This window comes from Vipera berus (genome assembly GCF_964194415.1).
Source record: "Vipera berus genome assembly, chromosome: 2".
NCBI classification, from domain to species: Eukaryota; Metazoa; Chordata; class Lepidosauria; order Squamata; family Viperidae; genus Vipera; species Vipera berus.
In genome coordinates this window covers 254310994-254455172 of record NC_138203.1, presented here as the reverse complement: position 1 = coordinate 254455172, position 144179 = coordinate 254310994, and the positions used below count along the sequence as shown (strand labels likewise).

General features: G+C 40.5%; 1 protein-coding gene across 1 annotated transcript; it reads left to right on the top strand.

The window, feature by feature from the left end:
- The first annotated feature begins 74929 nt into the window (after positions 1 to 74929).
- On the top strand, positions 74930 to 98694 carry KBTBD8 (kelch repeat and BTB domain containing 8). The gene is made up of 4 exons (XM_081317744.1): positions 74930 to 75097; positions 82326 to 82536; positions 85619 to 86733; positions 93945 to 98694. Exons 1-4 carry the CDS (start codon positions 75082 to 75084, stop codon positions 94406 to 94408), a joined length of 1806 nt encoding a protein of 601 aa, XP_081173870.1. The 5' UTR covers positions 74930 to 75081; the 3' UTR covers positions 94409 to 98694.
- The last annotated feature ends 45485 nt before the right edge of the window (positions 98695 to 144179 follow it).

The following is a 144179-nucleotide window of genomic DNA, read 5'->3' as shown; positions in this document are numbered from 1 at the left end:
GAGATCTTTTCAAGAAAATTGGAGAGATGAAGGGAATGTTTAATGCAAAAACATTCAAGTTCAGAGAACATCAAGGAACTCTTGTTACAAAAAACTATAATTACGCTTCACTAATAGAGATCAGTGAAAGTTGGACCATAAGAAAGGCTGAGCGCCAAAGAATTGAGGCCTTTGAACTCTGGTGCTGGAGAAGACTCCTGCGAGTCCCTTGGACTGCAAGGCGATCAAACCGGTCAGTCCTAGAGGAGATCAACCCTGACTGCTCTTTAGAAGGCCAGATCCTGAAGCTAAAACTCAAATACTTTGGCCACCTAATGACAAGGAAGGACTCACTGGAGAAGAGCCTAATGCTGAGAAAGATTGAGGGCAAGAGAAGAAGGGGATGACAGAGCATGAGGTGGCTGGATGGAGTCACTGAAGCAGTAGGCGTGAGCTTAAATGGACTCCAGAAGATGGTAGAGGACAGGAAAGCCTGGAGGAACGTTGTCCATAGGGTCGCGATGGGTCGGACACGACTTCGCAATTAACAACAACAACAACAATAGAGATCAAATTGCCAACATACTCTGGATCATGGAGAAAGCTAGAGAGTTCCAGAAAAACATCTACTTCTGCTTCATTGACTATGCTAAAGCCTTTGATTGTGTGGATCATAACAAACTGTGGCAAGTTCTTAAAGAGATGGGCGTACCAGACCATCTTATTTGTCTCTTGAGAAACCTATATGTGGGCCAAGAAGCAACATTGAGAACTGGACAAAAATGGGCATGATAAAGGACCAAAATGGCAGGGACCTAACAAAGGCAGAAGAGATTAAAAAGAGATGGCATAATTACACAGAAGAACTATACAAGAATGAGCTTAATGTCCCTGATAATCACAATGAGGTGGTCACTGACCTCGAGCCAGACATCCTAGAATGTGAAGTGAAGTGGGCCTTAGAAAAACTGAGCAACAACAAAGCTAGTGGAGGTGACAGTATTCCAGCTGAGCTATTCAAAATCTTAAAAGATGATGCAGTAAAAGTGCTACACTCAATTTGCCAGCAAATTTGGAAAACTCAACAGTGGCCACAGGTTTGGAAAAGATCAGTTTACATTCCAATTCCAAAGAAAGGCAGTGCCAAAGAATGTTCAAATTATCGCACCATTGCACTCATTTCACATGCTAGTAAAGTTATGCTTAAAATTCTACAAGCTAGACTCCAGCATTATGTGGATCGAGAACTACCAGAAGTACAGGAAGGATATCGAAGAGGCAGAGGAACTAGAGATCAAATTGCCAACATACGCTGGATCATGGAGAAAGCTAGAGAGTTCCAGAAAAACATCTACTTCTGCTTCATTGACTATGCTAAAGCCTTTGATTGTGTGGATCATAACAAACTGTGGCAAGTTCTTAAAGAGATGGGAGTACCAGACCATCTTATTTGTCTCTTGAGAAACCTACCACTGTAATGGCAGAAAGTGAAGAAGAACTAAAGAGCCTCTTGTTGTGGGTGAAGAAGGAGAGTGCAAAAGTTGGGTTGAAACTTAACATTAAGAAAACCAAGATCATGGCATCCAGCCCTCTCAATTCCTGGCAAAGAGATGGGGAAGAAATGGAGGTAGTGACAGATTTTATTTTCCTGGGCTCCAAGATCACTGCAGATGGGGACTGTAGCCAAGAAATTAAAAGACGCTTGCTCCTCGGGAGGAAAGCCATGGCAAATCTAGACAGCACACTAAAAAGCAGACACATCACCCTGTCAACAAAAGTGCGTATAGTCAAGGCTATGGTCTTCCCAGTTGCAATGTATGGCAGTGAAAGCTGAACCATAAAAAAGGCTGAGCGCCAAAGAATTGAGGCCTTTGAACTATGTTGCTGGAGAAGACTCCTGCGAGTCCCTTGTGTTCTGAACCAGCCCTCTTCTAGCAAACCCCTATTCAAAAGAAGAGACTGGAAAGCGTCCAAGGCTAAAAGGCTTCTGCCAAGATTTAATTACGCAGATAACAAAAACACTAGAGCTTGTCTTCTCAAGCGGAAAAGTTGCTTTCAGCAACCAGCCCCTCCCCAAACACTCCTTTTATAGAGAGCTCAGGGCGTGGTCTCCCTGTGCCTCCTCCCGAGGAGTCCCACATTCTTTCTTTGTTTGTTCCTGCTCGACTGCCTCCTGCGTCGGGCGTCCTTGAACAGGGCCAGCTGTGGGTCATCATCTTCCGCACTATCGGGCTCACGCAGCTGAGAAGAGGGCCCCGGCTGGGAACTCTGCCAAGCCTCCACGCCATCATCAACCGGTTCGTCTCCCACACGGTCCTCCTCCCCCTCATCTGAGTCATCCGACACCTCTGAGCCGGCTGCCGAAACCACAGGCTGGCCCTGAGTCACAACACCTTGGACTGCAAGGTGATCAAACCGGTCAGTCCTAGAGGAGATCAACCCTGACTGCCCCTTAGAAGGCCAGATCCTGAAGGTGAAACTCAAATACTTTGGCCACCTAATGAGAAGGAAGGACTCACTGGAGAAGAGCCTAATGCTGGGAAAGATTGAGGGCAAGAGAAGAAGGGGACGACAGAGAATGAGGTGGCTGGATGGAGTCACTGAAGCAGTAGGCGTGAGCCTAAATGGACTCCAGAAGATGGTAGAGGACAGGAAAGCCTGGAGGAACGTTGTCCATAGGGTCGCGATGGGTCGGACACGACTTCGCAATTAACAACAACAACAACAATAGAGATCAAATTGCCAACATACTCTGGATCATGGAGAAAGCTAGAGAGTTCCAGAAAAACATCTACTTCTGCTTCATTGACTATGCTAAAGCCTTTGATTGTGTGGATCATAACAAACTGTGGCAAGTTCTTAAAGAGATGGGCGTACCAGACCATCTTATTTGTCTCTTGAGAAACCTATATGTGGGCCAAGAAGCAACATTGAGAACTGGACAAAAATGGGCATGATAAAGGACCAAAATGGCAGGGACCTAACAAAGGCAGAAGAGATTAAAAAGAGATGGCATAATTACACAGAAGAACTATACAAGAATGAGCTTAATGTCCCTGATAATCACAATGAGGTGGTCACTGACCTCGAGCCAGACATCCTAGAATGTGAAGTGAAGTGGGCCTTAGAAAAACTGAGCAACAACAAAGCTAGTGGAGGTGACAGTATTCCAGCTGAGCTATTCAAAATCTTAAAAGATGATGCAGTAAAAGTGCTACACTCAATTTGCCAGCAAATTTGGAAAACTCAACAGTGGCCACAGGTTTGGAAAAGATCAGTTTACATTCCAATTCCAAAGAAAGGCAGTGCCAAAGAATGTTCAAATTATCGCACCATTGCACTCATTTCACATGCTAGTAAAGTTATGCTTAAAATTCTACAAGCTAGACTCCAGCATTATGTGGATCGAGAACTACCAGAAGTACAGGAAGGATATCGAAGAGGCAGAGGAACTAGAGATCAAATTGCCAACATACGCTGGATCATGGAGAAAGCTAGAGAGTTCCAGAAAAACATCTACTTCTGCTTCATTGACTATGCTAAAGCCTTTGATTGTGTGGATCATAACAAACTGTGGCAAGTTCTTAAAGAGATGGGAGTACCAGACCATCTTATTTGTCTCTTGAGAAACCTACCACTGTAATGGCAGAAAGTGAAGAAGAACTAAAGAGCCTCTTGTTGTGGGTGAAGAAGGAGAGTGCAAAAGTTGGGTTGAAACTTAACATTAAGAAAACCAAGATCATGGCATCCGGCCCTCTCAATTCCTGGCAAAGAGATGGGGAAGAAATGGAGGTAGTGACAGATTTTATTTTCCTGGGCTCCAAGATCACTGCAGATGGGGACTGTAGCCAAGAAATTAAAAGACGCTTGCTCCTCGGGAGGAAAGCCATGGCAAATCTAGACAGCACACTAAAAAGCAGACACATCACCCTGTCAACAAAAGTGCGTATAGTCAAGGCTATGGTCTTCCCAGTTGCAATGTATGGCAGTGAAAGCTGAACCATAAAAAAGGCTGAGCGCCAAAGAATTGAGGCCTTTGAACTATGTTGCTGGAGAAGACTCCTGCGAGTCCCTTGTGTTCTGAACCAGCCCTCTTCTAGCAAACCCCTATTCAAAAGAAGAGACTGGAAAGCGTCCAAGGCTAAAAGGCTTCTGCCAAGATTTAATTACGCAGATAACAAAAACACTAGAGCTTGTCTTCTCAAGCGGAAAAGTTGCTTTCAGCAACCAGCCCCTCCCCAAACACTCCTTTTATAGAGAGCTCAGGGCGTGGTCTCCCTGTGCCTCCTCCCGAGGAGTCCCACATTCTTTCTTTGTTTGTTCCTGCTCGACTGCCTCCTGCGTCGGGCGTCCTTGAACAGGGCCAGCTGTGGGTCATCATCTTCCGCACTATCGGGCTCACGCAGCTGAGAAGAGGGCCCCGGCTGGGAACTCTGCCAAGCCTCCACGCCATCATCAACCGGTTCGTCTCCCACACGGTCCTCCTCCCCCTCATCTGAGTCATCCGACACCTCTGAGCCGGCTGCCGAAACCACAGGCTGGCCCTGAGTCACAACACCTTGGACTGCAAGGTGATCAAACCGGTCAGTCCTAGAGGAGATCAACCCTGACTGCCCCTTAGAAGGCCAGATCCTGAAGGTGAAACTCAAATACTTTGGCCACCTAATGAGAAGGAAGGACTCACTGGAGAAGAGCCTAATGCTGGGAAAGATTGAGGGCAAGAGAAGAAGGGGACGACAGAGAATGAGGTGGCTGGATGGAGTCACTGAAGCAGTAGGCGTGAGCCTAAATGGACTCCAGAAGATAGTAGAGGACAGGAAGGCCTGGAGGAATGTTGTCCATGGGGTCGCGATGGGTCAGACATGACTTCACAGCTAACAACAAAGGGGACTTAATATAGATTACAGGGGATAAGGCAGAAGTGGGTCCACTGTTTACTTTTTGGGCAAGGCTTTGTAATATATTTATTAATCCTTAAGATGGCAAGAATCTCATGTTTTTACTTGAAATAACCTTCGCTACACATATCATTTAATAGCACCCCAATAAATAAATATGCTCAACATATTTCTCTGAAATTGGGATGCTTTTATCAACCTAAATATTTTTAATGGCCCTACTAATTTTATCCAATTTGGTTAAAATAAAGAAATTATAATTATTTGTGCTGTAATCAGTATAGCCTAAGGCAGGACTGGGCTATCTTTATTGCACTTCAAAGTCAAGCAGGCTACTACTAATTCAGTCCAAGTAAGTACGTGAACCCACTGACTCCTTATCATGTCTTAATTTATTTCGAATTAACCTGTGTCCACTGGTGGGCTCAGAACAGTGTGATTGTAGCTCTGGCACCTTGTATATGTGCCCAGCATTGATGAACCTTCAAAAGGCTTTGAACATCCTGCTGTGACTGCCTTCTTACCATTTTTTTTACCTCCCCCAAATGCTGCAGTATGCATGTTTGTATGATCTGTTTCTCTTTTGTTACATCTCTGGCAAAATGGTGCTTGTTCTCCTAATGTGTATGCCAATAAATAGAATCAATAAGAACTTTGTGAGTCTTTAATCTGCCACTGAATTCCTGGTTTGTTTTGCTGCTGCAGAAATGGCTACCTCTCTGTTGCAACCAAAATGGTGAGACAGACAGAAACGTGTGTTAGGATGTCTCAAATGTCCTACCTTCAGAGCAGACAATTCCATAATTTCACTCATGCTTTCTCTAGACCACAGGTGTCAAACTTGGCCACATTAGATGATGTGTCACAATATATCGTGACTTTTTTCACATTGATGGATGCAGCCTCCGCATGATGCAACCAGCCTGTGGGCTGGCAGTCTGACACCCTTGCTCTAGACTAATATCTGGCTCAGGCCTATATGTTCATTAACAAAATATAGGACGAAATATAATGATAGAAGTGTAGGCTTGAATTCTCCCAATCTACTAAATGAAAAAGTGAGGGTTTGCTGGAACTGAGCAGACCCTGGCCTTAGGAGAATCCTGCGCACAAGGGGGGCCTACGTTGTGCACTGTCTGATAATGAATCATGATAGAAGTTGAAATATTATATATCTGTATATGAATATTCCTGAGAGCTGGAAGCAATCTTGAACAACAATTGTTGTTGTTGTTGTTAGCTGCGAAGTTGTGTCCAACCCATCATGACCCTATGGACAACGTTCCTCCAGGCATTCCTGTCCTCTACCATCTTCTGGAGTCCATTTAAGCTCACGCCTACTGCTTCAGTGACTCCATCCAGCCACCTCATTCTCTGTCATCCCCTTCTTCTCTTGCCCTCAATCTTTCCCAGCATTAGGCTCTTCTCCAGTGAGTCCTTCCTTCTCATTAGGTGGGAAGTTCAGTTATGATCCACACAATCAAAGGCTTTAGTATAGTCAATGAAGCAAAAGTAGATATTTTCTGGAACTCCCTAGCTTTCTCCATGATCCAGCGTATGTTGGCAATTTGATCTCTAGTTCCTCTGCCTCTTCGAAATCCTTCCTGTACTTCTGGTAGTTCTCGATCCACATACTGCTGGAGTCTAGCTTGTAGGATTTTAAGCATAACTTTGCTAGCATGTGAAATGAGTGCAATGGTGCGATAGTTTGAACATTCTTTGGCACTGCCTTTCTTTGGAATTGGAATGTAAACTGATCTTTTCCAAACCTGTGGCCACTGTTGAGTTTTCCAAATTTGCTGGCAAATTGAGTGTAGCACTTTTACTGCATCATCTTTTAAGATTTTGAATAGCTCAGCTGGAATACTGTCACCTCCACTAGCTTTGTTGTTGCTCAGTTTTTCTAAGGCCCACTTCACTTCACATTCTAGGATGTCTAGCTCGAGGTCAGTGACCACCTCATTGTGATTATCAGGGACATTAAGCTCATTCTTGTATAGTTCTTCTGTGTAATTATGCCATCTCTTTTTAATCTCTTCTGCCTTTGTTAGGTCCCTGCCATTTTGGTCCTTTATCATGCCCATTTTTGTCCAGTTCTCAATGTTGCTTCTTGGCCCACATATAGGTTTCTCAAGAGACAAATAAGATGGTCTGGTACGCCCATCTCTTTAAGAACTTGCCACAGTTTGTTATGATCCACACAATCAAAGGCTTTAGCATAGTCAATGAAGCAGAAGTAGATGTTTTTCTGGAACTCTCTAGCTTTCTCCATGATCCAGCGTATGTTGGCAATTTGATCTCTATTAGTGAAGCATAATTATAGTTTTTTGTAACAAGAGTTCCTTGATGTTCTCTGAACTTGATTGTTTTCTTGCAGAGATTTCATTACCCAAACTAGGTAACATCATCCGATGATGTTGCACTGATGTGCACTGATGAGGTTACTTATTTTGGGTAATGAAATGTCTTGGAGAGCGTCAAGGACCTGTCATTTCAACCCTGAGCTACCAATATTCTCCTTTATTAGTTCTATAACATAGCAGAAAAGAGATTTATGTACAAGAAATACATTGTAGGAATGGCGTTGTACCAGTATCCTACCAGGAGAAGAATCAAAGACCTTTGAGATCTGTGCCTGGAAAGAAAGGCAGAAGGAAGTGACTTTGATGAGTGATGTCTTCAAAAGCAGACAGAGTGATAAACAAAGTGGAGACATTGAGTAAAACTAATTCTCTGTCTCCGCCTCTTGCCCCTTTTGGTCAGTAGGTCCTGAGGTGCTAAAGAGTCAGAATCATTAGGTTTGGACTTCCAAGAAGCCATTTGTCACTGGAAGTCACACAGGCTTTATGGTGTCATCCTTCATTCTCTTCTTTTTTGTTCAAGCAATAATTCTTTTCTTGTGTGAGATTGCAATATGGTATTTGCCAGCTGCAGGGCATTTCTGCAATAAACACTGGTACTGACAGGTACTGTGGCAGATTTCCAATTTCCAGCCAAGCTGGCTAGGAGTATAAGATGCCAGATGAAATTAAACTTCATTTTTTAATGATTAGGTTCTGCATCACCTTCACGAGGCACTCTTTGCAAACACTATCTCTGGAAAGGTAATTTGGGAGACTGCATGTGCTCTAAGGAATTTGCATCAGAGAAATGAAGCCAAAACATGCACTGACTGGCAAGGGCAATTGGGAAAACCTGAACTGGTGTGTGTAAGCTGGAACATCACTTGTCAAAAAGCCACATAGCTCATTATTCAATCCTGCCTGTACAGGGATTAGCAGTGTGTGATTTATTTAGTGGAGAGGCTAGAATTGTTTTTCAAAGGAAACAACATGAAATTTCTCTGACCAGTGCTGATATAATTCCAATGTAAATCATTTTAGCTCATTCTTCATTCAGCTGAAAGCCGAACACAAAATATGCTTATTGTGGTTAGGGATTGTCCTTTGGGCAAAAAAAACCTCACATTGGCATATGTCAGGTTGTTCCTTTCCATTTTTGCAGCTGCCTTGTTGTGGTAGTTTAAACAAGGTGAGAGAGTCTGGCACAAAGTCAACCAATAACCTTCAAGCTGAGCTGGGATTTCACTCCACAGTCCAATATACTAGCCTGAATTTTATGCAAAATCTAGTGCTGATTTGTTCTACTCTAAATCTATTTGGCTTAGTTTAGGAGACAAGGCCTATGGCCTCCAGATATCAGTAATCTCTGTAGGGCTTACAAATCCCCCATCCCCTATTTCAATTATGCTATAATTTTTAATTCTGTTGTCTAAAGTCAGTAAGTTCTAAGTTAAAACTTACATTGATTTATATAACTTAAAATTTAACTTACAAAGCATAGGTTATTTACAAACACTTCTTTAGGCCTATTGATCCCAAGTGGACTTTGGAAGATATATTCTGCAAACTGGGGATAACTAGGACAAAATCTAAATTTAATGAAATTGAACTATAGCTAATATTATCTTCCATGTATCTAATACTTTTTGAATTAAAATTAAAAGTGCAATTTGGAGACTTTGAGACATTGTGGCTGGGGATTTGAGGGACCACTTATGTGGGGGGGTCCATTTAGTGTGGGGTTTTGCAGAAGTCATAGAAGCATGTGCCACACTGGGGCCTGACACCCCCTCAAATCTAAACTCAAACTGCTGGTAGAGCTACAAGGAGTCCTATGTAAAATGGAGTTGGACTCTGGCTCTGCTGTCTCCATTATTTCCCAGGGCACCTTCAATTTCGTGTGCAGGCGCAGTAACAAATGGGCCAAGCTGAGGCCCTCAGACATAATTTTAACTGACTTTCAAAATGCTCAAGTTAAATTTAAGGGAGAAGCCACCATGACTGTAAAATTTAAGGGGTTTTATGGGCACCTGGATGTCATAGTAGTATGGGGCCAGAGAATGAGTCTCATTGGACTCGATTAGTTTGATGCCTTAGGCATTCAGATTACTGGTATCAACCGGACACAAGCTGCAAACCTTTCGTCAGTTTGCGAGGACATTGCAGATGTTTTTGATTCAGCCCTAGGAACATACACAGGCCCGCCTATCTCATTCAAGCTAGACCCCAACATAGTTCCCATTAGGGTTAAGCCACGAAGGGTCCCCTTTGCCCTCAAACATAAAATTGACTCAGAAATAGACAAGCTTATAGAACAGGGCATTTTACAACCAGTTGATGGTGGGGAGTGGAAAACTCCTATAGTCACCCCACTTAAAGCCAACGGGGAAATTCGGACTATAAATGTACAATTAATAAAGCCCTTAAGCAACACGCTTACCCTGTCCCAGTGGTCAACCACATTTTAGCTTCCTTGCAAGGGGGTACTATTTTCGCTAAATTAGATTTAGCACAGGCCTATCATCAAATGCCAGTTGATGAGGCCACAGCTGTGGCTCAGATGATCATGACTCACAGGGGGGCTTTCAAAGTAAAGCATTTACAGTTTGGAGTCAGCGTTGCCCCAGGCATTTTCCAGGGGATCATGGAACACATACTTAAAGGCATTCAGGGCATCTGTCCTTATTTTGATGATGTTCTTATTGCTGGGGAATCTACAGACGTGTTAGCCAGCAGGCTCAGGGCTGTCCTACAGAGGCTTCGCAAAGCAGGCCTCAAATTAAAAAAGAGCAAATGTAGTATTGGGGTCCCTTCAACTGAATTTCTGGGATTTCGAATTGATGCTAACGGTATTCACCCTGCTGAATCCAAAGTGAAGGCCATTAAAATGGCTCCTAGTCCTAAATCCAAAGGAGAGCTACAAGCATTCTTGGGCCTCCTCAATTTCTACCATGCCTTTCTGCCTAACAAGGCCGCATTGGCAGAGCCTCTTCACAGGCTCTTAGATAAGAAAGCTCCATGGAAATGGACCGGCATTCATGAAAAAAGCTTCCAGGACTTAAAGGCACTCTTGTCAGATAAATACACTGTAACTCATTTTAGAGAGTCTAAACCAGTCTGTTTAGCATGTGATGCATATCGTTATGGGGTGGGGGCAGTTTTGAGTCATTTAGAAAAGAATGGAATACAGGTCCCTATAGCATTTTATTCAAGGACACTGTCCTCTGCTGAGCATAACAATGCTCAAACTGACAAAGAGGCCCTAGCCATTGTTGCTGGAATAAAAAAAATCCATGAATATTTATATGGCAGGGAATTCATGGTCTTTACAGACCACAAACCTTTGCTGGGACTTTCATAACAGACAAACAAACCCCCCACATACTTTCTCCAAGAATGCTGAGATGGTCTATTTTCTTATCTGCATACACTTTTAAATTGGTTCACAAACCTGGTAAAGAAATGGGCCATGCTGATGGCCTCAGCAGACTCCCACTGCCACTAATGGAACCAGACCCGGCCCCTGCAGCCAGAATTCTGTCCATACGGAACCTGTCTGAATTTCCCCTCCATGCTGGGGACATTGCTGCAGAAACAGGTACAGATAGAACACTTAGTAGAGTGCTTTCATGGATACACACGGGGTGGTTGGACAAAAGCCCAGGTTCTGAGTTTCAGAATTACTTTGTCAGAAGGCATGAGCTATCAGCACACAAGGGGTGCATATTATGGGGAAACAGAGTCATAATTCCCTCTTCCCTGAGAGACAGGGTTTTACAGTCATTACATGAAGGCCATCCAGGCATTGTCAGAATGAAAGCTTTAGCAAGAAGCTACCTTTGGTGGCCTGGCCTTGACAAGGACATTGAGGCACAAGTCCATGGTTGCTATACATGCCAGCAATCTAGGCCTGAGGTGCCACATGCCCCAGTTCACAGGTGGGAGGAAACACACACTCCCTGGTCTAGAATTCACATAGACTACGCTGGGCCCTTTCAGGGACAGTAATTTCTCATAGTGGTGGACAGCCACTCCAAATGGCTGGAAGTAATTCCAGTTGCAAACATGACTACTGCTAGGACTATCCAGGTGCTGAGAAAACTCTTTGCCACACATGGGTTGCCAGATGTCTTAGTTTCAGACAATGGGGCCCAATTCACTGCTGCTGAATTTCAGGCTTTCCTCAGAGCAAATCTTATCAGACATGCAATGTCTGCGCCCTTTCAACCGTCCACTAATGGTCAAGCTGAACATATGGTGAGGACAATGAAGGAATCACTCAAGCGCATTGTAACAGGTGACTGGCATCACAGATTGGCAGATTTTCTACTCTGCCAGCATTCTACGCCCTACACTGCTACTGGCAAAAGTCCTGCAGAACTGCGTTGGGGGAGGCATCTGATCACTAAACTGGACAGGTTGCATCCAGATAGAGTGGCAGCAGAAGCCTCTTGACCAAAACCCCCTAGGGAGCTGTAATTGGGTGATCGAGTATGGGCCAGAAACTATGGACATGGGAATCTGTGGGTTCCTGGTAAAATTACCAAATCATCTGGGCCTGTCTTACGAAGTGGGGCTGGAGGGAGGGTGAGTTGTCAGACGCCACATTGATCAACTCAGAAAACGGTTTCCAGAACGGTCACTAAGTGAGGACTGCATCATGTTTTCCTCCCAAGGTCCCCAAACTTGCAGTCAAGTCAGCCCATACGTGGACCCTCAAGACTCTTCCTTCATAACCAATGAGGAACTGGGCGTAGAAGAGGGGAGTCCAGAAATGCAACATGGATCCCCTGAAGGAGCAAGCCAACCAGACTTCAACAACCGCTGTGCCTACTCTGCTGATCAGTCTGACTCTGGGATGGGCCAACCTGGAGAGGCCAGCCAGAGAGCATCTAATTCCTTTGACTCAGGTTCATCAAAGGACAATGGTCTACCTGGCCCGATGGGTAAGCTGGTAGACCACAAAGTGACTGGAACTCCATGGCGTTCCATAAGGGCATGCAAGCCTCCTTCTTATCTTGCTGATTATGTTGTAAAATAAAGAACTATAATGTTGTCTGTACTGTAACTCGTTGCTGTACATAACTGCAGTTATGTTAACTGTCTAGTGTACTGTCAATGAAAGCCTATTCATTCATATGCTATGATGTTAACTGTCTAGTGTGCTGTCAACGAAAGCTTATTCATTCAGATGCTATAATGTTAACCCTTGTAACTTGTATTGTTTTTTTATTTAAGGTTGCTATGATGTTAAGTCTTCTTAATTGTATTAAGGCCAACTATTGCTATGATGTTGTCTGATCTAAGAGGGGAGGGGTGTTGTGTATTGGCCTCAATTGTAATACCACGTGGTTAGCTAGAGCAGCTAATGGCTCTCCAGCTACCCAGACTCCAGGTCTCCAGTGCTGCTGTTGGCTGTCCCTAAGTGGCAATGGTTGCTTTAAACCTATTGGCTGCCGCCTAGGGGCTAGGCTATAAATTGCTGCTAGTTGCAGCCCAATTCTCAGTTCAGATCCTGCAAGCAATAAACCATGAGCTTTGTTGAACTCACTTGCCTCGTCTCCTTTCCTGCATGAAGAACCCACTACATAACAATAGTTATCATGAGAAATCTGAACTTGATCTCAAGTTCAAAATAAGGATATTACGTAGATGGATTTCAATCCAGCTAAATCACCTTTGTGGTGGAATTTCTTGCATTATTTCAAAATAGTATTTCTGGTTTACACCATAGATTTCAATTTCAAAACCTGAAATTAAAGGGCTGCATCTTCCAGGATATTTGAGAATTGTCATGTAGTGTTGTTCATCCTTGAAATGTTATTTTTTTAAAAAGCTTTACAGATTTCATTAATCTGTTTTATAACAATCTGTTTGTTAGAGGACAGACACCGATTGCCTTCTGATGGCCATGCAGTAGAGCAGAGCCTAGTGACTTCCTTAGAAATTTGGGTAGAATTATCCTGTAATAAGAAATGTACAATCTCAGATTTGCACCTAGCAAGGAATGGATGTAGTAACATAGATTACCAAACTTGACATGGTGGTCAAGGTAGTCCTTTATGGCATTTTTCTTTCCCAGGAATCTGCATTTGCTTTTGGTTTGACAAAATAAATAAATGAAACAACATTGCAGACAATGGATTTGCTTAACAACCACTGCATTTGTTTAATGACTGCCACACACACACAAAAAAGGTTGTAAAATCAGGCATGGTCACATGGTGACCTGCTTAACAATTAGCACAATTTACAACTCAAATGATGATCATAAGTCAACAACTACTTATATTGTTTTGAAGTCTGAAGCTGAATTAGTTTTGAAGCTGAACATATCTAGTGGCAATCTAGAGAATGTTAACTGGGCTGCCTTTACACCATGTTCATGGGTATTTACGCATCTTTAAAAATAGTTTTGAATAATAAAAGAGGTGTGACAAAAATTCCCTGATGGATAATTGCAAACTTTGAATCAGCTTCTAAGTGAAAGTTATAGTTTGGATTCCAGATCCATTATTTTTAGTTCTTCAGCTGAGAAGCAACAGAATATTTTTTTAAAAAAAAAATACTGGCTGTATACAGAACACAAAATAACAGAGTTGGAAGGGACCTTGGATGTCTTCTAGTGCAACCCTGCTTTAGCGTATGTTCCATGAAGAGTTAAAGTCATTGTTTCTGTAAGTGAAAACTTGGGCCACTTAGGTGGGCCAATGAATCACTTCCATAGTTATCTTCAGCAAGTAGTTGAAGAAGCATTTTCAATGATTGTGGAAGGAAGGGTTCCTGTGGAAGAAAATTCTGATTCAAGATTTGGTAAAGTCTTGGGAGTAAAGCAAGGAGCACAGAGAATGATTTCATAAATTTGGACTCCCCTGCTTCTAAAGCTTTGTATTTTTTCTTTATAAAGGCAAAGTTGCATCCCCGTGCCAAAATGATGTGGCCCTACTAACAAAAAGATATTCTAATTGGCAATATAAGCGGCAAATTAACAAATTCACACGGAGCGTATCAAGTGCTTTAAATATTAAGGATTCACCTTCCACTTGTCCTCCACTTAGAATCAACAAATCTCATACAGAGGACCACAAATGAGATAATTAGATATGTAAATTGGAAAGGTAACAATTTTGTTCCTGCAGCAGTTAAACTATTTGGAGCCAAGGTGATTCTACCTCTAGAAATTGAAATTCACACATTAAAGATGCTTAAGTATGTACTGAAACCTATTTCTTAAAATGTAATGCTTGCTGTATGGCCTTCATTTTGCTTATCTGTATCACTTTGTTTTCTTAGCAATCTGTCTTGTATTTCATTGCTTTAAAGCAGGCATGTCAAACTGCCAGCCCATGAGCCAGATGCATCATACTGAAACCGCACCCACCCCATTGCCGGCAATGGGGGGAAAGTTGCAATACGTTGCGTGATGTCACATGATTTTGTGAGTTTGACATGCCTGCTTTAAAGTATCTTGGAATAACCCTTTTTTTCTTGCTCCTGGTATTTTAGGTTTTTTTCCCCTACAATCATTGAATTTGTAGCAAACAATAGTGAATGGATGGTTTCTGGTAAAGGTTTTTAATAAGCTACAATCTTCATGATTCATTAGTCTGGGCAGGGATTGTGGTAAAGCTATACATTTAAGCTTTGCTCCAGAGACCTTAACTGAGTTGGTTCACATTGTCATTCATATAGACATAGTTTAAATGACATACAATATCAGGAGATTATTATCTGTATCAAGACTCTCTCTTTCAGGCCATTGGCCCAGTTTTTCAGACGCATTCAATATTCATAAAATATTCTTAGTGATAAGAATTAGTATCTATATCATTGGAAGTTAGGCTGTGAACATATGTTCTCCAGATTGAAGTCCTCTACATTTATTGTACTGGACACGGAACTGGACACGGAACCACTGATTGGTTCAAAATTGGGAAAGGAGTCCGGCAAGGCTGTATACTGTCGCCCTGCCTATTTAACTTATATGCAGAGCACATCATGAGAAAGGCAGGGCTAGATGAATCAAAAGTTGGAATTAAGATTGCCGGAAGAAATATCAACAACCTAAGATACGCAGATGATACCACTCTAATGGCAGAAAGTGAAGAAGAACTAAAGAGCCTCTTGTTGCGGGTGAAGAAGGAGAGTGCAAAACTTGGGTTGAAACTTAACATTAAGAAAACCAAGATCATGGCATCTGGCCCTCTCAATTCCTGGCAAATAGATGGGGAAGAAATGGAGGTAGTGACAGATTTTGTTTTCCTGGGCTCCAAGATCACTGCAGATGGGGACTGTAGCCAAGAAATTAAAAGACGCTTGCTCCTGGGGAGGAAAGCCATGGCAAATCTAGACAGCACACTAAAAAGCAGAGACATCACCCTGTCAACAAAAGTGCGTATAGTCAAGGCTATGGTCTTCCCAGTTGCAATGTATGGCAGTGAAAGTTGGACCATAAGAAAGGCTGAGCGCCAAAGAATTGAGGCCTTTGAACTATGGTGCTGGAGAAGACTCCTGCGAGTCCCTTGGACCGCAAGGCGATCAAACCGGTCAGTCCTAGAGGAGATCAATCCTGACTGCTCTTTAGAAGGCCAGATCCTGAAGCTAAAACTCAAATACTTTGGCCACCTAATGAGAAGGAAGGACTCACTGGAGAAGAGCCTAATGCTGGGAAAGATCGAGGGCAATAGAAGAAGGGGACGACAGAGAATGAGGTGGCTGGATGGAGTCACTGAAGCAGTAGGCGTGAGCTTAAATGGACTCCAGAAGATGGTAGAAGACAGGAAGGCCTGGAGGAATGTTGTCCATAGGGTCGCGATGGGTCGGACACGACTTCGCAGCTAACAACAACAACAACAACATTTATTGTAGAAAAGAACAAAATAAAAGAATTGGAAGGTCTTCTAGTCCAACCCCCTGCTCAGGCAGGAAACCCTACACCATTTCAGACAAATGGTTATCCAATCTCTTCCTAAAAACTTCCAGTGTTGGAGCATTCACAATTTCTGAAGGCAAGTTGTTCCACTGATTGTTCGGTCAGGAAATTTCTCCTTAATTCTAGGTTGGTTCTGTCCTTGATTAGTTTCCAACCATTGCTTCTTGTCCTGCCTTCAGGTACCTTGGAGAATAAGTTGAACCCCCTCTTCTTTGTGGCAGCCCCTGAGATATTGGAGCACTGATATCATGTCACCCTTAATCCTTCTTTTCATTAAACTAGACATACCCAATTCCAGCAACCGTTCTTTATGTTTTAGCCTCCAGTCCCCTGATCATCTTTGTTGCTCTTCTCTGCACTTTTTCTAGAGCAAGGGTGTCAAACTGCCTACCTGCAGGCCAGTTATATCATATGGAGGCCGCATCCATCCCAGCTCCAGCAATGCAAAAACAGTTGTGATACGTCGTGACATGTCATGTGACGTGGCGAGTTTGACACCCGTGTTCTAGAATCTTAACATCTTTTTTACATTGTGGTGACCAAAGCTGTATTCTTGAGTATTCCGAGTGTGATCTTACCAAGGCATGGTATGACTGTACTATCTCCCAGGTTGTGAGTCCAAAACATAACTGAATCTGGTAATTAAGACATCAGAGAGACACATAGTACAGTCCCTTTTGTGTAGCAATTTGTGTGGGTATGCTTTCCTTGATGGCTGCTGGATTTCTACCCCATCTAATTTGATTGTTTTTGGGATGATTATTTTATTGTTTAACTTATTTGCTGTTTATCTTGCCATGGGGCTACTCTAGACCACTTACAACAATAAAAAGGAAATATGAAAAGAGTGTGAACAGAACATAACATAATAGAACAATAAAATAAACAATGAAGAATAACACAATGAAGAATAGAACTCTATGATTACCAACAAAGAAAGATGTATGGGCAGAGATAAGAGAACAAAAGCAAAGCTTCAGTTTCTGTATCATTTTAACTTGGAAATGTTCCAGTGGAAGAGAATATCTGTAATTCAGGGTTAAATTGTAGAGTCCTTGGAGTTCTGTGAGGTGGGTTGTTTGCTTGCAGATGTTTCATTGCTTAACTAAGTAACATCAGTACTATTGAGTGTGAGGTTTGCTCTCACTAGCTTGCCCTGCCAGTAGGGGTAATTAGTAGTTGGTAGTTCCCTCATTAGGGTTTTCTGCCTGATTATTTGTCTGCTATTAATCCCTGCTTATTAGGGTTGGACTGCTAGAGAGGATGTGTTCTGGTCTTTTCATTTCCTTCTTAGCTTTTTTATCATCTCATGAATGGTGTATCAATATAGTTTATGTCTGTTGGCTGATTTATCTGAATGCCAAGCTTCCAGGAATTCTCTAATGTTTGGGGTTTCAGCTTGATCTAGGATGGTTACAGTTTCCAAGTTGAAATTATGTTTGAATTTGTCTTTGTGTTGTGAGATTAAGGAGTTTTCATAGTATCTTCTGGCTGCTAGTTGGTGTTCATGGATGAACTCTGCTAGTCTTCTGCCTGTCTGTTCCACATAGTAGCTGTTGCTGTCATTACACTATATGTTGTAAACGACTCCTGTTTTTTGTTTCTTTTTAAGCTGCTGGCTGTTTTGGTTTAATTAGTATGCTTTTGAAGTCTTTAGCTGGTTTGAGGGCTATGGTGATGCTGTGTGATTGTAATAGTCTGTTGACTATTTCTGAGATGTTTTTGACGTATGGTCATATTATCCTTGTCATCGCTTATGTTGGTTGTATTGTAGCCATTTGAGTGGCCAGGCAATTTTTTATAAAGTTCTGTGGGTATCCACTTTATTGGAAGATGCATAGGCAGTCTTTTTCCCTTTTATGGTGTTCTGGATTGCTGCAGAGTATTTGTACTCTTCTGAATAATGTTCTTATACAGCTCTTCTTGTGAGAGATTGGGTTGTTACTTTGGTAATGGATCACTTGGTTAGAATGGGTTGTTTTTCGATAGACATGCATTTCTATCATTTCCTCTGCTCATGAGGATATTCAGGAAGAGTAGTTTTATTGTTTTCTTCTTCTTCCCTTGTGAATTTTATTCCTTTGAAGCTATTATTGCTTTGTGCCTTTTTTCTAGTTATTCCTTTTTTATTATGAAAAAGGTGTCAGCTAGATCCATACCTTTGGTTATATGTGTTGGAATGTTCTAGTTTCCAGATGCTGCATTAGTTTCCAGATGCTGCATTACAGTCTCTGACATGAGTACAGAGAGTCTGTTCCCTTGGATATTTCTCTGATTTGCTGGTATATTTGTCCATCAAACTAAACTGGCTTTTTTTTTAATCCAAACCCTACTGCTTCCAAAATGATAGATAAGATGTGGTTAAGAGGAATCATGCTGGATGACCCTAGAAATAAAGGCGAGGAGCAACTTTAAATTTGACTTATGTTACCAAAAGTCACATGGAAGTCCTTTTATGAACAGGCAAGCCTTTTTGTAGTAATTGTGGGAAGATTCAAAACATGCTTTTGAAATTACATATGCGCCTATCCTTATCTTTGGGTTAATATTAAAAAAAGGTAAAGGTTCCCCTGCACATGCATGCTAGTCGTTTCCAACTCTAGGGGCCAGTGCTCATCTCCATTTCAAAGCCAAAGAGCCAGTGCTTGTCTGAGGATGTCTCCGTGATCATGTGGCCGGCATGACTAGACGCCAAAGGCACATGGAACGCTGTTACCTTCCCAACGTAGTGGTCCCTACTTTTCTACTTGCATTTTTATGTGCTTTCGAACTGCTAGGTTGGCAGAAGCTGGGACGAGTAACAGGCGCTCACTCTGTTACGCAGCACTCGGGATTCGACCCGCCAAACTGCCTACCATCTGATCGACAAGCTCAGCGTCCTAACCCACTGAGCCACTGCGTCCCTTGGGTTAATATTATCTACTCTAAATAAACAAATCTGGTTTAAGCTTAGCTGCTCAAAATCATGGTGTATATTTTAACTTCTACAGAAGGATCTCAAATACTTTAAAACAAATCCTAAACTGTAGCTTTTACTTCCCAGGCTGTTTTTTTTTTAATGACCTCATCTTTTCTTTACATGCTGGAGTTTAACTTTCATTGTAAGCGTCCAGCATCAATTCTCTCTGGATGCAAATCTTCCTGTCAAAAGTACAAGCCGACATCTGATCAAAGGTCACCTCTCTTTTGTGTTTCTATTTGATACTGAAATTTCTATTTCATTTTTATCTGTCATGGTCAGTTAGGGGAACTGCATCTTGATGAGAAATTACTGATGCATTTCATGTCTTCTCCTGGAAGTGGTGTGTGGGTCTCTTTTCATTCTCTCACCTTCTTCCTTTTATCTCCTTTCATATCTTGCGGGTGTTTTAATTTGAATGTGTTTTCATTTTTAATGGAATAGTTAAATAGCGTGGTCCAATGCAGCTTCTGAAGATTGCTGCTTATTAACTGAAGCTAAATTTGCTATGAGATGAAACCTCAGAAGCTGATAAAATCACCACCATTCTCTTATTTGTAACTTTTATTTTATTCCTTGCTTGAATAGCATGTGATAAGGCTCTGTACTGTTTTGGGCAACAGTGGTTGAGGGGGAAAACAGAATTTAAACACAAGTGCATTGGTAGGATTGTTGAGTGTGAAACATAACAAAAATAATATAGAGCAAATCTAAATATTAAACCAAAAATCTCAAGAGCCCTTATAATCTAGAGTAGGAATTGGCAGCCTGCCACATCTGCTAAATTGTTAAATGATCCCCATGTATTGGTCATTGATTTGTGTCTCTGTGTATATAATATATATGTGTGTCATGATTCTTGCATAAGCTCTCACAAGAATCCTGGGTGACATTGCCAAAATCATATAAAAATGGTGAGATCTTGTGAATATTCAGATTATTGGAGGGAACCCAAGGACACACTGGTGAAGCACATACTTCCAGGCAAAGCTGAGGCACAAACACAACATCAGGAAGATTAAGCAGGAGTTAAGCCAGGTTTTAAAGACTCTTTAGAAATGGAGTCCATTGTGCCAGCTACACGGATTTCCAGAACATTTCTCAATCAGTCAGAAGTCAGTCTTCCTTTACTAAGCTTTAAACATCCAAATCAAGATATTTGATGATCTCTACCCATATTATTATCCCTAAATCATAAGATCTATCAAAAAGATTCTTGTTTGCTCACTTTTGAGATAAATCAGAGTGGCAGAGGTAATGAGGATGTGAGCGCCTGTTACTCGTCCCAGCTTCTGCCAACCTAGCAGTTTGAAAGCACGTAAAAATGCAAGTAGAAAAATAGGGACCACTACGGTGGGAAGGTAACAGCGTTCCGTGCGCCTTTGGCGTCCAGTCATGTCGGCCACATGACCACGGAGACGTCCTCGAACAAGCGCTGGCTCTTCAGCTTTGAAACGGAGATGAGCACCGGCCCCTAGAGTCGGAAATGACTAGCACGCAAGTGCAGGGGAACCTTTACCTTTACCTTTATTACTGCAGTGGCCTCACATCTCTGAAAGTTTATCAACTAATTTGTTAAGTTCAGTCATTTGGAGACCCTAAAATGTATTCATTTCCTTCTAAGTTTTTTTTTTTTTACAGAATTGCAATAGCAATGCTTTCTGTTTTCCCCAGTGCTTTTTTTGTAAAAGAAAAAGGTGCCGGAACTCACACATGTCATACAACCAGCCTTGCCTACCCTACAAGGTTCCATCCAAAAAAGGTGCCGGAACTCCGTTCTGAGCGTTCTATGAGAAAAAAAGCCCTGGTTTTTCCATGTTGCTTAGGATGGGATCACTGAATTTTATTAATTCTAATATTTATTGTTGTATTGTTTTATGTTGTAAGCCTTTCAGAAAGGTGGATTAACATAATTATAAAAATTCAAATGCATTCAATCTAGGAAACATCCAGAAGGCTAAAAACATTTTACATAAATGAACCGCTGTTTCTGCTATCTCTGTGCTGTGTTAAACATTTCTTCTGTTTTATCACTCATGTTGATTTTGGTGGAAAAGAAAATGTATGTCCTCGTCTATCTTTATGTTCCTAGTTCTGTAACACTGGAGAAGGATTCTCCACTGCCGTAGACATACCTGTTATAAAGTTCACAGATAAAAATGGAAATGTACTTTCCTGTTAGCACTTTTTCCAGCTAAGACAGCTGCAGTGGCATTACAAGATAGACGCAACTCATTTGTCTGATGATAGGTTTTAGATATCGGCGCTTTGGAGTAGTTCTTTCCATTATATTGAAAAATCCTGCTGCATTCATGCAATTTACTTCCATCAGGATTGCTTTCTGACAAACAAGCGTTTGAGCTACATTGTCATTGTCTCCTGTGAAGGGATATACAATCCTGTGAATGTATGAAATTCACATATTGTAAAATATCAAGCAATTTAGACAGGCAATAGACAACAACAAGAATATAAAATCTTTTTTGGGAGAAGATAGCTTGCAATGCATGAGATTATAAAGCTAGTCTTGGAGGAAGATAGACCAGTCTTTAATGGGCTGAACAAAAATAAAATCATTGTGTCTTCACTCATTCACCATCTACTTATAGTAGTAATAAAATTTTGGAAACAAGAGTTTACTCAAATGCCCCAAAGATGGCAGCAGAGTACTTTCAATTCCTCCTCATTTCTGGACAGAGCTTGCAAATCTAGAAAGGTTTTATTATAAAGGCAATTAGGTTCAGACTTAATCCCAATAGATATATCTCTGATTGTTCACTTTGAAAATGTAATTATGCTAAGTCATCATGACACCTGAGAAAAAGTACAGCTAGAACCAGAACATTTTGAGGTGAAAATATTCTTGGTGTTTGCAATATTTCCAAAAGCAAACATTCCTTTAGGATTTGTTCGTATTCACTATTTTGAAGAGAAAGGTTAACAATCTCAGTCTTCAAACGTAGAATCTGTTGGGCCTGGGGAGATTCTCTAACTCATAAAAATGCACAACGCTTTTGAAGAAAATATCCAAATATGAAAAAGCAAAGCTTAGACAGCCAGTGGGAAATTCTTTTCAGGATGGAACAAAAGCATTTCAACAGATTCAGATTGTGTTATGAAGACCCTTATTCAATGTAAAGTTCTATTAATAGACCTCCTGGGTTCCTTTCTCTCTTCAGGGAGATGGGAGTGGCTATCAAATATTCACTATAACTATAAAAACAATTAAAGTACAAAGGTGAACAAAAAATAGTTGACTTCACTTGCACCCCCCAATAAATAAGCTAATGTCCAAAACACACATATTTCAAGGTAAAGGGAGATAGAGGTGAACTCTCTGAGGGAAACCTGATTTTAAAGTCCAAAGCTTCTTCTTTATTGCAGCCTGTTCTGTAGTCGTGCAGAGCATTTAAATTTAAATTTAAATTTAACTTGCTCTTTTCTATTGTTCTTTGTCCTATTACTACTTTTCCTATTTTTATATCTTTTTTTTAACCTTCTCTTCATGATGGCTATTGTCTCTAATTGCTAGGAGAAGAACTTGGCTGCTCTCTTCAACTTTGTGTTTTTTTTACTAGATTTGTGAAAAACATTTGAAAGGGGTACTTTGAAAGCCTCTTTGGTGTGATAAACAGTCCCTTCTTTTCTGAATAGCTACATATGTGATAAAAATGACAATGAATTGTTCTCAAGACTACAAACAGATCTAGTTCATTTTGTCTCTATAAAAGGACCACACAGTGGTCATATGGATAACAGAATACTGCCAAATTAGGATAAATAATTTCTTTTTCTCTGAGGAGAACTAACAACACTGATTGATTACCAGAGTCTTTTTGAAGAACCGCAATTCATTCCAAAAGTAATAGAAGAGTAATCTTCATTATAAAGCTCTGTCTTTCTTTGCCTATTGGGATGAAATGATTTTGACTTTTTAGTCCAAGGAAAAGCATCTTCAGGTATTAAATTTAACTAAGTCTGATCTCAGAAAGTAGTTTAGGCAGGGTCTGAGTTTTTCTTTTCTCCTGAGGCAATCCTAGCCTGCATCCTGAGTAGCAATGCTACTGTACATGGAGGCAGGCCCAAAGCTAAGTGTTAATTTTAAAAAATGGATACAGCTGCCTTCGCTTTAGAGTTTTATTTTTCTTTCCAATCAAGGGATATATTCTTTCATAGGTAATCTGTGGAGAAATCTGGCAGGACAAAGCCAAAATTTGGCATTTAATTATTATTATCCTTTTGCTCTGTCAAATTTGCTTTCAAAAAAAGTTTTTTTGTTTGTTTGTTGTTGTGGAGTACTTTCATGATCTTTCATGGAATTAAGGAAAAGAACAAGGATGGTGTTCTTTATAAAATATGCTGCTTTTCTATAGTTCATCTTTAAACAGAAGGAAAGACGATGTCTTTGGAACTTGCTGAATGGTGCCCCTCCCCCTCCTATCTCGGGTTTCCATTACTGATATTTCAAATAATCCCAACAATAACTCTTTTCTTCTAAAAGTGATACACTACCTCTTTAATCTCAAGGCAGCCTTTTCTTAGAAAAGCTTTCCCCCCAGTTCTTCTGTGTTGTGCCCATCATTTTTCTATTATTCATCCTGCAAACTAATTTGAGCTAGTTGCAAACTGTAAGACTTTTGAGATAGATATGTTTTTACATCAACTCACACACTGCCAGAGCAAACAAATATTGCAAAACTACATATGGTAATGTAAAATCTCTGCTTTTTCCCCACCAGATTGATTTCAACCAAGAGGAAATTAAAAATAATATAAAAGCTAGGGTAGTCCCGTAAAACAGGTTAAATTTGATTAGAGATCTTCAGTACTATTTTCTGAGAATATACTAACCTGCTGATGGTTAAAATATAGCTTCATTCTTTTTCTTTAAAAGTGAATCAGCTGTAGAAACTTACTTAAAAGTCTCTAGTCAGCAGTTCATTCATTCTTCTTATGATTACATGCATAAGTTGTGCTTATGACAGTCTCAAAATATTTATTAGTTTTCAGATTGATTACAGAAGACTTCCCATTAGCCTTTCTTTCTGGGTCAAGTGAAAAATGATTAACTTAGGAGGTGTGAGAAAAAACATAAAAGTTTTTTTAAAAAACATGATTGATTGCAAAAAGAGTGGATGGGAAAACTGAACACTGTTATAAATAAAACAAATTAAAAGGGAGGGCAATCAAAAAAGTGTTGGCTGCAGAATATGCTGCAGGTATAAATTTAAGAACAAGCACATCCTTATTTTATCAAAATTGATAGTTATGCCTATTTGTTTCTTGCCAGACAAGTAGATATGTGGATCACCAATGAGTTGAAATAAAAAGGATACAGCAGATAAGAACTTTAAAAGATCCTTTATGAAACAACCAAATGCACATCATTGATTTCCCATGTTTTCAGAAGCTGTCAAGCAGAACATGAATGACAAAAATGTAAAGCCCTCACATAATAGGCTACATAGGTAACAATGAAAGAAGGATAAAACCTCATTTAGACTTCAGCATCTCAAAAAGTTATTGCTTGAAGACAATCCACTTCTCACTGCGTTACTAACCAACTGGTGTTGGATGGCTTATTGCTTGCATTACACTAGGTGCCATATAGCCATCATATCCACTAGACCTGATGGACTGAACTTTGTGGATTGATCCAAATATCAAAACTACCTTTTAAAAGCTCAGTAAGCTAGTGGTTCTCATCACATCTGTTAAAAGTGTTTTCCAAAGATTTTATGTAAGTGTTCCAAAGGATCTTGGAGAAAAGGACAAGACAGACAGAGGCTCTTCCTGTGCAGTCATGGATTGTCTCCTAGGATTTTTATTGTTGTACTTAATATCTATCCAATCATCTCTAGCATCTAGAATCAATAACTTGTTTGATTAGTCAAATTTCATTATAATTTCCAGAGTAACCTCAAATGGCATAATAGCAATCAAATGAATATCTCCAGACGATTTCTTTCCTCCCTCAATAAGCAAGAAAATACTGTTCTTTTCATAAAAAAAAGAGAACCGTTTTGCACTGACTTCCAGGAAAGAAAGAAAAAAGATTCAGAAGTAAACTTGCATTAGGAACAAAGCAATAACATAAGCCTAAATTTTCTGCACTTGGCTTTCACAGGAGCAGAAATATTACAAGGGACTCTTCTTGGAGTCTATGTACATCAGCTTCCTTTTTAAAAAATAAATAAATCAATTTTATTAAGTTTTAAAGAGATATAAAATATGAAATAACAGAAAAGGAAAGGTTGGTGGGAGGAGAAGGGGTCAAAAAGGAAACAAAGCTAAATAGGCATTTGTGTTTCATCAAATCATCAGTTTTGCCATTTCTGCCAATTCCATTAATTTCAGTTGTGGGAATTTGTGCATCTCTATGTGCATATAAAAAAATCTTTGCACTGTCATACATAAATACAAAATCCCATGTTTTCTTTCAATCTGATTATCCATGATATCCAAAGGAAAGCTTCTGATTGCAATTTTACATCCATTTTTAATATTTTATGAATCAAACAACTTATCTGATCCCAATACTCGTTGGCAGTCTTATATGTCCACCAAAGATAATAAAAGGTACCTTCACAATTATTATACTTCAATCAATCAATCAGAATAGAGCTGGAAGGGACCTTGAAGGCCTTCTAGTCCAACCCCCTGCTCAAGCAGGAGACCCTATGCCATTTCAGATAGGTGACTGTCTTGTCTTTTCTTAATGATCTCCAATGATGAAGCACCTACAGCTTCTGAAGGCAAGCTGTTCCAGTGGTTAATTGTTCTCAATGTTAGGAAGTTTCTCCTTAATTCCAAGTTGCTTCTCTCCTTGATGAGTTTCCATCCATTGTTTCTTGTCTTGCCTTCTGGTTCTTTGGAAAATAAGTTGACTCCCTCTTCTTTGTGGCAGCCCTTGAAATACTGGAATATTGCCATCATGTCACCCTTAGTCCTTCTTTTCTCTAGACTGACCATACCCAGTTCCTGCAACCGTTAATCATATGTTTTAGTCTCCATTCCTCTCATCGTGTGTGTGTGTGTGTGTGTGTGTGTGTGTGTGCACGTGTGTGTGCACTTCCAATTCTTATTTGATTTTCCCTTATACATCTTTGACAATTTCTCTGAAGTTAAATGCCCACAATACATCATTTTATTAAAAAAAGAAATTCAAATTACAATACTATGAACATTTCAATCCATAAATTCACGTATTTTCCCTTCTTAGACTCCTCTGCATTTAAGCAACAACCACTGAGAGGAAATTTCATATGTACAAAGAGGTTAAATTAAAATTCATATAAGTAGCAGCCCAGCTCCTTTCTAGCACAACTCTTATCTACTCTGCATAAAAGAAAAACACCACAATATGTTTTTGTGTCTCTTTGCATGTATGTGCTATGAATGAATATTCAGCTGTTCCTCCTTTGTGCAGAGTACAAGGCTGGGCATAAATTCTGTGCTGGGTACTAGCAAAGAAATGTCTGTGTGCATAACTTTTGTGCAGCTGATGAGGTTATGAATTGAATTTTTTCTAACCAACTGGGAATAAGTATTCAGGATCTAAGAGCTAAGGCCCCTACTATTCTGCTTTCAAAATTAATCTATACGGTATGAGCATCTTAAAGGCTGAGCAGTTATGTGCAAACAACTTCTCATGCTATACATGTTTATCACAAAAATGAACTTTTGCTGTGTTTCTGTAGGCCCAGAGCTTCAAATATCATATAGACATACTTCTGTGAAGTTGTGAAGACATTTTTCATGTTTATCATTTATCACAATAGAGGTAGTCCTCAACTTATGACTATAACTGAGCCCAAGATTTATGTTGCTAAGTGAGAAATTTGTTAAGTGAGTTTTGCCCCATTTTACGATTTTTCTCATCATATTTCTCATCACTGCAGTTCTTAACTTAGTAACACAGTTGTTACTGGCTTCCCCATTGATTTTGCTTGCCAGGTCTCAAAAGGGGACCACGTGACTCCAGGACACTGCAACTGTTATAAATGTGAGTCAGGTCACAAGCTTTCAAATGTAAATCACATGAGCATGCAGACGCTGCAATGGTTATAAGTGTGAAAAATGTCATAAGTCACTTTTTTCAGTGCTGTTGTAACTTTGAATGGTCACTAAATGAACTGTTGTAAGTCGAGGACTACCTGTGTAACTATCACAAAGAAAAGCTGAATAACTGAAAAGTACTAAATAAAATGCAGATTGTTGTTGTTGTTGTTGTTGTTGTTGTTAGTTGCGAAGTCGTGTCCGACCCATCGCGACCCTATGGACAATGTTCCTCCAGGCCTTCCTGTCCTCTACCATCTTCTGGAGTCCATTTAAGCTCCCGCCTACTGCTTCAGTGACTCCATCCAGCCACCTCATTCTCTGTCGTCCCCTTCTTCTATTGCCCTCGATCTTTCCCAGCATTAGGCTCTTCTCCAGTGAGTCCTTCCTTCTCATTAGGTGGCCAAAGTATTTGAGTTTCACCTTCAGGATCTGGCCTTCTAAAGAGCAGTCAGGGTTGATCTCCTCTAGGACTGACCGGTTTGATCGCCTTGCAGTCCAAGGGACTCGCAGGAGTCTTCTCCAGCACCATAGTTCAAAGGCTTCAATTCTTTGGCGCTCAGCCTTTCTTATGGTCCAGCTTTCACTGCAGATATTTAGGTTTAAAGTGGCATATACATTAATGTTTTTATCATGTGTGATTATACTTAAGGACTGTACACATTTTTATGTGGAAACAATATTTTAATAATTTCAGGCAAAAAATACTTTTCATCCTCCTATATCAGCACAGCCATATATGTCTGTGAAAGGCGCTGTCTTTCAGTAATTGAGGTGGCAGAAAAGTGTGCTGACAAAATTTGGAGCCAGGTCCAATTCTGTCACAGAAAGGGGGAGGTGTGGTCCTTAACGTGGGTAGCTCTTTAATATGGATAATTTGTTCTGAAAACTCACTAAACCTGTGCAATAAAATAAGTTGGCAGACATGGAGGAGCAGCATATGCTGAAGGAAGAGAAAGCAATTGGTAACAAATTGGCTTCATCCTCAACCGGTACTACAAGGGAATGATAGAACTGGTAGTGAGTATACTACTGGGCTTGTGGGAAGCAGCAGGTGTAGCAGAAGTAGTCCATGGATGGGGAACAAAAACAGAAGGTAAACAAAATGATGTTTTCCCCAGGCACATATTACCATCTTTGGTGGACATGCCCTAAAGCCAAAATATTTTGGTCAAGAATGCATATATGGTTAGAGAAAATGATTAAAAAATAATAAATATTTCAAGCCAGAATTATTTTTTAAGGTATAATCGTAGGAAATTATGAGAAGGAATGTGTATATTTAATGTTACATGTATTAACTGCAGTGAGAATTTTATCTGCTCAACATTGGAAGGATGAAGAATTACCAGCGGAGGAAGAGATAATTAAGAAAATTTTAGATTGTGCAGAAATGGACAGATTGACACTGGAAATGAAACAGAAAGGAGTTTCAGAATAATTTAGAGCGTGGGGTCCATTTTATCAATGTCTAGAAAAATGAGGTAGAGAGAAAGGAGTTTAACATGTATTAGTAAACTGAACATTGGAACCCAGACAATATGTTGTTGATAAAATATTAAGGATTTGTGATTATAAAAAAATAATAAAATATTGAACAACAAAAAATATGTTTTCCCCAAATAATGCAAACATTACAAAATATGGCTGTGTGAATCACCCTGTTGGCAAAAGCAACAGAAACCCTGTAATTCATCCATAGAATTATGGATTATGATAGAGCAAGCAACACATATCTGAACCAATCTGGGTTGGTGACCAGGACCAGATGCTCCATCCTGGAGCCCATCTTCAGGAAACTTCTCTCTAGCAAAGAGATCTGGAACATATCTGAAAGCTATTTCCCTCTCCTGGTTTAAAACTGATTTTTTTGTAAAACATAGAAATAGCACTCTTTCAAGATAATTGGCAATTTACACACACACATGTATATGTGTCTCTCTCTGTGTGTGTATCAAATTGTGTGTGTATATATAGTTTAAGGGTCCTTCCTGCATCTCAGGGCAAAATGACTATATCTTACAAGCAATGGTGGGATTCAAATAAGTGAACAATGGTTCTCTGTGTGGATGCTGCTTCCGGAAGCCCATTCTGGGCCTGGGCAACAAAATATTAGCTACCGGTTCTGCTGAAGTGGTGCAAACTGGCTGAATCCCACCACTGCTTACAAGCCAATGGAAGTGGATACATCCACATGAGTTTAATATAGCCCGTGTAAGTTGGGCAGATCCCCTCACACTGCATCAGCAAGCATATCAATGGTAATGCAAAAAGTTGTTCTTAAGAAGAAAGACAATGCTACTTTAAAACAATAATGGCTAAAGGTGATTACTTCAGCTGTCAGCCAAGGATGAAATGAAAGCAGTACCCCAAAGACATTGCATAAAAAAATAGTTCTTGGCACATGTTTGTGTTGCAATTTTGATGAAATAAGAATGAGCTTTCTTGTCCACTGGATACCTTCCAATTGTGTCCTTCAATTATTCAAACTTCATCAGCATGGTGAAATTACTGGGAATTCTAGTAGATATGATCCTAATTTGTCTGGATGTCATTGACGTTTGTCAGCAAATCACTAAGATAATCTTACTGCAATCTTACTTACGCTCCCTATAATCTAAAATAAGATGTTTTATAAAGTCTACTGAGATGGGCACTCATGACAAAGTTAAATGACATCTGTGTGAGTAAAGCAGGTTGTAAATAATGGGGTTTTTAATAAGGTGCATTGGTTTGATATAAGTGCTTGGAAGCCAACCCCAGCAGTTGAGAGGGGAAAAGGATTGCAAGACTAGAGATTTATCTGAATCTCAATTGATGAGAGTAGATGTTTAGGAATGAAATATTTCACCATGTTGGAAGCATGGCATTTTCTCATGAAGTCACCCACAGCCAAGAATTTCTGCAAAGGCAATGAGATTAATTAAGTGCTTCTAAACTAACTGGATTACCCATAAAATGTTTATTAAAACATGAACTGTTAAAGGTATTTCCTTGCTTTGTTGTAGTTTTCTTTTGTCAGTAGTGATAATTACGACATTAGAGATTAAATGAACCTCATATAGTGCTGCTTGCATGCCTCCTTGGAGACCCAAGAAAGTGATTTAGGGAAGCACATTTGCTATTGTACCTAATTGAGTTACAGTAATTGTCACCAATAATTCTGACTTGACTGCTTTGTATTTAATCGGAAGCTTTATCTAGGGATATTTTGTGGCAAAGTGTTCTCTGTCTCCACCCCACACACACACACGCAGATGCATTTCTTTTATCATGGCATTCTGAATGAGCAAAGTTCAAAACAAGTGATTTTCTTTTGATGTTCTCCTCAGCATAATCTGCCTCTTTCCCCAATTTAAGGGCACAGCAATAGATGTAGACAGTCCAATCTCTGTTAGCAGTCTTCAGCAGAGAGGATAATTAAGAGTGTCAGTAGAGGATTTAATATTATCCAATAGTTCCCAGACTAAATGTGTAAAGACATCACAGTATTAGTACTTGCAGTAAAATGAGCTCGCTTGCACCTTCTATTCGAGAGACAGAAACTTAATTCAAGAGATTCTTGCTGGCTCTCTTTTCACATTCAGAAACCAAAAACATTGGGGGCAAAAGAGTCAGGCGCAATCACTTCTTTCAGCTTCAATTGGGAAGGTCTGTAGGGTGCTAAGTATAGTTGCAATGTATTTGGTGGTTGTGCTGTAGATAGAAAGAGCATAATGGCACAGAATGGCAATGGAGTATGAGAAAAAAAAAGATAAATGTTAGCCTTGCATTAACCAATCCTCATCAAAGGTGTTGAGTACTGTAATTTTTTTTAAAAAAAATGCAAACTGGAAGGGCTTCAGACAAGGGCAATAAAGGGTCAGAAGTGTGGAAACTGAAAAATGTTAATTGTATGTTTCTCAGCTAATGCAATTGGGTGGGAAGGTAGGAAGTCTTTTAAATCCAGGTTCTGAAATTCTCTAGAGGTATCATGTGAGTGCCTATAAAAGATATTAGTTCTTGTAATTGAGTTTACATGTTTAGTAAATTAATTTTACTGACCACACGACCATGAGGGTCAGGTCTGTTTTGATTCAAGCAAACTTTGATTTACAAGATTACTCTCTCTTGGAAATATAGACAACAAAGGAGAGAGTGTTAGACTGTTGTAAAAAAAAGAAAACAAGAAGAATCTGGTAGGACTTTTTCCATCTAACAAATTGTGTTAAAGGGCATAAGCTTGAAAGCTGCAGCTCACTTCATTAGATGCACAGAGTGGTTAGACTGATGTAGGAGTTAAACTGGGGTGAAGTGAGGTGGGGTAAGGGGTAAAAGAAGATGAAACAGGTTTGTTATGCAGATGAAGGTTACAAATGGGACAGACCGCATGTGTACAGATTATACTTGGAAATGTGGTCTATCTCTGAAAGGGCTCATGGAAAGTAATAGGAGAAGGAATCTGTTCTGCAGGCCACCTGTCCACCTGGGGGCATCAGCCAGGGGACCTGATTGGTCAACCTGTCCGGCGGGAATTTGAGGACACCGGGTTGGGTGATACCTGTCTGGTGGGAGAATTGAGAGATTGGGTTGGCTGACTCAGGGGATGGGAACTGGCTATAAGAGGGTACCTGCGAGGAAGGAGGGCCTGCCATGTTGTACACATTAAAAAAGGATTAACACACACCGACCTCCGAGTCTCTTTCCTATGAACACCCAGACACAACAGTGGCGACAAAGGTGGGATCGCTGTAAGCACAGAGAAGCGAACAGCCACGCAGCAGCCAGAACCGCACGAAGCGGGAGATTCGAATAGCCGTCAGCGCATCACAGCAGCCAAGGCAAGTATCAGAGAAGAAAATCATGGAAACAGTTGGCAACAAATGGCCCATTTTGGAACTGTGAGGGAGTTTGACACGAGGCATCCCGAAGACTGGGAAGAATATTTAGGACAAGTCGAAGGCTATCTACTGATCAACGGGGTAACAGATGATCAGAAGAAAGCAGCAGCCTTACTGACCATCAGTGGACCAGTGGTATACCGAGTAGCCGTGGGGCTATGCCAGCCAGCAGCAGTCGCCAGCATGTCATACGCAGACCTCACAAGGAAGCTAAAGGAGCATTTCACACCAAAACGCTCCGAGCTTTTTTGGAGAAGAATTTTCGAGCGCAGAAACCAAAAACAAGGGGAGTCCATAACAGACTTCGTGGCCGCTGTGAGAGAAGCCGCGCTCCGGTGCAGATACAGTGACTTGGAGGTGAGAATTCAGGACAGAGTAGTCCTAGGGCTCAGAGATGAGCAATTGCAAAACCGAATAATTGCCAAGCCCACGGGGACACTGCAGGAGGTCCTGGACGAGCTACTAACCTACGAGGCTACGGGCCAACATGAACCCCCTCACAACAGCAATGGCGTGGGTGGATCAATTCACCAGGAAAGCCTTGTGGACGGTGGGGTGGAGGACTACGAATTTGAAACCGACATCGACGAAGTCACGCAAAGGTTCGGGAGAACAGATATCAGGACCGACCATCGCAACAACCCCGACCAGTACAGGAGACTGCCAATGACTCCATCAACCAGAATGCAGAAGGACAGAACCAACAGGCACAAAGACATGGAACTAAAGTGCGGCAGCTTCGAGGGAAATCATCCCAGAGCTGGGTGCCGGTTCCGGAACGCCAAATGCAGAAATTGTGGCAAGACCGGCCACATCCAGGTGATCTGTAGGAGCAAACCGTGGGACAACCTCCATGACATCGATGCCTGGGCCCCAGGTAAGGCAACCCCACTTAACAGTGGCATTGAGACCCGTAAGCCACAGACACGAACCTCTACCCAGGGGGGGGGTAGATTCCGTTAACCAGTTGCTAAGCCCAAAACTCAGAATTGATGTTCGTCTGCAGGGCATCCCCTGCAAGATGGAGATCGATTTGGGGGCATCAGTCTCCATAATCTCGGGGGAAAAACTGGCACGGATAGAAGAAAGGAGCGGTCACCGCATTCACATTAAAAACACTCCCATCCGGCTAGCAGATTTTCAAAGGGCACCCATAAAAATAATAGGGACAGTCACCATCGAAGTTTGTTTAAAAAAATTTAAGGGGCCATTAGAACTGTTAGTAACGGAAGGACAGAGAGCCAGCTTAATAGGCCTCAACTGGTTCAAACCACTGGGAATATGGGTCGGGGGAATTAACTCAGTGCAATACAAAACCCTCGATTCCATCTGCAAAAGTTTTGCAGACGTATTCGATGGAACCTTAGGGAAATACAAGGGCCCTCCAATTAACCTTAATTTAGACCCTGCAGTACTCCCTATAAGAATTAAAGCTAGAAGAGTCCCATTCGCCCTCAAACAAAAAATTGAGAGCGAATTGGATAAGTTAGTGGCCCAGGGAGTACTGGAACCAGTAGAAGGGGGGCCCTGGGAAACCCCCATCGTCACTCCCCTCAAACCCAACGGTGAGGTAAGGATATGTGCTGATTATAAGGCCACCCTGAATCATTGTTGGGGATTGGCACCAGAGACTGGCTCAATTTTTACTAGCACAACACACTACACCGTGCACAGCAAAGGGGAAAAGCCCAGCTGAAATGAGATGGGGAAGGAGACTGATAACCAAACTAGACAGAGTCCACCCTGATAGAGTGGCAGCTGAGACTGAACAAGACACTACTGCCAGGTCATTGGCTGTAGGTGATTTAGTGTGGGCCAGGAACTATGGCACGGGAGAGAAGTGGACACAGGGTGTTGTTGTGGACAAACTTGGCCCCTTATCTTACATCATTGAGGGGGAAGGGGAGCGTCATGTCAGGAGACACATAGACCAGCTGAGGAAAAGAGTGCCAGAGAATACCCCACAGTTACATAAAGAGGCCCAGCAACAGCACAGCATCATACACATCGAACCATTCCAGGTTCAAACACCACCAGTGCAGACATCCCTGCCAAGAACAACAACAAGGACAGCTGAACAACCAGGAGCAAGGCCACCAAAGTCACCAACAATAAGCCCGAAGGCAACAGAAGCAGACAACAGGACAGTGACGAGGGAGCTTACCTCAGTCTCAGAGTCAGAAGGACAGCCGCGGGGTGGGAGCCAGTCAGTACCAACTGAAGAGGCCCAAGGAGGGGCAACAAGGTCGGACACACCACTGGGAAGATACCCAACCAGGGCTCACAGAGCTCTGGCATACCTGAAAGAGTATGTGAGATAGGAGAGGAGATTAGAAGGGAAAGAAATGACTGGTATAAAAAGTAGTATAGTTGTGCTCATGTTTGGGGGGGAAAGGGGTATTCTGTAGGCCACCTGTGGGCATCAGCCAGGGGACCTGATTGGTCAACCTGTCCGGCGGGAATTTGAGGACACCGGGTTGGGTGATACCTGTCTGGCAGGAGAATTGAGAGATCGGGTTGGCTGACTCAGGGGATGGGAACCGGCTATAAGAGGGTACCTGTGAGAAAGGAAAGCCTGCCATGTTGTACACATTAAAAAAGGATTAACACACACCCGCCTCCAAGTCTCTTTCCTATGAACACCCAGACACAACAGAATCATCCAGGTATTCAAAGAACCACCAAGAGTTTAAGAACAACAACATTATTTTAACACATACTGTACTCTCCAGGCTGAAAAGCTAATACAGTACATCTATTTACCTTATCTTGTCTTCTGGATTTCTTCATAAGAGCTAAGATTGGAAATCTATCAAGTCAACTGCTGCTACATGGTCTGTGGAATGTCACCATTCTCTGTTCTGATATCCACTCCCTTTGACAGTAATGTCTTTGATGCAAAGGGTGTTGTGTATTACTAATTGTTATTTACATTAGTTAAACAGAAGTTACAGAACTGAGGTAAAACCGCGGCAGCTTTTGACAGTTGTCAAAAGCTGCCGGGCGAAACCGCGCAAGCGCCAAAAGTGACAGCTCAACACGCGCTACAGATGACAGCTCCGAGCTGTCAAAACCAAACGAACCCGATTGGCGGAGACCACGGCGCGGGAGAAGACTCACCCAGGATTGGTCGATCCGCCGGCAGCTGTCAGTATAAATAGATGTCATGTTCCCTTGTTCTTTGCCTGGTTCAGAATAAAAGTTAAACTGTTAACTTGCTGTCTCGCCTGCTTCTTAGCTAAAGCACTGGCGACGAAGGTGGGATGCTGCTTGCTTAGCTGAAGTCACTACCTAAGGGGAGAAGAGATTTTTTCCCTTAGCCGAGCTGGTCACTTGCTGAAGTCACTGGAAGTCAAACTTCCATTCAACGCAAGCAGCGGCACCTCAAATACAGACAGCATGACGAACCACGGCCACATTCGAGAATTCGATACCCGCCACCCAGAAGGCTGGGAATCGCATCTGGGCCAGGTAGAAGGGTACCTGGTAGTCAAGAAGATAACGGATGACCGGGCCAAGGCGGCCGCCCTCCTCTGGCTCAGCGGCCCCGCCGTTTATGATGCCGCTGTGGGGATCTTCACCCCGGAGCCGGTCGCCACCATCTCTTATGCAGACCTTACTGAGGGGCTGAGTAAATACTTCATGCCCCTCAAGTCAGAACTCTACTGGAGAGTGAACTTCGCTCGGAAACTCCAGCTTCCTGACGAGCCAGCAAATGACTTCATAACCAGGGTCAGGCATGCCGCACGTCGGTGCCGGTTCCCGGATTTGGAAGACCGAATCCGGGACCAGATTGTCATAGGGCTAAAGGACGAACGGCTGAGGAAGAAGCTGATCGCCAAGCCTGAAATGACAATGACCGATGTGGCTAGAGAAGTCATCGCATACGAAGACTGCCACGGAGACGACCGACGGGTACCGGACAGCGGACCACGGGGGTCCGTGCACCAGGAAGACGGCAGGTTCAGCGGTTCTGAGGACGACGACGGCCCCACAGATATAGACGCGGTGCAACGGCGGTTCGAGAAACTGAGGATGCAACGCAACTACAGGGGGGGCCCTGCCAACAATCAGAGGGGGCCCAATTTCCCGACAAACAGGGCGAAATGTGCCAGCTGCGGCGGAAGCCACCCCAGGGCAACGTGCCGGTTCCGCAGTGCCAAATGCCACGGGTGCGGGAAGACAGGTCACCTCAAAGCCGTATGCCGCAGCCGGAGCCGGGAAAACCTGCACGACCTGGAGGTGACAGCCGAAGGTATGGCCCCATATACACTAAGAGCTAGGCACAGCCCCAGAACCCCAGTGTCTAACGTAAGGGGGAGGGCGGAGAAACATACAGTCCACAACATCCTTAAGCCCAAAATCAAGGTGGACGTCCGGATTCAGGGAATTCCCTGTGAGATGGAGGTGGACTCTGGGTCCTCCGTCTCACTAATCTCTTGGCAAATGTACAGGGACATTTGTAACCGTAGTAGGGAAGGGCCCGCCCTTAGACCCACCAAACTCCGCCTAGCCGACTTCCAGAAAACGCCCATTAAACTCCGGGGAAAAGCTTCCGTCCCCGTAGAGTTCAAAAAATTTAAAGGATCCCTTCCTATTTTGGTGACCCAAGAAAACAGAATAAGCCTGCTAGGATTAGACTGGTTTGAGGCACTAGGAATAGCGTTGACAGGAGTCAACGCCATTCAGCTGTCAAAATTGGAATCCGTCTGCCGTCAATTCGCGGACGTTTTTGACAGCTCACTAGGGAAATACACGGGACCGCCCGTATCACTTAAACTGAACCCAAATGTGATGCCTGTCAGAATCAAGGCCAGAAGGGTTCCCTTCGCTTTGAAGGAAAAAATAGAAGCGGAGCTCGACAGATTAACAAACTTAGGGGTCCTCGAACCGGTAGAAGGGGCCGAGTGGGAGACACCCATAGTAACCCCAGTTAAACCAAACGGCCAAATAAGATTATGCGCCGATTATAAAGCGACCCTCAACCTCGCTTTAAACGCACATGCCTACCCGGTCCCGGCTGTCAAAGACATCCTCGCGGCCATTAAGTCAGGCGCCATATTTGCCAAATTAGACTTGGCGCAGGCGTATTTACAGTTGCCTGTCACCCCTGACACTGCTTTGGCTCAAACAATAGTCACCCACAAGGGAGCATTCAAAATTAACCGCCTTCAATTTGGCATCTCTGCAGCCCCGGGAATCTTCCAGGAAATCATGGAGAAAACACTTAAGGGAATCCCCGGGGTCTGCCCATATTTTGATGACGTCCTAATTGCAGGGGAATCAGAAAATGACCTGGCTGACAAACTAACTAAGGTACTCCTAAGGTTCAGGAAGGCCGGTCTCAAATTAAAAAGAGACAAATGCTCCATCGGGGTGCCCTCAACAGAGTTCTTAGGTTTTAAAATAGACGCTAAGGGAATTCACCCCACGGACACAAAAATTAAAGCTATCAAAACAGCACCGACCCCCAAAAACAAACAAGAACTTCAGGCTTTCTTAGGGTTAGTCAACTTTTACCACACCTTCCTACCGCATAAAGCCTCCATTGCAGAACCCTTACATAGATTACTAGACAAGGGCAAACCCTGGACATGGACCCCTGAGCATGATAAAAGTTTTAACCTCCTAAAAAACTTACTCTCCAGCAGCACAACCGTAGCCCTGTTTAACGAGCAGCTGCCCTTATGTCTCGCCTGTGATGCCTCCCCGTACGGCATCGGAGCGGTCCTAAGCCATTTAACTACAGAAGGAATACAGACCCCTGTAGCGTTCTATTCGAGAACGCTGTCAAAACCTGAGCGGAATTACGCTCAAATCGATAAAGAGGCTCTAGCTATAGTGGCCAGCGTAAAAAAATTTCATGATTACCTGTATGGCCGACCATTTACTATTTATACTGACCATAAGCCCCTGTTAGGACTCTTTACAGTAAACAGGCTAACACCACAAATATTATCTCCCCGCATCCTGAGATGGTCTACATTTCTATCAGCCTATTCATACAAACTAGAATACAGGCCAGGGAAAACCATGGGCCATGCAGACGGCCTGAGCAGACTGCCGCAGCCAATTGTTGACCCAGACCCAGCACCAGCTGGAAGGATACTGGCTATCTCAGAGCTGCCAGAATGCCCCTTAACTGTCAAAGATATCTCCGCAGCTACCGCGGCAGACAAAATCCTAGGCAGAGTCCTAGGCTATGTCACAACGGGCTGGCAATATTCACCCCAGGAACCACAATTCCAACCTTACTTCTTAAAACAAAAGGAATTATCCACCCATCAGGGATGTCTCTTATGGGGCTGCAGAGTAATCATCCCTGACAAACACAGGCTTAAGGTGCTAGATAGCCTCCACGAAGGGCACCTGGGCACCGTCAAAATGAAGGCTCTGGCCAGGAGCTATGTGTGGTGGCCGGGTATAGACAAACACATTGAGGCACACGTAGCTGGCTGCTATTCCTGCCAGCTAGTTAGAGCAGCTCAGCCACAGGCGCCCGTACATAGATGGGAAACGACAAAGTCACCTTGGTCCCGCATTCATATAGATTATGCAGGTCCGTTCCAGGGACAATCATTCCTAATTGTCGTAGACAGCTTTTCAAAATGGCTTGAAGTGGCGCCAGTAGCCAATACAACCTCCTCGGCCACTATACAAGTTTTAAGGGGATTATTCGCCACACACGGCCTCCCTGATGTTATAGTTTCCGATAACGGGCCCCAATTTACCTCCTACGAATTCCAGAGTTTCACAACGGCGAACTCTATTAGGCACACCACCTCGGCTCCCTTTCACCCATCATCGAACGGCTTGGCAGAGGTGATGGTAAAATCAACCAAGGAGGCACTGCGCAAGATCATCTCCGGCAACTGGCACCAACGACTGGCACAATTTCTTCTCTCCCAACACACCACGCCTTGCACAACTACCGGAAAGTCCCCAGCAGAGCTTCGCTGGGGCAAAAGATTGACCACCAGACTGGACCGTCTCCACCCAGACAGATCCCCTCCAGACCCAGACCTACCCCTCCATCATAGAACTCTCACCACTGGGCAAGCTGTCTGGGCTAGAAACTACGGGGGAGGGAACAAATGGACACAAGGGGTGGTCATCGAACAAACAGGCCCTTTGTCTTACATCATTGACATCGGACAAAATATACACATCCACAGACACATAGACCAACTACGCCAACGCAGTCCTCAAAACATAGGGGGAAGGGGTGACGACGAAATACCGACAGAAGCACCGGCGCAAAGACTGGCACGACAAGACTCCCCTGATCGGAACATACCAATTCAACACCCCACTCCAATTAACGCAGATCCTGCAGAGCCAAACCCCCCACCCCCGGAACCAACCCCAGAGGCGCCAAGAGAACCAGAACATACTACCGAGGCTACCCCCCGGCGCTCCGAGAGATTAAAGAAACCTCCCACATACCTGAAAGACTATGAATGGGGAAAACCAAAGAAGAAACAGTTGGGGTAAAATCAACTCAATCAGAGGGAGGGGGAAGGGGTGTTGTGTATTACTAATTGTTATTTACATTAGTTAAACAGAAGTTACAGAACTGAGGTAAAACCGCGGCAGCTTTTGACAGCTGTCAAAAGCTGCCGGGCGAAACCGCGCAAGCGCCAAAAGTGACAGCTCAACACGCGCTACAGATGACAGCTCCGAGCTGTCAAAACCAAACGAACCCGATTGGCGGAGACCACGGCGCGGGAGAAGACTCACCCGGGATTGGTCGATCCGCCGGCAGCTGTCAGTATAAATAGATGTCATGTTCCCTTGTTCTTTGCCTGGTTCAGAATAAAAGTTAAACTGTTAACTTGCTGTCTCGCCTGCTTCTTAGCTAAAGCAAAGAAGATTCTGCCATAAGAAAGGAGGAGAGCTAAATAATGAGAATGTCAGATTCCAAACGAGAGAATCTAGAAATGATAGCAACATCTCCACATCTTCTCCATACAAATAGCTCTATCCGAGAAGCTGCCTCGATTATTAGGATTCTGCAAAGCCAGGGTTTTTCCTACAAGTTTGGATATTTGTGTGTCAGCCTGGAGATCATCCTGGATCCATCATACTTAATTAGGGTGGTGGCACTGAAGATTGAGCATAAAAGCTGCATTTCACAATCTGGCCTCCAGCAGATATGCTGGAACAACTCTTCAAATTCTTACACATGATGGTTGGAAGTGCTCCTCTTCTGCTGCCTTTTGGATAATTGTGATAATTGTCCATATAGGCCCTGATATTACTATCTACTAAAAAAACCTGCATAATCAGCCACAATGCATTATATATTCCAGGTTCCCACAAAAAATATCCACAAAAGCTTTTGCATCATTCTATCACATATTCTTAAAGGACTCACATACCCAGGTTAAATAATCTCTGCCCCAGCAGTGTGAGGAGCACAGAAACCCTGAAGAAGGTAAGTGACAATTGTTAATGAAGCATGAGCTCAGCCTAGGAAAACAAAGTTTGAGAAAGAAACTTAAGGTTGACCCACCTTGGAAGAGAAAGTGCATTCAGGCTTTCCATATTCTGTTATTTGGTCTATAACCAATAAAATAAAGTTCTAGTATTTCTTGCGCCTATTTTCTGCCATGCCCTACCTTGAAGGGCTGGCCTATGTTGTTATTGTAATGTGAAGTGTCCTGAAAGATGTAATTGGTTGTTGTTTTTTGCATTGCACAAAAATTACACAATCCTGTGGGGTCCCTTCTAGTTCTAGAGATCCCTCCTTCACGCCCAATTATCCAGCAGGACTCTGAAAAGACTTGCTTGCTTCACCTAGGCTGATAATTCTGAAAGTTGTAGTCTCAATATGTCTGATAAGGAAAGGCTGCTTTATATCTGACTGGCCTCAGCCTCATTTGGAATCCGATGGTGGAGAGTGATTTGAGAAAGTTAATATAACTCTGTCCCTCATTATTGCTTTTCCCTGATGCTGGATTAATTCACCCTAAATACAAAAAGAGATTCCGCTTTGAACTTACGTTACAGCTGCATAAATCAAAGCAAGCACCAATTAGAGGCGAAGTGGAGCAGCTCATAGAAGGTCAAACTATCCTAGTTTATTGGGACTAAAGAGAATTGAAAATCCATGCTAGAGACTCTTACATGTCTCTCTTCTCACTTCGGCACTAAGCTGAATTTGTGCATTTGCACCAGGTTTGAAGCTTCAATCATATGCAAAATAACAGAGGGAAAAAAATAACCTGCCTCTGAATAATTCATGCTATTTGTGAGCTACTTTAGAAGCTTTCCTCTTAAATTGTAGATTAGCATTTTTGTTGCTATTCTAATCAAAGGGTATTTTTTTAAACAATTCCCAGTGCTTCTGAGATGCATTTTCCATGATTCTGATTCTAGCTTCTAGCGAGCTTTGCTCTCCCCCTTTTCCTTTGTGGGTTTCATTGGGCTTTCGGAAAGCCTCTTCATTTATTCTGAAGCCGAGAAATTCAAGAGCTTCCTGCTCAATGGGAAATACGTTAAAACCCCAAAACCATTTCCCAGTCATGAAGTGTCCTTCCTAAATATTGCGACTGTGTTTTCATTATATGATTTGTCATTCCCAGATGCATTCTTTTTTTTAAAAAAAAATCAGAAGTCTCTCTCTATGGGTCTTATATATGTTTAATACTAACTCTTCTAAATGACATTTGTTCATGATATATTCTGTATGCAGTACATGCATTGTACTACACATAAGCTGCTACTAAAAAATCTTGACATTTGCCTTTCTGCCCACGATAAAGCTAATAGCATGTTCCTATTCATGTATGTTGTGACAGGAATCCTTTTATGGCTAGTCACTGATTAGTTACCTGAATGCAGAAGACACTGTTCTTGACTCATTATTCTGCCAGCCAAGAGGGAAAAATTTGTATTAGCAGGAATGATTAGATGATGAATGAACTAGACCAGGGGTCCCCAACTCCCGGGCTGCAGCCCATTACCAGGCAACAGCCTGTTTGGAAGCGGGCCGCAGAAACCCACCGCTTGCACAAATGGAACTGCATGTGCACGGTGTCCTGTTGCTCGCATATAACCATTCCCTCTCCCTCCTTTCCCCACCAGTCCACAAAGCCAGAAAGGCTGAGGATCGCTGAAGTAGACAATCCATGACCTATTGGCTTTCCCCATTGATTTTGCTTGTTAGAAACTGGCTGGAAAGGTCGCAAATGATGGTTGTGTGACTCCAGGATGCTGCAACCATTGTAAATATATGCTGATTATGCGGATTAAACTCTGATCATGTGACCACACTGTAAGTTATAAGTGTAAGTGACCATGCAAGTCGTAACTGTGAGTTTTTCAGCTCTGTCATAAATTCGAATGGTTTCTAAATGAAAGGTCATAAGTCAAGAATTATCTGTATAACATGGTCCTCCATGTAATTACTCTAAAATAAGTGTAATGTAGATTTGCTAGAGAACTTTCTGAGTACATGTGAACTTGGCAGGAGTATTTAACTGAAGTTATTTCCAAGACAGACTTACAGTCCATTGCACGGGTGTCAAACTCTCCATGTCATGTGATGTGTCGTGACATATTGCAACCTTTTTCACATTGCCGAAGCTGAGGTGGGTGTGGCCTCTGCATGATGCAACTGGCCCATGGGCCTGCAGTTTGGCACCCCTGGTCTATTAAATTTTCTGCTATGGGGATGAGGGATACTTCATGAATTTGATACTTATCTTCATTTTGAACTAGAATATTTGCATACAGTGAAACCTGCACTGAAGTATTCTTAAAGGAAGGAGGAAGTTATACAAAGGGTAAATAAACACTAATTTAAAGACATGTGCGGACAACATTATTATATATACAGTAATGTAAAATCACAGCTTCCAGTTCCTTAGCTGGTGTTAATAAATTTATATGGCCATCCATCTTCCCAGAAATTACTCTGCAATATACAATAATCAAATAAAATAACACATATATAAAAGCAGTTACATGAAACAGTAAAAATTAAAACTAAATAAGATTAAAATATAATTTAACTAATCATTAACTAAATCTTTAGTTAACTAAATATTTTCATTGATAATAACTGAATCATAAACATAATCATAATAGTAAAGTTGGAAGGGACCTTGGAGGTCATATAGTCCAACCCCCTGCTCAGCTAGGAAGCCCTGTACTATTTCAGACAAATGGCTGTCCAGTCTCTTCTTAAAAACTTCCAGTGTTGGAGCATTCACAGCTTCTGGAGGCAGGTTGTTCCACTGGTTAATTGTTCTAACTGTCAGGAAGTTTCTCCTTAGTTCTAGGTTGCTTCTCTCCTTGATTAGTTTCCATCCATTGCTTCTTGTCCTGCTTTCAGGTGCTTTGGAGAATAGCTTGACTCCCTCTTCTTTGTGGCAGCCCTTGAGATATTCGAATACTGCTATCATGTCACCCCTCGCCCTTCTCTTCATTAAACTAGACATACCCAATTCCAACAGCTGTTCCTTATATGTTTTAGCCTCTAGAACTCTAATCATCTTTGTTGCTCTTCTCTGTACTCTTTCCAGAGTCTCAACATCTTTTTTACATCGTGGTGACCAAAACTGGATGCAGTATTCCAAGTGTGGCCTTACTGAGGCATTGTAAAGTGGTATTAATACTTCACATGATCTTGATTCTATCCCTCTGTTAATGCAGTCTAGCACTGCGTTGGCTTTTTTGGCAGCTGCAGCACACTGCTGGCTCATATTGAAGTGATTGTCCACTAGGACTCCGAGATCCCTCTCACAGTTACTACTATTGAGCAAGGTACCCACTATACTATACCTGTACATTTGGTTTTTCTTGCCTAAATATAGAACCTTACTTTTTTCACCACTGAATTTCATTTTGTTAGATAGCGCCCAGTGTTCAAGTCTATCCAGATCCTCCTGTATCTTAAGCCTGTCTTCTGGAGTGTTGGCTATTCCTGCCAGCTTGGTGTCGTCTGCAAATTCGATGAGTTCCCCATCTATCCCCTCATCCAAATCATTGATGAAGATGTTGAAGAGCCCTGGGCCCAGAACAGAGTCCTGGGGCACACCACTACACACTTCCCTCCATGTAGATGTGGTTCCATTGAGGACCACATGCTGAGTACGGCTGGTGAGCCAGCTACGAATCCATCTGGTGGTGATGCTGTCTAACCCACATTTTTCTATCTTATCAAGTAGTAGTTTGTGATCTACTTTATCAAATGCCTTACTGAAGTCCAAGTAAATTATATCCACAGCATTCCTCTGATCCCCTAATTTTGTCACTTGGTCAAAGAATGCAATAAGATTTGTCTGGCATGATCTGTTTTTGACAAACCCATGTTGGCTTTTAGTAATGATTTTGTTTGCCTCTAGGTGCTCGCTGATTGGTTGTTTGATTATCTTTTCCAGAACCTTCCCAGGTATTGAGGTCAGGCTGATAGGTTTGTAATTTCCTGGATCCATTTTTTCCCCCTTTTTTGAAGATGGGAACTACATCAGCTCTTTTCCAGTCCTCTGGTAGTTCCCCAGTGCTTCAGGATCTTTGAAAAATATAGTTCAGTGGTTCTGAGATCACATCTGCCAGTTCCTTGAGAACCTTGAGCTGTAATCTATCTGGTCCTGGTGATTTGAACTCGTCTAGGCTGGACAGGTGTTCACTTACCATTTTCTTGCCTATCTTAACTTGTATTTCTATTCTGTTTTTTATGGCACTATTTTTGATAGGTTGGTCTGTTTTTTTCCCTTTGTGTAAAGACAGATGCAAAAAATGAGTTAAATAGTTCTGCTTTGTCCCTTTTGTTTGTCACCTTCTTGTCACTTTCACCCACTAATGGACCAATCATTTCCTTCACTTTTGTTTTGTTTTTTACATGTTGAAAAAAGCTTTTTTTGTTATTTTTGACTCTGGTCACAAGCCTTAGTTCATTTTGAGCCTTAAGTTTCTTCACTTCATCTTTGCAGGCTCGGGCTATTTCCTGATATTCTGACTTAGTTATGTGCCCCTCTTTCCAATTCTTATACTTGTCCTTTTTATCTTTCAATTTATCAGAGAGTTCTTTATGTAGCCATGCTGGTTTCTTTTGAGAACTGTTATTTTTGACTTCTGTCAACTTTTCCAAACTGGGATATCTTGTCCAAAACAAAATCCATACAAATGCAAATACAGTAACTTGCAAAGCCAATATCTGCCAAAAAGGAAAAAAAAGCCCTCCAATTTTTACATTTTTTAAAACTCCTTTGCAAGAATTGTGACTCGTTCTATCATTTCAACTTGCCAGAAGCTGTTTTTCTGCTGACACACTGTCACGCTGCTGAAATGACAGCTCAGGATTTTACACATGGGTGCACCGTAGTCACAAGGGACTTCCTTTTATTCCTTTTCACTATTCGGTTGCAAAGTTCCCCAGTGAATGGATATCCTCAAGTCATCATAGGTATGTTTAGTTATGCATTGAACTTTTGGAGTGTAACTAATCCAGCAATTCATCTTCAAACTGAACAAAGGGAAATAAGCCTCACACCAGGCAGATGTTTAAGGCTTTGCAAAGCACAACAAGTCTTCTAACTGAATGTGGGTTTTTTTCCTCTCTACTCATCAGCTTAGCTGGATTGTGCAGAAATTGGACTGTGTACCTAATATGTGTTTGTTCCAAAATGCAAGGATTCTTTCCACACTCCCTTTGTTAACCACAGAATCAACTTGCTTAAAACATGAAAACATTTTTTTTCTAGACAGTCAATCTCACTTTTTCATCATTCAAAGCAACTTCAAAACAGAGAATAAGTCTTGCAGAACAAACCAGCTAAGGAAAACTAAAATCTATGGAAACAGAAATAATAGTTAATAACTTTTTAAAAATACTCGACATCTTAAATAGTTTGACAGAAAAGATTACCAGGAGAGAGAGTGAGAGGAGGTAGGGAGAGAAGATGAGTGTCAGTTTAAACTCTAGTCCTTCCTTAGCACAGATAGGAAGTGGGAGCATTAAGTAAATAAACTGTGTTGAGATGACCAAAGAAAATGGTAGCATAATGTAAACCCTGATACCAAGGATGACTGTGGCATCTGGCTTTTGAAAGGGAACATACTGAATACCATATTTTCCGGCGTATAAGACGACTGGGCGTATAAGACGACCCCCAACTTTTGAGATGATTTTCATGGGTTAAAGTCTTATACGCCGGAAAATACGGGTAAGTAGGAAGTCAGGGCTGCTTCTCATTAGGTGAAGGTTTATCAAGAGCTTTTGGCCTCAAGATCAGCTTTGCTCTGCCTCGCCTAAACCTCGTCTCCTCTCGTCTTGGCGCCCCCTTCTACTTCAGCCACACGTGCTGGCTGTTTTGGCCAGGAGCGACAAGCATTGTGGCCCAACACTTCAGGAAGGCACCAGGTCTGAAAGAAGGTGGTTCTTTCCGTAGGTTAGTTAATGAACAGGGCGGTGGAGGGCGGGGTGGTGGTGGTGAAAGAAACGGGCTCAGCCCTGCGCCGCAGGTTTGAGATTCCCTCAAAGAAAGCCCCGAGTTTCCAAGTAACTAGAAACCAGAAGGAGCCCTGTGTGGCACTGAGATTGAGAAGCCCGTTTACCCTCCCCTGCATTTTGCTGTGCTTTTCTAAAGTTTTCCAAGAAAATGCAAACTCGGGGTTTTTCCTCCTTTCACTTGCATAAGTTATCGCTGGAGTATACAGAAAGGGGAAAAAGAAATAAAGGGGAAAAACCCCGCACATATTATAATATTTATTTTTCAAAAGGCCGCCTTCTACTTCAGGGCGGAGGGGCGACCCCGGTTTGCTGAAGCCCCAGCGCCAGCTTTCCGCTGCGGTCTGCCTGTCGCAATTCCCGAGCTGCGCCTTCCCGGGCGGGTGTTGCTGTAGGTCTGGCCATGGCACCATGCCCTGAAGTCGAACTCCCAGGGTCAGGTGAAGCTCAGCTTTGCGCGAACATGTCAGGTCGGCCTCTGCCTGGCTTCCCGCGTTCCCTTGAGCTCTCTTGCTCGCCGAGCGCCGGCGGCTTGGCACGCGCTTGACTCCCGCTCCCTTCCAAAAAAAGGGGGGGGTCTGCTGCCCTAGGACGCCGGTAAGCTGGAGCCTCAGCCTCGGTTGGGCTGGTTGGTTTATTTATGAGGAGGCCGTCTTTTGCCATTCTCGAGCGCTGGATTTGTCCGTTTCCGCTAACGTCTCTGCTCCTGAGGATTTACTATTTTCCGGCGTATAAGGCAACTGGGCGTATAAGACGACCCCCGACTTTTGAGAAGATTTTCATGTGTTAAAAAGTCATCTTATACGCCGGAAAATACGGTACATTCCTCAACATGTTGTGCACTGAATGGACATTCAGGTGATTCTAGGGTGAACTAGCACTCAGGTTGCTTGCTCTCTAATTTTATTTATTTATGCAGGTTTTCTACATGATGAAGGAGTCCACTCGAGTGAGAAAAGGACAAAGTTCACACAAAGACCTCAAAGGCAGTGAGAGGGTTGGTGGCCAAAATCCTATGAAAAATGCTCAAAGGAACTCAGTGGTTTTAGAGAAAAGAAAGTTGAGGGAGACATAATACCTGTCTTCCAATACTTAATGTGGATTTCAGTTCTTCTGAAGAGAATGTAGATTTATTCTCCCTGGTGTAAAGAGAACAAAAGAACCAATGGACGGAAGTTTTACAGAGGGAGATTCAAACTCAAGGACAAATTTCCTGACCATGAGAGTATTAAGCAGTGGAATAGCTGGCTCCTGGAATTGAGTATCTCCATCACTGGAGCTTCTCAAGCAAAAGTTGGATAGCCAATTTGTCAGAGCTGGTCTGAGGAAAACTGCCCTGGTGAGAGATTTGGACTAAAATGTCTCCAAGGACTTTTTAACTCCATTCTATGCCAATATATTTTTAATTTGATTGTTTAAATTATGTATCAGGAAGCTGGTGAGAATAGCAACACAGAAAAAAATACTTCTAAGAATCTGTGGGAAGTCAGGACCCCCCCCCCAATAAAAATAAATATTTTGTAGAATATTAAAAAGGCAAAATATTATATTTCCCCAAAGGAAAGCAGGCCCAGGTTTTCTTAATAGCCCCAAGCAGAAACTAGGCAGAGGCCAGGTCTGTAGAAATGCAGATTTGATAATCCCATTCAGAAAGACTGAGACCCCATTCATCAGCAAATACTAGTAGGCAGAAGCCCATTCAAGACAAAATATTTTGAAATCCCTTGCAGCAAAACTGATAGCTAACAATAGCAGAGTGATAGGATTAGAACCAGCAACCCCTCACTCCAAAAATCCAGCACAGGACATAGCCATCAGCCGCAGTCACAGGGAAGCAGGACATGATCTTTAGGACATAATAGAATTAACCCACCACCATCAGAATACCAAAAGGGCACACTGAATCTCAGGTCAAAGTTCATGCCACAGGAACAAGAGCAACTCCATACACAAAAGCCCAAGAAGGTATAAAAATCCACCACTCCCAGCAACATGTGGTCAGCTGCTCCAGAGCCACATGTCTGGTGGATCTAATCTTCAATAAACTACAATCTTCTTTCTAAAGCAGTCTCCATTTTGTTTATTCCCAGCTTGGACTGGACCCTGATGAAGATTTCTCTTTCAACAAATGTAAGCACTACACTATACTCTGTATAGTTGATAAACAAAACCCAAAGCTTAGTGCTAAAGGACCATGCACAATATACAGAATTCAACTGAAGAAAGTTGTGTTACATATAGAAATGATCCACATAAATAATCAAAGATAGAATACGAAAAGAGCCATTCTGAAATTTCTGTCATAGTTACTAAGGTGTAAAGCAACACCAACCTAACTAAGGGAGATAACATTGCTTCCATGCTGCCAAGGTTGTAAAATGTTTGTGCTGTCATTTCAACATCTAGTATTACCCCCAAATGCTCTAAGACTCAAAATTTTCTACAGAGTGTTGGAATTGTGCCAACTAGAGTATTTCAAGGTATTGTGTCTCTGACTCCCAGGAAGTTTGCCAAGGCAAAACTGGAGGATACATCCAAGCCCATTTCTGAAAACATTGCTCTGCATAATATTATTTATATATATATATAAATATACCAGACCAAAGGAGGCCAATAAATTTGTTTTGATGCAATCCCTTATTATCCCTTCTCAGGAAGAGCAAATTAACTTAATATAGGACCTTGATGATAGAAAAACAAATTTACAAAATGGATAATAATCACCACATTATATCTCTGCGTGCAGGAGATACACCCCTGCATATAAATACTTATACCTCAGTGTGTGGATCATTACCAAGCTCTTTAGGTGAGATTGCTGCATTAAACAAGAAGAGGAGACAACTTAGTATAAATCAAGGGAAAGTTGAATTAAGATCCTTAACTACTAATCACAGAGCAATTGGAAGATCTCCTACAGAAACACCTCTGCAGGTCAGCTGAAATCCAGATGTTCTTCATGACTAATGAAGAAAGCTATACATCCACCCCAAAAACATCTCCATATGAAAACCTAGCAACATATTCCTCAAAGATTACAGATAACTCCCTCTTTAGGAGATCCTATGCAGAATCATCATGATTTATTAACCCCACACTTAGTAACACTAAAACAAGCTGCCTTCAATTTATACCTATAAAGTTGCATAGAATATTTTTTTAACTATTTCATAGATGGTAGATTATGGATTACTGACTCCTCATTGTAAATGCTCAGGGAAAGTACTCGGTAGATAATCCAGTCTGCTTATATGCATCTTAATGTTTTATTTGCCCCTGTTTCTTGTGTATTTGCAGTTCTAAGACAAGAGACATTCATCAAAGCATTCCAGGCACCTGGCACTTTAAAAGAAAACATTTTCTAAAAAGAAAAAGCAACTGCTTTCAAATGTGAAAGAATATTTGAAACGGTAAGCAAACAAAGATTAAACAGATTCATGGTTTGATTTCTGTTTATTCAGCCATCTTTAGAATGGATGGAGCCTGGAATGTTTCCACAGAAGCCTCTGATCTGGGTCTTAAGGCTTTGAAAGGAATTGCTGCGAAAGGGAGATGAACATACCCAGCATGGAAGCATTCAAAGCATTTTTCTCTGAGTTCCTCCCCAGATTCATTTATTCTTCATTTATAGAAATTTTAGCAATCTACATTGATTATTTTCTTGAATTTTTAAAGAAAGCTCATTTGTTTTGCATTATTGAATCTTGCCCCAAGTTACATATACATAATTACAATTTTTAATTTATGGCTCCCTCCTAACCATTGCCAAATGATATGTTTGCATATGTGCATGAACTAAAACCCTGTGAACCTACTGGCCTTAAAGCAGGGGTCTTCAAACTTGGTCCTTTTATGACTTGTGGACTTCAACTCCCAGAATTCCTCAGCCAGCCTTGAAGCAATTGAGTCAATGCAGCCTTTCATTGAAGTACAGGTAGTCCTTGACTTATAACAGTTCATTTAGTGACAGTTCAAAGTTACAACACCACTGAAAAAAGTGACTTATGACTGTTTTTCACACTTATGACTGTTGTAGGGACTGTTGTAGGGACCAGTTATAAACAGTGAGGGTCAGGTCTGTTTTATCCAACCCCCTGAAGCTTTGCACCAGCTTGCCACAGGGCTGCATGCTTAGCTCCTACCTGTACTCATTGTACACATATGATTGTGTATTGTCTGACCCATCTACTGCGATAATTAAGTTTGCAGATGATACCACCGTAGTGGGTCTTATTACAGGTGGAGATGAGACAGCATACAGGGGGGGAGGTACAAAAACTATCCATATGGTGTTTCAACAACAACTTGCACCTGAACATCGGCAAGACGAAAGAGATGGTACTAGACTTCCGGAGGAAAAAAGAGGAACCTGCCCCACTTTACATTGGGGGGGACTGTGTGGAGAGAGTTTCCTCCTTTAAATTTCTGGGAGTCTACCTCTGTGAAGATCTTACCTGGAAAGCTAATACAACCCAGGTGGCCAGAAAGGCCCAACAGAGACTCCACTTCCTCAGGGTCTTGCGGAAGAACAGCGTAGAACAATGGCTAATGACCCTCTTTTACCAGTCTACTATAGTGAGTGTCCTCTCGTACTGTATTGTAGTTTGGTATGCTGGTCTGACAGCCACGGATAGGAAAGTATTACAGAGGATGGTGAGCGCAGCACAAGACATTGTGGGCTATCCCCTGACACCACTGGATGACATAGCCAGGGCTTGCTGCCTTGGAAGAGTGAGGAAAATTCTCAGAGACGACTCACACCCTGGTCAGTATCTCTTTTCTCTCCTACCATCGGGTAGGAGATATAGGAGTATAGCCAACCATACCAACAGGCTGAAGAACAGCTTTTATCCATGGGCTGTTAGGCTCTTCAACAGGAAATAATTTTATAAACTTTATGTATGATTAACTTGCAAGGCTGGTGTGTTGTACAATTAGCTCACATGGTGTAATAAGATGGAGGGTTTGTTGTCACTGTGAGTTGTGGGGGGCATGAAGGGAGGCTCAGCCAATCTCAATGTATACATGGTTGTACAATAAAGGTTCATTCATTCATGGTTAAATTTGGATGCTTGGCAACTGGTTCATATTTATGACAGTTGCAGCGTCCAAGCAAAGTCAACGTGGAAGCCAGATTCACTTAACATCTGTGTTAATATCTTAACAACTGCAGTTATTCACTTAACAGTTGTTGCAAGAGAGGTTGTAAAATGGGGAAAAATATTTAACAACTGTCTTGCTTAGCAAAAGAAATTTTGGGCTCAATTGTGGTTGTAAGTCGAGGATTACCTGAACAATTTACACACAAATTGGGGTCTCCATAGTGTTATATTATTTATGATCAGAGGGAGAAAAGAGAACTTGAGGTGATGGGCACCATTCAAAGTAGTGGGATGTCATAATAGTAAGTGTTAGGGCTTGCCACTAAAGGGCAGAAAGGACATAAGCTGGAAATGGTGGCAAATTTTAGGAATTGTTTGACAAATCTACAACGAGCCAAGCAACCATCTTGAGCTGGTGGGCACATTTGGAATTCTAGATGGAATTTAGAAGATGGCTGCAATGGGGAGAATTGCTTTCCCAGAAATTGGCTGCAGCCGGGCATGGCAAGTCACAAAAAAACTTTTATTGGCAAGCTTCCAATCATCTTAGTTAGTCCCTCCTCTCTTTTCACCTGGATGATCTTCACTGACTCTCAGATTATTTTTAATTGTTTTATCTGGGCAGATGCCAATTTCAAAATATTTAGGGAGATGGTGAACTCCTCTTCATGAAGCAGAAACATTTGTGTATGTCTTAACATAGCTACTAGAGGTAAGTGCATATTTGATGTCTTAATGGCCATTTCCAACATTAGGTTTCTATAATGCTATAATGCTGCCATTTTTATTTTCCAGGAACACCTATCAGATTAATGAAACTACTACCATTCATGGAAAGAAATATGCTAGATGTAGCTGCTTTGATTTTCAGTATGCCCATTTCTTTTTGTTCATAATTTTAAAAATCTTTCTAAGAAATAGCTGAGATGAAAAACAAGGTTTAGAAAATATTCATAGGAACTGGAGTTTGAGGCTGAAGCAGTCTCTTTAAAACTTTGGAATACCTTCAGAAATTCCTCATTCCTTGAGGAAACTGATGATTCCTAACTTGCCTTTTCACATGTCAGACAAATGAAATAACTAAGTATCCAGGTTAAATCAAAGAATCCCTGAATTTAAAATTTGTTTATGGACTACTCCAGGCTCAGATATCCTTTGCATATCAGGGATAAATGGCAGAAGCAGGTTCGTCTGTCACTTGCTTTCCTGAAACAGCTAGAACTAAATCCAGAGCATCCGCAACAGTTATAACAAACAGGCAACCCAAACTAATCAAGTAGTCATACAAGATCACAGACATGCTTTAATTTAGTGATTAAGCTGAGTGACTTTGGGCCAGTCATTCTTTCTCAGCCCAACTCATAAGGTTGTTGTTGTAGGGAAAATAGGAAGAGGAAGGAGTATTAGGTATGTTCAAGGCCTTGAGTTGTTTGTAAACAACAATGAAGGAAGAATGAAAATCAAATAAGTTGTAATGTATTGGGCTTTGTCTTACCAAGAGTATCACCGGGGGGTTAATTGCTGGAAGGTTGCTTAAGCAGGGAAGCTGGCTAACGGCTCCCAGCTCCTCAGACAACCCGTCTCCAGCGCCGCCATTGACTGCTTCTAGGGTGGCAATAGGTTGCTTTAAACCTATTGGCCGCCACCTAGGGGCCAGGGTATAAATAGCTGCATTCACAGCCCTGTTTCTCAGTTCAGTTCCTGTAAGCAAATAAAGAATGATTCTTGCTGAACTCACTCGCCTCGTCTCATCAATCAAGCAAAGAACCCAGTATATAACATAAGTAATCTGAGGTTGTCCCTCTTTTGAAGTTTTCAACACAAAAGACTATCCTTTTCCAATAATATTAGAAGGAACAATGCTTACATTATTAAATACATCTCCTAGTTTGAGATCCACAGTTAGGAAATCTCTGCCCTTTCCCACCAGATAAAGATAAATCATTGTGTATTTAACATAACCGCAATGCCTTTAAGGCAAGAGAACCAGTTTAACTGCCCACATAAATCAGATTTTTATTTTTCAAAGTGCTCTCTTATCCCTTTTCATTTCTGATCAAATGATCTGAAACACATTATTAATGCAATGCCTTCTAATTGCACAAATCTCAAAGTTTGTTTTATTTAGTAACACATTACTTTATGGCTGAAGCTTTCTAATTCTCTGATTGCTTCATTTCATGGGATTAGTTTCTTCTTTAAACTAGTGTTGAAAGAAAAATCTTCAGGTCCAGTCCAAGCCAGGAATAAACAAAATGGAGACTGCTCAGGAAAGAAGGATCTGTTTATTGAAGAACAAAAGCAACAGCATGTAATTCTTGGAAAGCTGACAAAATGGAGTTGGGAGTAGTGGGTTTTTATATCTTCTTTGGGCTTTGTATTTGAAGTTCTTCCTGTTCCTGTGGCATGTACTTTGACCTGAGCTTGAGTGTGCCCTTTTGGTATTCTAATGGTGGTGAATTAATCCTATTATATCCTAAAGGTTATGTCCTGCTTCTCTGGGACTGTGGCTGAAGGCATTTTGTTTATGAATAGGTGGCCCAGTCTTTCTGAATAGGATTATCAAATCTGCATTTCTACAGAGCTGGCCTGCTCAGTTTCTGCCTGGGGAGACTGGGCTGTTTCTGCTTCCCCTAAGATTTTTCTATTATTCCTTTGGGGAAATATAATATTCTGCCTTTTTTTAAATATTCCCCAAAATATTTCTTTTTCTAGGAAGGTGGTGTGCTGACTTCCAACACTAGCCAAGAAAAGGTGTGAGGCCACTTCCAAATTGGCAGCATCCCTGAAGACGGAATGCAGTTCTTCATTTTTAATCTGTCCATATTACCTGAAGACTATTTCCAGGTGTTGAAAGATTATCTCATGGCTGTAATTCCTGTGACTTAATTAATGATCACATACAGCACATTATTTGGCTATTTCTCTAACTTTTCATCAGGTTGGTTTTTGAATGCTTGACTGATCCAGATTTAATTCCTATCGAAACTGAGCCAAGCATGAATTTAGCCTCTGGCATTGAATGAAAGTAGAGGAAGCCAATAATGAAATTTAACTGCCCTGTCTTTCCACTTCAGGAGAATTACAGAATATTTAAGTCTCAGCCAAATCATTTATTTATTTTTTGAATCCTACTACAAATGCATAAAGCTGCAGTGTTTGAATGATCATATTCCTACTACTGCTACTACTACTAAAACTATTGATATTAAAAATGATAATACAATATGTCTTAAAAGAGCTCATTCATATATATTGTATATAGCACATATTCAGACTGATGTATATTTTTACCAGTTTATTCTCTAATCTACCTCTTCCAGAATTATAAATCTGCTAAAATCAAATGAGTTGTGGGGCCTATAAATGTTCAATCTATACAGAAAGCTATAAATCCAGTTTCACATAATGTAGAAATATTTCTCTGTACTGTTAATTTATTTTCAGTTCACTAGCCAGTATAGCTGAAGTTGAAGTCCACACATTTTAAAGTTGCCAGGGTTGAGAAATACTAATTTAAACTATGAAAAGAAATATGCTTTATTTCTATCAGATACTTTATTGTATTGTATTGTATTTATTGTATCAGATAATTTATTGTATTACAATTCTTCCTAAATCATTCTAAGCCAGGGGTGTCAAACTCAATTTCACTGAGGGCCGCATCAGCATTGTGGTTGCCCTCAAGGGCCGGGTGGGTGTGGCCAGGGTGGGCGTGGCCTACTGGGTGGGTGGGGCTATGGTACGTATGGCCTACTGGGTGGGCATGGCCAGCTCTACATCGTTCACATCAAGGGTGCCTATGGGGGCCTGGGCAGGAGTAGGACAGATCTGAGGGTCTATGGCAGAAGGAGGGTTTCTGGGCCAGGGCCAAGGCAGTGGGGGCCGTTCCCTCACTGTTTCCAGGAAGGCTTTGCGGGCCACATGAAACCACTTCACGGGCCGCATCCGGCCCCCAGGCCTTGTGTTTGACATGTCTGTTCTAAGCAATCATGCTTCAATACTTACTAATAACTGTAAGATCTTCTAATTGTGCAAGTATCATTGGGCCAAAATAACTCTAATGTAACATAATTTACATCTTTAAAAAGACATCTTTCAATGATGGCTGGACAAAATTATGAAGATGCTTTGGGTCACTACTGGTGACATAGCTTGGTTATCAGACTTAACATAATAAGCAAACCAGTCTAAATTATTGGACCTCTGGTTTCAATAACCTCCATGTGAAAATTAACTATGGTTGTCTTACTGATTTTAGTGGGAATGACAATTATATTGTTTACAATATAGAAGAACAGTCATAAACTAGCAATAGACACATCTCTATGCATTCATGCTTTCCCTACTGAATTTGATTTAGAATTTTTTATTTTAGTTTATTTCTTCTGGAGTGTACTTTATTCTTTTCTTTCTCTTTTGGTTTCTATTGCCTGTAAGCTGCCAGAGTCTTTTGAAGTTGGGTAGTCTTCTAAACTTAATAAGTAAAATTAAATTAATTTCAGTAGACAGAATTACATGAATTATGTTGCTCCATTAAGTATACACAGTTTTCTTGATCAAAACAATTGTCTGGAAAGACTTAAAAGCATTTTAAACATCACTTGTCTCAATGATAATATTATGACACAATTGCATTTGATGGGGATATAGATTTGATTTTTAAAAAATTCCAGTTACTATAGATAAAACCAGAGTTTTATTGTAAACTTTATAGAGTACCATGATATTGCTATCTACCGATTTTAAATAATTTATGTATGCTTTTCTCCTTTTATCTGTACTGAAAAGAGGATTTTCATATAAGAATTAGATTCACTTTTTTTAAGATTATACTATGCTTTTCATGTTTTAAAAAAGAGATGCACTATAAACTCCAGATGCCACCAGCTTATGGCTATTTTATTTTCTTATTTCAAATTTGGAAAGCTACTCTTTTGAGTAGAAAATGAATAGTGCTGAATCCCATTGCTTATTAGCATAAAATGTATGAACTGAGCAAATATGAAAGTACTCTTCCAAAAAGAATATGAAAGACTGTTTCCCAAAGTAAAATTCAAGGGCTTTGAAATAAAAAGTTCAGAGTTTAAAGTAATGGGATGTGCCAGCATTTTGATTGGAGCTGAGGCAGAGGATGGATTAGGAAGTTGCTTATTTACAAATTGCATTTTTCAAGTTGCTTATTTACAAATTGCATTTACCCAGACAGAGCACTGCAGTCCAGGATAAATTTGTACAAACCCCTGGGGAAAACATTGATACTAAAAACACCCTAATACAAAATGCATGATGTTTGAAATTACAGATGTTTACAATATTCATTTGTATGACTATAATTTTAAAATTAAAATCTTTCATTTCAGGACCACTGGCAATTCATGTGTGGTATTTACAACTAGAGATAAGGTTCTATGCCTTGAACACTATTTCACTATGCCCCTTTGTTAAGGGCTTCTGTTTTCCTAAAACACAGGTCTGCAACCCGCGGCTCCCAGTCTTCTGCCATGTGCAGTCAAAAAAAAAAAAGTGGGACTAAAAAAGTTCAGCCAATCAATTCAAATATGCAGGGTAGGTGCATATCTCACCTTGGCTCCACTCTTCAGTCAAACCCTGTTCTGCGCATGCGCGCATGTACGCACATGTGCACACATTTTTTGCGGCTCCCAGTTTTTCCTTTTGTGAGGGAACCGGTTCTGAGTGGCTCTTTCACTGTTTCAGGTTGCTGACCCCTGTCCTAAAAGAAAATGGACGGCATTACTGAAGTGAGGTCATCATGAGGGGTCCTTGGTGCTCTCTGAGCTTTGTTGTTTTCTTGCAGACATTTCATTAGCCAAGCTAGGTAACATCATCAGTGCTAGCAGTGCTAGTAATTCCTGATTTCAACCCTGAGCTACAAATATTCTCTTTGACCAAGACCATCATGAAAATAAGAGGGCTTGTTTCCACCAGGCTATCTAAACAACACTGAATACCTGGAGTACTCAGAAATAGATTCTGTGATCTAATTGTCCCCTGCCATTCTGTGGTCCAATCAGATCTAACATATTCTACAGGTGCCACAAGACTGATCTGCTTTCAAGGATAAGATCCCTTTGTGATTTCCCTTCTCTTCCTTCACCTCATCAAGTTAATGCCCGGTAATGCTCAGCATCTCTTCAAAAATGCTTCCTGAAATAATAATAATAATAATTAAAAAACTAAATAAAATCCACCAAAATGCTGGATACAGCACTTACCTTTCAAGATATAGGTTAGCTAAATCTACATACAGATATACCTAGTGCAGGATTTCTTAAAAAAATGGAAACAACATCACAATAGTAAATAAGATATAAATGTTTTTAAAAGCTTAACACAAAGTTCTGTACTTCCCCCAACTTTTTCTACAGTTACTGAAAGGTTATGCAGTACTGCTTGTTTCCATTAAACAGATTGTGATAGGCCTCAAATAGAGACACTGTAGTTCAGCTGAAGTAGCTATTCTTCACTGTGAGAGGAGACAAGCAGCCTCCAATTTCACACTGAAGTTTACCAATTTCCCTCTAACCTGCTTTTCTTCTCCCAAGCTGCTCTGTTGTCTTGCCAACTATTCCCCCAAAGGTGCTTTTTTTATTACAGGAGGCAACTAGACTTTCTTATGTTTCTTTTGAAGACATTTCTCTTCTCATCCAAGAAGCTTCTTCAGCTCTGACTAGATGGTGGGGAGTGGAAGGATTTATATTGCTTGCAGACAGATGGTCCTTTGCATTCCTTTAGAGAGTCATCGGGACCATTTTGGAGGTTTACCTGTGTCCTCAGGGTCACCTGAGAAGTGCAAATGTGTGTGGAGCCTTCTGGACTACAGGAACCATTTGCGCTTCAGTTTGAGATTCAGAGAGCACAGACTCATCCCCGATAGTCTGTGCCTGTTTTCAACAATGAAGGGACACAGGGCAGAAAACATCCTGCAGCCAGGTTCCTCACACATTTGCACTTCTCAGGTGACCCTGAGGTAAACCTCCAAAATGATTTTAACGACTCTCTAAAGCAGGGCTTTTCAACCTTTTCACCCATTGTACCACTTTTAGGATATGGCAACATCCGAGTACCACCAGTCACCTAGCAAGGTGTCAAAAACTTGATGACCAAAAAAAGAAGGAAAAAAGTGATGAAGTACAGGCAGTCCTCGACTTACAACAGTTCACTTAGTGACTGTTCGAAGTTACAATGGCACTGAAAAAAGTGTCCCCCAAGCCACAGCCGAGGAAGACATCTGCCTTCTGGGCTCAGAAATGCCAGGATCAGTGCCAAGCTCCAGCTGATCCTGGCACTTCTGCTGAGCCCTGACAGCCCTGCAGCTCCGGCTGTCTCTTACTCAGGATTGTGCGGTGCTGCCATTGGTTCAGGTCAGTCCCCTCCCCCACTACCACTTTTCTAGGATGGTCGTGTACCACCTGCCAGGTCCCAATGTACCACAGGTGGTACCTGTACCACTGGTCGAAAAGCCCTGCTCTAAAGAAGCTTCTTTGATGAGAAGCGAAAGGTCTTCAAAAGAAACACAAGAAAGTCCAGTTGCCTCCTGTAAAAAAAAGCACCTTTGGGACAACCATACTTGATGACTGAGAATCTCCATAGACAGTTGCCCACTCTTCTGAATAATATGCACACAAACCAGGTTATATACCCATCTCACCCATCAGCTCGTTACAAAAGTGGGATGGCCACAGATAATTTTTGGTTTCTCCTGAGCCAGAATTTGGATATTCTTTCCTGCTTAGTAGAGTAAAGAAAAAGTTACTTTTTACAAGGTAGCTGAATAGTTTCTTTTATTATTAAGATAAATGTATAAATAAAAACTGCTAGAAAGCCCAACCTGAAAACTAGAGGATTCTCTGCTAAATTGCCCATGTGTCTGTGTAATCATCATCATCATCATACCTGGTTGATACCTAGGATGCGGACAGCAACCCGTGTCAACCATTAGTGCCAGTCAATTTGAGTGTTCAGTTAACTGACTTTCATGTTTTATGAATAAAAGTTGTATAATAATAACAATAACAATAACAATAACAATAACAACAACAACAACAACAACAACAACAACAATAATAATAATAATAATAATAATAATAATAATAATAATAATAATGAAGATGGACATTGGAGGTCTTCTAGTCCAACCACTTGCCCAAACTGCAACCCAAAACCCACTTACGGTATGTATCGTCAGGTGCCGGGTGGGTGTGGCCCATTGGGTAGGCATGTCTGCGGTGGTAACGGCAGACTGGATGGGACTAAAAAGTTTAATCAATCAATGCCAACTTTGCAAGATCTTTTTTTTCCTGCGAGAAGTTTAAATTGATTGATTGAACCTTTTCTCTCTTTTTTTTGCACACAGCAGTGGAGGCCTAAAGCAAAAAAGTTTTATAAAACCCAGCTGAAAGCCTAAGACTGGGGTGATGGCGTGCCTGCCCACAAAGAGGGCTCTGTGTGCCACCTGTAGCACGCATGCCATAGGTTCGCCACCACGGCCCTATACCATTTCAGACAAATGGCTGTCCAGTCTCTTTTTTAAAACTTCCAGTGTTGGAGCATTCATCGCTTCTGGAGGCAGGCTGTTCCACTGATTAATTGTTCTAACTGTCAGGAAGTTTCTCCTTAGTTCTAGGTTGCTTCTCTCCTTGATTTTAGATGCTTTAGAAACAAAAAGTGTGCATGACAATAAGCAAGTGTATTTACTGCTTGCTGCACAAAGATATTCAGTGTCAACGATCTTTCAAAAAATGTGATCTAACGAAAGATTCACACCACTGAACAAGACCGATCTATTTTTGCTGCAAGAGGTAGAGATTCCCATTACCTGGTTTATTAAAATTGGAATTATTCTGTTTAAGAAGTATTTATCATTCACTTCTGTTTTAGTTGATTAACAAAGCTGATAGTCTTTAAAGTATTCTAGAAATAAAGATTTCCAGACTGTTAATAAATTAGAGAACTCACAACCAGTGATCAATCAGGAGTCCATATGCTTTGAATCTTGTGCTTCACATTAAGGAAACACTGGTTTTCTTTACTGGCCCCAGGGCAGAGTCCTGAAACTATTCCAATTCAATTATTTATTTATTTATTAAATTTATATGACCACTCCTCTCACAGAAAGTGACTCTGGGCATTCAAAAATCCAATAAAATGCTAGAAATATAGTACAGTCATTATTCAAAACCATTATATAATTATCAAAAAGCGTGAAAACTATATAAAAAAACTAAAACACAAAGAAACTACTAGACAAAGGAATAGTAACAAGACAGGAGACCCCCACTAGTACACCTGTACCCTGGGATCTCCAGGCCTGTCGGCATAAGCAGATCTCTTTGTAACTTATCTTTGGTCTTTGTAGGCTGCAAGAAAATAAGGTATTAGTAAACATTACTATTTCAAATATCATGGATATAATTTCCAGGACATTGTTTTGCATGAATAAATACTTGACTTCTATCAGCCAGAAAGAAATCCTGAGGCTGAGGAACTAGTAACCAAAGAGTTCCATGTTGTTATTATAATTCACTGAGGCAGCAACACGAAACCACTGCCAAGATTAGATTATTTTTTTTGGCCTATCATCAAATAAATATTCCAAAAAGAGATGAAAGACAGACAGTACTGTGGAAAGGCTTTGTTTCAATAAAAGGATATCTTGTAGATGTCCTCTTTTGCAAACTGAAGGCACAATTTATTTGTCAGATTTTTAACCTAACCTATTCTCTTCCAAATCCTATAGAATTACAATTCTTCAGTCCAGTTGAGCGACTAGTCTAACATCACCAAGCTAGCTTTGCAGAGAATTACAGATTTGAATCTGGGGCTCTTGGCCCAAATCCAACATCCACTAGACCTCATCACTTGATCTCTACATTTCCGTTGTGGTTTCAAAAAAAACAAAACAAAAGCCACTGTGGAAAAATTACAGTAAATTCTCCAAACAGATTAAAATAGACGGAAGGAACTATACAATGTGGTTCTTATGGGTGGTAGGTCAATGAGTCAAAAAGAGAAGTCATTTGCTCATGAAACTAAATACAAGGCAGTACTTAGATCAGAGTGTCAAACGATATTTTAAACCAGGGGTCTGCAAATTTGGCCCTTTTATGACTTGTGGACTTCAGCACGCTGGCTGAGGAATTCTGGGAGTTGAAGTCCACAAGTCATAAAAGGGCCAGGTTTGAAGACCCCTGTTTTAAACATTATAAGAAGACCTGGGATTTTTTTTGGGAGAAGGCTCTTATGTTGGGAAAGTTGGAAGGAAATGAAGAAGAAGAGGACCATCAGAAACAAGGTGGGTGGATATGATCCCAACAGCAATGGGTGCATTTTTGGAAGATGCCAAAAACCAGTTTTGGGACAGATTATCATGTAGAAGTCTATGTAGTTGCTAAAAGTCAACACCAACTTCATGGTTCATAATTCGATCACCTAAGTGTGGCTATGCATATGTGTACATACACATACTATTTCTCTCTTAAAGGAATTTAAAAAACAGGCCCCTCAGAACAAATAAAAATAAAAAATACGCCAAGCAATAAGATTCGAAGTAAACTTCCTTTCATATGATGAACCACTCTCACAAACACACACACAACAGATAATTTTAATATATTTATTCTTATTATAGTATTTTATAGTATCATTTTATTTTAAGCCACCCAGAGTCAGAGGACAGTCAGATGGGCATTTAATTTCTGAACCAACTCATGAGGGAGGCCACACCCTTGACTTGGTTTTTTTATCTGGACGGTGGTTGGATGATCTTGGTGGGGGCTCTCCATTTATTATGCCCCTGTCATGGACCGATCATCACCTCCTGCGGCTGGTCTTCCGTCTTGCCACCCCCCACCGTGGGGATGCGGAACCAACTAGATGGTACCGCCCCAGACGCTTAATGGACCCTGACGGGTTCCAGGCAGCGCTGGGATCCCCACCTGCCTCCGTCGCTCACAACTCGGCGGATGCCTTAGTGGAAGCCTGGGAAAGGGCAGCCACTGAGGCACTGGACCGAGTTGTACCCTTGCGGCCCCTGACCCGGTGCAGATCCCATCGAGCTCCATGGTTCTCCGCGGAGCTCCGGGAGATGAAGTGTCGGAAACGGGGCCTAGAGAGCTGCTGGAGGTCCAGCTGATCCGAATCCGACCGGTTGCGGTTAAGAACCTATATTAGGTCTTATCTCGCAGCGATGAGGGCAGCGAGGTGCAATTACTTCTCTGCCCTCATCGCATCCGCAGATAATCGCCCGGCCGCCCTGTTTAGGGTGACTCGCTCCCTCCTTAATCAGGAGGTGAGGGAGGATCCCTTGCAGGGTCGTGCCGAGGAGTTTGGTCAACATCTGTCGGATAAAATCGCTCGGATTCGGACCGGTTTGGACTCCAGCTGGGCAGAGTCTGACGATCAGGACACGGGCGGTCTTGTCAATGTTATCTGGGAGGAGTTTGATTCTGTGACCCCTGATGAAGTGGACAGGATTATGGGGAGGTTGAGCTCCACCACATGTTTATTGGATCCGTGCCCTTCCTGGCTGGTTTATGCATCCAGGGAGAGGACACGAGGCTGGTTCCAGGCGGTGATATCTGCTTCTTTGAGTGAGGGTAATTTCCCCACCGTCTTGAAGGAGGCGGTGGTGAGACCTCTCCTCAAGAAGCCTGCCTTGGACCCAGCTGTCTTGAACAACTTTCATCCAGTCTCCAACCTTCGCTTTCTTGCGAAGGTTGTTGAGAGTGTGGTGGCGCATCAGCTCCCTCTGGTCCTGGATGAAGCGGATTATCTGGACCCGTACCAATCGGGTTTCAGGCCCGGGTACAGCACGGAGACGGCATTGGTCGCTCTGGTGAATGATCTCTGGAGGGCCCGGGATAGGGGATATTCCTCTGTCCTAGTCCTATTAGACCTCTCAGCGGCTTTCGATACCATCGACCATGGTATCCTGCTGCGGCGTCTCAGGGGATTGGGAGTGGGAGGCACAGTTCTTCGGTGGTTCTCCTCCTATCTCCTGGGAAGTTCGCAGTCGGTGTTGGCAGGGGGGCAGAGATCGGCCCCTAGGTCTCTCGTTTGTGGAGTTCCTCAGGGTTCGGTTCTCTCGCCTCTCCTGTTCAACATCTACATGAAACCGCTGGGTGAGATCATTTGTGGTTTTGGAGTTGGGTATCATCAATATGCTGATGATACCCAACTTTTCATTTCGACCCCAAACCACCCCAGTGATGCCCTCGCTGTGATGTCCCGTTGCCTGGAGGCGGTTCGGGTCTGGATGGGGAGGAACAGACTTCAACTCAACCCTGACAAGACTGAGTGGCTGTACATTCCGGCATCCCGGGACATTCAAAATGTTCCATCACTTTCTATGGGGGGTGAGTCTTTACCCCCCGTAGATAGGGCTCGCAACTTGGGAGTCCTCCTAGATGCACGGCTTACCTTAGAAGATCATGTAGTAGCCGTGACTAGGGGGACGTTCGCACAGGTTCGCCTGGTGCGTCAGTTGCGGCCCTATCTAGACCGAGATGCCCTGTGTACGGTCACTCATGCGCTCGTGACCTCTCGTCTTGACTATTGCAATGCTCTCTACATGGGGCTTCCCTTGAAGACCACTCGGAGGCTCCAACTGGTACAGAATGCGGCCGCGAGAGTTGTCTTGGGAGTTTCCCGGTACTCCCATGTTACACCTTTGCTCCGCGAGCTGCATTGGTTACCAGTTGTCTTCCGGGTGAGGTTCAAGGTCTTAGTGATGGTTTTTAAGTCCTTACATGGCATGGGTCCGGAATACCTCGGGGACCACCTGCTGCCGGCGTCGACTCCCCTCTGCCCTGTGCGTTCCCACAGAGAGGGCCTCCTCAGGGTGCCTCCAGTCAGAGAATGTCGGCTGGTGGCCCCCAGGGGGAGGGCCTTCTCTGTGGGCACTCCGGCTTTGTGGAATCAGCTGCCGGTTGAGCTCCGGATGGCACCGGATCTCCGCTCCTTCCGGCTCGGGTTAAAGACCCATTTATTTGAACAAGCTGGCCTGGCCTGATGGGGAGTTACTTAGGGTTTTAATATTTATATATATTTTCTACTGTTTTTACTGTGGGCAATAATTTAATTCTTTTTTAACTTTTGTATTTTTATAGTTTTATGATATGCCCTGTTCACCGCCCTGACTCCTTCGGGAGAAGGGCGGTATAAAAATTTAATAAAACCTAAAACCTAAACCTAATAAATTTAATAGCTAAAATAAAACAAATAACATTACCAGAAGAGTTCTTGATACTGTAGCTTTGTTGTTCCTCAAATTTACAAGGTACCAGGAAGAATCCTTCCTCTATCTCCCTCTTTTCTATTTAAAGGAAATTGACCTGAATAGAAGGAAACACCACTCTCCAGACTTTCTTTCTTTGACTTTTCAAGAAACATAAAGGAACACTTCCAGGATTTCACTATCTTTCCTATTACCCCAGTTACCATCTAAGTAAGGTATTTATATTTTGAAACAAATCAGGAAGATCAGACAAGCTCTAGAGCACAGGTGTCAAACTCGCCACGTCACATGAGATGTTGCGACGAATCACAACTTTTTTTACATTGCCAGAGCTGTGGTGGGTGTGGCCTCCGCATGATGCAACCGGCCCACGGGCCAGCAGTTTGACACCCCTGCCTAGAGCAATGTTTCCCAACCTCAGCAACTTTAAGAAGTGTGGACTTCAAATCCCAGAATCCCCAAGTCAAGTATCACCCACAGCTGAAGGAATTATCTCCATTCCAGCTAAGCTTGCAAACAAATAATAAACTGACAGATTGAACTTCTTGTTCAGAGACCATGCTGCAGACTGTGCTCCAGGTTCCCAAATTTGGGATATTTTATTACGTTGGTTTAGGAAGGGACTATACGTTTGAACCTTTAACACTGAGTTTGGTCATGGTGGCTAAAAATAATGGAGTTGGGTTGAGGCCATTTTGGATAAGTTTGATCTAGTTCACTTAAAGATTTTCCCAGGCAGCATGGCTGGCTGAAGAATTCTGACAGTCAAAGTCCCCAAGTCTTAAAGTTGCAAACTTTGGAGAGCCCTGATCTAGTTGGTGCTAAAGCATGATGTTTGCTTTCGTTTCCTTCTCTCTGGGCAGGTGGATGGTCCCTGCCCCTTTTGAGAGCGAAGGAAGGAGGGGAGGACAGAGAAATAAAATCTCAGTGTTTTTTGTAATTTCCCTCTTATGCACAAAGGCAAGTTTACAAAAAAAAGCAGCAGTGAAATAGAAGATTAGAACGGCTGTATCTCTAGTAGATGCCATTTGCCATTCCACTGCTTCATTTTATCCCCTAATTCAGCTGGCCTCTGCCTCTGGAGCCTTGACACCATGAAAGCTTTTAGGAAGAAGGATCCACTGGCTGAAGAGGACAAACAGTCAGGAATGTCATTTGTTACTAGATGGAAGCCCCATCATTCCTCCTCCTCCTCCACTTTCATTTTTATACAGCTCTGGTCAATTTCACAGCCCATAGCAATACTGAATGGGGAAATTGGAAACCTGCAGAATCGATTTGCAGAAGTGAGGGTCTATTTTCTTTTACAGCTCTCTCATCAGAGTTGCTATCATTCCCGCGTTAGGGGGTATTATAATCGAAAGTAGCCTGGCTGCTACTCGTAATTGGTAAGAAAGGCTGGAGCTGTTCTCGGAGATGCTCTGTGATGCTCAGAAGAGAGGGTCTTGAATGTTTCATGCAGCTGTTGATCACACATGGGAAGGGTCAGTGCTTAATTTTTAAAATTGGGTAACTTCACAGAATGGCCCCAACTGAGAAGGTTTCTCTCTTCAGTTAGACAGTGTGCTGCAGTTAACCAGTAAGGAATGAACAAAGCATGTTAGAAAGCCTTAATAAGTCTATATGCGAATCAGCCCTGATTCAATTTGAACTGGAGAGGGGCATGATTCGTTCTGACTTTGTGGTTCCAGGGCAAAGCAATTCAATCTGGGCTCCTGAATCTGCAACTCGAGCTTCAGTTTGGGGGGGGGGGGGAAGATACATGCATAAGCTTTACTGGGCAAGAATCAAATGCCTTCAGCAGTTTCATTGTTTGATAGAATGGAAATAAAATAGCAAGAATGGGATTTTTCTTTTCTTTTTAAATATATTTTATTTTATTTTATTTTATTTTATTTATTAGCCCTTGGGCCATATCAATGTGCAAAGTTCCAGAGACAAATTATTGCTAAAATTTGATAAAAGCAATTCAAAATGGAATTAGATAAAATACAATTTAAAATGAAATTGGAATAAAATAAAATGGAATTGGAATAAAATACAGATATATTTATTTATTTATTTACAATGACAATTTTTAGTGCTTCGTAAACAGCACGTTGTCTGTTCATATATTTAATCAATAATAATTTCTATAATTCCATGCTCAATATATTAATTGTTTGTTTCCTTGATCTTCCCTTCTTCCAATAATATTCTCCTTTATCAGACAAATATAATTCTTACTATTTTCAATGCATGCAAAGTTGGATATAGACATTTTTTTGTATTTGTACAAGTAACAATGACATCCATATCTAACATCTTTTCTGATTGACTTATATTTCAACTGTATTTGTAAAAGTTATCTTATTAAATCACTATAAATCCCATTTTCAGAATTCTTATTTATATTTAATTTCCCCTCAATATTCAGACCATTCTTATCAGTCATAATTTTCTCAAAATTGATTACCTTTAAATATTCAAACTTTTCATTTACTTATACCATCCAATATTTTTTATATTTCATATATTATAAAGATAGTATACTACTTATATCCCTTATAACATCCACATATAACATCTTTTCTGGTCAGCTTATGTTTCAATTATATTTGTAATAGTCATCTTGTTAAGTCACTATATGTCCTGTTTTTCAAAATTCTTATTTAAGCTTAGTTTTCCCTAAGTCTTCAAATCATTCTTCTCGGTCATACTTCTCTCCGTTAATTACCTTTAAATGTCGTAACTTTTCATTCACATACATCATCCCAATATTTTTACATTTCATATATTATAAAAAATACTATACTACTTATGTCTCTTATCTATCTTACTATAGCTCCTTTATATCCAAAATTATCTATTCTTTTAACCATCTTCAAACAAGTGTTTAATCATGTAGTACTCCATCTGGTAAGTCAAATCAGGTCTCTTTAATCTAACTCTAGCCAGATAGCTTTCCAAGTTAGTATATTCCGCTTGCCAGAGGATTCCTGTATTTTTGTAAATATTGTTGGGAGTAAGAAAGACAGGTTGTATATGATGTACGCTTTTTGTCTCCCAGACTCTAATGATTCTCCTGGCAGCTCTGTAATCCATTTTACTAAATCTTTTTTCTTATCCTCAAGTTTGTTTTGAAGTCCTGATAGATATCTTTTCCATTTTCATTGTTATGGTAAAATTTTGTAGATTTTTTATGTTTGTATTAAGTTCTAGTTCTCCTGATTTGTAGCTTCCATATTTAAATTTAAATTTTAAATTTTAATCCCATTTATATCCCGCCCTTCTCCGAAGACTCAGGGCGGCTTACAATTTAAAGCACAAATCAATGTACTTAGCAATAGCCTTCATTCTATGTATATGCCTGCTTATTAGGGCTTTCGGGGGGCCCCAAGCGGCATTATTACAAAGTCAGCTTATTGCCCCCAACAATCTGGGTCCTCATTTTACCTACCTCGGAAGGATGGAAGGCTGAGTCAACCTTGAGCCTGGTGGGACTCGAACCTGCACTAATTGCAGGCAGTTGGTGTTACTGAAGGAGGCATTAGTTCTGTTATCTGGTTTGTTTGTTCATTCTTTATCATCGTTTTCTGAGTTTTTTATTTGTGACTTTAAATTAAAGATGTTCTCATTTATGTCATCAAAGTGGTTTTTAATCTTATCATGGTTTAAACTGTTGTCATTTGAATCAGTTGTAGCATTGCATACATTTCCTCCTGGAAAGTATTTGTCTCATCTTGGAGTATTGCTCCTGTAGATCTCTGAAGTTCCAGGCTAGGTCCTTCAGAAGGGAATGTTAGGTGTGGTTTAGGTACGTATGCAATATCTATTTTGTCTCCTCCCTCCAGGTAGTCTTTCACCAGTACCATAGTTTCTGCATTTAGCCTTATCAAACCATCCAGTCTTAAAATCCAAACAACCAAATCTTATATAGTTCTTATCTTTATATATGTTTTTTGTAATCCAGGATATAAAATCTTAATGGTTTTCTTAATTTTCAGATTTATCCAGACCATAGGAATATTAATTTCATTTCAGTTATTTCTTTCCCCCTGGAAGTTAATTTGCTGTTTCCGTCTATGGAGGGGTGGGGATGTGATCCCCTCCCTTCACTTTCCGAGGATTTCTTGCTTTGGGGATCTTTTCCAAGGAATCAGTTACAAAATAGAAGAGAGGAGATGATAATCTCACCCAGTGCCACACACTCTGTTCACCGTTGTTCTGGTTTGTGCTCTTGGACTTTGGCTGCTAGCAGCTTGGGGTAGATGCTGGTGTGCAGCTAGCCTTTCTCCTGTCAGGTTAGAGGCTTTCCCCAGATCAAATGGGTCAACCGTCATTGTTCTGTGATCACTGGGGTGCCCCTCCTCTCAGGGGTGACATCAGACCCATTTAGGGTCCCCTGGCAGGGCAAAACCAGCTGTGGGGTGTGGAGCCCAGCAGTCTCTCGGCCGCATTGCTGCAAGATGGAACTGGAAGTCCAAGAATGGGACTTTTCAAAGGACATTAATCCTGCCTGGTTTCATATGGATAAAGAGTTTTGTGTTAATTTTTTAAAAAGCACATCCTTAGATTTTTTTTTAAAGCTACAGGTAACAAGATGAGAAAAAGTCAACAAAGCAACTTCCAGATTCTCTAATATAAAGCACTTTTTAAAAAATTCATGATTAAGACCGTATCCCAATTTAAAAATAAACATTTGTAAAAATGATTTAGAACAAAATTCTGGGAGTTGAAGTCTACACATCTTAAAGTTGCCAAGTTTGAGAAACACTGATTTAGAGGGTAGATTTCATGCACACACAAATGTCTTTCTAAGAGACCAAGCTTATGTGCCAATGGAAAAAACCTCACTTGACTTTCTTTTGTGGAGTGATATATTTTTTTCTGCCTCTGATCATCTGTTTCAGGGTTGACTGGAGAATTAATTTAGTTAGTAGAACATTTCTTTCTTTCTAGGAATGATCTCAGTGGATTTAATTTGGTGCCAGGATGGACAGGTTTTATTGACAAAACTTAATTCCATAACAAGATTGAAGAAACCTATAATCTGGGTTTGCTTGGAAAATAAAATTCATTAGCTGGGAACTCGTATCTGTATCTGATAACTCAACTCCAGCATTCCTAAAATAAAGAAGTAAAGTTGCAATGCTGTATGCTGTTTTTACAATCCCAGAATCAAATTATTCATTGAAGTTGTAAGAGGCTTTGCAGTCATCTGATTCAATTCACTAGTCTATTGAACTTTGATCCACGATTCTTTTTGATGCAGTCATTCAAAGACATCTTTGTCAAAACTGAAGCATCTCTTCAAGGCTTTATGTTGTCCTAATGCATAATGCTCACATCTTTTTATCGAGTGACATGTACTATGATTTCTGTTTTGAATATACTGATTGGATTTCTATTACAAGAGGTAGGACTGATATCTAATTGGTTTAATCATTGCTTTTCACAGATACACTAAAGAGTCATCAGATAGATTAAAAGAGGTTTCCCAACTTAGTGCCCTTCAAATGTGTAAGATTTCAACTCCTGCTGAGTGGCCTGAGTTGAAATTATGGTAGCTGAACTTCAAGATATCTGACTGGGGAAAGCTAAAAAGTTCCTTGGAGACTCCTCTATGGTTTTATGTTTAGCTAAGTATTTATGCATAATTCAATGAAGCTATGAGCTATGCCATGCAGGGCCACCCAAGACAGACAGGTCATAGCAGAGAGTTCTGACAAAACGTGATCTACTGGAGAAGGAAATGGCAACCCACTCCAGTATCTTTGCCATGAAAACCCTATGGACAGTACCAAAAAGGCAAAATGATATGACGCTGGAAGATGAACCCCTCAGGTCAGAAGGCGTCCAATATGCTACTGGGGAAGAGCAGAGGGCTAGTACTAGTAGCGCCAGAAAGAATGAAGCGACTGGGCCAAAGCCGAAAGGACGCTCAGCTGTGGATATGTCTGGTGGTGAAAGGAAAGTCCGATGCTGTAAAGATTTTTTCTCCATAGGAACCTGGAATGTAAGATCCATGAATCAAGGAAAGCTGGACGTGGTCAAACAAGAGATGACAAGACTAAACATTGACATCTTAGGTATCAGTGAACTAAAATGGACAGGAATGGGTGAATTTAATTCAGATGACCATCAGGTATACTACTGCAGGCAAGAACCCCTCAGAAGAAATAGAGTAGCCTTCATAGTCAATAAAAGAATAGGAAAAGCAATACTGGGATACAATCCCCCAAATGACAGAATGATCTCAGTTTGAATCCTAGGCAAACCATTCAATATCACAGTAGTCCAAGTCTATGCCCCAACCACTGGTGCTGAAGAGGATGAAATTGACCGGTTCTATGAAGCCCTACAGCACCTTATAGAACTAACACCAAAAAATGATGTCCTTATCATCATGGGGGATTGGAATGCTAAAGTAGGAAGCCAAAAGATAACCGGAATAACAGGCAAGTATGGCCTTGGAGTACAAAATGAAGCAGGGCACAGGCTGATAGAATTTTGTCAAGAGAATACGATGGTCATAGCAAACACTCTTTTTCAACAACCCAAGAGACGGCTGTACACATGGATATCACCAGACGGTCAACACAGAAATCAGATTGACTATGTGCTCTGCAGACAAAGATGGAGAAGCTCTATACAGTCAGTGAAAACAAGACCAGGAGCTGACTGAGCTTCTCGTTGCAAAATTTAGCCTTAAACTGAAGAAAGTAGGGAAAAGCACTAGGCCACTCAGGTATGAACTGAATCATATCCCTGACGAATATACAGTAGAGGTGACAAATAGATTTAAGGAATTACATCTGATAGACAGAGTGCCTGAAGAACTATGGACGGAGGTTTGCAACATTGTACAAGAGGTAGCAACTAAAACCAACCCAAAGAAAAAGAAATGCAAAAAGCAAAATGGCTGTCTGAGGAAGCGTTGCAAATAGCTGAGGAAAGGAGGGAAATGAAAGGCAAGAGAGGAAAAGAAAGATACGCCCAATTGAATGCAGAATCCCAGAGAATAGCTACAAGAGATAAGAATAGCTTCTTAAATGAACAGTGCAAAGAAATAGAAGAAAACAATAGAATAGGGAGGACCAGAGATCTCTTCAAGAAAATTGGAGAGATGAAGGGAATGTTTCATGCAAAAATGGGCATGATAAAGGACCAAAATGGCAGGGACCTAACAGAGGCAGAAGAGATTAAGAAGAGGTGGAAAAATTACACAGAAGAACTATACAAGAACAAACTTAACGTCCCTGATAACCACGATGAGGTGGTCACTGACCTCGAGCCAGACATCCTAGAATGTGAAGTGAAGTGGGCCTTAGGAAAGCTGAGCAACAACAAAGCTGGTGAAGGTGACAGAATTCTAGCTGAGCTATTCAAAACGATGCAGTAAAAGTGCTACTCAATTTGCCAGCAAATTTTGAAAACTCAACAGTGGCCACAGGATTGGAAAAGATCAGTTTACATTCCAATTCCAAAGAAAGGCAGTGCCAAAGAATGTTCAAACTATCACACCATTGCACTCATTTCACATGCTAGTAAAATTATGCTTAAAATCCTACAAGCTACTCCAGCAGTATGTGGATTGAGAACTACCAGAAGTACAAGCAGGATTTCGAAGAGGCAGAGGAACTAGAGATCAAATTGCCAACATACGCTGGATCATGGAGAAAGCAAGGGAGTTCCAGAAAAACATCTACTTCTGCTTCATTGACTATGCTAAAGCCTTTGATTGTGTGGATCACAACAAACTGTGGCAAGTTCTTAAAGAGATGGGAGTACCAGACCATCTTATTTGTCTCTTGAGAAACTTATATGCGGGTCAAGAACCAACAGTGAGAAATGGACACAGAAACACTGATTGGTTCAAAATTGGGAAAGGAGTCTGGCAAGGCTGTACACTGTCACCCTGCCTGTTTAACTTATATGCAGAGCACATCATGAGAAAGGCAGGGCTAGATGAATCAAAAGTTGGAATCAAGATTGCCGGGAGAAATATCAACAACCTAAGATATGCAGATGATACCACTCTAATGGCAGAAAGTGAAGAGGAACTAAGAGCCTCTTGCTGCGAGTGAAGAAGGAGAGTGCAAAACTTGGGTTGAAACTAAACATTAAGAAAACCAAGATCATGGCATCTGGGCCTCTCAATTCCTGGCAAATAGATGGGGAAGAAATGGAGGTAGTGACAGATTTTATTTTTCTGGGCTCCAAGATCACCACAGACAGGGACTGCAGCCAATAAATTAAAAGATGCTTGCTCCTGTGGAGGAAAGCCATGGCAAATCTAGGTAAAGGTAAAGGTAAAGGTTCCCCCACACATGCGTGCTAGTCGTTTCCGACTCTAGGGGCCGGTGCTCATCTCCGTTTCAAAGCCGAAGAGCCAGCGCTTGTCCGAGGACGTCTCCGTGGTCATGTGGCCGGCATGACTAGACGCCAAAGGCACACAGAACGCTGTTACCTTCCCGCCGTAGTGGTCCCTATTTTTCTACTTGCATTTTTACGTGCTTTCGAACTGCTAGGTTGGCAGAAGCTGGGACGAGTAACAGGCGCTCACTCTGCTACGCGGCACTCGGGATTCGACCGGCCAAACTGCCGATCTTCTGATCAACAAGCTCAGCGTCCTAACCCACTGAGCCACCGCGTCCCTGGCAAATCTAGACAGCACACTAAAAAGCAGAGACATCACCCTGCCAACAAAAGTGCGTATAGTCAAGGCTATGGTTTTCCCAGTTGCAATGTATGGCAGTGAAAGTTGGACCATAAGAAAGGCTGAGCACCAAAGAATTGAGGCCTTTGAACTATGGTGCTGGAGAAGACTCCTGCGAGTCCTTTGGACTGCAAGGCGATCAAACCGATCAACCCTGACTGCTCTTTAGAAGGCCAGATCCTGAAGTTGAAACTCAAATCCTTTCGCCACCTAATGAGAAGGAAGGACTCACTGGAGAAGAGCCTAATGCTGGGAAAGATTGAGGGCAAGAGAAGAAGGGGACGACAGAGAATGAGGTGGCTGGATGGAGTCACTGAAGCAGTAGGCATGAGCTTAAATGGACTCCAGAAAATGGTAGAGGACAGGAAGGCCTGGAGTAACGTTGTCCATGGGGTCGCAATGGGTCGGACACAACTTCACAACTAACAAGTATTTATGAGATACCCATTTGTGTCAATGAATGGCCAATGAATGGTATAGTGCAGGGGTCTCCAACCTTGATAATTTTTAAGAGTTGTGGATTTCAGCTCCCAGCATTCACTATCCCAGCATGACTGGTTAAGGAATTCTAGAAGTTGAAGTCCACGGTTCTTAAAATTGTCAGGTATGGAGACACACACACACACACACACACCATCATCTACTGGTTAAGGCAGTTGGCTGCCATCCAGTAATAACCCATTATCTAAGTCTGAGTACTATGGAGGGCACAGTGGAACCATTGGCTAGCCCAACCCATCCCCTGTTTCCAAAAAAACCTCTTTAGTTTACTCTGGGTCTGGTCCATGTACCTCCTGGGTGAGCCCCCCTCACCCACTCCACCCACCCTCCCTTATTTGTGGAAGACAACCTGGTGCTTCTCATTAGGCAGCTAGCAGGGCCAGAGACAAAGAAGAGACAACAGCACGTCCCAGACCTCGTGTCCTCTTCCCTTTCCTCTTGAGGCAGACATCTCTCTCTCTCTCTCTCTCTCTCTCTCTCTCTCTCTCTCTCTCTCTCTCTCTCTCTCTCCCTCTCCCTCCCCCTCCCCCTCCCCCTCCCCCTCCCTCTCCCTCTCCCTCCCTCTCTCTCTCTCTCTCTCTCTCTCCCCCACCCCGTCCTCCCCCGTCCTAAGAACTGTGCTAAATGGAGATTTCAGCAGCAGAGAGAAATCAGAGCCACGCGAAACAAGAGCATCCATTGACAGACATAAGCTTGCCCTGAAAGGACCACAACACCCAGGGTGCAATTCGCGGGACGTTTGACATCTGGACCTCGGAGGGGAGAGGGAGGGGCTAAAGGAAAAACTACAATTCCCAGCAAACCTCGCACGGAGCCTCTCGCCAATCCCGGCTCGCTGGCGCTGTGGGGCGTTCTTCGGCGAGCCGACAGAAAGGCTCAGTGGCGGCGGCGGCGGCGGCGGCAGCGGCGTTGGCAGCGTTTTCTGCGGCTGACGGAGGTGGAAAGGCGGGAGCCGCGGCTGTCTCCTCCGGTAGCGGCAGACTCTCTGAGGCCCGCCTTCCCCTCCCTGCAGTATGGCTGCCACAGGAGGTGGGCACGGCGGTCTGGAGCCTCCCCAGGCGGTTGGGGAAGGGGGCGGTGAGGGGCTTTCGAGGCCTGGCCGGATGGGGCCTCGGGAGGAAGAGAGCCGGGCGGATCTGCCTCTGGTGGGAACCTGAGCGAGACTCTTTGTGGGGTGTCCCAAAGCTGGGGAGAGGTGGCTAGAGGGAGGGAGGGAGGTCGGGTGCTTTGCTCTTTTTCTTTCAAGCTCATGTTAATGATACTTATTTATTTATTTATTTTATTACATTTATATACCGCCCTTTCCCGAAGGACTCAGGGCGGTTTACAGGGTGATTAAAAAACCAAGATACAAAAGTTAAAAACAAATTTTAAAAAAATTATATTTGTCCCTACATAAATAAAACCCCAGTTAAAATAAGATTAATCCTCAGCCTGGGCCAGAGAGCTCGAAGAGCCAGGTCTTAAACCCCCCCTTAATATAGAGGCGTGAAAGGTGGTCGCCGTTGGCTTTTATCAGAATACTTCCGTGGGTGGGTGGGGGACGTTTTAGGTGAGCGTAAACCGCTGCTGTCATCCAGAGAAAGAAATGCTATACAGATCGAGGTTCCTTCAAAAGTTAACCCGGCCTTTCTTTGCAGACTTTCATAGCCAGCGACTCTCCAATGAGGACTAGAAACCCCTATCTCCGAGGAAGTCTGCTGGGAGTCTGTTTTGCCTAGCACTTGGTCCTGGGCAGGCACTCAAGAAGGAGGGTGCCTTCCCTTTTTTTTTTTATTCCAGTGAGCACCTGCTTTGTTAAATTTGGGTAGAGGACAAAAACTGCAGTTGGGAGAACCTGTCGCCAACATGGCTGATGGTGAAGGTTGCCAAGAAGTTGTAGTTCAGTAACAGGGCAAGCCACAGGTTCCTCTCCCTAGATCAGGGGTAGGCAACCTCGGCTCTTTTATGACTCATGGACTTCAACTCCCAGAATTCCTGAGCCAGCTTGGCTGGCTCAGGAATTCTGGGAGTTGAAGTCCATGAGTCATAAAAGAGCCAAGGTTGCCTACCCCTGCCCTAGATGAAAGCACAGTAATTTTAAAAGAGAAAGCCTTTATTTTGGAATGGCATGTCGTCAGAGATAAGAAAGTTAAATACCAATTTAGAAGCCATGTTCTCTGGTGGGAGTTTCAAAGAGGATTAGATCATGTTTGAAACCAGGAAGTTAATGAGAGATCCAGGCCATCGCTACACTCCTTTTTATCTCACAATTTGCAAATGGTAGGGAAGTTAAGAGAGAAGTTGGATTTTGTTCTGAAGACACATGGGGGAATAAAAAAGACTGGAGATTTGTGGCCCTGTGCCTCCTGTTCTACCCCACACTCTGTAACTCCATCCTGCCCCCTTAATCCCAGACCTCCCTGTGTATCACCATCAGTGTGTAAAATTATACATTTGATAGATTGCCTAGGAAATCTATAGAATGCCAAAAATGAGACGTCAGAATATGAAAAGCTTAATATTTTGCACATTTCTTACAAAAATTACAGTCACCAGGAATTGAGCTTCACCTGAGAGTGTCTTGCCTTTATGTATATTATTACCAGAATGTATGTTCTAAATTAAAAAGCAGCAGAACCTGATTTGTAAAATACTCAAGCACATCATCTGTCTTCTTTTGGAATAATGGCTTCTTTATTTTTTTTACCACCAAAACAGGTTTTATATTGAAATACTGCTTGATTGCATTTTGCCAGATGTTCTGAAATATATCTAAGCTTGGTGTTCTTTCTGGTGATGTGCTAAGGGCTGATGTATTATTTTGTTATTATTTTATCTGTGTTGCATATTCAAGGCTAACAAATGAAAAGCCAAAGTCATAAAATTCACACTAAAATTAATTAACCATTTATCAGTTGGCAAAAATATTTTCTAAATTCTCCCAAATGAAAGTATTCCATGTTCTCTGAGTAATGCAAGATAAAGCCCTCTTGACTCACATAAGGCCTTAAAAGTTAATACCAATTGTTTTAAATAATGCCAAGAAATATTTGATAGCCTGTACAGTTCTTTCCATATAGGTATATGATCCCTTGCATGTTACAGCCTAGTTGCTGCATTGTTTGGAACATTTTCCTGGGATAGGCCTTTATAGAGCACACTGCATGAATAATGCTTACCGTATTTTACCAGTTCACATCATACATGATTCTTGTTAAAACTACTCCTGCAAGTTGACTAATAGATGAGGATAGATGAGGATCAACAGCACACCCAGAATGATAGCTTACTTCTTTTAGGAGGAGTACAGCCTTTTCTTATTTTAAAAAACTGAATATGTGGATCCAATTGGATATGTGGATTTGAGCATTTTTTTGGAACACCAAGAGCAGTGACTTGGTTTTAAAGATGGGACGGAAGACAGAAGTTTTAAGTCCTTCTTTTGACATAAGTGAATTCTTCTATCCATCTTCAATAAAGGAATGATAATCATTGTCAAATACAACATCTTGGTATTTTGTAAGTTCTTACTGGGTGACTTTCAGCAATCTTGTTGTGTTCCATGCAAACAGAATAGGTTCTCCTTCATATCTATGTATCAGCCATTTCTGAGATGCCCTTTAGGGTTAAGAGCACATTGTCAAAGAACAGAAAATGTATGATCTGTAGTTCATACATTATGTATAGTCAGGTTGATGTTGACTTTTAGCAACCACAGAAACTGGCTTTCTCCAGGATAATCTGTTCCAAATCTGACCCTCCAAGTCTGCCAACAGTGTACCCATCATCTAAGTCCATCCACCTTGTCGATGGTTATTTTTATTTTCTTCCCCTTTTCTCAGATACAGACTTTTCAGGAAAGCTAGGCCTTTACATGAAGTGTCCCAAATAAGGTGGTTTGAGCTGGTCATTTGTGTCTCAAGTGAGAACTCTGGATTAATTTTGTTCTGTGACCTATTTGTTTGAATTTAGGGGGAGAGGACAGCCATCCATTCTTGGGAGTCTTCAACACTTTTTATTCCACTTCCTCCAACTTTCATGCCCATAAAGTGTCACAGAAAAAAAATAATCATTGCACAATTTTGATTTTTGTAGGTGTAGACACGACTTTTACAAGGTCTTCATCGCTACTTTGTATTTGTACTTTGTGGCATATTTCTGAAGTGCTGGTTCTTTTACTGTTGATAATTGATCCCCAAAAGCTGAATGTATCTATGGAGATTCTCAGTCATCCAGGTCATGGTTGTCCCAAAGGTGCTTTTTCAGGAGACAAATGGACTTTCTTGTTTTTTCTTTGAAGACATTTTGCTTCTTATCCAGGAAGCTTCTTCAGCTCTGACTGGAGGGTGGGGAATGGAAGGATATAAATCCATCTATTCCCCACCATCCAGTCAGAGCTGAAGAAGCTTCTTGAATGAGAAGCAAAATGTCTTCAAAGAAAAACAAGAAAGTCCAGTTGCCTCCTAAAAAAATACCTTTGTGACTATCACTTCAGTATTTTCACAAGCATTGATAAAGAAAATTTGGATGGAAATATTTATTTGAAAAAAAAACATTTAAAATTGAAGTATAGAAAATAAAGGGAATCCTGCAGGATTAGACCAAGCGACCATCTAATTAGCCTGCAATTTCCACCAAGCATTTCTCTTGAGAACCTATTGAGCAAGACAAGAAAGTATCAGTAAATCAATATATAAGGACATTTTGAGGGTGTCATTAAGGAGTCTGGGGGTTTTAGTGATGAATTTTCTCTGTAGTTGCCTCCAAACTCTGAAACATGTATTTCGGAGTATAGTGTCACTGTCCTCTTGGCCTTTAGGAGGGCAGTTAAGAACCTATTACTTCACAAAATATTTGGGTGCTAATGGTGTCGTGATTACTGTTCATTAGTTTTGCATTTTTATTTGAATTTTCATGTTATTTATCTGTTATATACCTTATACTTTCTATGTTATTTTGGTTATTATTTAACCCTGTTTCCTAAGAATGTTTTGTGTCTTAGGAAATAGCGGTATGTAAAATTTATTATAAACAAATATAGATTAGATAATTGTTAGCCCCTAATACTAAGTTACCCATGAGAATCATCATTTTATTTGTTTTTAATTGTCTCAAGTCATTATAATGTGGAACTGTGTATTGTTGATTTTAAAAAGTCACTTGGAAATCCTTTCACCCTGAGTAATAGATGAGCGAATAGAGAAAGATCACAGTATTCTGAAAGAATTTCAATAAAGCTAAGCCATCCAATAAATCTTCAGGAAGATGACTTCCTTATCAAATTCTTGTTTCTAGGTACTTTTTGAATGTTCTTCATTTTACATTAAGTCAAAGGGAGATTTATTTATTTATCTCCCAACATCAGTATGCTACTTCCTCTTCCAATTAGTCTTGACTCTATTGAAACTTAGTACTTTGATTACTGAGGATTCATATGGCATGTTGATTATTTCAGTAAAAACAAAGTACTATAAATATAGAAACACTGGTCCTATTAATAGGTTTATAGTAATAAATCCTGGGTATACACCCCCTTTCATTTTCTGAGAGCAATCAGATAATAATTGTAGAATTAGACCCTAAATAGCATTTCAGTGAGATAATAACAGAATGTTCTTTCCTTTGGCTAATTCCTAGAATAAGCCCTCTTTGAGGAAAATGGGTGGTCCAAAAATGAGAAATATAAATAAAGTCCTATTGTCAAACCAGGTGGAGTGCTTTCTACAGTCAGCTTCACTGAAGAAGATTTGGGATTGAGTTGTTACCACTAGCTCTAAAACCTTATTGGAAAAAAAGACTGGAAAAAGTACACTTGCTATCTGTGATGTGGGATTTAATGGTGATTTCTTTAGCAAGTGTTTTACAACACTATTCTAGAAAATAATGTAACCCTCTTTCAATTACTGTAAGTATTAACTATATTTGTTATCTAATTCAGGGGTTCCCAACCGGGGTGCGAGACACTATTCCAGGGGACGCGAAAACTTGGGTTTTCAAAATTATAGTGTATATGCATAACTTGTTGCCATTATTTCAAACTTTTGTAAGAGATGTGAGAATATATTAGAAGCGTTCTAGGGTTGTGGGGTATAGAAAAGGTTGGGAGCCACTGATCTAATTAGTTAAGACTTCCTCTGGTAGCTCTTGTCAGCCAGAATTAACCAAACAAACAATACTTTATCATTCTTCCATGGGGGCAGAAGAAAATAAAATATTCCCCTCACATACACTCCTGTATAATTACAGAAATAGTTGCTTTAAAGACATACTCAGGTCTCAGAGCTGAAGTCTAAAGTTGAAACAGATTGAAATTTTATTAAGAAAAGATTTTGACATTTACTGCTATACCTCATTTTTTACTAGTTTTCTCAGACACATCCTACTGTTTCAAGCCTAAAAGTTGTAGCATCAATAAGAAACTCTTCTAATAAAATAGGTGAACTTATTGCATCCTTTGACAGTGTGACAAAATTAATGGACCAGCAAAATGCTGTGGATATGATTTACTTGGCATTTGAGTAAGGCATTTGATAAAGTAGACCACAACCTACACTTGATAAGATAGAAAAATGTGGGTTAGACAGCATCATCAGATGGATTCATAATTGCCTGACCATCTGAGCTCAAGGTGTAGTCATTAATGGAACTGCATCTACATGCAGGGAAGTATGCAGGGGGGCACCTCAAAGCTTTGTCTTAGGCCCAGTACTCTTCAATATCTTCATAAATGATTTAGACGAGAAGATAGAAGAATTCATCAAGCTGGCAAGAATAGCCAACACTCCAGAAGATGAACTCAAGATACAGAAGAATCTTGACAGACTTGAACACTGGGCCTTATCTAACAAAATAAAATTCAGTGATGAGAAAAGTAAGGTTCTACATTTAGGCAAAAAAATGCAAATGCATGGGTACAGAAGAGGTGGTACCTGGACCACCAGTAGTAACTAGAGGGATCTTGGAGTCCTACTGGTAAAATGTTAAAGGTAAAAGTTTCCCTGTCTAGTTGTGTCCATCTCGTGGTGCTCATCTCCATTTCTTGGCCAAGGAAGCCAGCGTTGTCCACTCTTTTCTGTGGTCGTATGGTCAGCATGGCTATATGCCAAAGGTACATGGAACACTGTTACCTTCCCACCGAAATGGTACCAGTTAATCTACTTGAATTTCCATGCTTTCAAATTGCTAGGTGGACAGGGGTCCTCGTGGACAATCACTTAAATATGAGCCAGCAGTGTGCTGCAGCTGCCAAAAAATCCAGCACAGTCCTAGGCTGCATTAACAGAGGGATAGAATCAAGATCATATGAAGTATTATTACCACTTTATAACATCTCGATAAGACCACACTTGGAATATTTCATCCAGTTTTGGTCGCCACAAAAAAAAAAGATGTTGAGACTCTTAACAGCAGCAAAGATGATTAGGGGACTGGAGGCTAAAACATATAAATAACGGTTGCTGGAATTGGATATGTGTAGTTTAATGAAAACAAGGACTAAGAGTGACATGATAGCAGTGCTCCAGTATCTAAGGATTTGCCATGAAGAGGAAGTCAACCTATTTTCCAAAGCACCTGAGCTCAGGACAAGAACAATGGATGGAAACTAATCAAGGAGACAAATCAATCCAGAACTAAGGAAAATTTCCTGACAGAACATTTAATCAGTGGAACAACTTGTCTCCAGAGGTTGTAGATGTTCCAACACGAGGTTTTTAAGAAGGGATTGGACACCATTTGTCTGAACTGGTATTAAGGTTTCCTGCTTGAACAGGCAGAGGTTTGGACTAGAAGACCTTCAAGGTCCCTTTCAATTCAGTTAGCCTATTACTCTGCTATGGGAAAGTTGCAAGTCAAAACATAACACATAAGAGCAAAAGAATAAAAAGTAGAAAAAAATATAATCTGAAATAATTGGATATCAAAATAATAATGTAACTGTCCTCAAATATAATAGTTCTTGTTTTTTCTTGTTTGCAGAATGATAAAAATAAGGTTTCCCAAGTTGATACATATCCTAGCATTGTATTGAGGGTTTTGGTATTTTTTTTTCCAAAATTCAGAAATTTGAATTGCGTAGAGAATTTTTTTAAAACAAATATTTAGGGTGTGAGGTGTTATTTGGCAAAGTTTGGGAAGGTATCTCTACTTTTGTCGGTGTACAGAATATTTTCCAGCATTCACATCTAATGAAATACGGTTCACGTCTTGAACCATGGGAATGGATCATAATATGTGCCATTTTTTCTCAAGTTCATTTATTTCAATTTTTCACCAGAACAAAGCAAATTTACCCAAACATTGTATGGAACTCCTTCTTCAAGCATAGCCATTGGTGGGATGGATCCCTCTCATGCTTGTAGCATTCTCCAACAGCTCAAAATGATGTACGATGAAGGACAACTGACAGATATTGTGGTAGAAGTGGATCATGGGAAAACATTTTCCTGTCATCGAAATGTCCTTGCTGCAATCAGTCCTTACTTTAGGTATATAATATTTTATTTTTAGTGTATTATTTGTATTGTACGTAAAGTATTTTTGTTTTGGTATGTATATGTGTGTTTGTGAGAGAGAGAACGGGCAACAGATTAATTCATTTGAATAGTCTCTGATCTAACATATACTAGCATTCTTTTATTTACAACATTAATGTAGGAATTAAAGCTGTTAAGAGTAGTTTGGCTATCATTAACTGCTTCATTTCTTGACTGCTGAATTTTCAGGGTCTATAATTATTTCTCCAAACTTATTTTCAAGGCATCTCAGATATTTCTAAAAATTTGTGACAACTTGCAGAAGTTGGACCACATGTATTTTAAATGTGCTTTTCACGTGTTTTATAGCATGACAGAATTTTGTATAATGAGTCAAATCACTGTTCCCCTTTCCCAGCTTAGAAAGTTGTTAGAAATGACAATTGATTGTTTAAAACTCAAATACAACAGAATAGATAAGCAAAGAATAGCATTTAATGAGTTCACGTTTCCTAATGCAGCCACAGGAAACAGTTTTTGCGATTAATGTGAACCTCTTGCCATATAGTTGGTTACTGAGTTGAAAGTGTCTTTTCTTTAGATCTGATCCAGTACATTAATCAGATCTGTGGGACTTCTAGTTATGCCTTTGGCATCACCACTACTTTGGCACTTGCAGGCACCTTCTCTGGAAAAGGCCAGGAATAGCAAAAGCTAATGTGAATTATGCCTCCTTTGCGAAAGAGAAAAGAAAGGGGTAAGCCAAAGCTGAGCTCACGCTGGCAGGCACTTGGAGCTGGGAAGGTGCAAATGCAAGCTTCTGTTCTAAAAGAATGGTTGGACACCTACAAATATATTTGGAAATATAAGCATGTGGAACTGGCTCACTCCAATAGAATTGGTCTACTCTACACCACCTGTGCTAGTGGAAGGGGCACGTCCCCGAGCCACAGCATAATAAGCAGCACTGGAGCTTTGCGGGGGGAGGGGAGGGAATAATTGTTGGGGGGGGAGGAAGAGGAAGCCAGTCCCTTACCTGGGAAGAACCGAGGCAGGGGGTTGGGAGGGACCAAGACTGGAATGGCTTGTATGGGATGGGTCTTCAGTTAATGACCGGTGGAATTTGGTTAATGACAGCAGTAGGTAGTTTTGGGACTGCCTTCACTACACGATGCAGTTACGTGATGTCACGCTTGATGACCACATAACTTAGCAACAGAAATTCTTATCCGAATTAATGTTCTCTCCGTTAAGGGGAGAGATGAAGAATTCCATTTCTGAGGAGTCCTTTCTTGCTGCTCCCTGGTCTTGCCTGTTTTCTTGCGGACGTTTCATTCCCCAGGCTAGGTAACATCATCAGTCCGATAATGTTAACCTAGTTTGGGGAATGAAATGTCTGCACGAAAACAAGCAAGTCTTGGGAGCATCAAGGACGCCTCATATCAACTCTGAGCTACAAACATTTTCCTTTATTACATTTCTATACTAACTGCAGATATGCATCAAATGCAGTGTAAGAATAATAAAATCCACAAAGCAATCGAAACAGTTGCCACAAGTAATGCCACAGCACATATTGGTGTGTCAGATGCCTGGGTGATTTTCTTGTGAATGGATGCCCTTTTGGGTTGATGCCCCCCCCCAAATTCTTCTAAAGCAAGATAAACTATCTCACATAGTTTATCTTACCAAAGCACCTGAAGGCAGAACAAGAAGAAATGGATGAAAACTAAACAAGCAGATGACCAACCTTAGAACTAAGGAGAAATTTCCTGACAGCGAGAACAATTAAATAGTGGGAAAACCTGCCACCAAAACTGTGGGTGGTCCAACACTGGAGGTTTTTAAGAAGAAACTGGACAGCCATTTGTCTGAATTGGTATAGGACCTCCAAGGTCCCTTCTAACTCTTTTGTTCTGTTAAATAATGGGGATTTTTAAAAATGTGAATCATCCATGATAGCATATTTTTGCAAGGAATATTAATATACAGTAGATGTAATATGTTTCCATAATTTAATCCCACATACTTCTGAGTTCACAGCAATAGGAAGTCTATACTGGAATAGGCTTTTCACACTTGTATTTATTGGGCAATGTTGAGCTGCAGGGTTTAGTGGCAGCCAATTTCTTCTGAAGGTGCCCGCCACAGTAACTAGAAAAATACCAGGAAATCTGCTGTCAGACTATGGTTACTAAACCCCAAAACCCAACACTGCCCATTTTGGAGTCACTTCAAAAAAGAAAAAAAATGCTTGAATAGTTGCTTTTAAATAATATAAATTATTCCGTATTATACCTCAAAACTTCTCCCAACCTGTTAAAACTACGGCAGGGCTGTCAAACTGTTGGCCCGCGGGCTGGATGCATCATAGCAAAACTGCGCCCACTCCATTACCGGCAGTGGCAAAAAAGTTGTGAAACGTCACATGTCACCTGACGTTGAGAGTTTGACACCCCTGAACTATGGTGTTTGTTTACTTCAACACCTGTATTATCCTATACATATCTCGTTAGAAGCCTCTTTAGAGTTCAGCGGGACTTATGTTGGTAAATCTTTCTAGGGTTGTGGCTTAATTCTTCAGGGTTAAATTCGAGTATTCTGCACAACTTTCACCAAGCCAGATCTGTGCTTTGTGGTATAGATAAGCCAGTTGCTAATAACAACTCTTCAGGTAATCATGATGTAACTATTTTGAAGTTTTGTTTCCATTGTATCCAAAATGTAAGAAAACTCTTGAATTTATTGCCGTGGGAGCGGCAAACATTTTAGTCTGGATTGTTGGGAACAGGTACATAGACAATCCAGACAGTGTAGGCAGTTCTCTCTTAGGCATTTTGATGATCCATGTTGCAATCCTTATTTTGAGCAGTAGTATGCATATAAGCAAGTGTTCTGTAACTCCCAACTAATAAAAAGGTGTTAAAAATCTAATGGTAAGATCTTAACAAAGTCAGGATTCTGCTGACTGATTTAAACTCTTAATGTGCTTTGCAAAGAAAAAATAAGTCTGAGTATTAATAGCAAAGTTGAAATGATGGTTGATACATTAATTGTAGTTTTTATTAATTGTGTGCATATCCTCATTTTATAGATCTATGTTCACTAGTGGCCTTACTGAGAGTACCCAGAAAGAGGTTCGGATTGTTGGTGTTGAAGCAGAATCCATGCATTTAGTACTGAACTACGCATATACCTCCAAAATAACATTGACAGAGGCCAACGTCCAAGCTTTGTTCACTGCAGCTAGTATCTTCCAGATCCCTTCCATTCAGGATCAGTGTGCTAAATACATGATCAGTCACTTGGACCCACAGAACTCCATTGGGGTGTTTATTTTTGCTGATCACTATGGACACCAGGAATTGAAAATCAGATCGCAAGATTACATTCGTAAAAAGTTCCTGAGTGTCACCAAAGAACAAGAGTTTCTCCACTTGAGGAAAGACCAACTTGTCAGCATATTGGACAGCAATGACTTAAACGTTGATAAAGAAGAGCATGTCTACGAAAGCATTATAAGATGGTTTGAGCATGAGCCTACTAAAAGAGAAGACCACCTGCCAGAAATTTTTGCCAAATGCATTCGTATGCCCCTACTGGATGAAGCATTCGTAGAGAACATTCCTCCCATGTTTGCACAGGCTATAGCCCAAAACAGTGTACAGAAAGGACAAAATGGTGCCAATGGCTATACCCAGAGGCTTGGAATGACTGCTTCAGAAATGATCATCTGCTTTGATGCTGCCCACAAACACTCAGGAAAGAAACAAACAGTGCCTTGTTTAGACTCCATTACAGGGAGAGTTTTCAAACTATGCAAACCGCCTAACGATTTAAGAGAAGTTGGGATTCTTGTCTCACCTGACAATGACATTTATATTGCTGGAGGATACAGACCAAGCAGCAGTGAGGTTTCCATAGACCACCGAGCAGAAAGTGATTTTTGGATGTACGATCACTCTGGCAATAAATGGATCCCTAAAGCTCCGCTGCTTCGTGCCCGGATAGGTTGCAAACTGGTTCATTGCTGTGGTAAACTGTACGCAATAGGTGGCCGAGTCTATGAAGGAGATGGGCGCAACTCCCTGAAATCTGTGGAATGTTATGATGGTCGAGAGAACTGCTGGACAGCTGTCTGTCCGATGCCTGTAGCAATGGAGTTTCATAATGCTGTGGAATATAAAGACAGTATCTATGTTTTACAGGGTAAGATGCTTTGTGTGGGGATATGGTCAGATTTGAAGTTAGCACTGACAATTGAAGTATTGGAAGAAGGGAGTAATTTGTGGCTGGTAGTTTCCCTTCTAATTGTACCATAGAGGATGGATGATCCTGTTCATATCCTACAGTACATTATGCTATAGTGCATATCACTATAATTATGCTATAGTGCATATCACTTATACGTGATAATTTTGCATGCTGTTGAGATGTTCTGATATCACCTACAATAGGAATTATTTACACTCTGTAGACAATAGGGACAGCCACTGACAAGTATAATTGAATGCTCTTTAAAGGTATTACTTTAAATTACTTTTAAGTACTACTTTAGAAAGTGTTATTCCATCATTCATCCTATTTTTTTCTTTCCAAATTTCCTAATGTTTGGACAAGTGTTTCTCAACCTTAGCAACTTTAAGAGGTCTTTTAGGCAATTTTCAGAATTCCCCAACCAGCAGAGTTTGGGCCATGGTTTGGATTATTGAAGGTCAGATATTCTTAGTCATTGGCAATAAAAAGAGAGGGGAGTGAGAAAAAAGCTCACACATTTTCAGGATTCTGATACAAAGAGACAATTGTATTAATCCCATTCCCCACACACCTACATATAGATAGCACCTATTTGCATAGGAAGAAAGCTCCTATTTGGCACCAGTTAATATTTCCTTCAGTTGTGAATAGCAGTCAGGACTGAATTCCAATAGAACTATAGTGAAGATGGGAGATAAATGTCCTCATCCTCGTACCATATTCCTAGTTGAGTTTGTCCAACAGTCTTCAGTTAGTTTTTTGTTTAAAAAATGTGCTTGAAAGCTGGCATATTTGGTTTGCAAACACTTTCACATGATCATTTGAATCTAAAGACATCTTAGAAGCCTGCTTCTACTGGACTCCTATTCTACTCACACGGTCATTACCATTAATTAAAGTGTGGGAAACATTCTAAAGTATTGCTTTAAACCACTTGATTTGTATCTTAAAAGACACGATATAAAAATCGCAGTTGTTGTGATAATATCAGTACTCAGCTTTCATGAAGCCAGTAAACCAAAGGAGATAAAGGTTTATTTCTACAGCTGAACTATTATTTTGTTCTCTGTTATTTGTACCAAGCTTTTTAATGCTGTTTGCACAATAAATGGAAAGGTTTCTAGTGAATGCTTTCTGATTCATCCTCCCCAAATTACTAACCTCCAGATGTGTTGAATAGGTGATAGTTGGCTTGGGTACATGTGCCAACTTTTCTGTAGAAGTATAAAAATGATACACTTAAAGCTGAGGTTTACTGAATAATATGGGTTCTGGATTAGCAGTTGCATGTCTGGAACCAATATATTCTCTCTAGAGAAGTGAATATTTATTATGTTTGGTTAAATGTTAGCAGAACAGACTATACGAGATTTAATGTGATGTAAGGTAAATATAGAATACAATAAAGTTGAAGGTTCCTGTGAATATGCATAAGTATCTTAATTATTTTTTCTAAAATAATATGACTTGATACAGATGTGAAATGCATTGATGTTATACAAGGTATCTTAGAGTGGTTTTTAAGTATACAGCTTACACTAATTTTAAAACTAAATTTTAGAAGGATCTATAGACAGGATTATGTAAGGGCTCTGCACTTCATTACTTTATGTTTTCAGTGGGGAGCTACTTGTTTTTAATAAAACTGGTGGATGTTTCCAATGGATTGGAATTTTAAAAGTTTATGGATATAATATTTATTTTGGTGAGCTGTGGTAGCGCAGTGGTTAGAATGCAGTACTGCAGGAGTTCAATTCTGATCGACTCAAGATTGATTTGGCCTTGCATCCTTCCAAAGTCAGTAAAATGAGGACCCAGATGGTTGGGGGAAATATGCTGATGTTGTAAACCGCTCCGAGAGTTGTAAAGCGTTATGAAGCAGTATATTAAGTCTAAGCGCTATTGCTATTTGTTAACATTTTAATGAACAATATGTAGATAATTTATAAACCAAATTTTATGAAACTGCTGCTACTCTTTCTCCTCACTTTACTGACCAGTTTTGGGTGTTAAAGCACGGATCTTATAGCGAGTTCAATAGAATTCAGGTTAGCATTTAAACTTTCCCGTAGCGGGGAAGAAATCTTGCTTGTCTGTCATCAATGCGTTCACGTTGCCCCCAGCAGGGCTTTTTCATTTTATGACCAGGCTACACACATTTTGTCCTTAGAAAGGTTTGACTGACCATGCAGTAGCCAATTGTGATAGATTTGTCAGGCATTTAGAGAAAAGAACTGAACATACAATTATATGAAAAAGAAAGTACACCCTCTTTGAGCTATATGGTTTTAAGTATCGGGACATAGTAAAAATCATCTGGTCCTTAGCAGTTTTGAAAAATAGGTATGTACAACTTCAAATGAACAACAACACATGACACCATGTCTTTTTTTTTTTTACAAAAAGAAAGCAAAAACAGAAAAGCCATGTGTGGAAAACTAAGTACACCTTATGATTCAATAGCCTGTAGAACCTTTGGCTGCAATAACTGGTAATCTTTTTCTGTATGACTTTATCAGTCTGTCACATCGCCGTAGAGGAATTTTGGCTCTTCTTTACAACATTGTTTCAGTTCATTGAGATTTGTGGGCATATGTTTATGCAGACCTCTCTTATGGTTCCCCCACAGCATTTCAATCCAGTTGAGGTCTGGACTTTGACTGGAACATTGCAACCCCTTAATTCGTTTCTTTTTCAGCCATTCTGTTGTAGATTTGCTGGTGTGCTTGGGATCATTGTCCTGTTGCATGAACCAATGTCTGCCCAGCTTTAGCTGCCAGACAGATGACCTCATATTTGACTCTGGAATACTTTGATATACAGAGGAGTTCATGGCTGACTCAATGATTGCAAGATGCCCAGGTTCTGTGTCTGCAAAACGAGCCCAAATTATCGCCCCTCCACCACCGTGCTTGATGGTTAGTATGAGACGTTTGTGCTGATATGCTGTGTTTGGTTTTTGCCAAATGTGGCATTGTGCATTATAACCAGACATTTCCTTTGGTCTTGTCTGTACAAAGGAGAGTGTTCCAGAAGTCTGGTGATGTGGTCAGATACAATTTCGCAAATCTATACTGTGCTGCCATGTTCTTTTTAGAGAGAAGAGGTTTTCTCCTGGCAACCCTTCCAAACAAACCATACTTGTTACACTGTCACGAACCTCAACATTTAACATAGAATCCGAGATGTAACTCTTGCATTTTTATTTTTATTTTTTTGCAATTTTTCTGAGCATTGCACAGTCTACCTTGGGGTGAATTTTCTGGGAGGTCCACTCCTGGGAAAATTGGCAGCTATCTTGAATGTTTTCCACTGTAGAACGATGGACTTTACATTGTTTGGAAATGGCCTTATAACCCTTCCCAGATTGATGGTCAGCAACGGTTCCTTTTCTAAGATCATTGCTGACGTCTTTCTTATTTGGCATTGTGTTAACAGGCACCAGAATGCTAGAAATGCCTAAAACTTCGGCTTTTATACAGGAAGTATAAAACTTCGGCTTTTATACAAGTAGTCCCACTTGCTGATGATCAAATGATCAAGGGCCCCACTTGATAGTAGCACCTGGCTGCTCCTTAGCCTTTCATACTTATGGAAGCAGTAAGGGCATACTTAGTTTTTCACACACGGCTTCTCCATTTTTGCTTTCTTTTTGTAAAATACCGTATATACTTGAGTATAAGCCGACTCGAGTATAAGCCGAGACCCCCAATTTCACCCCCAAAAACTGGGAAAAGTTGTTGACTCGAGTATAAGCCGATCCGCCGTTCTGCAAGCCTCCGCCGCCGGCGGAGGCTGGATCCGCACTCTGCAAGCCTCTGCCGCCAGCAGAGGCTCGATCCGCCATTTTGCAAGCCTGAATACACAGGAATACCCTGTGTGGCCGCGGCTCTCGGGGAAGCCCTGGCTGTCCGCTTCCTCGCTCCACGCTGCCATTCGGGGCCCGCGCGTTCCCCGGGCAAATCGCGGCGCCCAGCAGGCGAGGAAACATGCCTGCTCCAGTCGCCCCCCCTTCCCTCAGGAGACGCGAAGCAAGTGACCGCCCGGAGCTTACCGAGGACTTGCGCGCGGCCGAGGCTTCGGTGCTTCCAGGATCGTGCGCACCTCTCCCAAGCCGCCGCCGTCCGGAGACCTGCCGAAGTTTGGGGAGGTTTGGGGAGGTGCGCGCGCACCTCCCCAAACCTCCCCAAACGTCGGCAGGTCTCCGGACCTCCGCGCCCTGCCTGCCTGCTTCTTTCCGCTGTGGAAAGAAGCAGGCAGGCAGGGCGCGGAGGAACGGAGACCTGCCGACGTTTGGGGAGGTTTGGGGGCGCCCAAACCTCCCCAAACCTCCCCAAATTTCGGCAGGTCTCCGGACGGCGGTGGCTTGGGAGAGGTTCGCGCGATCCCGGAAGCACCAAAGCCTCGGCCGCGCACAAGTCCTCGGTAAGTTTTTTTGTTGACTGGAGTATAAGCCGAAGTGGAATTTTTCAGCCCAAAAAGTGGGCTGAAAAATTCGGCTTATACTCAAGTATATACGGTAAATAATGACATGGTGTAATATGTCATGTGCTGTTGTTCATCTGAGGTTGTCTTTTCCTACTTTTAAGACCAGATGATTTTTTTTTACTACATCCCGATAGGTAAAATGATAGAACTCAAAAGAAGATACACTTTCTTTTGCACTTGACTGTATCTGCTTTAAATTTGTTGCCACCATTCCTGGGAGTTTTTGGGACCACATCTGCTAGGGATTGTAACATCAGTTTCTTTACTGCAGCCAGATACTTATAGGGATAGGCTAACTACCTACTTATTCAATATGACGGCTAAGTTCCAGGAGGAAAGGTATGATTGCACGTCTCCAGGGAGGAATCACTGCCTTTCAACCTGAGGTTTGGATAACTGCCCTGAAACTTTGAGAGTGTACAGTAGTGGCCAAAATTGTGGAAACCTTTTGGGAAAAGTGTAGTGTATTTTTGAGGTTTGATGGCTAATAACACCACTGGTTTTTTTTGGAGTAGTACCATAAAATTATATATCAGTGGAAAAATAATTTAATCAAAAATGTAATGCAACAAACTTTGTTCAATTATCTGTACTGTATTTTATGAAACGTTATAGCCAAATAACCAGAAAAAGGAAGCACAACTTGCTTAGGTTGGTATCAGGTAGCTTTCCTTCATCTGATTGTAGCCAATGAACATGAGTGTATAGAGAGCCAATCAGGCGTCATCGTGTTTGGCAATGAGCCAATCAGATCACAGTAGGATTCAGTTATTGATGTCATGTATTGAAGCTGAGAGGAAGACATTTGTCAGTGTGTTATGTGATTGCTATCAAGTTGGTTGGGGTTTTTTTGTGTTGTTTCATCTAGTGTGCTTGTAAAACGTAATTAAATTAAAGTAATGGTGCAAGGACTTGACTGGTTGCCCAGAAAGCGATGTAAAATAGTATTATTAAGTGAACAAGGCTACAGTTATAAAGAAATTAGAAGAAAAATTGGTGGAAACTTAACCAAAGGTGGCATTTCTACTGTACACTTTTCCCAAAAGGTTTCCACAATTTTGGCCACTACTGTCAACAAACCATCCAGTTGCAAATATTCTGTTCCTGGACAAGTTGCTGAAAAGGATGGCTAGTCAGCTACATTTCTCTGATCCATTTCAAGTCATCTTCAGGCCTGAATAACATAACAAAATCTTTGGTTGCCCTGATTTTAGAAGAGAGACATGGGAAATGTTACTGTGTTGACTCTCTTGAATTGCTCAACATCTGGTTAAGGCATATCACTGAAGTGGCTCAGTGGGTTTCAAATTGAAGGTACTTTGTCAACATTCCTACATGTACGACGTGTAGGACTATCACCAGAGAATAGCTGTTTGACTCCTCTTTAATGCATATAACTGTGAGAGATGACATTCAGCTCTGGCTTTTTCCCCCCACATGGATCAGAAGAGGTTGAACTGGTGCTTGAGTGTTGCCTGCAGCCATGATGAGGAATAACAAACTGCAACTGAACATAGATACATGGAAGTACTGAAATAATCCTCAGACCCAGAAATGGGAAGTTGGTCAGTACTGTATGAGGTAGTGCAACCTGAAAGAATTGGTATACAGGTTGCCTTTCATTCCAGTTTGTCATTAGAGACATAGGTAACCTTAATAACAAGAAGGGCTGATGCTTAGCTTCAGCTAATACATCAGCTACAATATTACTTGAACACAGATAGCCTATTTTTAGTGGTCCGTGCCTTAACAACTATATGATTGGTTATTATTGCAATGCAGTTGTCATGTGGAGATGTTGAGGAACGCTGTAACTGGTACAGAGAACAGATATAGTTAAAGAAAGGGTCCATATCACAAGTTCACAAATGCACTGCACTGGTTTCCTGTAAGCTGCAATTCCAGTTTTGCCTAGTTAATTAACTCAGTTAATTAAAATATTGTCTCCCTCTGTACCATCAAACTCATGTATAAAAATCAGCTGAGAGACTCTACTTGTGGACCCACTGGTGAGTTTGGCTCACAATTGGTAGCCAAAAATAAGGCCTTCGTAGTGACCATGGCCCAGTTATGAACGCCCTCTTAAGAGATGTTAAGCTGCCTACACGCACACACACACCCCTTCAAAAAATAAAATAGTTTGCCTTCTAGTGAGTGAATGTATTAGAATTGGCTTTGCCCACAATTTCAGGGATGTCTATAATATTCTTAAAATTACAGATGTGGTTTACAATCTTGTAAGTTTAGAGCAGGGGTCTTCAAACTTGGCTCTTTTATGACTTGTGGACTTCAACTCCCAGAATTCCTCAGCCAGCATGCCTGGCTGAGGAATTCTGGGAGTTGAAGTCCACAAGTCATAAAAGGGCCAAGTTTGAAGACCCCTGGTTTAGAGGCTTCTGAGTTACAAGATTTGGTAGTATACAAAGTTAATAAGTAAGTTAAGTAAATATTTTCTGGGATTGCATATTGTTTTGCAGAAATATTTTAGGACAACTCTTAATGTTCTGTATGATGCACCAATATCTGATAGCTCATTAGAAATTATTCTTAATATATTGTTGGGTCAGTTGCTTTGAGAAAAGTTGAAGTCTTAATCCATTGCTTTGGAGGTTGCTTAATAGTGTCTTTAAGGCAAGCTCTTTACATTTTAGTTTCCCTTCCTTTCTGTCCCTTAGGAGAATTCTTCCTCTGCTATGATCCTCGAAAAGATTATTGGGGTTTCTTAACTCCGATGACTGTGCCTAGGATCCAGGGTTTGGCAGCTGTCTACAATAACTCTATCTACTACATTGCTGGAACCTGTGGAAACCATCAACGTATGTTTACTGTAGAGGCTTATGACATTGAATTGAACAAGTGGACTAGAAAGAAAGATTTCCCATGTGATCAGTCCATTAATCCATATATTAAACTTGTTGTCTTGAAAAATAAACTTCATTTGTTTGTTCGTGCTACTCAAGTCACAGTTGAAGAACACGTCTTCAGAACCAGCAGGAAAAATTCTCTTTATCAGTATGATGAAGCTAATGACCAGTGGCAGAAAGTGTACGAAACTCCAGATAAGCTTTGGGATCTTGGACGTCATTTTGAATGTGTTGTTGCTAAACTGTATCCACAGTGTCTTCAGAAAGTTATTTGACTCCTCTCCCCTCTCCTTTTCATTGGTAAAAGGCCTTAGTGACTTTGGTGTTCCATTGCTGTCAGAAACATCTGTTTTTAAGAAAAAAAAATCATTCCTGTCAGTATTTAATGTGAGCTGAACACACACCCATAATTACACGCACATACAGTGGGAATGGGTGCTCTTTAAAGGTTGCAGTGGGGAGAGGGAATAGTTTCAGTTTTTAGTGGATGTTTTCTTGTAGATTATGGAATGGGTTACAAAGTGCAATTATCAACATTTTCTCATTTGATCATACTCTAGAATGACAGTTTGACTAAAAGAAAGAGTAGATGGATTGGGTAACTATGCACTATAACGAGAATATGAATATGAATAGGAAAGGTGAAGAGATCAAGCTTGAAGTGATTTCTTGTTTAAAATACGGGTAAAATCTGAGGCAATATCGATGGGTTGCAATTTTCAATTTGGTAAATAAATAAATAAAAAATACCCAGCCCTCTTCCATTTATTGAAATGGTACTGAAATATTTTAAGTTTACGCACTCTGGTAAGTTGTGAAAGTTTAGGCAAATAATGTATTTCAATGAGTCCCTAAATGAAGAAAAGGTGACATAATCTCTACATAGTACAAAACTCACAAGATCTCTCTGCAAATTTGAATGTATAATTACTATTTATGTGCAGTTGTTTACAGATTCAAAGTAAGATTATTGTGAATATGGGAAGTTTGGATTTTTCTTTAACCAAGTGCATTGTAACATTTCCTTTGGCAGAAATAACAGATTTGCAAGTATTTTCTTTTGTCAGCTAGAAGTGTTTGTATTCTTGCTTTTGGATTCCCCCCCCCCATTTTTCACTGCAGATTTCCTCTGGCTTGATATTTTTTTAAAAAAAACAAAACTGAATCTGAACAACTGCACATAAATAGTGTGCATTCAAATCTGCAGAGAGAAATTATTGCGGCTTTTGTATCATATAAAGATTATGCCACCTTCTCCTCACGGCTTCATTGAAACCCTACAGTTTGTTCAGGATTGTCTAAAATCTGAGATGCAGCTTGAAAGAAATAGATTTAAAGTCACAGGAGAATACAAGTTCCCATTTGAGAGAGAGAGCTGCCCTTCTTCAGATGGCTACACTGCTGCTGCTTCTGTAGATTTAATTTTAAATTTAGTGGGGGTCCTTAATCTTCCATTAGTATTAGGAGAGCTATTTCTGCCAATTAAATGTAGATGTTCAAAAGCAGCTGAATATGTTAGTCACTTCATAAAGGGCTCAAACCCAATGGTGCTAGTACAATTTTCATATTTGTAAGTCCAAAATAGGTCAAATGGAGCTACTATGCAAGCAAGTTGGTAGTAATTAATGTCTTGAGTCTTAAACACACTTGCTGCTTTATGCATGGACACCTATTTTATTTAAATACCTTATATGTTGCTGGTTCCTATATAAATATAGATAGTCTTAATGGCCTTTTGGAAATACTTGCATCTTTAAAAGTTAACCACTAAAGGCACTTTGTTTTGTCCACCCTCCTTTTAATTTTTGGCAGTGTAGCTTAAAACTGTTCTACGTAGTTGACCATAAACTTCCAGATAAATGTATTGGAATGCATTGGTATAGGGCAGGGGAAGGGAACCTCGGCTCTTTTATGACTCATGGACTTCAACTCCCAGAATTCCTGAGTCAGCATAGCTCAGTTTGGAAACCTCTCCCTTTTCCCTTAGCATGGCTGCCTCAGGAATTCTGGGAATTGAAGTCCATGAGTCATAAAAGAGCTGAGGTTGCCTACCCCTGGTATAGGGTAGCTCTTGGGAGTATGTAATATTGGGCCTTCTTGTAACAGTACAGCAAACTAATGTATTTATTGTTTCCACTATTGTTAACTTGGCATGAAGTTGGTGAGTTGTTACTCAAAAATATATCCCTACCTTCCACTTCAGCAGTGTCAAAGCACGTCTGGCTCCATTTGTTTCTGGAGTAATGTGAAAGTTTGCACTACTGAGCTTCCTTTGTGGTCCTAGAATAATTATTTTTGGGAATCTACCATAAAAAAAACCATGTGGAATTGAAAAATAGAGTCCAAAACTTTTTTTTATATTATATTTCTACTTTCATATTTGAAATAACTTAGAATGTTTGCTTTTATTTGTTTTGCATCCCTAGGTAGTATTGAGGCATCTGAGAATGCATTTGCTAACTGGCAATTCTTAGAGTAACGTTGATCCTCAAGAAAGAAGCATACTTGACTTTCATCTTGGTTCAGTTTAAGGCTTGTTTTAAATGATAAATTGTCCTTTCTCTAAGGTGGGTCACTCCTTTTGACCCTAGTCAGATCAATCAACCTTTAGTTAAGAGAGGAAATTTAAATCCACAGCTTGATAAATACAGTTCACACTCCCCGGTGGATAAATACTATCTCACTTGATTTTGTACCTTTTAAGTCTTGCACAATATTATATGTAGAAAACATGACTGTGAAACTAAATGGACAATAAAGCCTCATTCTGTTACATACCTCATTTTCCAGAGATTCAGCAGGCAGCTTTTTCTTTGGGCTTTTTCATATACCACGTTGGAGGTACATTAGTCTAGATATTAATGTCTCTGTGTGTGTGTGTGTGTGTGTTTCTTGCATTATTATTAAGAGACAAGGAATACATGCTAGATGGCTGTAGTTGGTACATTACTTAGCGTTATGAAAGGCGATAACTTCATTTTTTAATTCTTGCCTCAGTAGTGCTCAGGTTGGGAAACTCCAGTAATGCAAAACTACATAATCTCTACAGTGTCTACTCTTGACCCCTGTTTTTCTTTGCCGCCAACTAGAGATAGGAATTGGTGCTACATAGTATATATGGTTGGCTCTATATAGCTTGCATTCAGGACTATAAGGCTGAATAGTTTACCCTTATAATTTGAAAGTAATAATGGAGAATGATTCAAGAGTAGCAAATGCTCTTTGGATTGCTATAGGATTAATTTCCAAGCTGACTTAAGTGTGTTCAAGCTACAGTTCAATATAGTAGGGCACTAACCTGCTACTTTAGAGATGAGTTTAGGTTTTTTTCTACATGAATAATTAAGGCTTTGATGTCTTAAGTGTGTAGTTGCCAAAACTGAATTTTTAAATGTTATGGTTTCTTTGACATTTGTATAAAGCCGGTTAGTTTTTCATATATTTAATTGTTTTTATTATTTACTTGGCTGTATTTGTGCTGTTGTAAGCCTCTTAGCTGCAAACTTTCTGAAGCACCCTCCCCTTAATGTTGCATTACTTTTTGCAAAAAAAAAAAGTGTTACGTCATTTTCAAAAACCTTACAAAACACATTGCTGCTTGTTGACAATCTTCTGTATTATTTATTTAGAAGTGTCAATTGGACTTGAAATTTAAGAACTTAGCTTGTTAGCAAATGAAGTTGTCATGTGATGAATAGAAATAGAATATGCTGTGGTTAATTCTGCAGTAGGTTTGCTCTTAATTTTTGTTGTTTTTTTTAATCTGCACTAAATAAAAATCTTTGTCTAACCATTCAGAGGGGGAAGGGAAAAGAGGAGAGGCTGTGGACTACAGTACTTGAGAGTTAAATCTTGAAATTTTTACCAGGGGGGTGAAATACCATGAGTCTTATGCATGAATAATTATTTAAGCAGTAATATTAACTGAGGAATTTAGTTGTTTACATGCTTTAAATTATCCAATAGGAATTTTCCTGTGTAAACCTGTTTTTTGAGTGATCTAATTCCGAAAGAACCCTACGTAGTGTGAGACCAGATGGACATAAGTCCCCATAATTGTGCTGAGCAGTTCAGAGTTGCATTCGATATTTCTACCTATATTCTTGTTGGGTTGTTTTTTTTTATTTAGCTTATTTTTCTGGTGCATCATTCCTCCAGTTTAACATGCTTTTTAAAAACAAACACGGAAAACATTGTCCGTTTCTAATTCCACAATTAAAGGCGAAAATCCACCAAGCACATTTGTGGCATATTTATCACAACCTTGCACTTGCCCCACAGATATGGAGCGAGGCTGTGCAGCTGGTTGTTTGCCAACCTGCCGAGCCAGTTCTCCTCTGTATGTTGTATATGCGGTTTGTATAATATCAGAAAGTTCCCAAATCTGTTTAGAAATGGTATCAGATGTTCAGCGCTCAGGTATGTTAGTAAAGCAGTACTGTAGTCCTCTGAGGGCAAGCAAATGTGTGGATTTTTAGACATTTTGCCATAATTGCACAATTTTGCAATTTTATGTAATGTCATGTTAATTTTCTTATAATAAACCTGTTGTTCAAATGCAGTTGTTTCCAGTAGCTTTATTGCTCTTGCTTGCTTTTCTCTTAGGTTTATAGAACGTCTGCATTGGCTAAGGTCTGAGGACCAAGCCCCCTAAGATCGGTCTCCTACAACTACTAGCGACCCATCTGCCTCCCTTTTCTTCAGTTTTCAGACTCTGAAGAACATTTTAAATGTTTTCGAAAACACTCCTCAGTTCAGTTACGGATTGTTCAAAGTGATGTTCTGAGGGGAAATGGTGGGCTAGAGTTGGATTCATATGACTTGGCCCATATCATCAAATGTCAAATGATGCTTTTTCTAGATTCTTCTCTTTCCCACCTTGGAAAGTTGTCAAGGTCCCGACTGATGAACCCAACCAAGCAAACACTTCTGAGACATTCCAATCTCTTTATTTTTTATTTTTTATTTTTTTATTGAAAAGTTTTACAGTACATTTTATTTTTAACAAAGCAAAACAAAACCCCTCCCAACCCCCTCCCCTCTTCCCAACCCTCCCCAACACCTCCCTCCCTCCCCCTCCCCGACTTCCCAGAGCTAAATACAAGGTATAAAAATACAAACAATCATAGTCTACCATATGCAAACAACAATAAACTATTAAATCTATCACACTTTAACTCTTATAAAATAACTACAAGCAATATAAATATCACATCAATACTTATTCAAATGCTAAGTGAAACGTTTTAGTCCCATATTTATTCTGGATATAATCAATCCATTTTTTCCACTCCACAGTATATCTATTGCGAATGGTCTTTCAAGTACGCTGAAATCTTTGCCATTTCCGCCAGGTTGGAAACTTTTAAAGTCCATTCTTCTATAGTCGGCAGTTCTTCCTTCTTCCAATATTGCCCTACTAAAAGTCTTGCTGCCGTAATTAAATTCAACATCAACTTAGTGTCCACAACAGTAGTGTCAGTAATAATGCCCAGTAAAAACAATTGCGGACAAAACTTTATCCTTTTCTTAAATATCTTTTGCATATTCCACCAAATTTTAATCCAAAATGCTTTAAACTTTTTACAGGTCCACCATATATGAAAATACGTTGCATCTTCACCACCACACCTCCAACATTTAGGCTGGCAGTTCGGATACATACTTGCTAGTTTTTTAGGATCTAAATGCCACCTATAAAACATTTTATAAAAGTTCTCTCTTAAATTTTGAGCTTGCGTAAATTTTACATTTCTCACCCAAATCTTTTCCCAAGTATCCATTCCAATCTCTTTATTAAGTACATCATTTCAGCACATATGAAAGCAAAACCAGCTCTAGCAAACCCCAGCCCAAACCCCTGTAGTAAAGAATAGAGTTTCTCCTCCCATTTAGGAATAGGTCACATTACCCAATTAGGTGCAATCGTCCTTGATTCTCACGGTCTGCCTTCTTTATCTTTGTAGCCTGCATTCCAATTCCCCATCCTCCCCACAAGTTTTTTGGCAAGCTAAGAAGCAATAATTGTTGCACCAGCAAAGTGAGCTTCAAGCTTGACCATTGTAATATGCAAATGTGCTCATGGTTTCTCAGGGGAATTGTTGATTTCACTGTTCCCAATGTTGACCATCTTCTCTGCTGTAAATCACCCTGTTGCAAAATGTTCTTCCTCAACCCAGGATTAACTTCTGAGGAAAAGCTGTGAGTATTACAGCAAACAAACTTGTTGCCCTCCTATCCTTTGGAAGAACTAGTGCCTAGGATTTACAAAGCCGAAATGGGTAATGGCCTTTGCATTGTCCATGGAACCAAGGGCTTCAGAGATTACCTCCCTTGAGTTTGTTTGGAAGAAAAATGTTGAAGAGTTATTGTAAATACAGGTAAGTCCTTGACTTATGACCACAATTGAGCCCAAAATTTCTATTGTTAAGTGAGACATTTGTGAGTTTTGCCCCATTTTACGATCTTTCTTGCCCCAGTTGTTAAGTGAATCATTGCAGTTGATAAGTTAGTAACACGGTTGTTAAATGAATCTGGCGTCCCCATTTTGCTTGTCAAAAGGTTGCAAAAGGTGATCACATGACCTTGGGACACAGCAATGGTCATAAGTGAGTCAATTGCCAAGCGTCTGAATTTTGATCATATGATCATAGGGATGCTACAAAGGCCGTAAGTGTGAAAAACAGTCATAAGTTCCTTTTTTCAGTGTCGTGGTAACTTTGAATGGTCACTAAATGAACTGTTGTAAGTCAAGGACTCCCTGTAGTAACATTGACATACTACTTATATGTTTAATATCACATACTGCTGAACATTTTCCACAAGTGTTCCCAAGCTAGCACTAAATACAGAAAATCAAATGCAGAAAAACAGTAAGATCAAATGAAAATACTAAAATGACTCTTGCGGTAGAAATTTCAAGTGTGAATTAAATATTCTGGTCTCATCTTTGACAAAAAAAGAAGCAGCTGCTTTCCTCTTTTGTGGGAGAAAGTACTTTTTTACTCCAGCTTTTTTTTGATGCTGTAGCCCAAAGGCAACTAAACTGTACATTTTTTACTCCTAGTCACTGGCATGGAACTGAAGTCTCCTTGGCTGTCTATGCGAGTTTTACTATTTCAAATTACTGTAAGTTACCTTTAAAAATAGTTGATAGGTTGGGTGTGAATTCTTTTTATACAGATTCTCTTTCGGGGAATGGTTGAAGAAAGGAAAGCATGCAAATAAAGAAAATCAGGCATGAATGCTGATCTTCATACACATCTTCACTGTATCCAACACTGAAGACTGCTTGGTAACCACTTCGCATTGTCGACATTGAAATTTGGAATACATAATTTTCTCCATCTTCTGTGTTACAGGTAGTCCTCGACCTACAACAGTTCATTTAGTGACCACTCAGTTACAACGGCACTGAAAAAAATTACTTATGACCGGTTTTCACACAGCCATTGCGGCAACCCCATGATTATGACGTCAACATTCAGATGCTTGGCAACTGTTTCATATTTATGATCCTTGCTGTGTCCCTGAGTCATGTGATCACGTTTTGCAACCTTCTGACAAGCAAAGCCAATGGGGGAAGCCAGATTCACTGAACCAGGTTACTAACTTCTAAACTGAAGTTATTCACTTAACAACTAAGGCAAGAAAGGTCATAAAATGGGGCAAAATTCACTTAACAAACTTCACAAGAGAACTTTTGGTCTCAGTTGTGATCGCAAGTCGAGGACTACCTGTATTTGCTACTTCTTGCTTTCCCAGCCAATAGCAGTTAGCTTTGCTAAGGAATTTGAATTTATGTATGAAGCATTAGGACTGGGGATGTCTTCTTGTTTTAAGAATTGCTACGGACTTCCTTAAGGGATGCAGTGGCTCAGTGGGTTAGGACACTGAGGTTGTTGAACAGAAGGTTGGCAGTTTGGCGGGTCGAATCCCAAGTGCCGTGTAACAGATTGAGCGCCTGTTACTCATCCCAGCTTCTGCCAACCTAGCAGTTCGAAAGCATGTAAAAATGCAAGTAGAAAAATAGGGACCACTACAGTGGGAAGGTAACAGCGTTCTGTGCACCTTTGGCATCTAGTCATGCCGGCCACATGACCACGGAGACATCCTCGGACAAGCGCTGGCTCTTCGGCTTTGAAACAGAGATGAGCACCGGCCCCTAGAGTTGGAAACGACTAGCACGCATGTGCGGGGGAACCTTTACCTTTTATGGACTTCCTTTGTTGCTTTATAACACTATAGATTGGAATCATTAAAAATAATATGAGTTTTAGGATAAAGGTTGGCCGTGCTTGTGTACTTCACCATTTGACCAAGTTGGTAACAGCTTTCTTTCTTTTACACAGTGCTTATTTTGTAAAAGAAAAAGGTGCCAGAACTCACACGAGTCATACAACCTGACTTGCCTACCCTACAAGGTTCCATCCAAAAAAGGTGCCGGAACTCCGTTCTGAGCGTTCTATGAGAAAAAAAGCCCTGCTTTTACATATTCACATTTCATAGCCTTATTGGTGAAGTAAACCTGGCTTGTTATCTTGGCTTTGATTAAATTGCGGGGTTGCATTGTTTTGAGAAAATTCTCTACATTTGATTAAATTGCAGGGTTGCATTGTTTTGAGAAAATTCTCTACATTGACAGACTTTTAGCTCCATTTTCTCCATTTTGCAATAAAACCATTATTGCAGCATTGATTTGCAAGGCAGAGTTTTGTTCCTATCAGTTTCAAGTTATCACTTAATGGGACTGGCTTAAAGATAGCAGCGAATGTTTTCCGAATTGGATGCAACTTTTGAAAAATAAAGTGTACCGTTTTCAGACTCCACCATATCAGGTCTATTTAATCTTGGGAAAAACTAGCTGTTAACATTCATCTATTTGTTCCCTCTTTCTAGAGACTCATTGCTGCTTATTATAGAGATAGCACACTTATTATTTTTACTGCTGTAAAGTACAGGAGGAATTAGTCTCCCTGAATGAAGAGGGGACAATACAAATAACCAGGACACAAAGAAAAGCAATAAAGTTAAGAACAAGCCAAAGAAACATTTCAGGAAGAGTTTGGAACGGCAGACAATTTTCAGATGCTCTTAACACCATTCAAAAGAGGAACTATCTCACCAAAAGCCAACAAGTAAGTTTTCTGACTTTTCCGTCATCTGATATATGCTGAGATAGATGGGGATAATGAAAAGCCATCACGCTTAGAGGGGATTTGTAACTAGAGAGTAGACAATATTTGCACAGAAACATTTATGATGAGCTCTGTCAATTAGAAGACTTCTGAGGAAGGCAGTATCACGCCGTTTGGATTCTGATTTGGATTTAATGGGTAAAAACTGTTTACTAACAGCCTAAACACCAATCTCACTTTGTGCTCAGTTAGCAACTGCTAATAATGAAATGGGTCAAATTAGTATTCTTTTTGAGAAAGATACAATTGAAGTTACAAGAAAGATAAATGAATATTGGAGAAAAATAGAACAATGGTCCAAACTGGGAGATGGGGATGCATTAAAGCAGATTTGGAAGAAAGAAGAAACAGAAGTTAAGAGAATTCTTTCTCTTCAACCCACTCTTTCTTTGGAGCCAGTACTCCAGACTTGTAAACAAATAACTTTGTAATAACAATGTGTAACTATTGTTGCAAATGAAATTAATAAGGACAGAGGCCCAAAGAGCAAGCAGCAATTTCTCCCTTAATTAACTTTTCTGCTGCCCATCATAATAAAGGCAAGAAATTGTGGTAAGTTTTAAATAAGCTGCTTTGAAAATGATAATGATTAGGATGAAAAAGTTGTTAGTGACATTTTGAATCACATTTTTTGAGTTTTTAAATATGGTTATATTTACCTATTCCTCAATCTTGAAAAACTTTGACCGTGGCAGTGAATTGCAGAAGAGGTATTTATAACTCGATTAATCCATCAGAGATAACATGTCAGCAGACATTTTCAAGGCTAAAAGATACCAAAACCAATTTGTTTGTGCAGAGAAGGGAGAGGTGGAAGGAATGGGTTGGGGAAGGAGAGGGGGAGGCAGAGGACACAGCAAAAAAATGTTTTTGTTTATGTAAACTGTTCCACCAATAGAGCAAAAACAAACCTACACAGGTGAAGTAAAAAAACAACAACTGCAACACAACCATTTCAAGTGATTGTTCCCAAGAAAAGATAAGCAAGTGAAGTCAGATCTTGTAATTAATAAACACTAAACAGCTCAGTGCATCAGCAAATTAAAAAAAAAGGAAAGGCAAGAAGGAAAGGAAAGGATATGGAATAGTTTGATATGGATCAGGAAGCAGAGCAGAATTTATGGACAACCTACAATTACCTAGACAAGGACCAGTGTTTAGGGTTTATTTATTTATCACTACAATTAAGTGAAGGTTACTGGCAATCAACCATCTCAGGTTATAATGAACATTTGGTGGAGCAGGCATAAGATGATAGAACAGAAATATGGTGTGAACTTGCATAGGATTCGAAGGCTTTAACAAGATCATAAGCAAGAAGCTGCTGAAGTTGCCAACATTTTAGACCAGTTTTTTTCAAACCTGGAAGCTTTACAATGTGTGGACTTCAACTCCCAGAAATCCCCATCCAGCATGCTATGCCCTGATTCACAGGGAGCCTTCCTAGCTGCCCATCATAAATATAATAAATCATCTCTGATGAAGCAGATCCCTAAGTCCACTGATTCCAGAGACATAGCAAACACAACATTATAATATGAAAGCTCTCCCAACTTCACTCTGCCCATTTATAATCATCTCCTGAGAATGCAAAACATCATACAGGGATGCTAATTTTATCAGTTATCCAGGTGTGATATGGTGTTTGGGCAGCAGACTAGAATATGGGAGAATATTAAGTTAGATGAGATCACTCAGTTTCCTTATCAGCATCTCTGCATCTGTGGGTAATATAGTGAAGGGCTACAAGTATTCCATAAAGCTTTAAACCTGATGTATCAAATTATGTCTATGGAAGAGTATATTTTATCAGCATTAGTTAAATTTAACTATTGCAGCTTCCTACTAGTTAATGTATATTATCTCTCCACTAATAGCCTAACAAAATATTTGGAGGAACTGATAATAACTATATGATAGCAGGTAGTGACATACCGTATTTTCCGGCATATAAGACGACTGGGCGTATAAGACAACCCCCTACATTTCCTGTTAAATTATAGGGTTTGGGCTATACTCGCCATATAAGACTACCCCTCTTCCAACGCGCACCAAATAAAAATTTAAAAACATCAGATTTGATTTTAATATGGTAATTTTAATTCAAATGCTTATGACATGCAGGTACTTAGTAAGAAAACTGTCACTTATAAACATAAGGCTGTTTGTCATCAAACATGTAAACATAAAGCAGTGCAAGTGGATTAAACTTTTCCTAATTCACTCTAAAGCTTTCCCTGCGCAGACCAAATGGAAGATCCGCTCCAGGTTTTCCAGCCAGCCCGCCCAGTTCCTGAGTCAAATGTGTCCTTAGAGCTAAGCAGCTGCTCTGGCTGCTGCATTCCCCACCTGCCTTTCAAGTTGGGATAGACTGCAGCTGCTCTTCAACTTTAGAAGGAAAGACGCCCAGACCCCAGCCTGTAAAAAATCACAGACTGCAGCTTCTTCTCCAATTGGTCCCGCTTTCCCTGTGCAGACCAAATGGGAGATCCGCTCCAGGTTTTCCAGCCAACCCTGTCCCTAAAGTTTCAGCACCCGGCGTATAAGACGACCCCTGACTTTTGAGAAGATTTTCATGGGTTAAAAAGTCGTCTTATACGCCAGAAAATACGGTAGATCCAAATGATACAATTCTGTATTCTAGAGCCCCTCAGGATTTTCCTAATTTCTTAATTTCCTCTCTTAATACACCATCTTCCTAAAAAACTGGACATCTTTTCTTGTTGGTTTGAAATGTTTCATTGCTTATCCAAGTAGCTTCTTCAGACTTAATCCACAGCAGTCTTTACTGTCAATTCTAAGGCTAGTTGTGTACCGGTTGTTATTAGTTTAGCCTTCTTTATATATAATCGTAGTCTTATTTTTCCCCCTCTGTGCTTCTTGACTTTTATTACTAGAGCTTGCAGATCATATATATATATATATTTGTGGCCATCAGAGTAGAAATAAAGCTAATAGTAGCATATACACAAAATCTATAGTTGCAGTTCTAACTATAATTGGAAAGAAACTGCGATATCTTCAAAGATATACATGTCACAGTGTGGGAGTGGATGGGGAATTATAGGGAAAGATTTCTGACACTTTCAAAGCCTCTTGGTTTATATTGTCCAGATGTGTTCATATCTGTCCATGTGTTCATGTGTTTGAACCTGCCTATTTTCTTTCCTTGGTTATCTTTTCTCTCCAAACCATTCTGTGCAAACTTCCTGATTTTGCAGCCCAACAGATAAAAGAACTTAGATCCAGTGGATCCATAAATGCAGGCTGCTCTCAGAATACTCTTCCACATCATGGTTATCAATTTTTGATCTGCACCACTGGAAATCTCTAAAAAACATATCCCACCCATGCCCAGTGGAATTCCTCCTGTCTCATTATATATAGAGCTAAACAGTGGGAGCAAGTCTAGGATTGCTCTGTTATTTAATTTAATAATTTAATAATATTTCTATACCGCCCTTCTCCCTGAGGACTCAGGGCGGTTCACAGGGCAAGAATAAAATACAAAGTTACAAATATTAAAAGGAAATTAAATAATTGCCCGATTTTTAAAACAATTGATATATTACAATTATAAAACTCCAAAGATAATATTAAGAATACAAAACTAAAAAACCCCACCAATCCCCCATCAGGCTATCTGTTTATTGTGTTTAAATGTATTACAGATTATTATTTTTTGTACTTAAACTGGGTATGATGAAAATGACAGACAAATGTATTTTAAGTGTTTGTTTATTATAACCTCCATCCCAATAAACAAGCTCCCTTTTTTATGACCCTGTAATTCCTTAATTCAGGGTAGAGTTGAGGCAAGTGGATGGAGCTGAGCATTTACTGGCCAGATGCTCTTCTTGATGCCAAGCGGAGTTTGCAGCAGATATTTTTTCTTTGCGTCCTAGGAGAGAAACACCATGCTGCTCAGCCTTGATCTCAATCAAACAAAACTAATCATATACTGAATGGGAAAAAATATGTTTGGTAAATAAAAAATGGAAGGGAATGCTTTGGCCATGTCAAGGTTGGGCTTGATGCATCACATGCTTGTTTGAATGATAGAGAATAATAGTAGATTAATCAAATATAGTCAAAAAGGAAAGAAACAGAATTTTTATAACTGCTTTTCCCCAGAGTAAAGGTGCACAAAGTAACTCCTACTTATGAATGTTCAAAAAAATACAGGAGCAGCAGTTTAGACTTTTCCCTTCGAGCTTTTAGTCAAAAATTCAGAATTTATTTTATTTTATTTATTTTATTAGATTTATATACCGCCCTTTCCCGATGGACTCAGGGCGGTTTACAGGGTATTTAAAACCAAACCAGTACAAAAAGTTAAAAACAATTTAAAAAAGATTAAATCATCCCTAAAAATAAAAACCCCAGTTAAAAATTCTCAGCCAGGCCGGAGAGCTCAAAGAGCCAGGTCTTCAGATCCCGGCGAAATGAACGAAGGTCGGGGGCAGTCCTAAGCTCCACGGGCAGCTGGTTCCAGAGGGCAGGCGCACCCACAGAGAAGGCCCTTCCCCTGGGTGTTATCCGCCGGCAGTCTTTTACCGGAGGCACCCTGAGAAGACCCTCCCTGTGTGAGCGCACTGGATGAAGGGAACTTGATGCTGGCAGCAGGTGTTCCCTCAGATATCCCGGACCCAAGCCATTTAGGGCTTTATAGGTCATCACCAGCACCTTGAATCTCACCCGGAGGGCAACCAGAAGCCAATGCAGCTTGCGGAGTAGAGGTGTTACATGGGAGTATCGGGAAACCCCCATCACAACTCGCGCAGCCGCATTCTGCACCAGCTGAAGCCTCCGAGTGGTCCTCAAGGGCAGCCCCATGTAGAGAGCGTTGCAGTAGTGTAGACGGGAGGTCACGAGCGCATGAGTGACTGTGCGTAGGGCATCTTGGTCCAGATAGGGTCGCAACTGGCGCACCAGGCGAACCTGGGCAAAAGCCCCCCTGGTCACGGCTCCTATATGATCTTCAAAATTGAGCCGTGAATCCAGGAGGATGCCCAAGTTGCGAGCCCTATCAACGGGGGGTAACACCTCACCCCCCCATCGTTAAAGGTGCAATAATCTGGTTAACCCAAGATGCCGGTATGCACAGCCACTCAGTCTTGGCAGGATTGAGACGAAGCCTGTTTCTCCCCATCCAGACCTGGACCGCCTCCAGGCAATGGGACATCATGGCGAGGGCATCGCTGGGTTTGTTCGGGGTGGAGAAAAACAGTTGGGTATCATCAGCGTACTGATGATACCCCACCCCGAAACCACGAATGATCTCACCCAGCGGCTTCATGTAGATGTTGAACAGGAGGGGCGAGAGAACCGACCCCTGAGGAACTGCACAAACGAGAGGCCTCGGGGTGGATCTCTGCCTTCCAGTCAACACCGACTGCGTGCGGCCCAGGAGATAGGAGGAGAACCACCATAAAAAGGTGCCTCCCATTCCCAGTCCCCTGAGACACCGTAGTAGGATACCATGGTCGATGGTATCAAAAGCCGCTGAGAGATCTAATAGGACTAGGACAGAGGAACAACCCCTGTCCCGAGCCTGCCAGAGATCATTCACCAGTGCGACCAATGCCGTCTCCGTGCTGTGCCCGGGCCTGAAACCCGATTGGTACGGGTCCAGATAATCAGTTTCCTCCAGGAACAGAGGAAGCTGATGCGCCACCATGCTCTCAACAACCTTCGCCAGAAAGCGAAGGTTGGAGACTGGACGATAGTTATTTAAAACAGCCGGGTCCAGGGCAGGCTTTTTGAGGAGGGGTCTCACCACCGCCTCCTTCAAGGCGGCGGGGAAGACACCCTCCTTCAAAGAAGCAGTTATTACTGCCTGGAACCAGCCTCGTGTCCCCTCCTGGGCTGCATAAACCAGCCAGGGGGGGCACGGATCCAACAAACAGGTGGTGGAGCTCAGCCTCCCCATGATCCTGTCCACATCATCAGGGGAAACAGGATCGAACTCAGTCCAGATAACATGCTCAAGACCGTCCGATTCCTCCGCGTCAGACTCCGCCCAGTCAGAGTCCAAGCCGGCCCGTATCTGAGCGATTTTGTCCGTCAGATGGTGACTAAACTCCTTGGCCCGTCCCTGTAAAGGATCCTCCCTCACCTCCTGGGCAAACACTCAAAGTTCTCAGATATTCTTTACAATTTTCTTGCTCATAAATAGCTAGTCAGATAGTTAGATTTGGGGTTTCCAGTATATATTGTGGGGATTTCTCAGCTGGGGATATGAAAGAGTTTTCCTCCTAATCTGAAGGAGAAATGAGCCAAAATACAGCAAAAGGTCTTCAGGACTGGGTAGATATAAATAAAAAAGAACAAAATCCATATTGTCCAAAGGAGGCTATAGTCACCTTCACCCTCACCAATGGTCTGGGTGATGAGCCAATGAAGTCCTGTACTTTTCAATTTTTCACATAGTTTGTTCTATTGTGGATCAAATGATTTGTCACCATTTTATGCTACATTTTACTCCACAAATATTACAGATTCCAATTTTGCAAACGGAAGGTTTCTGTAATGGGCTCTTATTTGCTTTTCTGTTTTTTTTTCTTTCCTGTGGTTTTGTTGTTGTTGTTATATTGATGTTTTTACTGTGCTAGCCACCGAGAGTCCAGATTTGGAGTCTGCAAGATGGGTGGCCAAGTAAATTATTTATTCAGTACAGCTGCCCAAGTCCTATAGATTTTAAATCTAATACAAATGGTCCTTGTTTAATGAAGTTACAATGGACCCCTGGGTTTACAACCCGATCCTGAAGTTACAGCTACTGTAGTGCCTCATGGTTGTGTGCTCCTACAACTAGCCACAGGGATGCTGTGGTGCCTCCCTTGCCTATTTTCTGCCCCCATTCTCCATGCTGGGTCCACACAGGGCATGGCTCTGTTTCCCACCCCACTGGGCCTCACCTCATTTTGAAGCCCTAATGAACAACCCCCTAAATATGAGCCAGCAGTGTGCAGCAGTAGCCAAAAAGCCAATACAATCCTAGGCTGCATTATCAGAGAGATAGAATCAAGATCATAAGAAGTATTAGTACCACTTTGTAAAGCTTTAGTAAGACCACACTTAGAATACTGCATCCAGTTTTGATCACCATATTATAAAAAAGATGTTGAGACTCTGGAGAGAGTGCAGAGAAGAGCAACAAGGATGATTAGGGGCCTGGAGGTTAAAGCGTATAAAGAATGGTTGCAGAAATGGGGTATGTCTAGTCTAGTGAAAAGAAGGATTAGAGGTGATGTGATAGCAGTGTTCCCATATTTGAGGGGCTGCCACAAAATAGGGGTCAATCTATTTTACAAAGCACCAGAAGGCAAGATAAGAAATAATGGATGGAAACTAACCAAGAAGAGAAGAAACTTCCTAACAGTGAGAACAATTAACCAGTGGAACAGCTCGCCTTCAGAAGTTGTGGGTGCTCCATCACTGAAGGTTTTTAAGAAGAGACTGGACAGCCACTTGAAATGGTATAGGGTCTCCAACTTGAACAGGAGGTTGGACTAGAAGACCTCCAAGGTCCCTTCCAGCTCTGCTATTCTGTTATTCATTTACTTTTCATAGATTTCTAAGGTCAGGAGGCCAAGGTAGGGAAGGAAGGCAGACCGATACGTTGCTGGGCCTCCATTTTCTGTGCAACCGCATTGAATTGATGAACACTGCAGAGCTTGTGTTAGGGAAGCAAAGCAAGAAACTTCATTGCTAGGCTGCACAGTGTGATCCCAGAAGTGTCCACCTGGCCAGGGTTCAATGCCTGAATTTGTCCCTGCTGTTTTCTCGGCAAGATTTCAGGAATGGTTTGCCATTGCTTCCTTCCTAGGGCTGAAAGGGAGAAGGACTGGACCAAGATCACCCATCTGGCTTTGTGCCTAAGGCAGGACTAGAACTTACAGACTCCCAATTTTTATCATGATGCACCACTGCACCAAACTTGTCTGCTTAGCTATTTACATTTGTCAGCCAAGCATGCATGCTACTTGTACAGTAATGTCTTACCTTGTTCTGTCCTCTGGGTTTTTCTCTCTCCCTATATCTTTGTGTACATTTTTCTCCCTGCCCATCTAAGCTGTAATTTCAGTTGCAAAACTGTCTGTCCTGTGCCCTTGTTTAGCTCCTTTGTGTGGTCTCTGAATCCTAGCTGCTCCTGACCTTTGCTTTCTTGTCTTCATGACCCATAATTGTCTTTTAGCTGAATCCAAATATTTTCTTGCTTGGCGTCTGAGGGTCAGATGCTGTTTCTTCTTTATGCCTTTCATGGTCTTCAGTTGCTATTGTTCCTAATCTCATCATCCTTTTTATACCCCCATAAACAGAAGCTCCTTCTTTCTTTTTCTCTCCTAGGATCTTTCAAAAGCATGCTGATTTCTGTGATTCTTTCTAAAGAGTTTTTCTGAATGACCTTCTAAAATCCATGACTTTCAATACTGTTTATAATCCGAAATCCATGCTGGGACATTATCTCTATTAAGCCAATTGCACTTTAAAAGTAGTTATCTTTTGCAGTTGCAGAGAACTCCTCATGAGGCAAAATCATTAAAATTTGGGCAATGAAATGTGGAGATGAAAAAAATATTACCAATGTTTAAGTCTTGTCTCAAGTACAAGGATAAGCAATATAATACCTGCCCACAGAGTTTCCTTTAATTGTGTGAGGTTTTCTTTTTAAAAATCCCTCTCTCTCCTGTATTTATTTATTTATTTATTTGTTTGTTTCCTCCCTTTGTCTCTCTTTCTTTCTTCTTTCTTTCTTTCTTTCTTTCTTTCTTTCTTTCTTTCTTTCTTTCTTTCTTTCTTTCTTTCTTTCTTTCTTTCTCTCTCTTTCTCTCTTTCCTTTTCCTTTTTTTCTTTCTTTTTTCTTTTTCTTTCTACCTTTCTTCTCTCTCTCTCTCTCTGTCCTATGTACTTACATACCTAGCTACCTACCTCTTACCCTGTCATCTAGTTATCATCTATCATATCTATATTTACAGTAGTGGCCAAAATTGTGGAAACCTTTTGGGAAAAGTGTATTTTTCAGGTTTGATGGCTAATAACACCACTGTTTTTTTGTGGAGTAGTACCATAAAATTATATATCAATGGAAAGATAATTTAATCAAGAATGTAATGCAACAAAGTTTGTTCAATTATCTGTACTGTATTCTATGAAATGTTATAGCCAAATAACCAGAAAAAGGAAGCACAACTTGCTTAGATTGATATCAGGTAGCTTTCCTTCGTCTGACTGTAGCCAATGAGCATGAGTGTTTAGAAAGCCAATCAGGTGTCATCTTGTTTTGGCAATGAGCCAATCAGATCACAGTAGGATTCAGTTATTGATGTCATGTACTGAAGCTGAGAGGAAGACATTTGTCAGTGTGTTATGTGATTGCTGTCAAGTTGGTTGGGGTTTTTTGTGTTCTTTCATCTAGTGAGGTTGTAAAACATAATAAAATTAAAGTAATGGTGCAAGGACTTGACTGGTTGCCCAGAAAGTGATGTAAAATAGTATTATTAAGTGAACAAGGCTACAGTTATAAAGAAATTAGAAGAAAAATTAGTGGAAACTTAACCAAAGGTGGCATTTCTACTGTACACTTTTCTCAAAAGGTTTCGACAATTTTAGCCACTACTGCACCTATCTTTCTTCCTTCTCTCTCTCTCTCTCTCTCTCATCTACTTACTTTCCTACGTAGCTCTTACTCTATCTCTCTATCATCTATTTATTATCTATCATATATCTCATCTACCCTTCCTTCCTTCCTTCCTTCCTTCCTTCCTTCCTTCCTTCCTTCCTTCCTTCCTTCCTTCCTTCCTTCCTTCCTTCCTTCCTTCCTTCCTTTGAATATAAGAATATTACTGCATTTTAGGAAAGGCATTACCAAACTGGGACATGTCCAGAGGAAAAAAACTCAAGATGATAAGGAACTTTGAAGAGAAAAGTTACAACGGAACGTTGGAGGAACTGAGTATGTTCAACCTTGAAAAAAAAATTACGGAAAAACAGCTATCATAGGAAGGGCTGTCATATAGAAAACAAGAGTTATCACAAAAGATGCCATACAAACTAGAAGAAAATATATTTTGGTTAGGTACCAGGAAAAAAATCTAGAAAGTAATAGCTGCCCAAGAATAGAACAAACCACCTTAGGGAGTGGTAGAATGAAGAGGAATCTCCAGATATGCACAAAATATCCTTTCTGAACCAGGAAAGCTTGCTGTGAAAAATTTCCATAAATTTGTTGGAGTTCACTTTGTAAATATAAAATTTAATACCCCTTTCTACAAGTCAAATCAGGATAGGAAAAAAATGCATCTAAGTCTAAAAGCAATTTTAGAACACATGTCAGGTATCTGGAACAAAACTCTAGGATTCTGCTCATTAGAAATAAGTATATCTTTATATTAAAAATATGTCTAATCTTTTGATTATCAAAGATCTGTATTCTTGTTTAGACATAATCATAGATCTCATCTGATGCAACTGTTTGGGGATGATAAACCCCCATAGGCCTGTATCTCAGAGTAACGGAAAACATCCCATTATTTTTCTGTTTTTATATAAGCAGCCTGGGGGATGCAGGAAACAAGTGAAGACTTTCATTTTGTTTATTCTGAGGAAAAATCCACTTCTTTTCTGTTGGGGCTTTTTCTTAACATGGTACATAACAAGACACAAAGACTGTAATTGTTTTTCTCAAACTGTTTTTTTTTTGTAGAAAATTAAACTTTCTTGATATACCAACACACTTGTGCTTTGGGTTCCATTTTCATAAAAGACTCTCCAATTTCAGACAGGGTGCGGATGTTTTAAGCCTTCTATCTATCCAGGTAATATCCTAGGAGAGAGAGGAAAAAAAATGCCTGTTCAAATCCACTTTCTTCTTTTAAGTAACAAGGTCTTTTCTTGGTACTCTTGTCACACAACTTTCAGTAGCCTTTCTTTATATGTTTCTGTGTCTTCTTCCAGGTGTGACAGACAATTTGCAAGGATATTTTTCCCCCCCACTCTGTACTGGATACTGATCTTGTAGGATTGCAATGACTGTGTAATTCAAGGATTACAGTCTTTCATCCATTGTATCCATATCAATGGTTGACAGTCTGTTACAACTGTAAATGTAGGATCCTTGGTGCCCTCTGAGCTTGGCTTCCTTCTTGCAGATGTTTCATTATCCAACCTGATAACATCATCAGTGTTTGGTGACATCATTGGGGCTAACCATAGCCCTGATGATTGTCGCGGAACAATTAACGGTCCGACCAGAGGTGGATGGACAGTGGTTCATTTGCATGGTCAATATCAAAGAAAAGAAATCCAAGACATATTCTATAATAAAACTTTTAATGAGAAAACAAAAACCTAGACTAACCACATTCTTCCATCAGGCAGAAGGAGAAAGAAAAACAGAAACTGTAAGAACCTTTTTCAGGCCTGCACACAAAACAGTTTAAAACCAAAACATTGGCTGGACATAGCTGGAGTCACTATGGTTACAAGATAAGATAATACACAGTTGCAGAGCAGAAAGAGATGTACAATTAGAAATGAGCGAAGCTGGCAAAACTAAAAAAACACGCAGTGACATCCCCTTCTTTTGTCAGCAGATGTTTCATAAAATTTCCTGAAACAAATAATAACAGTAAATAAAGGTAAAAGGTTTCCCCTGTCCAGTTGTTTCCAACTGTAGGGGGCAATGGTCATTGTTTTTAATTTTTGTATCAATGTTTTAATTACCCTGTAAACCGCCCTGAGTCCTTCGGGAAAGGGCGGTATATAAATCCAATAAAATAAATAAATAAATAAATAAATAAATCTTCTTGCGCAGATACTCGTGTTGGGCTGTAGGAAGTGGCTTGTTCAGCATATCAGCAATTTGGTCATGTGTAGACACATACTGCAATTTGACAAAACCTTGTTTAACTGCTTGTCTTATATTTTGGTAACGGATGTCAATGTGTCTAGACCTGGAACCTGTAAAGCGATTCTCAGATATATAAACCACAGATTCATTGTCCTCCATCACAGTGATCGGTTGAATCGGAGGTGTCCAGATATCTGTGACTAAGGCATTAAACCACGTTAGAGAATTACATGCATCTGAAACACAAGCATACTCAGCTTCTGTAGAAGAACAAGAAACAAAATTCTGTTTACGCACATGCCAGTAAACAGGACATCCATTCAAAAACATCGTATAACCTGAAGTGCTTTTACATGATTTCTTATCACTTGCCCAATCTGAATCTGCATAACAACATAACTCTGCATAGTCAGTATGTGTGGGTTCTAACAACAACTTCATGTCTTTGGTGTGTTTTAGATATCTCAATAATTTCTTAACACATGTCCAATGAAACTGTTTTGCCTTTCCTACGTGTTGTGATAGGAGATTAACACTAAGTGCAATGTCAGGTCTAGTCCAACTACTAATATATAGCAGCGACCCAATGACTGAGCGATAAAGTGTTTGATCCTCGAACTCAGGACTCGGTTCATGTGTCAAGTTGTGAAAGTCAGTTTGCATGGGTATACTCACAGGTTTAGCATCCTTCATGTTGCAGTGATGCAATAGTTGTTCAATCTTATCTTCCTGTGTAAGACTGAACCCCTTCTGAGTTTTGGTAACTTGAACATCTAAATAAGTGTTAATATGTCCTAAAGACCTCAGTGTGAAAAACTGTTGTAAAGCTTTAGCAAAACATTCACTCATCTGCTTATTTGGACCAATATAAACAATATCATCAACATAAACAAGAATTATCTCATACCTATTATCAGATCTTTTTGTAAACACGCATTCATCTGTTTCGGACTTAATAAAGCCCATTGAATTTAGTTTGTCAGAAAGACATAAGTACCACATTAAACCAGACTGTTTCAGACCATAAAGACTTTTGTGTAGAAACCAAGTATCCCCTTCTTGCTGTTGGAAACCTGGAGGACCTTTGACATAAATTTCTTCATCAAGATCAGCGTGTAGATAAGCTGTTTCAACATCAAACTGGAAAACGGGACTTCCGGGTGGCAAGGCGTCGCCGAAGGCAGCCATTCTTAGGCTGTCAGCCCCGCGGCTCCGTAGAGCCGCCGAAAACAGCGCCGATCAGCTGTTTTGGTGGCTCGGAAGCCCCCTCCTCAGGAGAAGAGGAGGGGGTGAGCGCCCAGGTAGGGGTAGACCTCTCCGGGGCCGCCAGAACTTAAACATTTTGGCGGCTGAAGGATTGAGCCCCCCCGAAGCCTGGGTTTGCTCCGGAGTGCGAGGCGCTTCTGCTCCGGGCTTTTTGGAGCAGAACGGGGCGTCTGCAACCATCCCTGCCAGCAAGAGAGAACTTTGGAGAACCAGGATGCAGGCAGAGTGATACAGGAGATCCAGGTGAAAGTGAATTTATGAGCTTTAACTCACTGGATTTTGCAGAGTTTGAAAGTGAAAGTGCGTAGCAGACAATAGTGGGTGAAAATGGCGGCTAAATCTTCTAAAGTTCTTAGAAGCGCGGGGGCTTCTCCGGTGCAGCAGTCTTCGCTACAGGCTTTATTGCCCCCTGCACCTGCACCTGCACCAACTCTTACAGTTAAAGATTTGCAGAATGTGATGCAAGACATTATGGAAAAGCAATCACAACAATTAGCTGAGATTATGGATGAAAAGCTGGATGAGAAAACAGAAAAACTAGCTGAGATTATGGATGAAAAGCTGGATGAGAAGCTAACAGAAATAAGGGCAGACATCTTACTTGCATTTCAAGGCATGGCTATATGTATTGAGCGTTTGGATGAAAGAGTGGAAGATCTCAGCCAAAATAATATCAGATTAGATGCAAAAATGTCAGAGACTGAGAATGTGGTGGAGAAAATTGATAGTGATTTGACCTTGGTACAGTAACATGAGATGGAGTTCGCTGTGAGAATCAGAGGCTTAAAAGAGGATCCTAAAGAAAATTTGAAGAAAATAGTTTCTGAGGCTTTGGAAGGGGTGCTGGGGTGACCAGCAGATGCAATTATGAAAGATATAGACAAAATTTTCCGTGTTAATTCGTGGATTGCAAGACAAAGGAAATTACCCAGAGATGTGGTGGTTTATTTTACAAAGAGAGCAATTAGAAATGAGGTCATTCAAGCTTCTTACAATACTAAGTTTGCAATTGCTGAGCAAGAAGTCTTGGTTTTAAAAGAGATCCCTCCAAGAATCCTAAGGAGAAGGAAGGAATTTGCTTTTTTAGCACAAGAATTAAGGCGACGTGATATTAAGTTCAGATGGGAGATACCAATGGGTATGGTGGTGATGCATGAAGGTACGAGACATCGTCTTATTACAGTGATGCAGGCACGTGATTTTTACAGTAATGTTTTAAAAGCAACCCCCATACCACTCTTGGAATCTACAAAGAAGAATGGTGAGGGAGAGCCTCAACTACGCAGTGAGAACTTACAAGGTGCTGAAGGAATAACGCAGATAGATGAGAAAGCTACAGGAGTGGATCAAATTTCAGTATCATTGGAAGAGGCCAGAGACCAGAGGATGACGCGTGCTGCTTCGAGACGAATGAGACGAGAGCAAGAACAAGACCAGCAGAAAGTCACGGGACCTCCAAAACTTACCTATAGTGAAGCTGTGGGAGGGGCGCGACCTAAGAAAGTACAGGTGATCCTGGAAGAAGCGCTCCAAAAGCTTCAGGTCGCGAAGGATGGTGACAAAGTTTCTAACTTGGAATGTTAATGGTTTAAATTCACCGCAGAAGAGAAAGAAAGTTTTTCAATATTTAAAACAATTTAAGAATGATGTTATTTGTTTACAAGAAACACATATTAGAGTTATGGATCAAAAGTACTTATTAAATTCAAGACTGGGTACACAATTTATTGCCTCTGCAATGGACAAGAAAAATGGAGTGGTTGTTTATATTAAGAATACCTTGACAGCGGAGTTAATTGAAGCAGATAAACAAGGAAGATATGTTATAATTGAACTGTTATTAGAAGGCAAGAAAACACTTTTGGTTGGATTATATGCTCCTAATCAACAAGCAGACTTTTATAGTTTACTGCACAGCAAGATTACTCAGTGGGATTATAAATCTTTTATTTTTATGGGAGACTGGAACGGTGTTTTAGATGTACAAATGGACAAGAGAGGTACTTTTAAAAGTGTCCCAAGTCATGCTAAACTGCCTAAATCCTTTTTTGAAATGAAGGATGATTTGGAACTGCGAGATATTTGGAGAGAAAGAAATCTGCAAGAAAAGGACTATAACTTTTTTTCCGATAGACATCAATCTTTTTCGAGGATTGACTTTATACTAATTACCAATGATTTCTTTTCCAGGATTAAGAAGATTAAGATTTGTCCAAGAACTATGTCTGATCATAGTCCAGTCTGGCTAGAGATAGACAAGGATAATAGAGATAGGCGCTCCTGGCGTCTAAATGAGAACCTGTTTAGAAATCAAAAAAATGTGGAAGAATGTAAAAAACAGATGAAGGATTTTTTTGAAATCAATATGCATAAGGGTACCTCTATTGAAATGGTTTGGGATGCTAGTAAAGCTTATATGAGAGGTGTGTTAATATATCTGAATAACAAATATAGAGGCAGATATTGATGTATATTTGATGAATGCTAGTATTCCTGTTCTTACACAAGAACAAAAGGAAGAGATGAATCAATTGATAACTGAGGAAGAAATTTTTTCAGCAATTAAACAATTGAAAGTGGGCAAGGCGCCAGGGACGGATGGGCTGACTGCTGTGTATTATAAAAAATTTACAGTTAGAGATGGTAAAGCCATTAAGGGAATTGTTTCAGACAATTCAAATGGGAGGAGGGGTGCCTCCGTCTTGGAAAACTGCTTTTATTTCTTTGATTCTGAAGGAAGATCAGGATGTCACTCAAGCAAAAAATTACAGACCAATATCACTTTTGAATATGGACTACAAGATATTTGCTAAGGTTTTAGCTAACAGATTAATGAGGGTACTGCAACAAGTAATTCATGGTGACCAAACTGGGTTTATAAGTGGTAGACAAATGAAGAACAACGTGAGGCATATAGTTGATTTGTTGGAATTTCTGGAAAGAAACAATCAGATCCCTGCAGCGTTGATCTTTTTGGATGCTGAAAAAGCTTTTGATCAATTGGATTGGCAATTTTTGTTGAAAGTATTAGATAAAATGAATTTTGGGATTAAATTCTTACAACCAATTAGGGCACTATATCAAAAGCAAACAGCCCGTATAATAGTAAATAATAGTCTGACCGAAGTATGTAACATTGAAAAGGGCACAAGGCAGGGGTGCCCATTGTCACCTCTACTATTTGTGTTAACATTGGAGATATTACTGATTAAAATACGGGATTCGGAAAGAATTAAGGGAATTCAAATAAGAGATCAGGATTATAGACTGAGGGCATTTGCAGACGATCTGGTTGTTACGGTGACCCAGCCAGAAAATTCTGTTGTAGAATTGATGGAGATAATAATGCAATATGGGAAAGTTTCTGGATTTAAGGTTAACATACAAAAACCTAAAATGTTGTCTAAGAATATGACAGTACCACAAAAGGCTGCTTTAGAAGCATTAACGGGATTTGAAATTGTTAAAAGGGTTAAATATTTGGGGGTATATTTGTCACCCTCAAATGCAAAGCTATATAAAAATAATTATGAAAAGCTATGGGGAAAAGTTCAAAAAGAATTGGATAGTTGGAAAAAACTACAATTGTCTTTATTGGGAAGAATTGCAGCAGTGAAAATGAATGTTTTGCCGAAATTTCTATTTTTATTTCAAATGATACCTATTCTTAAAAAGGATTCAAATTTGGAGGAATAGCAAAAGGGTATTAATAAATTTGTCTGGGCAGGGAAAAGGCCACGAGTTAAATTTAAGATTATGCAGGATACGCGTGAGAGAGGTGGTCTTAGAATGCCTAATTTTAAACTATACTATGAAGCTGCTGCTTTGTCAGCGATAAGTGATTGGATTAATCTAACACAAGTGAGATTATTAAATCTTGAAGGTTATGATTTGCTATTTGGTTGGCATGCATACCTATTGTATGATAAGAAGGTGGATAATGTGTTCAAGGTGCATATTTTAAGACATGCTCTGTTGCGAGTTTGGAAAAAGTATAGGCATAAGCTAAATTATAAGATACCTTTATGGGCAATACCGAAACACGCAATAGAAAATATAAGTGTTGGGTTTAAACATGATGTGACTACATATAAAGAAATTTTAAGTTTGGAAAGGAATGTATGGCATTTGAAGCCGTATAATATCTTACGAGAAGAAAAGATTGTTCAAACTTGGTTTCAGTATGGGCAATTACAGGCCAGGTGGAAAGAAGATCAGAAAATTGGTTTTTCAATGACTGATGAAAATTTGGTAAAGCAAATTAGAAATCAAGGTCAAGCACATATCAAACGGATATATCTTGCATTGATAGAAATTGATTCAGAGACAGAACTTGTTAAAGATTGTATGATAAAGTGGGCTCAGAATTTTCAAGAAGCCATTACAATGGATACTTGGGAAAAGATTTGGGTGAGAAATGTAAAATTCACGCAAGCTCAAAATTTAAGAGAGAACTTTTATAAAATGTTTTATAGGTGGCATTTAGATCCTAAAAAACTAGCAAGTATGTATCCGAATTGCCAGCCTAAATGTTGGAGGTGTGGTGGTGAAGATGCAACGTATTTTCATATATGGTGGACCTGTAAAAAGGTTAAAGCATTTTGGATTAAAATTTGGTGGAATATGCAGAAGATATTTAAGAAAAGGATAAAGTTTTGTCCGCAATTGTTTTTACTGGGTATTATTACTGACACTACTATTGTGGATACTAAGTTGATGTTGAATTTAATTACGGCAGCAAGACTTTTAGTAGGGCAATATTGGAAGAAGGAAGAACTGCCGACTATAGAAGAATGGACTTTAAAAGTTTCCAACCTGGCGGAAATGGCAAAGATTTCAGCGTATTTGAAAGACCATTCGCAACAGAGATATATTGTGGAGTGGAAAAAATGGATTGATTACATCCAGAATAAATACGGGACTAAAAAGTTTCATTTAGCATTTGAATAAGTATTGATGTGATATTTATAGTGCTTGCAGTTATTTTATAAGAGTTAAAGTGCGATAGATTTAATAGTTTATTGTTGTTGGCATATGGTAGATTATGATTGTTTTTACTTTTATACCTTGTATTTAGCTCTGGGAAGTCGGGGAGGGGGGAGGGGGAGGGAGGGAGGTGTTGGGGAGGGTTGGGAAGAGGGGAGGGGGGTGGGAGGGGTTTTGTTTTGTTTTGTTAAAAATAAAATGTACTGTAAAACTTTTCAATAAAAAACAAAACTGGAAAACTTCTAGGGTCAAGGATAGTTGCAGTGGCTAAGGCGATTTTCACACTCTCAGTCCGCACTGTGGGTGAATAAGTATTTGTATAGTCCTCAGGATAACGTTGAGCGAAACCCTGGGCTACAAGTCTGGCCTTGTACAGCGATTCACCATTCGGCTTCTTTTTAATTCTGTAGACCCATCGAGTGCCAATAACTTTCTTGTTTGCTGGAGGGCTTGCAGGTGTAAACACCTGAAGTTTCCTTAGACTGTCCATTTCAGCCTGCATTGCCTCAAACCATTTATCTTGCTCTGATTCAGGAAGATGTTTGATTTGTGTGAACGTCTCAGGAGGAAGTGTAACATTACAGATCAAAGGTAAAGGTGCTTTGGTTACTTGCCACGAATACCGTTTTGGTGGAATTCCCTTTGTTGTCCTCTTGGAACATCTCGGACCAACCGTCCATTCTTCTTCTGTTTCGTCCTCATCTTCATCGCCAGCAGCATTGGCGGCTTGCGAAGATGGAACAATGGGTTGAGAAGAACTCGTGGAAGGAACATTCGCCTGTGCATCTCGACCAGCAGGCTGCGTGGCATCAGCAGCATCATCTCTAGGAAAATAAACTCCAGGATCGTTAGAATGAATCCTGGACCAGTCAGCATCTTCCTCAAAAATAGCAGATTGTGAAATGACTACGACGTGATGAGAGTCCATGTATTTGCTCCATTTTGAATTATCATCAATGCCCATAAATCTCATCCTTTTTGCTGCAGGACCCCCTTTCTTTCTTTGGGCTAAAGGAATATTGACCATAGCATAGGAACCAAAAATATGGAGACGTGAGAGGTCAGGCCTGTGTCCATATAACATGAAATAAGGGGTCTGATTTATCACACTACTCCAAGTGCGGTTGATGATATGATTAGCATATTTGATAGCTTCACCCCAGTATGGAAGACTGAGGTTAGCATCTTCAAGAAGGCAACGCATCATGGTTTGCAGAACTCCATTTCTGCGTTCTGCCACTCCATTCTGAGCCGGAGTGTAAGGAGCTGAGGTCTGGTGTAGTATCCCACTCTTACGCATCCAGTCCTGGAAACGCTGAGACATGAATTCAGCACCACGATCACTCTGGATTCTGGCGATGCTGACTTCGAATTGGGTATAGACAAGATTGGCAAAGTCTTTAAAGATCTGAAAGGTCTCAGATTTTTCTCTCATAGGAAATACATAACCATATCTAGAGTAATTATCAACAATTGTCAAGAAATATCTTTTACCACCAATTGTTGGTGCAAAAGGACCCACTATGTCAGTGTGTACCAAATCAAAAAATGCGTGTTGACAGGCGTGTAGCGCGTTTTGGAATTGCTGCTGCTTTAGATTTGGTTTTCTTCCAGACAGCACAGTCCAAGAACACCTTACACCCCTTTAGATCCAAACCTCTTGCGAACTCTGGCATCTTCTTCAGAACACGGAAACTGGCATGACCCAATCTTCTATGCCACTTATGGATCACCTGGAATGCAAAGGTTTACCTGTTAGTGAATTCTCAACATTAGCATTTTTATTAGGAACCTCAGGCTTGCTATGAGCAACCTGTGTCTTATTTGTCCTTTTATTGGCGTTAGGAGCCTTTGGAGTAGCAACAGGATCTCTCTCTGGGACATCTCTCACTGGGCCTGTGCTCTCCCTTTTTGGAACTGGTATACTTGCCTGCACTTGCGGCTTAGACTTTGGTTTTAAGTAATAAACACCACCAATCAACATGGTTTCAGCAACAATATCTCCATCTTTAACTACATAACTTGCTTTTTCGAGATGGTGTACCTGGAATTTTGACATCCTAGACAAGTGACTCTGACTAAGCAAATTACTACTGGCAGATGGAACGTAGTAAACATCGGGAATGAATGCACCGAGCTCTTCAATGTAGACAGTTCCTTTTCCCATGACCTGAACAGGATGATTTGAAAAAGAGTACAGTTCACGAAGTTCAGGTTCAGGCTCATGCATCTCTGTGTAAAGCTCTTTTCTGTAGGTAACATGTAATGCTGCTCCGCTGTCCAAAGTCCAAAGTAGGCATCTGTCATACTCTGGTTGAGGCTGTGGATTGTTGGTTACAACCAATGTGGCAAGTGGAGCTTGAGGATCATGCCTGGGACCACGACCATGACCTTGTCGTCCGCCTCTACCTCTGCCTCCTCTGGAATCTGTTCCTCTGGGCTGGTACATGGCGGGCGCTGGAAACCGTTGGGGACAATCCCAGGTGGCATGTCCCACACGATTGCAGATGTAGCATCTTGGCATCCTTGGAACGTAGGCCCTTCCACGGAAGGGACGCCTCACTGGAGCCTTCGATGCAGGTGGTTCCCTTAAATGTGGTGCGGCTTGCATAAGTGCCTCTTCTTCGGTTAAAATTCTGCATACATGATCCACTGTGCGTTGAGCAATAGGCACTTGATTAATCTTAGAAATAGCATCTTTCCAGTCATAATTCAAAGAGTTAATGATAATGCTGATCATTTGAAAGTCATCAATAGGATAGCCTTTTTCACCCAGTTCTTTTCTTATTCCTTTCATTATAGTTAAGTGTTCTCCAATATGCTCACCAGGTTTTAATCTAGAACCATGGAACTCGGACAAAAGCAAACATGTAGACTCAATGGACGTAGGCCAGTAACATGTTTCTAATTGAGCCCAAATTTGTTGGGCAGTTGCATCTTGTGAAAACGTGAGCTGCAATTCAGTGTCCATGGACATCAATAACGTTGTGCATGCTCTATTATTCAAGTCCCATATGTCAGGAGGCCATGGCTGGGCAGGAGGATTAAACACCATCACATGGGTACCTTCTCTACGAAGCAAAAGTCCAACTTCACTGACCCATGCCCTGTAATTCTGTCCTGACCGCTTCAGTTTTGAATCACCAGCCAGTGGTACAATAGAGGGTGCCTGTTGAGGAACATGCAATTGGGGTACTGGCTGTGCAGGTTGTGCAATTGGGACTTGGCCTGCAGGAGGCGCTGGTTGTGCAGGCTGTGCCATCTGGACATAACCAGCAGGGGGCACCAGTGGCACCTGTGCCAGGGCCTGCGGCAGTTGCACTGAAGCAGCTACAGGTACTGGTGCTGGGGGTGGCTGTACTTGAGCTGCAATGCCACCCTGGCCAGCAGAAGGTGCTGGTGCTTGAGCTGCTACATTAAGTTGGCCTGCAGTCAGCACTGGCCTTTGTATTTGAGGAACCAGTGGAGGCTGCACTTGGGGTGAAGGCTGCTGTGCTCCATCTGAGACAGGAACTTTAATAGTAGCAGGCTTAATAGGCATTCTAGCTGAAGCTCCCAATGAATGAGGAGGTGTGGCAGCTTGGAGCGATGCCTGCTGAAGGGATATCTGTGAAAATGCATTCTGCATTCTTTGACACAGAAGACAGTCAGGCTCCCATTCGTCTGACACAAGATCCCACTATGGGCGTGCCTCTGTCTTTGAGGAAGAAGGCAAAATGGCGATCCCTTGTGGGTGTGGCTTTGCTTGTGAAGAGGGAGGCAAAATGGCCGATTCTGAAAACTGAATGCCAGCAGAGGCTCTCCCATGCTTTTTATACCATGCTGCACACAACTTTGCATTTAGCAGCTCCTTCTCTAAAACTTCAATTTGTTCATAATAACTTTGCAAAGCACAGTTTGCTTAGGGCTTGGAGAATAATAGCTCACCTCCTTCCCTAGTGAAGCCTTAGGTCTAGCACCAAATCTCTCATAATCAGCCTGATCCCCATGAGCAGAGGTTACAACTGGGGCATCAGCTTGAGAGTCTGTAGAAACAGAAAATGGTGAAACTGACCTTGGCTCAGAGGCTGCTTCTCCAAGACGTGTAGCCGATGCCAACGGAGTCTGTAAACTTGAAGGAAGATTTCTCTGTGGAACGGCTGCCTCCTCCTCAGCAGAGAAATAACCGGCCTTCTTCTTTCTCCTTTTACTTGGCATATTTTGAGCAATGAATCACAGCCTCCTCAGTGCCGGACTAACTACCTGGCTAATTGCCTATCAATAAATCTTGAAAATAAAAATAAACCATCGTCTGCTACCAAATGTCGCGGAACAATTAACAGTCCGACCAGAGGTGGATGGACCGTGGTTCATTTGCATGGTCAATATCAAAGAAAAGAAATCCAAGACATATTCTATAATAAAACTTTTAATGAGAAAACAAAAACCTAGACTAACCACATTCTTCCATCAGGCAGAAGGAGAAAGAAAAACAGAAACTGTAAGAACCTTTTTCAGGCCTGCACACAAAACAGTTTAAAACCAAAACATTGGCTGGACATAGCTGGAGTCACTATGGTTACAAGATAAGATAATACACAGTTGCAGAGCAGAAAGAGATGTACAATTAGAAATGAGCGAAGCTGGCAAAACTAAAAAAACACGCAGTGACAATGATGTTATCTACTTGGGTAATGGAACATCTGCAAGAAAACCACCAAGCTCAGAGAGCACCAAGTTCAACCTTGAGCTACACATATTCTTTCTATTGGTACAACTGTAAATTCTGGCCTGATAAATATACTTTGAGGATATCTATGACTCTCAAGGCTAATGCTTCCTTTTCAATAGGGAGGTACTTGGTTTCTCATGGAAATTTGTACTCCAATCTGTTAAAAACTGAAAAGTTTAACTAACTCTTCAGCAACCTTCTACCTGTGGCTGTACAAAGAAGTACTGCTTCAAGGTATCAGGTTGCATAATCACTTGGGACAAGAATATATTGATGTCCTTGGCTTGCCTTTGGGAATGAGTCCACAATATCCATTGCCAATTTTGTAAATGGTAACAGTACTACCGGGGTTCTCAGTAATGGTGTTAATCCTGTGGCCCTCTTTGCCAGACTAATTGGCACTCTGGACATGATTTATAGTGATAATTGTTATCTCTGATGATGCCTGTCCATTAAAATCTCTCTAGAACCCTGTATAAAGTCCTATCCATGTCCCAAAGGTGCTTTTTCTCAGGAGGCAACTGGAGAACCTTTGGGACAACCATACCTGGATGACTTAAAACCTCCATAGATATTCGTCCTATCCATGCCTAAGTGTCCTGATCAGAGTTTCTAATGAGATAATTAGAGAATGTTGTCTGTATTTTTGAGGCACTATGATTATTTAGGCTTTTCTCTCAAGGGATGTTCTCTAACCCTATGTAACACTCCATTTCTTTTTTCAACATGGATTGCTTCTCCCAGTCCTTTCTTTTCTCCTTAATTAGGCTACTTTTTTTTATATTGGGCAAATACCCATTCCCCAAGGAAGAGAGAAACTCCCGATTGGTTGACCTCTATGCTTATCTGCATTATGCAGATTCCACTGCCCTCCTGCATCTTACCCTCCTCAATCTCATCTGGTTCTTTAATTAACTCCCAATATCTAAGAAAATAAATCTGAATGAGAAGATGAAAGAGAAGTTTTGGTACAGTCCTATGAAGAGCATCTTCTTAATTCCCTTTACTTTTATTTGGACTTTCGCTACTGGGACTTTTTGAGTCCTCCCTTACCCACATCTTTACTCACCATAGGGACTGCCTTTTTCAACAAGGACACATTAAAATTAACATTTAATGTAACTCTAGAAAATCAATCACTTTACTCATCACCACTCCCCAAAAGGATGGGTAGGCCCAGCATCCTGGAAAAATGAAAGCTTTAAGAGATTTGGTATATTGTCATGGTTCCGACAGACAGAGACAAATAAAGCAGAACTCCGAGGCTTGAAAATTCCTCAAAGAACATGTTTATTTGTTACAAAGTATCAGCACATTCAAAAGTGAAACCAAATCTGAATACACAAGTAACAATTACCCAATTACAAAGTATATATTTTTATTAACTCTATAATGAGCATGGCTGCAGCCATTTTTTCTTCTCATTCTAGGTTGCCATTTAGAACGGAGGGAGGGGGGTTGCCCAGGTGCTTTGTTAGTCAAAACAATCTTTCGTCCCATGGGAACCAAGGTCATCTACTGCTCCCGTGACCAGGGATTGTTGCATAAAAAAGCCCGCCCAATGAGAATGTTGGGGAATGCAGTTGCTTGCATAGTTTTATGGGTGGGACTTTACACTTTGTAATTGGATAATTGTTACTTGTGTATTCAGACTTGGTTTCACTTTTGAATATGCCAATACTTTGAACGAATAAACATGTCCTTTGAGGGATTTTCAAGCTTCAGAGTTCTGCTTTATTCGTCTCTGTCTGTCAGAACCATGACACTGTACCTATGTCTTACAGTCCCTAGTTAAGTGCTCAGTTTTACCACATTTATTACATCCTTTTTTATCACCCTAACTTTGACTCTACCTAATCTGGGTAGAGCCACAGAATTTTTCTAATTCTGATACCATTTGTTAGGGGTTTTTTTTCTTAATATGTTCAGAACCCAGACACAAGAACTCTTTGTTTCCCCCCAAAAAACTGTTTTATTATACAAAATTAAACTTTTATCTTATTCTGCTCTCTTCCTATTACCATATACACTCTGGGTGGTGAGTTTATTCACATTTTACATACTATAAAATTGTTTAATTGCTGTTCCACATACAATAGTGCAATAAAAAGTCTGGCAAAGATGTGAGACAAAACATTGATCTTTAAACTCTTTTACCCTCTTACACATATATCATATTTACTAAAGGTAATTCATTGTTGAATCTTTATAAGATAAAATACCACAAACTTTTTACAATGTAAAAGTTACAAGAAGATCCCATACGTGCCTTATTCATTTTGTTTTTGTACTTTATAGTTGAAGCAATTGTTGCCATCCCTCTCAGTTTGTCATCCTTGCAACTTGAGAGGAGGAACTTGTCCTTCTTGCTCCTAAGAATTTCCATTTTAAAACTTCAACAACATAATAAAAAAAATATTAGTTTTGTAATAGCATCCACGGCTTCTGGATCCAACTGAAGATCTTGGCACCAGGATATGAAGAACTTCTCTCAAACCTTATAAGAACTGCTGAATTACTTTCTCAGGAACTTTTTAGGGACTTTCTGCTGTTGTTTCTGGAGAGTGTTCTATACCCTCCCAAGTGCCCTGTAATTTTAAGTGCTCAGTCCTAAGATCTGGATGTTGTAGGGCTGATCACCTGCTGCTTATGCAATGGGCTTATCCTTTTAAGCTAGGATCATACGGACCCAGAAGACATTTTTACTGCTGTTTGAAAACTCTAGAAAGGCATTTGCCCTTAAGAAGAAGTTCACATTAGATGTGAAGACAGAAGAAGAAAAATCCCAGGACGTTTCAGTGGAAGAGTATTTTAAGGTAAGAGCAGGGCTTTTTTTCTCATAGAACGCTCAGAATGGAGTTCCGGCACCTTTTTTGGATGGAACCTTGTAGGGTAGGCAAGGCAGGTTGTATGACATGTGTGAGTTCCGGCACCTTTTTCTTTTACAAAAAAAGCACTGAGTAAGAGACATGGTGTCAGTCCCATTAGGTATATGAACCAAGTAGAAGTCCCTTGTTCTAATTACCTATATTTAATTTTTACTATATTTCCTGGTTGTGATTGATCAACTCTGGAATCTGCTAGTGTGTGTTAAAATATCAAAAATAGAAGAAAACTCTCAAGCACGTTGTCCACTTTGGTTTTTATCTGTAGAGAAAGTGTTTGCATATTTATGATCTGTAAAATATCCTTTTTGTGTAGTTTGTTTAAATGTTTTATAAAAAGTGAGATGAAGTTCAGAGGAAAAATCATTCATTTTGTTCACCTCTCTTCCTAGTTGTCTTCAGCTGTCAATTATAGCTTGGCCATGTCTTCTCCAGTTCTTCTGGCCTCTATCCCTCCTGATGGTGGATATGGATGGGTGGTCATCTTTGGCGCATTCCTTTCAGTTGGATTTGCTTACTCTTTCCCTAAAGCTTTGACAATCTACTACAAAGAACTCCAGACTGTTTTTAATATATCTTATAGTCAGATTGCATGGGTTTCATCCATTATGTGCTCCACGACTTACGGAGGAGGTGAGTGAGATGTAACCGTTTTCTTTTTTGTTTTTCCAAAGTAAGAGTGAATCTCATTTTTGCAAATTTAAGAACACCTGTTTCTCAATTCAGCCCAACTCAGCACTGAAACATATCTTGCCTTTCTTAGTTTTAAAATTGTACACAAGAAATACATTAGATCATTTGAATTCTGTGCTATTTATAAAGGGTTGACAGCAGACTATTGCTTTAATATTTAGGTAATTCAAATATTTAATGGTAAAGAAAAACAATGATTTTTATATCAATATTAGCTATAATTTCTAAAACGCTGATGTTGTTAAACATAAAATTGTTTAAAAGTTACATCTAATGTGAAACGCAGCAATATATTTTAAATTATTTCTTATGTGGTAAAGGTTTCTGTCTGAAGCCTAATACTTAACATTACAGTCTCCACTGTAGTGTTACTTGTTATTGTTTATGCATATTAAAAAGAAAAAAGAAACAAAAATATTATATATATGGCGACCTTTCTTATTGATTATGCTTAGGTTTCAGTTGTGAATATATGCTGTTAATTTTGCCATTGCTTCATGCTTCCCAAGTTCCCAATAGCATCACAACTGAATTTGACCAAAATTTGCTGTCACTGCTATAAGCAGATATCTCAGTAAATGTAGGAGAAGAGCAGGCAGAGCTGAGTTAAGCACATCATCAATTTAGTCATTACGTTACAATTTAGTCAAAACTAAGTTTTGAATTCCACTGATCTTTTGATGCCAATTTAGTACTGAACTTCGGTTGACTAGACTCTTGTGTATAGGTTGAGTAATAAAGCTCTTTTAAACTGCAACTAAATGTATGGTCCTGATCCTTTTCACCTGACAGTAAACTATGATATTTACTTTGTTATTCTAGCATTACACCTAGTTAAAAATGGTGTAATTCAGTTTCAAATTTAACTTTCAAAATTATCTGCATTGTACTATGTATATTTTCCCAGTACTTTGAAGTTTTTTGCATGTCCACCCCATGTGGTAAAAAAACCTCTGTTTCATGGCATTTCCAACATTTACTACTTGTAGATTATTGTTGTGTGCCATCTGTAAAACATTTTGTACCAATTTTCTTTTAGATTACACCTTGGAGTAAATTTTATAGATTTGGCCCTTAGTTTTTCCTCTGTTGTGCTCTGACTGTTTCTTCAAAAAAAATTGTACCCATTTTATCATACAGTTTTTAATTTATTCTTTCTTTGAGTCATATCTAAATAAAGAGTTTATATAAGTGCCCTAGTAGTATTGGTTTTGAGTAAGTGTTTTAAATTTTGTCTTTTTTCCCTGTCTCATTCTTAAGATCAGATTTCACCCTCCCAACAATAGGTAAACGTATCAAATTCATCCTTCCATAACCTGTTCTAGCCTTCATTGAATTGTTTTTACTTTGAGTCTTTAATCAATTCATTAAATTTGAGTAGGCCATGTCTGCATATATAATTATATTTTTATTACTGTAATTATCTCTAATGTGGAAGGTATTTGAAGAAGAGGCTGATTGTGAAACTGAGCTCTTTTCCTTATAGATTCCATGCTCTTATCAACTTTTGTCTGATAATACATTACTTTAATTTTTCCCCTCCTCTTGTAACTCTGTAAAATAAATTTCTGTGAAGTCCATTACGGTAGCTAGGCCAGGTTTTTTCAATACTGACATTCTATTATTTTGGAATATCATCCATCTATTACCCATGACAAACAACTTGCTTTATGATAAAGTTTAAAATTTGGATGAGTAAGATCACCTCTGTCTTTTGGTCAAGTAATTTTTTAAAAGCATGAAACTAATCCAAACAAATAATTAATGATAAAATTTAAGATACCAAACAAGAATTAAGCTTATTAAAAACTGAAGAATTACAGTAGAAACTAAAGTCTGCTAAACAGGAGAATTTTGAACATGTAAATTAACCAGGAAATGCTTTAGTTTGTCAACTTAGGAAAAAGAAACGAACACAGATAAAATCAACAATAAAGATCCAAATTGTTACATTCAAGATCAGAAAGAACTTGTAGTGTTTTTTTTTTAAAAAAAGAATTATATTCTAACATTATCATTGATGAAGCCACAATGGGCAAATATATTGAAAAGTCAGCTATCAAATAATTCAGTGATCAGTGATCCAAGAAAGAAAGAAACAAAGACCCCACGAAGACAAATCAAATTAGGAAAAGTACACGGTTCAAATGGGTCAACAGTTCAATATTACAAAGAACTTGAGGAGGATCTGTTAGAACTATTGACAAATATAATGAATGATGTTGAAGAAACAAAAGCAAGGCCACTAACAAGGGAAGAGAAATACACAACCCTGATTACAAAGAAGGAAATTATCCAAAGAAACCAAGGTCATATATAGAGAAATTTTGCTGCTGAATACAGATTACAGAACGCTTACAATCAATTGAAGAAATGTGTTTCAGATATAACACATATTGATCAAACAGGCTATATTCCAAAGAGAAATATAAAGGACAACAGCAGGTTCATAATCAGTATAATAGAACACAAAAATAAAAAAAAAGGAAGGAAACTGCACTGATCGTTTTGGCTATGGAAAAAGCCTTTGTCAATTTGCAATGGCAATTTCTGCTGGCTCTACTGAATAAAATCAGTGCTAAGAATAGTTCCATGGCTGGATCAAATGCACATGTCCAGAAGATCATAGCCAAAGGACATCCTCTCTGCAGATTTTCAAATCAGTAAAGGTGCAAAGCAAGGATGTCCACTCCCTCTTTTTCTATTCATCACTGCTCTAGAAATATTGACAGAAAAGATTTGAGGTGATAAACAAATGGTAGAAAGGGATATTCTATTCTATCCTATCCTATCCTATCCTATCCTATCCTATCCTATCCTATCCTATCCTATCCTATCCTATCCTATCCTATCCTATCCTATCCTATCCTATTCTATTCTATTATATTCTGGCGCGATTTAAAAACTTATTTATTTGAACAATCTGGCCTGGTCTGATGGGTTTGGGGTTGGATTTAGTTTTAACACACTTTTATTATTTTATTATATTGGGCATAATTATTTAATTCTTTTTAACTCTTTTTTAACTTTTGTATTTACATTTTGATATTTATTGCCCTGTACACCGCCCTGAGTCCTTCGGGAGAAGGGCAGTATAAAAATTTAATAAATAAATAAATAAAATATTAGCTCAAATGTTATACAGAGGTATAGGATTAAGCATAAAAAAACAATGCAAGGCATTAAACATTTTATAAAACAATTTTTAATCTAGGGAATTCTGCCGATACAAAATTAATGTCCCAAAATCCAAACCAATTATAAAAGTTTTAATGCAAGCAGAAGTTAATCTCTTACAGGAAGAATACTGTAAGGATATTAGATAGCTCCCACAGTGAAATATCTTGATCCGTCTTTCAAAAATAACAATCCAGAAATATATTAAAATAACAATCTTAAATTATAGCAAGAAATCAAAAGAGATCTTGAAAGATGGCAGAATCTAAAGTCATCTTGGTTAGAATCAACTGGACAAAAGTTATTGTTTAGCATCAGTTTAGTAACATTTGAATTATTTGGCTCCCAACAATCTTCTGGAAAGTAATGCTTTCCAGAATAGTAGATATATTTTGTATTGATATGTTGAATAGTAGATATATTTTGTATTGATATTTTAGGACTCTATGCATTTTATACTATAAAAAATGAGTATATAGGTAGTCCTTGACTTACAACCATTCATTTAGTGATTGTTGGAAGTTACAACAGCACTGAAAAAAGTAATTTATGACAGTTTTTCACACTTATGACTGTTGCAGCATCTCCATGGTCATATGATCAAAATACAGGTGCTTAGCAACTGGCATGTATTTATGACCATTGTACTGTCCCAGGGTCAAGTGATCACCGCTTGCAACCTTCTCAGCTGGCTTCCAACAAGCAAAATCAATGGGGGAAGCCAGATTCATTTAATGACTGCATGATTCATTTAACAACAATAACAAGTACTGTTATTACACATACAAATAGGAAAGCTGTGCAAGAAAGTCGCATTACATTAAAAAGAAGTAGCCCCTCCAAAACAATTTGATTCCAGAACAACTTGGACTGATGAACAATTTTGTGAAAGCGACGAACAAGGAAGGTGAAGTTTTGTTATGTGAGACAGAATAACTGAGGCCAAGATTAAGGCATTTTTGTTGGTCCACATATCCAGTATGTCATCAATAACAAACAGTTAGAAGGTTTGCTAGTGGGGTTAGAGAAAATCACCTGGAAAACATTCAAGGATGTCATTGAGAATTTCCTTGGCAATTATAGAGCATCAAACTACATTCAGCTGGTTGACAAACTTCTTACAGCATGCAAGACCACAAAGTGGAGAATGTCACTGAAGATTCATTTTCTGCATTTACCCTTGAACTTCTTTAATCTAAGTGGAATCAATGATGACCATGGTGAAGGGTTTCACCAGGACATTGCTACAATGGAAAAATGATATCAGGTTAACTGGAATCCATCAATGCTGGCTGACTACTACTGGACACTGCAGTGAGGTGCACGGGAAACTGAATACAAATAGAAATCAGAAGCAAATTGCTACTGAACTCATCCAATGTGCTGGAAACATTATATGATTAAATACACTATACTATAGTCATTAAAAGTTAATTTCATATTTCTCAAACTTTCTACGTGATATAGTCATCATGAATTTATATTTGTTTTCAATTTGAGGGGCTCTATCATAGTCATCAAAAGTTTTTCAGGATGCAAAACTTCTGAAAAAAAAAATTGTTGTCCAGGGTCCGCGATCCACAGTAAGTACTTTGTCAACCTGATGTAGAATAAACATGATGGGCAATAGTAGCCACATAAATTAAACTCTCAAGTTAGTATTCAGTACAATCAAGGAATTATATTGGACATTTTCTGTGGGTTTTGATCTGATTTGACTGCTCAAATGTACAACTAAAGGAAAGGTAAAGGAATCTTTTGCAGATTATACTCCACTAGTTGTTGCCGACTATAGGGGGAGGTGCTTATCTCTGTTTCAAACATTTCCTAATGATCTAAAATCAAATACTAATCATAACCTTGCTTAGCTTTTTTCACAATCAGTCAAGTTCAGTTAACTGTTGTCAACTGAGCTGAACAAGGAACAAATAGTCCTTACTAGATCTGATAACTTGCACAGAAGTTTTGAAATTCATCTGAGACCTCTGTGGAATGCTCATTATAAACTTTAGTGTGCTTTTATGGAATTTATGGGCCATCATGTTTCGAGAACCTTTACAAACATAAAAAACATGCAATAAAAATGTAAAGCTCCAAACACAGTATACCACTCCTCAACAAATACATACAAACCAAATTAAATTATTATTATTATTATTGATGATTGTCCAAAAACTTTGCAAAATACATCAAGAAATTGCAGCTTCCTGCAATAACTCCAGCAAAGCTACAAAAAACTGCGCTACTCAGAACATCTTACATTTTAAGGAGATACCTGGTTGATACCTAGGATGCTGGCAGCAACCCGTGTCTATTAGTGCCAGTCAATTTGAGTGTTCAGTTGACTGAGTTTCATGTTTTATGAATACAAGTTTTACATAATAATTAATAATACCACCCAAACTAGCTGTTCTGTTCCAGCCTACGACTGGCCCTGTTGGAATGTCAGGGACAACCCCTTTTTTGTATTCAATAGGCTGGAATTAAGCCAACCAAATTTATTTGCAAAAACTAAACGAAACAGTTCAAAACAGAGTTAAACAAATACAGACCGAGACTATATCAGAAGCTCTTCAAACAGTTGCCTTCAGCAACCAGCACCTCCCACACATTCCCCTTTTAAACAGCAGTCTCAAGGCGTGGCTTGTCTTTGCCTTCTCCCGAGGTGCCTCATTGCTTTTCTTTGTTCACTTCTGCTTGTCTGCCTCCTGCTTTGAGCGTGCCTGAACAAAGCCAGCTGTGGATCGTCTTCTTCCAATCTTTCAGGCTCACACAGCTGGGTCTGAGGAGGAACAAGACGGGAGGGGCCTGGCTGAGAGCTCTGCGGTGCATCAGAACTTTCCTCTGCAACCAAAGGCTCTCCAAACCCCTCCTCCTCCTCCTCTTCAGAATTGTCCGACTCAGCTGCTGAAACCACAGGCTGACGCTGAATCACAACACTAGCACTCCCCGAAAGCTCTCTGGAAAAACTCAGTTTCCACCAGTTTTCAAAAACCATTACAACAGAGTCCAGTCTCACTTGTAAGGAGAGGCTGTTCCACAATGTGGGTGCTGAGACAGAAAACTAAGATTTTTCAAATCTCAGACCTCCCCATATCACCATAGTTCCTCACCTAGGAGGAACTTCAACAGGTCAATTCTGATTGGAGCAGATCATCTTGAAGGTATCTATGTGCCAAGCTGATAGGGCTGCATTAGCCAAAAGCAGCAGTCTGAATCGTACCCAGGAACTGATTATTGGCCAGCTCAGAGACTCCAAATAACATGATTATGCTTGAGAGAAACTGAGCAATCTAGTCTAAGGAGGTTTAAAAATCTAATGAAAGGTTTTCTTTATATATAACATACATAAAAGTGCCTGTCTGCACATATCGCCAACAGAAATAATGGAAAGGTTGTTTGATTTTCCTGTGAATGTTTGTAAAAGAAAACAATTTTTTTCTGTCTTTTCTCCTCGAGAGGTGAGACGGCACTGAATTCAAAATTATGTCTGAATATAATAAACAGCTGTGTTTAATGGGGAAATGATTGTAGACTTAAAAACCTTCTAGATAGGAAATAATAAGAAGCTGTGGGGTCAAAGAAACTGTAAGGGAATTGCATTGCTTTCAGTGTCGCTGAAACATTTTTTAAAAGTATTTAAAGTTTGGCACTCTTGCTTGGCAAGATTGTATATGATTAAAATCAGCCCATTGCTATCTACCTGGTGGGTTTGGATTGGCAGGCTTCACCATCATATCTCTACTTAAGACAGATGTTTTTCCAAGCTCCACAATGTTACTTACCTTTAGTTAATCCTTCAGAATGTAGCAAGGGAATGGAGAGAAAAAGAGCCTTTTCTTTGACACTGTTAAGAAGTTAGTAAGTATTTTAACCAATTCCATCAAGCTATCTGAACTATTTCCACCCGTGATATTTGTTTCAAGAACTGGTGTCTGAACATTTTAGTATCAGCATCCCGTCTCCTATACTTCTCTTCACTTTTTGTATAGTGTTTTTAGATGATAAACCTGAAAGTGATGTTTCTGTATAACTGGTAAGCTACTGTGGAAGTATGTTTGGTTGAAAAAAAATAATGAAATTATAATAAACACAGATTTAATACTTACAGATTATCTTGTCTGAAGAAATTCCTAGCAGTAATCAGGAACTATGTTTCTGTTTCACACCAGAAAGGTTTTCTTTCTTTCTGCACTCTATACTAGACACTATATATATATATATATATATCTATATATCTATATATATATATATTCATAAAGGTCCAGCCTCATACCATCCATGCGCTTGATTTTAACCTTTTATTTAATTGTTCATCTTAATTTTAATGCCTTTAATGTTTGTACAGCTATGTTTTTATATTATTGTATGCTGCCCATGGTCACTCAAGATAGTGAGGGGGCGGCATATAAATTCAATAAATAAATAAATAAACTACTATATAACTACACATATAATTTTCAACAATACAGTACTGATTATTTTGGATATGTATCCTGGAAGGAGCAATGTATCAGCTATCAAGTGTTTTTCTGTACCGTTTTATTAATGTTTCGCTGATTATATTCCACAATTTTCTTTGAGCCTCTTATGCCACCCCTCTTAATTAAAAAGGTAAAGGTTCCCCCGCATATGCATGCTAGTCATTTCCGACTCTAGGGGCCGGTGCTCATCTCCGTTTCAAAGCCGAAGAGCCAGCGCTTGTCCGAGGACGTCTCCGTGGTCATGTGGTCGGCATGACTAGACGCCAAAGGCGCACGGAACGCTGTTACCTTCCCACCGCAGTGGTCCCTATTTTTCTACTTGCATTTTTACGTGTTTTCAAACTGCTAGGCTGGCAGAAGCTGGGTCGAGTAACAGGCGCTCACTCTGCTACGCGGCACTCGGGATTCGACCTGCCAAACTGCCGACCTTCTGATCGACAAGCTCAGCGTCCTAACCCACTGAGCCACCGCGTCCCTTACCCCTCTTAATTACAGCATAGCTAATATCCCTCTGGGTTGTCTGCCATATACCAAATCAAGTGGGATAAACCCGTTGATGCCTGAGGTACCACCCAGAGGGAAACATCAGATAGGGTAACCCAATGCTTTGGATCTTGGCTAGCATATTTATTTTGACGTGTTTTTCTTAATAGGATACAGAACACAAATCCAGAACCTCTATCTGTTCCCCCCCCCAAGCAAAGCTATTTTGCTGTACAAAATCAACCTGTTTATCGTATTCTTTTATCTTCCAGCTTAGCTCTTTTCTTGACACATACTTGCTTTCAGTTCCCTTTTTAATAAATCAAACTCTCCAGTTAAGGAGAGGGTGGGGCTATTTTAATCCTCCTTCTCAGGTAGCATCAAAACTCAGGATCCCAGAAGGAAAAAGTGGCCAGTTCACTTTTCTGCAAGTAGATAAGGTGTCAAACCATGAATTGGCCCAGCCAAGGCCAAATTTTCCCTGCTGTGAAGAAGACAATTATCACACAAGGCAGGAAATTGCAACCTGCAACAGGGGTGCTCTTGTGACTACACCACAAATCAAGAGCCCCTAATACAGATAGTCCTCGACTTACAACCACAATTGAGCCTAAAATTTGTGTTGCTAAAAAAAGACAGTTGTTAAAGAAATTTTGCCCCATTTAGGAGCTTTATTGCCACAGCTGTTAATCACTGCAGTTGTTACGTGAACCTAGCTTCCCTATTTATTTTGCTTGTTAGAAGGGCATATGATCTTGGGACATGGCAACCATCATAAATACATGCAGTTGCCAAGTGTCCGGATTTTGATCACACTACCATAGGGATTACTGCATTGGTCAAAAGGGTGAAAAATAGTCATTAAACAAGTGATTATAAGTCAAAGACAATCTGCACACAAATTGGCATAGTTTTAATACACTTTTGGAAAACAAAGGCACACAATCATTAGCAAACAACAGGCAACAAGCAGCAAAGTATTCTCAGCCCTGCAGAGAACGATTCTCCCAAGAATCGTAGGTATTTTCCTACCTGATAAGGCTGATAATTAAGTATGCAACATTTTTAGCTAATTTACCTGCAACAGGAAAGGGAAAGTTAACCTAAACACCTGAAAGCAAAATGAAGGACTTTCTTTCTTTCTCTTTCTTTCTTTCTTTCTCTTTCTTTCTTTCTTTCTTTCTTTCTTTCTTTCTTTCTTTCTTTCTTTCTTTCTTTCTTTCTTTCTTTCTTTCTTTCTTTCTTTCTTTCTCTTTCTTTCTCTTTCTTTCTTTCTCTTTCTTTCTCTCTCTCTCTTTCTTTCTCCTCTCCTCTCCTCTCCTCTCCTCTCCTCTCCTTTCCAAAATGGAGTTAAGCTGGCTAAAGCTAGCTATACCAGTCCTACAAAGGCACAAAACAGAAAGTGCTTTGAGCTATTGGCTTGCCTAAGTAGATTTCATGTCAGCCAACTGAAATATTCTTGAATGGATCAGAATGTTATTTTTCTTGCACTTGTTAACAGTAATTGCAAGGACTAAAAGGTAAAGTTTTCCCTGTTTAGTTGTGTCCGACTTTAGGGCGAGGTGCTAATCCCAGTTTCTTGGCCAAGGGAGCCAATGTTGTCATTTGGCCAGCATGGCTATATGCCAAAGACACACACAAAGCCGTTGCCTTCCCACCGAAAGTGGTACCCATTAATCTACTTGCATTTTCATGCTTTCAAATTGCTAGGTGGTCAGGAGCTGGGGCGAGCAATGGGTGCTCATCCTGTCACACTGTGTTCGGGTGTCAAACCTGGGCTCTCAGCTTTCTGACTGACAAGCCCAGTATCTTTAACTGCTGAACCATCCACACTGCCCAATTGCAAGGAATAAAGACCATGTCATTTTTGGATGTGAAGGCTTCTGAGTACATATAAGTTGTGCTACCCTAGGAAGATTTTCATTATAATGGGAAGGGTACAGGCTGCTAGGGACTCGGTGGCTCAGTGGGTTAGGATGCTGAGCTTGTTGATCAGAAGATCAGCAGTTTGGCGGGTCAAATCCCAGGTGCCGCATAGCAGTGTGAGCACTTGTTACTCGTCCCAGCTTCTGCCAACCTAGCAGTTCGAAAGCACATAAAAATGCAAGTAGAAAAATAGGGACCACTATGGTGGGAAGGTAACAGCATTCCGTGCGCCTTTGGCGTCTAGTCATGCCGACCACATGACCACGGAGACGTCCTTGGACAAACGCTGGCTCTTCGGCTTTGAAACGGAGATGAGCACTGGCCCCTAGAGTTGGAAACGACTAGCACGCATGTGCGGGGGAACCTTTACCTTTACCTTACAGGCTGCTACTGATGAGCTTTAGAGAACAATGATCCATAAGGGGACCTCTCCTCTTTTATCCTAATTGCCAGATCTGATTCTGTCAAAAAGCTTTTTGGAAAACTAAATAAATAATTTCTACCATACCACCGCTATCTAAGTAATTGTCAACATGAGAAAGAATTTATCTTTACAGTTAGAACAACTAACCAGTGGAACAACCTGCCTCCAGAAGTGGTGAATGCTCCAACACTGGAAAGTTTTAAGAAGAGACTGACCAGCCATTTGTCTGAAATGGTATAGGGTTTCCTGCCTGAGCAGGGGATTGGACTAGATGACCTCCAAGGTCCCTTCCAACTTCTTCTTCTTCTTCTTCTTCTTCTTCTTCTTCTTCTTATTATTATTATTATTATTATTATTATTATTATTATTATTATCTTTAGTGATGCTTCTTTATAAAGCCTTTCAAGTGCTTAATTTTATCTGTAAAAAACGTTTTCTGTATGACCCTTCATCTAACTAGTAAGAATGGTAAACTTAACTCAACGATAAACCAAAGCTTCAGCTTTCTCAATAGTCTTTGTTTATTCTTACAATCCACAAGTTAGAACTGGAGCAAAGGTGTGTGTGTGTGGGGAAGGAAACACAGAAGCAGATAATTCAGAGGCATTTTCATGAATTGAACATTTCTAACAATCATATCTGCTTCAAAGAAACACAACAATAGTATTTTGTATCAATTTGCTTGGAATAAATATTATGCTAAGTGATCTGTGATTAACTAGATCTTCCTGCCATCCAATCATTGTTTAAAAATTACCATTATAAAGCACATTTTCAGTCATCTTGTATTGAGGTTTACAATCACATGGGGATGGGTAGGAGCAATTTTCATATGATAAATTCTTTAAGAGTTTGACAGATGTCAGCTGAACACAGTGATTTTTTTCTGTTTGCCAGTAAAATCTAAGAGTCAAAGGACTGGAAAGTAAATGGAAAATGAAAATCTAGAAGATCCAATCTCTTGCCTAATGCAGGAATTGCAGGTTGGCTTCATTTGTTGATACAACAGTATTTATCTAAGTTCAGGACCATACGTATGTGGAATGAGGCAAGCAAGGTCCAACTGATGAAAGTAGTATTACAATGCAAGGCCCACCTCTTTACTGTGTGCATTGTGACATTACAGACATGACCCCAAAGATCAAGCTTGCCTTGTGATACAGTGAGATCCTGAAGATACCATTAAATAAATTCTTCAGAATTGCTTTCTGAAATAATTTTGTAATGTTTGCCCTAATGACGTTCCTCTTAAAGTCCTGTTTTGTAGGACTTCAGATAATCAAAGAATTGCCCCTGAATCCATCACTTGGTTCAGCATTTCCTTCCATTTCTGTTATGCACATTTACGTTCCTTTTTTGCATTTCTCATTTGGCCAACATTTCCATTTTTTTGAAGGATCTTTTTTTCCTCTAAAGATTTTGAATTTTTTTATTAACCATGACATGTGTTCTTATCCTAACAATAACTTACCAGTAGCCTACATTCTATATGTAACTTCTGTGTTTTTAAATAATGCCAAGATATTTTAAAGCAATTTGAGAAGTTTGAATTTGCCTTTCAACTTTCCTTCCCCACTTTTCTTATTTGTTAAAACACAAGATTTATACATTTGACTGTGGCAGTATTAAAGTTCTAGTGTGATTAACTTTTCACTTATATAATTTATATTTCTATAACAGTTTCTAGACAATTCACCAACTGACCAAAAAGACAATTCACAAGTCATAAAAGGGCCAAATTTGAAGACCCCTGCCTTAGAAGCTATTTATTTAATCCTTGATTCAAAGTATGATATAGAACCAGCTAAATTTTTGCCACATACATTTTATTCCAAAATGTGGATGTTGTTGTCATTATTGGCATTGCTTCTATTTTTTCAATTTTTCTTCTCTTGTGATAGTACTCCATTTGAGGAACCCACCAGGAAATGAGCTTTATCGCTTTAGGTTTGGGCCACTGAGAAGGTATTTCTCATTCCCAAAGGGAATTTGGTCTTACAGCGTTTCTCAATCCTGAGAAGTCTAAAGTGTCTGGATTCCAATACTCCAGCCAGCAATCTGAATTTCCCAGCTGAGCTGAAGTCCACAAATCTTCAAGTTGTATAGAAAGTACAGCAGGCAGTAAGACTTCCACTGAAACCAAAGGCAAAGCACCAGGAGGGACCCCCAGAAATGAAGGCAAAAGAGCCTATCTATGGAGATTTCCAATCATCCAGGGTCATGGTCCCAAAGGTGCTTTTCCCAAAAGAATAGAATAGAATAAAGCTGGAAGGGACCTTGGGGTCTTCTAGTTCAGCCCCCTGCTCAAGCAGTAGACAGACAAATGGCTGTCTAGTCTCTTCTTACAAACCTCCAGTGATGGAGTGCCCACGATTTCTGAAGGCAAGCTGTTCCATGGATTAATTTTCCTCACTGTTATGAATTTTTTCCTTAATTCCAGGTTGCTTCTCTTTTTGACTAGTTTCCAATTAGTTTTCAAAAAAAAAAGGCAACTGGACTTTCTTGTTTTTCTTCTTTGAAAACGTTTCACTGCTCATCCGAGACATTCTGAACTGAAGAAACTTCTTAGATGAGAAGCAAAATGCTTTCAGACAAACAAAAAACCCCCAAGATAGTCAAGTTGCTTTTTGGAAAAAATACCCTTTGGGACAGCTAACCTTCCTCTTCCCCCCCCCCTGCAGCCTCCTTTTTCCAACCACCCCAAAAACACAGCCAGACTTCCCCTGGGGTGGAGTGAGGGCAAAGAGCTCCCATTTAGAATAGAATAGAATAGAATAGAATAGAATAGAATAGAATAGAATAGAATAGAATAGAATAGAATAGAATAGAATAGAATAGAATAGAATAGAATAGAAGAGTTGGAAGGGACCTTGTAGGTCATCTAGTCCAACCCCCTGCCCAAGCAGGAGTCCCTGCACCGTTTCTGACAGATGGCAGCCCAGTCTCTTCTTGAAAGCCTCCAGCGACGAAGGACGGACAACATCTGAAGGCATTGGTTGTTCCATTGGTTGATTGTTCTCACTGTCAGGAAATTTCTCATTTCCAGGTTGAATCTCTCCTTGACCAGTTTCCATCTGTTATTCCTTGTCTGGTCTTCAGGTGCTTTGGAAGATAGGTTGACAACCCCCCCCCTCTTCCTGTTTGTGACAGCCCCAAATTGGAACACTGCTATCATGGGAACCCTGGCCTTTCTCTTCACTAGCCTAGCCATGCCCAGTTCCTGTAATCAGTTCTTCATACGTTTTTAGACTCCAGCCCCCTAATCATCCTTGTTGCTCTTCTCTGCACTCTCTCCAGAGTCTCAACATCTTTTTTTTATAGTGTTGTTGTTGTTAGTTGCGAAGTCGTGTCCGACCCATCGCGACCCTATGGACAATGTTCCTCCAGGCTTTCCTGTCCTCTACCATCTTCTGGAGTCCATTTAAGCTCACGCCTACTGCTTCAGTGACTCCATCCAGCCCCCTCATTCTCTGTCGTCCCCTTCTTCTCTTGCCCTCAATCTTTCCCAGCATGAGGCTCTTCTCCAGTGTGGAGGAGACCAAAATGGACTGCAGTATTCTAAGTGTGGTCTTTGTTGTTGTTAGTTGCGAAGTCGTGTCCGACCCATCGCGACCCTATGGACAATGTTCCTCCAGGCCTTCCTGTACCATCTTCTGGAGTCCATCTAAGCTCACGCCTACTGCTTCAGTGACTCCATCCAGCCACCTCATTCTCTGTCGTCCCCTTCTTCTCTTGCCCTCAATCTTTCCCAGCATTAGGCTCTTCTCCAGTGAGTCCTTCCTTCTCATTAGGTGGCCAAAGTATTTGAGTTTTAGCTTCAGGATCTGGCCTTCTAAAGAGCAGTCAGGGTTGATCTCCTCTAGGACTGACCGGTTTGATCGCCTTGCAGTCCAAGGAACTCGCAGGAGTCTTCTCCAGCACCATAGTTCAAAGGCTTCTTTCACTGCCATACATTGCAAC

Excerpts from the sequence above, each read along its gene's own strand:
- KBTBD8 (XM_081317744.1), top strand. Across the intron at positions 82,537-85,618 it reads GCAATCAGTCCTTACTTTAG|ATCTATGTTCACTAGTGGCC; the intron begins GTATATAATATT and ends CTCATTTTATAG. Across the intron at positions 86,734-93,944 it reads CAGTATCTATGTTTTACAGG|GAGAATTCTTCCTCTGCTAT; the intron begins GTAAGATGCTTT and ends TCTGTCCCTTAG.